Below are 143,006 nucleotides of genomic sequence, written 5' to 3' on the forward strand. Positions count from 1 at the left end.
TTAAATTTCCCCAGAAAACACTCTTGAAAAGTCTTTCAAAGGCAATACTTTGGATTACAAATCAGAAAGTTTTATTTGGCCCAATCAGTCCCATAAACATCTGTCTTTCATTCCTTCTCCAGTGTTGTATTATTCCATCTTTTCTTTTTTATTGTTATTTTCTGATCTGAGAATTGTGGAAAGAATGATATAAATTGAATATTGAGCTATAAAGACGTCCAGCTCTGGCTGCATATTGTCGGGGGCTTAAAAAAAAGGAATTGGACAGTTGGGTCTCAAATTCATCTGGACTCTGTTGCCCCGTGTTACTGCTGGGTAACATATGGAGCATGCAATCTAAAATTAGCTTTGCAAAGATTGTTTGTGTTTGTCAATTATGTATTTGTTTTACTTGAGTTTATTTTTTGCATGAGCTGCCCTGAGTCACAACTTATTTCTGTCTTTCTCTCTCCCCCTCTTTGTGCGTGCCTGCGTGCGTGCGTGTGTGTGTGTGTGTATGTGTGTGTGTGTGTAGTCTCTGACAGGGTTTGCCTTGGTGGTGAGCAGTGATGGGATGGTCTTTTACGCCTCCTCAACCATTGTGGATTATCTGGGATTTCATCAGGTAAGTTGATATGAGTTAGTTTAAGATGTGCAATGCTGTGAATGATCCTCCCTGAGGTAACCGTAATCCATGAAATCCACCTGACAGCAAACACAGCCAATATGAAAGGAGAAAATAATCAGTTTCCAGTTGCTTTCTTTGCTGTTGAGTTGTCAGTATCTCTGTTCTGTTGATACACACTTTAAAGAATTAGTTTGACATTTTGGAAAGTATTCATGTTCGCTTTCTCGCTGAGAGCTAGATACGATTAGTACCTTAATATGCAGTAGGCTACAGCTGGTTAGCTTAACTCAGCATAAATACTGGAACCCTCTCAAAGTTTTGACTCAACAAGTGTCAGAGATCTGAGCTCTGCCGTGATTCACCATCATCCTTTTTCTTATACCCTTGGGTGATCCCTTCTGGTCTTCTCCATCCATCCGGTGCACCTTCTTCTCCTGTGCATCCCACATCTAATGAGCTATAAAAAAGTATCTCTCAGTTCGCTTCCCAGCTGCCTGATAATCTGTATAGAGGGGCAGAGTGAGCCAAGAGGCCACAGAAAGGTGAAGGACTCCATTTCACCCTGAGATATAACTGTTTAGGCATCTATACGTGGGGGGGGGGGCATTGATAAGTCACCAAAGATTTAGCTTCCTTCCTCTCCGGCAGCAAGGCCCAGCCAGTCATTAATTATGGATGATATCAACACGGACTCGCCTGTCCTGCAATGCTGAAATCGTCCCTCTCCTTCAAAACCATGAATAAAGTGCTTTTCGGTGTTAAAATCTCCTTTGCCCTCATGTTGGCTCAGACGCACACACATGCTATACATACAACACACACACATACAGCAGACCAACACTTTGAGGTAGAAATTCTTCTGCTACAGCGCTCCCACTTGGCTTACAAGCAGACGGGGGCAGTAACCCAGCGCCATGAAATCGACATGAAAACCAAAGTGGTCTGAAAGATCCTGCCTGTGTGTGTGTGTGCAGGTTGGCATGGAGGGCATTACATACAAACAGGAAATTAAAACTGTAGGGTGTGTTCTGTAAAATACGTGGTTATATATATGTGGCTCAATCAACACTTTTTAATTTTGTATGTCTGATGTTTCCATATGTTTCTAGTCAAAGAACTTTTTAAATGTTTCAAACTTCTGATATGAATTGAAGTAGAAAGGTCAAATCATGTAGTTTATTTGTGCCAACCAGCCGATGCACATAGATCTATATTTAAATCCCATAGCACTAAATGTGTAGTTGATAGTAAACAGCAGCTGAGAATTTAAAAAAAAAAATTGAAATAGTCACAGATCATTATTTTGAGTTTCAGAGACAACAGAATCACCAAAACAATCTCAGACTTTCTCACATGTTCGGTTCCTGCGAAGCAGCTATTGGTTGTTTTTGAGTCGCATAGTTTGCCACTAAGGCCCTGACAACATGTCACATAATTGTAAACCCACAATTGTAGTCAGAAGGACACTTATCCCTAATATACCACAGGAAAAGAAAAGAGAAGAGAGAGCCTCACTAAGTAGCACCACAAGAAAGCCCCAGAGAAGAGCACAAAACTTCCACTGGCCTTTGATCCTCTTTGTTACTGGGGCAGTTTGCCTTTGAAGGCCATGAAAATATCACTTATTCTCCATTTTCTCCTCTTCTTTTCCTCCCTTGTGTTTTTTACGAGAAACATAAACAATAGTCACTCGATCCGTCTGTCTGCCTGACTGCCGGTAGGGAAGCAAACCACAGGACGAAGCGCTCGGCGAAGACGGTGGGAACAGATTGTGTTTTCAGAGGCAGGCGATCAAAAACCCTCGCGTGCCACCAGTGTGGAAATTATGGAGAGAGCAGGGAGGGGGGAGAGGGGGAAGAGGAGAAGGTTAAACATTTTAGTGAGGAATCTGTCATGGAATGACAGAAAGCACAGCTAGAGCTGGAAAAGAGAGAGAGAGAGAGAGGCATGATGAGAGTGGGCTGGAACCCGACTCACTGTGTGTGAGTGTGTGTGTGTGGATAGGGAGGGTAAGCTGGGCTGGACTGCTGTTCGGGAGCCGGTGTCACGCGATGTTTGACAAACACAGCTGCCCTCACTGGCCTGCAGCTGTCCGTAGACTCTTACTTTACTGGCTAAACGTACTGCCTGTGTGCATGTGCAGCCATATGCATGCATGTACAGTAAGTGTGCATGTATGTGACTTCCAGTGACTTTGTATTTGCAGTACGGTCCTTGTGTGTGCGCGGGGGAATCCTGAGGCAGACTGAGTGTTTCTGAGCCACACTGACAGGACACCCCCTCCCTCCAAACAGCAGCTACCAGCTGCACTGATGGCACTGAGCAGCAGAGCACTGTGGGCCAAAGTCACTGGGTCGATGGAGCTGTGAACACGCGATCTCATGTGTATAAAGACTTTGAGGAAATTACACGTCCGAGACTAAAAGTAGAGATGATGGTGATGTTGGCACATGTTTTAACAAACTACTTAAGTTCTGCTTTGTTTTCCCCCACAGACTGACGTGATGCACCAGAATGTGTTTGACTACATCCACATAGACGACCGTCAGGAGTTTAGACGCCAGCTCCACTGGGCCATGTGTCCTCCGCAGCACCAGGGGACGTCGGCACACCAGGACACCCAGCTGGGTGCAGGCACTGGTGGGTAGTTCACTACTAAGGGTGGGGGCAAATTGTGGATGTTTTGGTCACTTTAATTTTCATCGCTTCTTTTTTAATGTTTTCTGCTGGTTATTTCTGAGCCACATCTGCAGCATATCAACAAAATAACGGTCACATAGAAATCCCTTCACTATGAGGTGTAATGAAGGGATTTCATCGAAGCTATATACAGCACTTTCATCTCTAAAATACAATGGTAGAATCAGTTTCATCATCTACAACCTGATATTGTTGGGTTACTTTGGTTATCCTGTGAAGAGTATATTTGCATTCAATTGTCAGGCCATTGCAGTCTACTGCTTTACAAATTAACGTATTTTTCTCCTCCTCTATTCATCTCTAGGTGAGGACTTTGTGGTCAGCAGTCAGTTTAACTCTCTGGAGGCTGGGGGAATTCCTCCTGAGCTCTCCTGCTTCCTCAACAGATGCTTCATTGCTAGAGTCCGATGCCTCCTGGACAGCACCTCTGGATTCTTGGTGAGTGGTCTGGACCAAACTGAAACCTAAGCTAAACGGTGACTTGAGTTTTCAGTGAGCTAACGTTATTAAACATTAATTGGAAAACAATGAAGAAAAAGCTGCTTGCCCTCTGGTAAAAGACCCAGGCCTATAAAAAGGATTATGACCCCTGTGGTGCAGCAAAGCTTCATATTTAATCGGGAATGTGTGGGGTTATTCATAGTTGTGTTGCAAGACATTATAATATAATTGGTTGCCTGGACACAACAGTAGAATAGGGGCACGATTCGTCCCTCGTGGCTGTGACTAGCGCGGTTTGGAGAACAACAGCGGAAAAGCTTGAGGCCCTGATGACAGAGCAACGAGAATATGGGTTTGGACCATTTGGATAGGGTGAGCGTAGTTCAATGTCACCAAGTCCACTTTTGTTGCACTCATGCTGGCCGTGCGACAGAAACTCTAGATGGCAATTTCCTGACATATGTAAACTGGAAGCACTTTGTAGCCAAGCAGTGAGCAAATATCGGTAAGATGTTTTCCTCATCAGTCAACATAATTGCAGCAAACACGCACAAATTGTTGTGTAATGCACAGTCCACACCCTGCAAGCAAATAAAAAGACCAAAGGATCTTAATTTCCTGTTAGAAAACTAAGATAAAATACTTTAGATAGAAATGCAGCTGGCCTTGTGCATAGGATAGGTCAGACGGTCCACCACTTGGTCCAGATCATCAACTTTTATATAAAGATGGACGGCACGTCTCCACTTCCTCCCACTAACCAGGAAAGAACCAGAAATGCCTCTAATACTAATGCAGCCGTCTTGCACATTTGGAGCCAGTCTGTGCAGTAGTGATCAGGGATGGAGCTTTGGTAGTGAGGTCCCATCCACTAACATGGAGGAGACATGATTTATGACCTATATTGCAGCCAGTCATCAGGTGGAGGCTTTGGCTTCACTTTTGGAGCTTTGACATTAGCTGCTGTCTAATCTTAGCCAATGAGCTGTCAAATATGTTGTTTAATCTTGAAACATGGTCCCAAGACCCTTTATATTTTAACTATTCATCACCTCTTCAGTTGCTGTTCAGTTAGAGAAAACAGATTCCCTGTGTTAATGTGTCTTATAAGCCTGGATCACAGCTGAACAACATTATTCTGAGAGTGATGTCAGAGGAAAATGGCCACCATGTGAATATGGTCCATTAAAGAAAAGTTGACACTCTCTTAAATTGAAGACTAGTTTGAATTAAAAGGAAAAAAAGGAATGAAGGAAGATGAAAAGACCATTTTAGGAGTGAGAAGCATTGGATGCTTCCAATTCAATAAATTCTTCCCCTCTTCTCTCCCAGACCATGCAGTTCCAGGGTCGACTGAAGTTTCTCCAAGGGCAGAAAAAGAAGTCGGGCTCTGGGGCCCTTATGCCTCCCCAGCTGGCTCTGTTCTGCATTGGTGTACCACTCCTACTGCCCTCCATCACTGAGATGAAAATGAAGAACATGTTAATGCGGGGAAAGATCAAGGGAGGAGGAAGTGGAGGAGGTATCTCGGCACTGGAGCAAGGGTAAGAGGGATACACAAAACAAAACTGGAGGGATGATGTATATTCACACTTTGTCCCATAGTGTAAAGCCGCTGATTTTGTTGGGATGGGGGTGCTATACTGTCATTAAAGGTCAAGCTTTTTAGCACAAACTTGATGTCCCAGGTCATGCTGGTCCAGAGTTGATGTGTTTGATGCATTTTGGCACCGTGTTATGGCCTGTCGAAAATTACATCTATTGGCCTATTGGGGGAGCTACAACTAAAGGTCAACATTTTAAACACTGAAAGGCCACTGCTCCTACATCATCAGGTTAAGTTTTGTTGAAGCTTAAAGTTGTGATGCACTCTGTCACCAGTCAGCCCGGAGTTGCTTCGAGAATTCATACATGATGACGTGTTTGCTTTGTGTGCATTGATGTGCATGTAAAATCACGCCTAAACACAAGCGTTTACCCTGAGATCCAGTCACTAACACAAACATGACGCCTGTCCTTGCCCAGCAGGCTCTGACACCAAACCCAAACGAGCGCTGGACGCCTTACCTGCGGACAATGAGGAGTAAATACATTTCTGTGCTTCATGCATCATTCAAAAAACTTGACCACAGCTCCAGAGTTGAGCTCTGGTTGGTGGGCAGAGGGTTACCACCCCTTCTTTTTCTTCATTATCCAGGGCAACATGGATAATGTCTGTTTATATTTATTTATTTGGCAAAATACCAATTACATTTAAGTAGACAGCAGGTTGGCTGGTTAGAGGGGAGGCTATCAGGTTTCTTAGGGAAGTCTAAGCCTATACATGGCATCTGCTATTATAAAGACTATTATGGTGGCAATTTCTGCTGTATAAAGGGCAGAGTCAACAGGTCTGAAATTTGATTCGGCACCGACAGATGGACTCACATCACACACATGGGATATGAAAATGAGCAAGATAAGGGATAAGGAAGAGATAAATGACCTATAGCTTAGGAATTAGAATATATTTTCTATAGTGCACTTGTTCAATATTTCAATGTGTGATGTTGAAAAGACAGAAATGAACTCCCATGAGTCAGGATCACTGGAAAAATATTATTGCTTATTTTCTCCATCTTTGCCGGATAAAATTTGATATGATAGAAGCTCTTTAGATCATTTTTAAAATGTTGTTAGTGAGGATACACATACAACAACACAACATACACTACTTTACATAAACTCATGAGCAGTACGACTCCATATTATCTTGTCATTACTATGTTTAATGATCCACTTTAATACCTCTGTCTGATTACACTTGACAATGAATGGGACTATGGTGGGAATGTATGATGTGACAAAGCTTTAAGTACCATTACTAATGACAACAGGTTAACAAGTCACCCCGTTCAAACAGGAGAGCAAAACTGTCATTCAAACAATTTGTCTCCACCCAGAGGTCAAATTTGAAAAGACCTGTGTGAGAGAAATATAGGTGTGCAGAGGCTTTAAAGTAAAAGTTGTCTTTATAACCAAAAGCTAGAAATGGCACCTTAAATTATAGTAAAACTAAACAATGTAGCAGTTTGTAGTGATGAAAATGCAATTGTGAATAGATAACACAGGGGAAGCTTGATTACTACAGCAGAAGGTTCAGATACATTTCAGAAAAAGAAATAATTTGAGGTTGATCTTTCTCTTGCTAACAAAATATGAAATATTCTGCATTTTTCAGTGAAAGTCAAATTATTTAATTCAAGCCAAATAGGGGAGAACGAACACATATTTTTTATATGTATATTTTGCGTATATAACAATGTCTAGTTTCTTCTTTAATCATCGGGTGTTAGTCTTATAAAAAGCTTCCACTTACATATGAATCAGTCTGATTGGAACATTTCATTTGTAATTTGATCAATAAATCATTATGTCAGTGCAGTTTTATCGTGACGCTCACACTGCAACAGCTTCAATGGGGGGAGTTGATGTTTACAGTTTAAAAAGATTGTTGCACAGGCTAAAACATATTTCCTGCTGCAGTGTTTTAAGAAAACAGAAAGATCAGTCAGGAGATCCATTGATCTGATGTTGACTCTGTTCTCATGAAAGATGAGACAGACCCTGGAAAAGATGAGTCACTTTTGGAACAAATATTTCCTGAATTGAAGTGAACCAAACCGAGATATTTATGCTTTGAGTCATTCATCAATCAGTAGAAAAAGGAGGAATTTTCTAAGAAACTGCCTTTACTTGAATGTGGTCAAAGACAAGGAAATATTTTTAGATTTGTCCACAGGATCTGTGACTAATCATTTCATTCTCTTTTTTTCGACCCCTCTCTCCTACCCACCCCTCTTTTCATGCTGTCCCTCATCACAGAGAGCGAGGGGAACACCTCCGCAGACACTCCTTCAGTGGCGGGATGGGCGACATTGCGGACCCTCTGCTCCTCTCGTGTCCCACTCCTGGTGGCACCCAGCGAGGTCACCACACTCCCTGGACCCCGCTCTCCAAAGACAACGTCAAGTACCGCCCTGATGGCTACTACAACCAGGAGGAGCCCCTCAACTACTGCAAGTCCTCCATGGTGTCCCACAAAGGTCTCAGCCCGGGCCTGGGTGCCGGCTGGCCCCTGCGGTCAAACTCCGGCCCCATCAGAGCGGGCCAGGGCGTTGGCTACGGCCCTTCTAACCGCATGAACAAAGCCGGTCAGTATGGGAAGCCATACCGTCTTTCCCCGAGTTTCCACAGCAACAGAGGTGGCGAGGTTTTTGTGTCCAAGCTCTATGGTAACATCCAGATTCCCACAGACCCAGATGCTTACTGCGTGGACCTGGTGAAGAGTGAAAATGGCTACGGAGAATGCTACGACGGCCATCTGATGCCAGAGATGCCCCCCATCAAGGTGGAGCACGACTCTGACTCTGAAAATGGCTGCGACGCCTACGGCCGACCCTGGGCCTGCCGCGACCCAGATGCCATAGATCGTCGCTACGGTAACGGGATGTACGACCAGAGCTCTGGCCTGCCACTCAAATCAGAGGCCGATTATTATGATCCACAGTTCTCGCCCTGTCAGCGAGGGAAGGCAGGAATCAGCCCGCCCTACAATAACGGCAACTATCACAGCTATGCAGTCAACAACGGCGGGAATAACAACGCACGTCTGCTGAAGTGCGACAAAGACTTGGAGAGCAACAATGAAAACAACCAGTTTAGTCCTCAGAGACTCTCTCATTCAGGGTCTCTTTGCAGCAACCAGTCCATCAACCTCATGGACTCGCACGTCTACCCGCTGGACCCTCACAAGGCCTACATGCACCAAGACTACAACAAGCACGGCTCCTACGAGTTCAAAGGTCACGGCCTGATCCACTCCATCAAGCGGGAGCCCATGGATTCCCCGCCGTGGTCTGAAGGCCATGACATGAACCAGTCCATGATGGTCGGTCCAAGGAACGTTATGCCATGTGTGATGAGCGCAGGGCACCATAAGTCCAGTCCTTACATATACATGCCGTAAGAGTGAATGGAGGGTGACCCATGCATACACCCAAGACAGACACGCACAGACACAAACGCACACGCACACGCACACACACACACACACTCACACAAACACAAACAATCAGTGTGCGTTATAGTACTTTGTATTATTGTTGTTTTCATACACATGCACCAGCAGTACAAAAGGACAGTCTTTGGTTTTGAGGATTCCCAGGATGTCATGTACTTCTTCAGTTTGATGAAGAGGTCAGAAACAAGGCTCAGGTTTCTAGTGTTAGTGTCGTGACAATCAGAAGTAAAAAAAAAAATAAATGAATCCAGTGTATGGATAGATGCTTTTTTGTTTTTAAAGAATACATTTTGTAGTTGGTTCCAAGCACTTTTGGAGTTAATGACAATGAGACAGATTATGTCTGAAAACACCATTTTATCTTTTTGTTTTATGCGTTGTGCACACCTGGCTTTTGTGGGAGGAAGAAACATTTTTTGCTGTAAAAATACTTTTTTTAAACTTTGTACACAGGCGATGATTTAACACCTGCCACTGGGCTTATGCAAGAGACAAGGCTGATCATGAGAACTCACATAGGAGTCAGTTCTAACAACGTGAAGCATCATCTGCATTGAAGATTTAAAGGAGCTTACTGTTGGTTTTGCATGTTCTAGTGCTTTGACTATACATCACCTTCTTTCAGCATTATGGCCAGAAACAACTTGTTTCTATGCATTTTACTAATTTTTGTTTTCAACATGCAAATACTTGAAACTTACTTGAAATCCACTGCAGTAAAATTTTTATTTTCTAAATAATAGCATCAGCAAAATTCTGCTAATATACAAACAAAGACAGTCCCCTTATGAGACTGCATTTACATTATTGGATCTCACATAATTTACATAAAAAAATTCCGGAAACATCCATGAATTGTTCTGTGAGAAATCAAGTAAAATGATGCATAACGCCCTATCTCGCAATCAAACAAACGTTGACGAACACATAAACTCATTGACGGAGGTACCAATATATTTGCATCTAGGGTCTGTTAACACCATCCATCAGATTATGGAGAGTCTGCTGAAATGCATTTTTTTTAATGCATGACAACCAAATTCATATTTTATATTTAATAACTGTTAGTGTTCTGAACCCGATTTTCCAAGAGCATACTTTACAGAACATTGCTTTTATCCGAGAATCCTTGAATGCACTATCAAAGGTAGTTTTGAAACGGTTTGCAGCAGAATCCTCGACAGTGACGTTAAGTGCAGTATATGCAATTTATAGTTTGTGGACCAAAACATAGAAAAATATTGGAGTGGCCAAAGTAGTTACAACCTAAATAAACACGTAATGGCAGCAGGGGGGCACAGTGAGTGTCCCGCTGAAGTGCTGTAGAGCAAGGCACTGAAATTCCCATAGGTAACCAACCGCTGTGTACTTGCTCCATGGCCCTGATCTCCTTGTGGAAGTTATTTTACGACAAAACTGATTTAAAGTCAGTCGCATTTAACATTAAACATCAGTAAACTGACTTGAAACGAGAGAGCAAATTAGATCACGCTATAATTGACCTTTAAATCCAACTTGGACCCAAGAAAATCTTCTGCACCAGTTCATTGACTTCATTAAATATCAGTTGAAGGTTTGTTTGCACAAGTGTTAGACTGAATTGAAGGAAAAGAGTCTGTCGTTATAAGGTTCGAATTTCTTTCAATGCACACAATATTTCATTTCTTCATCATTTTTTAAACTCCGGTTGAATGTACAAAATAACATTAATTTATGTCATTTTTATGTCACATGCTAACGTTGTACAGTGTGGAGCTGCATCTCGTCCCTGTACAAGCTGTCTCACTGCAGATGTGACATGTTTTCCTTTGAGATGAATATACACAGACGTCGTCTTCACAATCAGTGTTTTTTGCACAAATTAAATGAAAAGCACCAAATTGATTCAGTGTTGAGAGTCTCGCTCCTGTGACGCTACTGTAGTGGTTTCTAAATTGCACTACCCGTTCAGCTGAAGGTCAAGCCGATCCAGACAGGTTTTTGAGTCAACGCACACAGTAATACATGGTGTCACTGATTTGAATTTGTATTTTTTTTCTCTTTGTGTGTGTTCTTTTCAGTAAGTGTTTGATGATTCGTATTTATTGTAAGAGGCAGATGTGTATAATTTTAAAAAGAAACTACAGTTTTGAAGACTTTTTCTGTTTCATTAAGGTAATTGAATATGGCTTTTGTTTCTCGCCCTCTTTTTGATAATTGTTAAAAAAACGTCTCATGGAGGAGGTAGCTGCAAGGTAGCGAACACAGTGTACATATGCAGTGTCTTCCAGTGTTTCTATGTGTTTTTGCAAATGGGACTTATCTATTAAAATACTTTTTCTTTGTATTGAAAATCTGGGTGAAGTGTTTTTCTTTTGCCATTAATCACACGAGTGAAGTGCCCGTTTTAAACCTCCCTGTTTGGAAAGGTCTGCTCTCTTGGCCTGTGGTAATGCTCCTCAAACAATACTGTCACTTTTTATTGTTTGTGTGCTGGATGTTGTGTGCAAAGCTGTTTTTTAAACAGTCTAGGGTGCAGAGTGAAGTTAAAAACTTTGTGTTTGTTAATCTGCAGTGAGAGTTTTTAGTAAATGTTTTTCATAAAATGAAATGTGTGGTTTAAACTTAATTTTGAATGATTTACTTAACTGCTGTTATTATTCCATGCATGACATGTTGGCCATTTCAGAGGTCAACGGAATCTTCAGACCCAAGTTCACAACTTTTCAAAATAAAAGCTCTGCAATTCAGCTTGATGTGTAGATTTACAGCAATGAAATCAGTATAGTGATTTTACTTAATAGAAAAATTGCTGTGGCAGAAATCAGAACCCAGGACATCTGTGAATGTCTGTGTCTTAGTGTGATATGGTCAAACAAAAATAATCAAAATGATATGACGGCGACTGTGACCATCGGTTTGACCAAGTTGTCGACCACTGCTGTAGTTTATGAGTGGATGTAGAAGAAGACATGTTTAACTCTGTCCACAGGCAGTGTGAAGTGTGAAGCCGATATCATGAACCAATACAAGATATACGTTACACATACACACCAAGCGGCAGAGTAGCTTTGTGAAATGAGTATGTAAATGATGATATGCAAAGCGAGTAACATGTGAACATGTTCTGGACTATTGTAAAAAACATAAGTGAACAGATTACTGATGATGAGTTACTTAGAGCATTAATATTACTCAGCTGTTAAAGCATTTATATTAATGATTTAGAATGTGTAATAAATGTGAGAGCATCATGTAAGATACAGAACAGGGACCACCTGACTGAAGCAGATATGCTGATTGGATACACAACTGGAGACGGATTAAACATGAGCATCATAGAGATTCAATAATTTCCCTCTCTCGTAAAGTGAGAAATGGCCAAATTATTTAGTTCACTCAACGTCCTTGTCTCTTTAGTAGCTTCTGCATTTTTCACGTACAGCAAATGTGGTCTCATCCTTCAGATTTGTGTCTCTATTAATAATTAATAACTCAGCAGAACAGGATACAGAGTATCTCTGGCCACATTGCCTGTATGATTAATGTGCTGTAAAGTTGGCGTGACAGCTCCTTCACACGATCTGGGGAAACTTAACACTTCATCTCTCGCCGCTGTCTGGGACAAGGGCTCGAGCCAGGGGACGGCCGGCCCCCACAGAGACATGGAGGTAGGGGGCAGAGAGAGAAAGAGATCTAACCCCTAAAAGCTACCTACGGTCCGCGGGATTCTCAGGAGAGCTGGAGCCGGGATATATTTATCCATTGTTCCTCTTCTCCTTAAACAGGTTATTTCTAAATGGTACAGCTTGGGTGTTAAATATCTATGTTACAAGGCAGCCTTTATTGAAGAGATTATAATAAATGATATATATGGACTACACGCTCACGGTTCATAACTATCACTTTACAGTAATAATAATAAATTGTTTGTTTAATACTTATTGCATTGACCCACGGTCCCTGTTTTTGACACGTATGTTGTACAGTGCACAGTAGCAGGCCCTCGTTGTGATTATAGGTCCGCTCACATAACCTGAATGTTAATTCTGAGTGGCTAGAGTCAAACCTATAAATAAATACGTATTGATGATAATTATATACATTTACTATAAAAATAATTATTTTCCAATATCTATGTAAAAATATATTAAAACAAAACTCCAAGGTTCATGGTTTAGGAGACATATAAACAACAAGTCCAGTGATGTAGATAACAAACGAGAAACAAGTGCACCCCTGTAAAATGGAAACCATGATTTAACATAATTGGTGATACGTATTTATACTCCACACTAATAAAAAAACAACCATTAATCACATACATGAAATAGAATATTCTTCATTAGGAGTATTATTAGGCCCACTCTGTGTTTAAAAGCTACCGAGTGTAACATTGAGATTTTTTTCTGGCCCTCCTTGATCAGGTAAACACACCAGGAAGTGAGCAGAACTTTTTCAGCTTGTGCTCCTTATGCCGTTTTCACAGGAGTGGAGAGGTCATTAGAGTGATTAGTCCTGGGTTGGGCCTGACACCAGAGCTCAGGACCAGTGACTTCTCGTGTCACCAGTATCCTCCTGATGAAGCAAGACTTGGTGGCACAGAAACAGAACTGAAATTTTGTAAAATTTGACCTGCAGGTAAATGGTTTGTTCTGCTGTGAGGGAACAAGCCTCTCCACTGATTCTTCAGCTATCGTCAGAGTGCAGCTTACAGGGAATTAAAGGATACACCTGATCAGTAGAAGGATTTTCCTGATTCGGATGAACCTCTGTGTGTGCTGTGCGTGTGTGTGTGTGTGTGTGTGTGTGTGTGTGTGTGTGTGTGTGTGTGTGTGTGTGTGTGTGTGTGTGTGTGTGTGTGTGTGTGCTTGCATCTGTTTGCAACAGGAATACAAATTCATATTTTGAAAACAATCTTATTCCAATCTTCACATCTTTCGTCACAGTATATGAATGTAATTATACATGTATTTAAAAAGTAAAATTCCAGGACCATCATTAATACAAAGATCAGTCTCATGTTCCTCTTTTCTTGAGACATAGATCTAGCTTTGGATTTATTTCACTTATATCCAATTTATCACAACATAAAGAGAAGCAACAGAACAAACTAGACCTGTGAACAAAGTTTTCTAAAATGTCCATGTCCACTTCTCCACTGTCCTCCACTACGGCTCAACTCACATTCAAATATCAGCAGGAACCAGTCAGTGTTTTAATGGCATCAAGTTCATTCATGGTGTTGAATAAAGGAGAATTTAGGCTCAGGATGAGACGTCAGTGGCTGAAGTTGCCTAGACTGTCACTTGATTTAATACAATGTATATGATTCTGCCCCAGTTGTGAACTTTTGAAGTATGGACTTTTTGACTGTTGATTTATGTTATGGTCTCAGAAATATAATTAGTTTGCATAGGAAGTTCTTCTTTATTTACTTGTTTTATTTTGAAATTTCTCCCTTGCTTTGCTTCCTGTCTTTGTCCTGTTTCCTATGATCACCTGCACCTGTCCTCATGTGTTTCACCTGTGTTTCATTATCTTCGCCTCCCTCTTTGGCTTTATAGTCTCTGAGTTTCCCTTCAGGGTGTTTGGCTCAGTTCTGACCTGTTTGTTGCTACCATGTTGGTTCCACCTTTGTTTGGCTGCTTTAGTTTGCAGTATGTGACTGTGTTAGTTTCAGTTTTGAACCTGTAGCTTTGTATTATCCAAACCACAAAAGTCACTCAGTATATCAATATGAATAATGGTGTACGGTTGATGCGAGTCAACATCTACATGTGTGTTCTGATCCAAGAGTTGATCCTCAAATGTGGATCCAGTGTGTCTGTTGAAATAGTGCTACAGTATTTTTGATATGAAACTGAGTTTGAACTGTGTTAGAAGTTTTTGAAAAAGTGACCTGAACTCTGGAGAAACGCATGTTACTAACTTAAATTAATTTCTCTACAGAACAGTGTTTTGCTTTTTCATCATGTGACAAGTATTGTGTGTCAGTGCTGAAGTATCATAGACCCATGTAATCCCCAGCAGTTGTACAGAAGAAGAACTGTTCACTTCCTCTTGGCTTAAAAAAGGCAAATTAATGATCCTACTTCCTCCTGCAGGTGAGGACCTGAAAGGAAACACTGCAGCCAGTGTTTTGGACCTTTAACTGAAAAGAGACTTATTATATACATATTTTAACTGGCAGGGGCAGATCCAGAGGTGGGGCCAGGGGGCCACTAAAGTCTTATTGGACCCTGAAGTACCCCTGTCCTGACGGTCATATTAAAAAAATTAAGTGTCCTCACTCACGATAAATACAACAAATCTATTAGAACAATTGTATTGCATAAAGAAAGACAAACAGTGGAGGAAGTGTATTTATTTCTAATTTTTATAACTTTCAAATTGGAAGAAACACATTTTTTAACCAGACTAGACTCATTCTGTGGACAATGGATATTGAAAAGGTTAATGCAACACACAAACTACACTAACCATGTGACTTTAAATGGATCCAGCTCTTTATCATGAATTACAAATGCAATCGTGCGTCTCCCTTTCACAAAGCGCTCTCTTCCTAAGTGACTAACATCTCACTTGTGTGAAACACAGTGTTGGGTTTTCCTCTCTCTATCCCCAAGGGAGTGCTCTCCTCCTTTGTCTCATGGCTGATGACATGACAATGAACTTTAAATGTTTAATATTCTTCAGCACGCACGCAACTTGCATCACGCCATCTGTACGACACTTGTTCTGCACGGGGAGGAGAGAGGGTGGGAATGAGAAAGAAAAAAAAATGTGAGAGAGAGAGGGTGAGAGATAGATGGAGAAATAACAGCGAGAGGTGAGAAACGAAGTTGGCTCAGGAGGAGGGTGAAAACAATGAAAAAAAACATCCAATCAAGGGAGAGGAATGGATGCTTAGGGCAAGTGTAGTGTAAGCAAAGTGTTTGATGCTTGTTGACAGCTGTATCTGTGAGGGGGAGTGTGTATTAGAGTGTGTGTGTGTGTGTGTGTGTGCAAACCAAGACCTATAATCCTATACCATGCAAGGTTGCGTGACCGTTCATACCCCACTCTTTGCTGCTCCACACACCATTTGCCCTAATTGGTCACGCCGAGTCTTGGTGTCTTTCTCACACACACACACACGCACACACACACACACGTTGATACACACTCATACAGGCAGATGCACCAATGCATATATAGACACAACAAGGTCTACATCTCCTCTGCCCCGTATCCATGGTGACAATGAGGGGACTCCTTGAGGGTATGTCACAAACACGCATGTACATACACATATGCATGCAGATCATCATACCCTACTACTAAGCATATGGGAGACAGTCACGCAATTCCCCCCCGCCCGTAACCCTCACAACCTTGTCACGCCTTGACAACAATAAACCAATAAACAATAAACGGGACACATTGCCTAACTAGGATTTTAAACTGGAACATGATTTTAGATGATGTAAAAGTTGACTCTTTTAACAATTACTTTCAGTTTACTGTTGGGCCATCTCTGTTGAGATTAACAGCTACTTTTCGAGCACTGCTACATGTTCAGGCACTATACACCCGATTTTAACTTGATTAAAATATGGGTATACAGTACATTTTGAGATAAAATTATAATTGTCATATAGTAGAATAAGTTTTGTACCTTGTGGTTGGAAATCAGTTATCTAAGGCAGAGGCTTTCAAAGTGGGCATCCACAGCTCCAAGGGGCCCTTAACAGTTTTAGAATGACACTCTCCGAATTAAAGTGAAAAGAACTACATTACATCAGTTTTAACATGTTTCATATCACAAGGTCCCAGCTACCTGAACAGGGCTGCATTAATCAGCTCCACATGTTTTGAATGAGCCGCAAGACGTCCTAAATTTAGGATTATTACCGTCTCTTGTTTTGTTTGTTTTTTCCTTTAAAATTGGTTTTCATGGAAAAATGTCAGTTCTTTTTATTTTCCATGATTCATTTTAGCTATTTTCCTATAAATTTTAATTGTTTGAGAACTGTTTGCTGCGTTTAAGTTTGTTTTGTGTGCGTGTACTTGTTTTCATTGCCTTTGTAGGACCTTTTCGAGCATGAACAGTGACCTTGTCAGGACCAGTCGACCTCATGCGGACTAAAGCCTGGTCCTAATGAGGCAAAATATTATTACTCCTCCTGGTTAAAGTAAAGGAAGGGATTTTGGTTAAGCCATCCACAATAAATGGAGGTCAACGCCGAGTCCTAATAAGGTGTGTGTGTGTGTGTGTGTGTGTGTGTGTGTGTGTGTGTGTGTGTGTGTGTGTGTGTGTGTGTGTTTACATTTGAAACTTCATTTCATATTTCCGTCCTGCATATCTAGACCAGGACTCCCTGGCAGAAAAGATATTGTATCTCAATAGGACCTTCGTCATTAAATACAGCATGTAGATTATGTAGAACTAGATGTTGTTTGTGTGGAGTGAATTTGTGTCAAACAGCAATATTGTAGGCTTTCTATTGTTTAGTTAAACAAGTAAAATGGGGGGAATTTCACTGAGTGTGTGACTCTGACAACACTAAAATATTCTTTAAATAAAAATCATCCTGAGCCCCAAGGATTAGAAAAATATAATCTGCTGAACGTGACAGTGTTTTGTGTGAAATTGAAATCTTCATGTACAGTATGTGCCCAGGGACGACTGGCCGGTTGAAAGGTTACCGAGTGCAACCTGGTGATTCATGAACTAGATATGCAGGCAGCAGCTGACTGTGAGTCATCCTCATGCACGCACATGCAACACACAGGAAGGCAAACTCCTCCACCCGGATACCCAGACTGCTTCACAAAAATGTCCCCTAGAAGCCACAAATTCAAGCCTAACCACTGTGGAGCATCTCACATTTATTTACATACACACACACACGCACACACACTGTATATCTCTTATTGTTACACACTTCCACCATCAGTCCTGTGGGGCAGGGCCAGAAAACATGAATGCTCCAATAACCTCCATGTGAGATTAGGGGGAGAGTGTATAGTGAGATTATGGAGCCACTGCCAGCAGTGTTTGTTTTGGTTGTGTTCATGCTCTAGTTGACAGATTAATCTCTGAAGGTTACACAAGGATAGAAGCTAACGCAGTCCCTCTTTTGCTGGGAAATGCTCCCACCTACTGGTCACAATGTCAAACCGCAGCTAAAGAGAAGCCTTTTACAGGTTTTAGGACAACACTACATTCAAATCAGTCACATCAGTTGAAATAAAATCTTGATAAAAAGAATCGTGAACTGTATTCACATGGTTGATCACCTGGGTTCATTGGTTCCATACTAATTCAGTTTTATTTATCTGTTCATACCTGGACCAGAGGGATGAATCACAATATACACAAAAAAATAAAACATATTTTAATCCAACTATCTCATTACAGCCTATTGCTTTTAATATTGATTATTTGTCTGTTTAACACATTGGTTAAGTTTTTAACAATGAGCTTATGAGCCTTTTAAAGAATGCAAATGTTTCTGTTTAAAGAGTTTATATTCCTGTATACTCACATAAACTAGAAGGCCACTCTTTCACAATGTTGCATTTACATGTATTGAGATCAGATATATATACCATGTTCACTATAAAATACAGTACTAACGTGAAACCCAAGCAAGATGTCCATTCTTTGATACAGTTGAAAGGAATATTTGTTATCATACAGTAACTGAAGAAAGATCACCCCTCTAAAAATACTTATATCCTAAATAGTTTCATTCTTTACACGCCAGATTGTCCATTTTTTCATAAAGACATTTCACAGAAATGTCAATAAAAGGAAGTCCTATCTCATTATATTAAATGTAGCAGAGAAAAATAATCCTGGATCCGTTCCCTTAGTCAAATCAGTTCCAAAAGTGCATGGGTTCTACCTTGTCCTATACCTCTCCCTTTCACTAACTTTTAATTCAATATAATGGAATTGTATTATTTTGCATAATCCTGCCAACAGACAAACAGGATGTAAGCATAACTTTGTAACAGAGGTAAACATTCAAATTTGACATTATATTAAAAGTGCATTATTTTACCCTGAGGGTCAGTGTCTCCGATCACACCGCAGAGCAACTCTTTTATCTTTGTATCAGTAATGGTTGAATTTAACTTGTTTGTTCTGGTGAAGCAGTGAGCATCAATATTTTAAAGTATTTTCTCTAAACTGAGAAAACTTGCCTGGTTCATGGTTGTTCAGACTGAAGGAACTTTATGTGATTCTCTGATCTACATCAGGTATTTTGCCCCCTTCAGCAAATGGAAAACCTCTGATTGTAATGATGTACGGTCACAGGTGGAAGAGACTTGAACGCTGTCAAAGGAGTTTTCTGTCCAGTGTGAGTCGCTGAGGATTCAAGGGTTTTGACCTGCAACCACAAGCATTTAATCAGTGTGCTTTTAACTCAGAATGACTGGAAATACCTTGGACATTCGCCCAAAAGTGGTACGACATATGACTGGTCCGTACCAGGAATAATGACAAAGTAATAACCAGTAAAACACTGGGGAGATTGAACAAACTTTAGTCCATCAACTCCAGGTAAAACCACTGAAATGTGGAAATTCCTTAGAATCTTATATTGAATCTGTGATCAGAGTGAAAATTCCTTCCACATTCAGATCATTCAACCTTTAGTCTCTGAGGAGTTTGTGCTGGTTTGTAGTGGACTATGATCTGAATCAAGACGAAACAGTTGATGATCAAGAAGAGCAGTCCAGCGAGCCAGATCAACAGGAAGGTGTTGTAGCCTTCAAACTCCAGGAAGTAGGCCGGCCCCAACCAGATACCCTGGGGGAGAATTGGAGAGAAAACAGGTTTTCTTTCATACTAAGCTCAATTTTAGCTGTTTCAAAAATTCAGTAGTGAATCTACACAGATAACATCAAAATATGGAAGGCAAAAATGGATGGTCTGGAAATGTGCTTATGTTAAGTTTACCTGTCCAGCAAACCAGAGGAGCAGCAGTCCCGCCCCCTGTCTCAGAGACAGACTCAGGCGAGGGATGACCAGAGGAAGTAGGCACAAGTACCACAGGAAGTACTGTGAAAGGATAACTCTTGTTAAAGTATGCGTGAAGATACGTCGACAATATAAACGACCACAATACAGAGTATGAATTCTTTAGAAAAGGCCCAAAACTATTTTTGGATGGTGGCAGTGAACTTTAACCACCAAATTCTATTTGGATCATCCTTGAGACCAAGTGAATGTTTAGATTGAATTAGAAGATAAATGTCACCATCATGGAGACACGAAAACAAACAAACTCTGACCTTTTCTATCTATTCTCTGCCTAAACTCTGTTTGTTGATGGTGGTTCATGTACCTGTGAAGTGCAGACTTTGTTGAAGGAGACGAAGATGGCTGTGTGAAGGAAACAGGAAAAAGCCAGGTCGGTGCGAAATGCCCACGATGCTGCCAGCAGCAGGATGAGCTGAGGGAGAAACGCAGCCAGGCCAAGCCACTGGCTCCACCTGCTGTCTGCTCAGGCACATGACAGAAGAAACAGACCAGTCTTAGAAAGCTGCATTACAAAAACACATCTTGGGATAGCTTTGTAAACTGTGAACTTTTAATCCAGTCATCCTAATTGTATGTTACCATACATCTTCCGCTTTGCAGACTTTTGATTATGATTTTAATTATCTAAACTAGCATTTTCTTTGGAGAGTGCCCTGATCTAGCGAACATCTGCAGTAGCTATATCTTCATGCTGGTCTTTGCTCTGTAGTTCTGTGACGCTGCTTTCAGAGATGCACTGAACTCTGGATAATCTCCGGACATTCTGTGGAATTTCTCCTGCCAGTCCGCTAGTAAAATCTCTGGATAATGTCCAAATAACCCCAAATTAGAATACAGCAGGAGGTCCTCCAGAGGAGTCACCAAAAGTGAGTGGATTTGTTAATGATAATTCTAAGAGGCATAAAAAACCCAAGCTGGAAAAAAATGAAAGAAAAAGAGCACAAATATGTCAATGAAAAAGCGGTGCCACACACGAAGAAGGCACATCCAAGATGTCAAGAGAATTCTTGCTGATAAGGACCAACACCAGTGTTGATGAGCTGCAAACAAAAACAGGTGATCTCAGAAGCATGCTGCACCACCCCTCCCCTCAAAGATCGGCAGATTTCTCTGCTGTTATGAACGTTTGTTGTAAATCTGCTGCCTTCTTCACGTGTGAAAGGCAAACTCTGGAGAAAAGGGACCATAGTGAGATTTCATTCTCCACAGTGTATATCTGAAAACAGCTTATGATGCACTGTGTCCAACTAGGAAGCTATAAAAGGTTGACGGATAAATACCTGCAGTGAGGTAGAGCATGTAGAAGTATGGAGAGAAGTTGTGTCTGATGTCTCTTCTGGTGAGGTGGTACAAGTAGGTCTGATGAAGGAACTCCCAGCCATACCTGGAAAGACAGGAGAGGAGTCACATGATCTGAGCATACCTATTCAAACCTATCAAAAGTTGGTATACTTGTTCAGATAAGGAAGTTAAATCTATATATTTTTACCATCAAATAACCATAAATGCTAAAAGTATTAAGTGTTTTTGTAAGAAATGGAGCACTTAATACTTGTCTCTGCAGTACTATGGAAATCAACTCCTGTGTGTTTGTGTGCATCTTGTTCATCTCACATGTGATAGAAGAGGGCTGTGAGTCCACAGAAAACTCCTCCAGCCACAGCTGCAAAGAGGAACAGCTCAGTGTTGAGGAAGCTTCCAATGAACCTGATAATTCTCCTCCACCTGTGTTTGTCCTCTGCTCGGCTCTCTGGTGTGCGCAGGGTCAGAGCGATGCTGAGAGCATATGTAACGGGGTAGATCTTCATGTGCACTGACAGGCCATACAAGACGGCTGCGCATATGAGATGTCGGCCTGAAAGAAAGAAGAAGATAAAAGTATCAGCACAGGGGCAGTATTTTACAAGGCTACACACAACATCCACCCACTTACCTTCCATACAGAGTAATGTCCCCAGCACCAAGGCCGCCAGGATGGACTCAGCGTTCCCTCGGGTGGACACTCCCATGGCCAGTGGGTTGAGGAGCCACAGAGAAGAAACGCGACATGCAGTCTGAATATGAAGCACATAAAAAACACACAACGTTAACTGCACTGCGCAAAAATCCTCTGGGCTCCATCGAGATGATTTTGACAAAACAAAAATATGTTTTCTGATCAAAATATTTAAAGTCAGAAAATATCAGACCTCAGAGGTCAGACCTCGCAGGCGCAGGATTCTGTAGATGAGCAGTCCGGACAGCACGTCACACACAACGAATAGGATCTTGCCAAACACCATGCTGAGATAGATGTTGGGGGTGAGAAGCCAGGCCAGCAGAGGAGTGTAGCGGTACGTTGATCTGTTGTACGGGGACTCGCCCTGAAGGGATGGGAAGTTCAAATCAGAGACATGTACTGCACCTCTTACTGCTGCAATTGATGATTGAGTCAAGTTCTGGAGTTTTCCCGTCTGATTGACATCACATGTTTATTTTGATGAAGCTTCTCATCTTCATAAATCAACGTATAATATGTATAGAGAAGAGTAATAGATACGTATAGATATAAAATGTATTGATAAGGTAAAGTACATATGCAGAAAAGCGTATCAAGTGTAATAGATCTGTTGTTGCCAGGTGAAAAGGAGCAAATTTGACATGCATCATACAACTTCTTAAGGACTATCTGTGACAATGATCATATTTTATACACTAATCCCACATGTTTTGTCTGTAAAACCCTAATCTGAAAGGCAACTCCTGACTTTAGTTGATGAATATGTAAATGTTACCTTTGTGTAATAAATGATTACATTTTGAAAAAGGCAACTAGTGGCATGGAAGTGGCACATTAAATAGTAAATTAAATTGATGTGCTTCACAAGTTACAATAACTTCCAACACTGTTATTTTGTTAAACCTCTTTTTAATTATTTCTTCAACCAGTGACACTGAAGATAGTTTCTAACTCAGCAGTTCATGGGGAGTATTTAAGTATCATACCATGTCTATACCATGTAAAATATAAATCTATAAATATAAGATACAGGATGAAAAAGTATTTCAAAACCGTTTTAAAATGTATTGTTTTGCATATTTTCACTGTTTTCTAATGCATATATTTAATGTGTGTTACTACTTTCTGGTGACATTTATTTGAAGCTCATTGTGACTTTGGAACTTTACTGACTGATTTGTGAAAACAATCATCACTGATTCTACACAACACCTGCTGTTCTCTGACTTGTCATATGTTGAAACCAGGACACAAACAGTAGCTATCTGCTGTTACACATGAGGTCATGGTGCTGTCACCTCAGTGATGAACCTTGCAGCATCCGTGAACACATGGTAGTCAATGTCCGTGTACTTCACCGCCATAGTCCGGTCCTGGTGGTCTCCATAGGCGACCAGAGCGAGTCGCACAGCGAGGGAAACCGAGAACAGGGCGTGTTTGTCGGTGAGCATGGAGAATAGCCGCTCCATCGCGCAGGGGAACCAGGTTAGCACTACAAGCTAACTCTGGCTAACCAGTCGCGATGTGTCCTCCCGTGTCGAGGCTTCGAGGCGTGTGTCTAATAATCCAGGAAGATTGTTGTGAAGCGTGTATCGAGGCTTGTGTTGCCGACGTATATGGTGACGTTCAGAGCCCTGCGAGCCGGCCGTACCACGTGACTGATTCAGGAAATGGTTCGCGGGTTTGGCGTGCGATTCAAAATAAAAGGGGCCGCTAAACGCAATTGTGTGCGTGTTTGTTTGCACACACAAAAAAAGAAACTGCCTGAAATCCAGCACTGTGGAAAAGTTGTTATTTTTAAATAAAAATTAATACAATTTTCTCCCTATTTTACGTCTTACGTGCGGTTACATGATAATATAAGCACAGTCAAAAACCAAGTAACACGAGCACATTCACATCACAATCCTCTGCCCAATTTTTTTCCACTTTCCCTTTTGATCCAGCCATTGTATCATAAAGACAGACACCATATTGATAATTTATATATTGGCTTCACAAACATCATTCATTCATTTATTCAATTCAAAGCTTCACACACCAAAGCCATGGTGTCATTATAATCACTCTGCCTGTTTTACATGTATTGTCCACTTGATGGCACAGTAGAGCAAATGAGGCATGAGTGAAGCAATTGGATGGAAAGCTTCGATGCTCTATGGAGCTTCATGTCGCCATCACTGCTAACTAGAGTAAACGGCACCTGCCTCCGCGGTCACATTTAACTCCCAGACACGAGGGGAAATATTGTTATTATCGGCACTTTTCACTGAGTGGTTGCTGACTCCGAACTCACTTCCTGTATTTGTGTCACGTGGGTTGAGGGTGTACCACCATAGATATCATATGTCTATGTGTAACCACTGCAGCGGCAGGTTGGAAGTGGACGAGGGCACACTCTTCTTCTTTTTGTTTAATGGAGCATGGCACCTAACGTTAGAGGTGCATTATCGCCACTTACATTGCTGGAGTGTGGGTCAGAGTGTTTGGTCTAAGGAAAGACATTACTACTACTACTAATGATAATAATAATAATAAAAAGGACAAAAACAACAACTTAAATCCTCATCATTAATCCAGTTTCTTTTAAAAACTCAAACAAGGCTTTTATATTTCCATTCCTCAATACTGAATACTGTGTTAAACCTGAATTCTTCTGGTTTAACACTTCCACCCCACATTAATCTATGTGGCTCAGTCATGCTGAAAATAGATAATACAAATGCACTGTTTTGTTTAATCCTGCGTGGCATTATTTACCTCCATCATCCCTTTGTTTTTTCCAGCCAGTCTTGATGTTACTCCTAATTGCTGTTTTGGCCTTACTGAAAGCTACCTCCATAACTCTCTCCTGTTTTGGAATTGTTTAGCGACTGAATCTGCCATTCCTTACCCTCAATGTACCTGTGAGCTGGGATCCACATGAACCTGACGTCTGTTTGTGTCTGAAGTAGTCTGAATAGTGTTGATTATATATTTCATACAGAATATCTGCTCTGCTGTGATATGGACAGTAATGATACCAATACTGATAGGATGTCTGAACATACTATAACCTTCTGAATCTCACTTTGCTCTGTTCACTGTAATGCCATTGCTATTGCTAACATCACAACTTGATATACTGTTTGGTGATCTGGTGTTCTTTCCTTTATATTATATTTAACTCTGGGACAACAAAAGCAAACCTTGTCTTTCCATTCTTTGGCTCCTTTGAACCCTCTGTATATATTGGGAACAAAGTATTGTCTGTAGGCCTTAATCTTCCATCTTCTATCAACTCATCTAATTTGCCATTTTACTTGCTGTCCAAGCATAACTCTCAGTCTTTGCTTTCCCAGTTACCCAGCATGGTCTGAGCACTGCCCTGAGTTTTATTACAATGATGATGTCTCCTTCTTTCCAACTAGTAGGTAATTTTCCCTCTTCCCGCATTTTATTATATATCACTAAAAGTTTAGTTTTTGTCTGCTTTCCCAAATGTTTCAACATATATCAGATTTGGTATTTTCTTGGAGATGTTTACCCAGTCTTTCCTATGGCTCTCCTCATATCTTGTAAAGTAAAAGGTGTATCCATCACACCATTTGTTCTTTCTCTTCTCTGTATTATCTGTTTCTTCCCTCCCTCGCTTCCTTTTCTGTTTTGGATTGTCAGAACTGTGAATTTCCGCAAACATCTTGGCCATAATTTGACTTGTCTTCATTTGTTATTGCTGTTCTCTCTCCAACTTTTAACAGTGGGTACTGCCATCTCTTCGGATCTCCCCAACTCTTTTATCATTCCACATACATTGCCTATAGGAGATATTTGCCTATTTTATTGCAGAATTCTCTCCAACATTCTCTATTTACTTTCTTTTAGTAAATAGTGGGTTATCTTTAATTATTTCTTTCATGGTTCTATTACACTCTTCTGTCCACCATGGGACTGCTGTTCTACTTATTGTCCCTTTGCCTCTAGGGATTGATACGTGTTGCTTTGGCATGAAAAAGCAACAGTCCATCTGTAAGTGTTAAAAATAGTTACGTTTTGTGCAGCAGTACGCCGTGTTTAAAGGAGAAATTAGTAGTCCTTATAATACATCTATTCTTTCAATTGAACTGATTAAAGCAGAGTTTTGGTTAAAAATTAACAGTGACGTGTAAAAAACACGTCATGGACAACAAGTGTAGTATCATCTACAATACAATGACAGGTTAAACTGCATTATATCCTTCTTATACTCACTATAGACTGAACTAGACAAAATGTGAATTAAATAGTTATTTTCTTTTTTAGATAAAAAGTTGACAAACAATATTAAGGGATCACACACTTTTATTCCATGTGTAAAAGCATCAAGATACAGAAACATAATTGGTCAAAACTGCATATAAACTATTTTTTATGAATACTCTTAAATGCAGAGAAGTGCAATAACTAATAATCACCAAGCACACATCTATCTGCAAATATACTCATCACAATATTATCTTTGGTTTGCTGAGTATAAAAAATAATGGTATAGAGACTCTGCATATAGAGACAGTGCAGAGATAATTTCAACCATCATATGTTTACCTGGTGTACAGGTACAGTTGACTTCTGTGCTGCTAGCTTAAAAAGGCATAACAAATGTGATAAAGGCAAATTCTTCCAAAGAGTCTAAGGCACAGGATAACAAATTAGACTGTAATGGCATAGATGCTGCAGCAAAGAGGTCCAAATGTGTCTTAAAGAGATAAAGTGACCAAAATCTGAACAAGAACACATTGGGTGCAATGTAAAAGCAGAGCAGAGAGCTTGTGTTCAGGACAAAAACAACCACTCATGTGAGAAGTGAGGCAGACGAGAGCCACAGTAAAAAAAAAAAAATCAAAAATATTAGTTTCTTAATGGAATTAGTTTTGGAAATATAGGACGGGAACTTGGGATATGATCAAACCCTAGAGCCGTGTTTCTCAAATGCTAATCAATGTAGTTCTCACTGAGGGGAGCAGAAGCGGCCGGCAAACAGAACGCTCATTGTGGGGTTATGTCGGATAAAGAAGAGGAAGGGATGGTCTGCAATGAATCTGGCTGGAGGCATTGGAAGACATCGCAGCATCATGATGGCAGCAGTGGCAGCAGCAGCCTCAGTTCCCTCTTCATTGACCTCAACAAAAGCCTTGTGAACGACCTTTGACAGCACCAGGTCATTGGAAGGAGACATGCCTGTAACACAAAAATAAGGGATGGAGTATATTTCACAAATGCAGGACACACTGACTTGGGAGAACCTCAGGATTAATTTAGCCAATAGTAGCCAGATCAGTTTTATTGTTTTCTGCTGTTTAAATGATTATGAACTAATCTGATGTATGGTGCATGTCCTACCTGAGAAGTCACTCATTGCCATATCGAAGGCATCCACCATGCCCATGCTGACCAGGACATTCTTCATGTCATAACTCTCCTCCATCTTGAACCGAGGCAGGCCCAGTTCAACCTCTCCTTTATCCATCATGTCTGGACGAGTCCACTCAACAAAGTTCTCATAGGTCAGCTCCTTCTCCAGCTGGGGTCGTAGACAAATTCAATTATTAGTTTGTCTTGTTGGTTTCTTTATTTGTGGAAGTGTATGTGTGAGCATGTCCTACCTTCTCAAGACCAGTTGAACTATCGTCTATATCCATGGGGAGGAAGATGAGCATGCTGAGCTCCTCCCCTTTGTAAGGAATCTCCAAGACCTAAAGAACAGTGCGTTTCCATAATGATAAATATATACTGAATACAGTTGATATGCAAAAATCCAAAACAATAATAGTTAGTTTCAAAGTTACAGCAAAAAAAACTCCAGACATGTCATCCATTTTTCTTTGAATCATGATTCGCCTCATTCATATTTAATAGAATTTCGTAAACTAAAGTAATGAATTATCAAATTTGGTTCTTTGGTCAATTTACAGGTGGTTTACGAGACACACTGTTTTCACTGACTCATCAAATGGATGTCTTGATTACCTGACAGTTAACTTCAGAGATGAAGGTCAAAGGGAACTTGGTTTTCTGATGCATCATCTTCACTGGCTTCGTCTCATTCTAAAAACAGCAAACAGGAGAAGCAGCTGAAAGCTTGTTCACATCACTTTGTTGCAGTCATGCAGAAAATCAAGGTATAGTGACAACACTGTGACATCATTACTGAGAGAACAAAATATGGGTCATGGATCGTGGTTTTTAAATATAGTCTGCTTTTCTAGTATTGATGACCACTCAGAGCGCTGTACAGTAATTATTTTGCATTCACCAATTCACACAAATATTGCATCTTTGTGCAACACAATCTCTATCATAGATCACTGCTGAGACAATCGGCCTATCTTCGGGACTCTGCCCACCTTCTGGTGGATGAACCGCTCTCCCTCCTGAGCCACAGCCAACCCCTTAAACAGGTTTCCTAACCTGTTTAGGAAACCTTGTAAACTGCTGCTTCTATAACGACAAATTCCATTATGAAGGCACTGGATGCAAAACATTTTGTGCAGATCTTTTAATGGAATTGTGAAAGGCTTTTGACACAGTGGACTTCGTCATCTTGGCGAATACTCGAAAATATTGGCTCATCTGAGCATGCTGTAACTTGATTTTCAAACTACTTGTCAGCTGGATCATAATGTGTCCAGGTTGCTTTGTCTTCCTCTTTTGTCCTGCCTGTATCAAAAGGCGTACCGCAGGGTTCATACTAGGGCTTCACCATATATATGTCAATAATCCCTGTGATAATTTATCAAATGCTGTCCTATTTATGCAGATGACATAACTGCTATTGCTCGTCCAACTCAGTAATACAACTGACTACTGTACCACTTGAATTCCTGCTATCTTCCTTTGATTTTATTTAGTCCAGTTTAGGTAAAGTTAAGTTGAAGTTAAATGCAGCCAAATCCAAGTTCATTTTATCTTCCGTCCAATTTTACCTTGTTGATTCTGAACTGAGCATCTTTTGTGTCACTCTCCTTAAACTGCTTGTTCCAGTTTCCTTTGAAGTAGATGGCATTCACCAGCACCAGCCTGGTCATGTTGTCCACCACACCCTGGGCCAGCACATCCTGAATTTTACCTAGGAATTTGAAGTACAAATTTGAAATGATGAAGAAATGACAAGCTCTGTCACTGTGTTCCCGCAATAGAGAAATGAGGTAAGCGATAATCATTTGAAGAAAAAGTCCACTAATACCCCGTGAGTCAAAGTGAACATTTGTGCTAAATTTGAAAGGATTCTCTTGAGGTGTGATGCAAACAAAAATTTTGTGTGGTCATTGACCTTGACCTTTGACCACTAAAATCGAATCAGTCCATCCTTGAGTCCAAGTGAATGTTTGTGACAGATGCACTGAAACACCCTATGCAGGTTCCTGATGTTGCATGTTCACAAAAACACGAGGTCACCTTGACATTAGACCTTCAACCACCAAAATCAAATCAGATTGTATCAGATTTGAAGTTGTTGAGTTCACAAGACCAAAACCTTGTTTTGTAAGTTCACAGTGACGTCGCACAAAAATTGCAAAAGTCTAGCCAGTGCATCTTTGAGTCTAATCAAGCATTTGTACCACATTTGAAGAAATTCCCATGAGGCATTCCTGAGATATCATATTTACAAGAATGGAAAGGACATATGGACCTATGTACTAACGGACAGTCAACGTGAAAACATTATGATTCAGTCCACTGGCTGTCACTGGTGCGGAGGAATAATAAAACTGGATTAAACTCTTTGCCCCTTCTGGATCATCATATTCTAAACTGCTGGCATTGTAAGTCTGTATTGTCTGTAAATTATTTTTTTTGTTATTTATTTGGATTGCATTGCACAGAGGGATGATGCAGGCCCAATAACATACTGGTGAATGTGTGTGACCCACCTTGAGTCTGCTTCTCCACCCACGTGTTGATGTTAAGTCTTGCAGCCTCATGGCTGGTTTGGAAGTCCACAGACTCCAGCTCTGCATCATAGTGCTTCCTGGTTTCTCCCAAAAAATCCTGAAACCATCAGCAACACATTTACTGATTCAGATCACACAAACAAAATAGTCTCTTCACTTGACTTAGAAGAGTGTAAAGTCGTAACAGCAGGAGAACATTTGCACAATCACTTCCTTGCTTGCTCGTTTGCTGACCCTCAGTCATCATTCCTTTCTACTTGAGCTGAAAGATTCCTATCTGAGCCTCTCACAACCCTCCACACCCCATTATGAACACACACCTCTACAAACTGGTAGGACTGCTCCCCGTACAGTCTGTTGGCAACACTGAGGGAGTACGGAGCATCTGCCTTGTTGAGTGCATTCAGCAGTTTACTGAAGTCAGCGTGGACGTTGTCCTGACAGTGCTTGGTCTTCAGGCTCTGTAGAGAAAGTAGACAAAGGCATGTTAGAGAGACACTCTGAGCCAGTAAAAGACCAAACTTACCAAACTTACCAAAAATATTTCCAAACATAAACCTGATGTAGGTGGTTATATAGCTCTCTCTTACTAATCAAGTGGTCATAACAACCAAAACTGAAAAATTTCAGGTCTATGAAATTTGCTTTCGCCATAGATCACAGTGTATTGACTGGTCCATGATAATGACTTAATGGATAAGGTGTTATTTACTGGTTTAATCTGATGGCTTCCAGTATCTGTATGTGAAACGCTCATAACTACAGGTGGATATAGATACAACATGTCAACACTGACTGAAAATTAAAAACCTAAAAATATAATAAGGAGGTTACATAGAAAAAGTCAATCCATGGAAATGTCTGCCCAGGAAAAAAAACACATCCCTCCATGCATCAGCGAGTTATTATTTACCCAGATATGATATCATTTCATGAGAATTTAGCATGGAATACCATCATCCGTAGACTCCTATAATGATGCTTGCTACATTTGGATGTATCCATGTACAAGAGCAATATCAGAGTAAAGAGGAAATATTTAAGTTGTGTGGTTTCCTGCAGCTGTTTAAAAGGGTTAAATACAACACCAGAAAGAAGCCTTAAAAGAGAAGCCAGGAATACATTACTGTGAAGAATGCAACACTATGAGATTTGGATCTGATATTCAAGGCACAGCTACTCCCTGCATTGTTATGATTCTCTAAATTCATTAGATTAGGAGGTTAGTAAAAAAACAAGGATCCCCTCACCACATGACACCACCCAGACCATTTATTAGTAAAACCCCCCGTAGTTAGTTCATCGTTCCTTTGCGCTTGGCTTTGCTACCACCTTCTGCAGATGCATTGGCAGTGTGGACTGGACCTGCTGCTGCATCTGCATCTGCATCTGCTGTGCTCCTGCAGGCCGCGGCTTCTCTGCCTCAGTGAAGCTAAGGACCTAGTGGGAGTGTAGTTAAATGAAGACATTAAATGGCTATGGCTGTGCAAAGGAAGCTACATTATCGTCATGATGTGTAGGTTCAGTCACATTCTGTGAGCCGACATTTTGATGCTGCTGAAAACATGGACTACTTGGTGGGGGTAACTATTCAACTGTTGAACTCACATACATTTCCTAAGTTACATCAACTGGAAAACTGTTGAGAGGAATTAAATTGTCATCATCAGTCATTGCTTTCACTGTTTGTGAAAGTTCACTTGTGTGAGTCAGGTGTAGTGACCGCACCCTGACTGTTTCTAAGTAAGTGCAGCAAGAGAGTATTTCCAAACCAGCAAGGTTTTCTGAATGCATTGACCAAATTTGTATTCAAGACAGCATAAAAAAAGAACTGCCTGGATCCGCTTTATGCAACAGAATTATTTACAAAGGACTTTTGTTGCTGCACTTCATGGCTTGAAAACAGCTCATATGCAACTGAAAACTTTTCATTCATTTGTCATTAATTTAGTTCCAGCCATTTAAAAAAAGGCAAAAAATTAGTATTTGGCAAAAAGACAAGTAACAAGTTTGAACAAATTCAGGTAACCACAACGCTGACTCACAAACGTCTTAGTCCCATCAACTGACTGCAATATTTGTAGAGTCATTGTTAGCCAGCTGGCGAATGAACAAGATACAAAATTAGAACAGTTCACACAACCGGACTTTCTGGTCACTGCCTGTTGGAACATCCTCGCTGCAGCAGCTCAAACGTATGACTGTTAAGTCTGCTTCATTTCATGCTTATACTAACTGAAGGAGCAAAAATTATAGTCTGCATGAACTCTTATTTTGTTTCAGCTTTAAAACCTCGACACTGATATTATCTCGCTCATGAACCACCCACCATTAATCATGGGTGCAGCTTTGGAGAAGTTAGACTGCTGTCAGCACTTTGAGCTGAAAGGTGAAGCAGCCCAGCCTTTTTACCACATAAATTCAAACCAGGTTGCATCATGGCTCTTTGAAAAGTGAACTCTGGCACAGAGGGGCTGTTCCTGTTTAACAGCCAGGGAATAGCCCTACTGCTACCGTGTCAGACGACAGAAGGTCATGAAAAGGACTAAATACATTTTGTTCCTTTCATTACCAGCTATTATATTACATGATGTATCAATTGTCACATGCTGTGAATAAGTTTGTCACCAGCCTCTTTAACTTATCCTTTATTCACAAAGACATTGAGCTCTTGAGTGAGTGGAATTGTTTCCGAACCGCAGCGATGTGATGGATTAAGGGCCAGGGACCCGCCCTCACACATACTCTCGTTGTCATTTCGCTCATTTGGTCTTATCTGGGTGTGTCATTGCTGCAGCAATCATCTGGAAAAATGTCACAGAATGTTCCCGTTTTACAATGTGTCAACTTCCACATACAAATTAATCACCTCTGCTGAATGCCTCATTATACTATATTCTGTCATTCACTCTGGAATACAGAGATTAATTGTATTTTCTAAAATGTATTTTCTCTGAGGATCTATACACTTCTTAATAAACAAGGGATCAATTCTACTGTAAAATATGTGATTCATTCAGTGACTAAACTTTGAGAGTAATGCCCAGGGAGCCAGGTATGGATGTATGGGACATATGCACACAAAAGCTGTGTCAATTCAGTGGTTGTGTCCTTTGTAGGAAGTGGTCTACCAGATAAGGTGAGCATGTGGCTTTACTGAACCTCAGACTTTATTGCCTTTACACTTCCATAATATGTAGCATGTTCCTATAGCAACACATCATAGAGCTGCTCCCATAACACCTGGTCAGAGTCTGAACAGCAGATATTTGTCATTGTTAATGACTCTGGAAGACAAAGCTGGTGATTCATGTTTAACGTGGGCGGACACTGATCCAGTTCTCTGCTCTTTGTATTCTGACACAGTGTTTCTGTGTCAAAGTTCCTTTTCGTTCAGAATCCTCTCAGTGAAGAGTTCAAATCATGGGAAAATCTGAAGCTGTAAGTTGTGGAGGTGCATTAGGTGAATTTTAAATCCGTCTGCCCCCTAGAAAATAAACAAAGTGTGTGTTTGTGTGTGTGTGTGTGTGTGTTTGCATGCTGTACCTCTGACATCTGTGTGTGTGTGTTGCCTCTGGCCCCCAGCATCACCATAGCCAGAGCTGAGGAGATGCTAAATGGAGAGTAAAAGACATTTGCTGCCTTGTCGTTGTCACTCAGCTTCTTGAACAGATCCAGACAGAAGCTGGTGTTGGCCTTGGACAGAGCGGCTGATGATGCCATTGTGTCTACAAATAAAGCAAAGCATTAATTATTCCATGACTCAATTTAAATCAGGCTTTGAACTCTTTATCTTGCTGTCCTTGTGCCAAACTCCACTGAAAATCTTGTTAATTTGGCATTACATGGATTGTCTCTGAATATAAATACCTGATTGACAATTTATTAGAACAATTATAAACTGTGAAGACAAACATAAAACACACCCAGCAGCGTTATCTCATATTTTGGATATGTTTAGATGTATAATTTCTACTTTTTGGCATTATAATCTTTTTGAAAATCATGTTAAGCACCTTGTAACAGAGCTGTTGTTGGTGAGATTATTATTAAAGTAAAGTGGTGATTGTTGCCACTAGTTAATTATGATTCTATTTAAAGTTAAAGTGTCTTTGGCGACATGATTGTAAGTTGATCAGCAGACTAAAACTAAATATACATACAACACATCCTGAAAGTATTAAATGTACAGACTTTCTAATGGAGTATGCTGGAAGTAAAACTGTTAATATCGCAATGAAAACGACTTTATGTTAAATAACACCAATTACTACATATAACACCATTTGTATAAACTATATTCTGCACATGACGCCAGACCGTGAATGGACCTGTTTCTAACATGAAGCGTTTAAAACCAGTTCGTGCAGAAATCGTGTGTCTACAAACTAAGATCGTAGTTTCTACTTACATTCAGACAGCTTCCTTCGGGAGTCTCTCAGGGCGAAGAGGCAGGTTCTTTATTTACATGCTCAGCTGACACACCCCGAAAACACCGAGCTACTTCCGCGTTGTCGCATGTCTGTGTATGGAAGCCGAGAGGAGCTTTATTCGCTCTATTCAATTATTTTTCAAACCCTCGTTTAGTCGTATGCTTTAAGGGAAGAAACATATCACTAAAAGTAGTTTATATAACATGTTAAATATTCTTTGTATAAAACTGATCAAACGTTAGATATAAGCAGTAACAAGTTACTGTGTGTGAAGCATGTTACTATGATTTAATATGTGTCCATGACAATGTAAAAACTTGTCATGGACAACCAGTGTAGTATTAGCACTTAAACAATGATTGATTAAATGTTATTATATCCGTCTAGTCACACTTGGTTCACCCAGATCAGAAAAAAAAAGTTTGTCTACTACATTTGAGAATCACACTTTTATTCCATGTGTAAACATGCCAAAATACATAAAATGACCCGATCCTAGTTGAAAACTCATGTAAACTCACTGTCCATTTAGTCTATATTTGTTACATGGATCTGGCTCTAGGGCTTACAGAAGTGATCCCCACTGTTATAGCAGTGGCAGCAGCCTCGTTTCCCTCCTCATTGACCTAAAAAAAACCCTGTTGTGGATGACTTTTGACAGCACCAGGTGACATGATTGTAACAGGAAAGAGGAACAGACAATATTTTATTATATATCATAATACTAGTGCAGTACCTGTCCTGTTCTAAACTTGCCTGTTTTTAATGAGCTGTTTGCTTGGCCTGTGGTGATGCTGGTTGCTGCTTTCTTCCTGAAACTTTAAAAGTGACCTGCAGTAATTGAGCAGAGGCAAGTAAAGAGCCGACTACTGGACTCTGTCCACAGAACCCTGAAGCTGCACCACCACTGCTGCAAAGAGAGCGGTTAGTCTGTTTATTCAAAGTTCAGTGAATTTCGCCCCGCACACAGAACCCTGAGCTGGAGAATCACCTGTTACCATTGCGGTGAATGTGCCAATTATCTTAAACGTGATGTTGCCATGATCGACAACGTCGCTTACAGTTATGAGTCTTAACTAAAGAGCCTGTTTGTTCAAAGTTTATTAATATTCAACATATCCAGTGTCCAAATTGCACTAAACTCCACTAAACTCCACAGTGCACTGCCTTGTGCTCTTATAAACACACATGCCAAGTGTGAAGCTGAAAGATGAATAACGATTTCTGGAGTTACTATTTAGATAATGCCTAAACTCACAATACATGACAGGAATGCAAAGCACGATGATGTAATTTGTCATGAATCACAAAACTATCAAAATAAAACCTAGTTTAATCCAAATTCCAAAATATTACAGGCTTCTGCACTTTTTCTGATTATTTGCAGAGGTGTAAAAAGTACTGAAATATTGTACTCAAGTAAAAGTACCTTTACTTTGATGAAATTTTACTTAAGTACAAGTAAAAGTACCCATCTAAAAATCTATTCAAGTAAAAGTAAAAAGTAGTTCATTTAAAATGTACTTTAAGTAAAAGTTACTTAGTTACTTCCAAAAACTTGATGGGGGCCGCTCCTATACAGTGCAAAAAAGGACAAGGGTTCATAAATCCAATCCAAAAACAGTTATTTTTAATTAAAGGAGAATCTTTACAAATATAACTGCAATGACATTAAACATGTCAAACATTTAACATTTAACATGTCAACACAACATTTAAGAACTTTTGGGAGGAAATGTCAGGACATGAACCACATGACAGCTAAAATAAAAAGTTAAAATGCCGCTGTCCCACTGTATATTTAAACTTTTGGTTAAACTTTGGTCCACCTTTAGAGCACTAGTCTACAAACATCTTGCTGAGATGTGGCCACGGGTTTTCTTCATCTGCTTTAATCTCAACTGGCGGAAAGTTTGATGCTTCCGCTTGTTGCTCGTCCGCAATATCATCCTTCTCTAGCTGTTGTGACATGGACTCCATCATCCAATCTATGCAGCATCTACCACCAGTGTTGTGCAAGTTCACACCTCTCATGAACTAGTTCAAAGTTCAGTTCATACAAGTAAACATGAATAGTTCACGTTTATAGTTCACCATTTAAATTCTGAACTAGTTCATAGCTCAGTTCATTTCATAGTTTTAAGTTGGAAAGTGAGAATGAAAGACTTAACTTGTTTTTTAAAGAAAACTTTATCCATCACTACTACCACTAAACTTTGGTCCACCTTTAGAGCACTAGTCTAAAAACATCTTGCTGAGATGTGGCCACGGGTTTTCTTCATCTGCTTTAATCTCAACTGGCAGAAAGTTCGTTGCTTCTATAAAATTCAGTACTAACATGAAACGCAGGCAAGATGTCCATTCTTTGATACAGTTGTACGGAATATTTGTTACCCTACAGAAACTGAATACAGATAACCCCTCTAAGAATACTTCAGTCATGCTGAGCCACATGGACCTCAAGCTGGTTCCATTCCCACGTGTGCAGTAACAGATCACCAAGCATCCTGTTTTGGTGTCTGCGACACATTACAAAATTGAACATTGAGTTAATTAGACACCTACCCTGTTAAGCCTAGTCTGGTACATATTTGAACCACTGTAATGCCATTGTTATTGCTAACATCACAACTTTATATATTGTCAGGTGATCTGGTGTTCTTTCCTTTATGTTATATTTAACTCCGGGACAACAAAAGCAAACCTTGTCCTTGCCATTCTTTGGCTCCTTTGATCCATCTGTATGTATTGGGAACAGAGTATTGTGTGTCGATCTTAACCTTCCCTCTTCTATCACCTCATCTCTTTTGCCATTTTACTTGCTGTCCATGCATAACACAGTCTTTGCTTTCCCACTTTCCCTGCATAGTCTAAGGGCCCTCAGTTGGGTGTTCTTCTTCCTTTTGTCCTTGTAGGTTTGACAAGTAATTTAGCATCAGCGGTTTGTATCGGAGATTCAGCTACATTTGACCCATCTCCACTCGAACAGCTATAGTTGGAGAAGTCTTAATAGCCCCACAGTACTAATGATATACTGTTAAGTATTTATAGCTATTTCATAAAACCCCATCCACAGCAAATAACGATATTCCTGTATCAGAACTTATGTCTGAGTCAAATCATTAATCATGATGGAGAAAAGTATTGGGCTGTTCACACTGCCCTGAGGTGTTCCGTTATCGACATTTTACCTGGTAAATGTTGTTGTTTCCATCTTTACCTGGATCAATCTATCAAACTTTTTTTTTTAAATCCAATTCAAAGTTCATCCTGTCATGTCCATTTCATCTAGATTAATCATTTAACACTCTTTCCATACCATATCATAAGCCTTCTCAACATCAAAGAAAAAAAACATCAAGAACACTGCCATTACAAATTCTTTATTAATTTGGGCTTTCCTCATTTCTGTCTCTATACAGATGACTGGATCCACTGTTCCCCTCCCTGTTCTAAAACCTCAATGAAAAGGAGATGAAAAGGAGGTATATGCAATGTAACTCTCTCACTGATCGTCCTTTCCATTAATTTTCTAATATGCGATCTAAGTGCAATTGGTCTGTAGCTTGTTGGATTTGTCCGGTCCTTTCCTGGTCTTATTATATGGATAATGCCTGCTTCTTTCCAGCTAGTAGGTCATTTTCCCTCTTCTGGTATTTTATTATATATCGCTAAAAGTTCAGTGCTTGTCTGCTTTCCCAAATGTTTGGACATTATATAACAGATTTGGGTATTTCCTATTTTATCATTCCCCATACATTGCCTATAGGAGTTGATCTGCTTATTTTATTAAAGAATTCTCTCCGACATTCTCTCTTTACTTTATTTTTGTAAAATGTGGTTATCTTTAATTATTTCTTTCATGGTTCTACTACACTCTTCTGTCCACCATGGGACTGCTGTTCTACTTATTTTCCCTTTGCTTCTAGGCATTGATAACTCTGCTGCTTTTAGAACAATTTCTTTAAACTTTTCTTCCACTTTTTCTATGTAATGGTTCAGGTCTATTGTATCCATTTCTCATCTAACATAAGTATTGAAATTGATCCGATTTAGCTTAGCAGAATATCCACTTTACTTCTCTTTCTTCTACCATTTTTAGTATTATTATTATATTTCAAAGTTTTGGAGGTGAAAAAAATAAAATTACAATAGAATGATTTTGGTCCCATATCAACGCAATCAGGAAAGAAACAAGCAGGAAAATCAAGGCTAAAATGGTTGTACTGTATACTAAGGCTGTATCTAGTTATGTATTGTTGTCAACGTGTTGCTTTGGCATGAACAAGCAACAGTCCATCTGTAACTGTTATAAAAGGGAAGGTTTGTGCAGCAGTAAGCCGTGATTACAGGAAAACTTTGTAGTATTTATAATATATCTATTCTTTCAATAGAACTGAATTAAGCCAAGTTTTAGTTAAACATTAACAGCGACATTTTAAAAACATGTCATGGACAACAAGTGTAGTATCATCTTTATTACAATGGTTAAACTGCATTTTGTCCTTCTGATACCCACTATACACTGAACTAGACAAAATGTGAATAAAAGGGTTATTTTCTATTTTAGATAAAAAGTTGACAAACAATATTAAGGGATCACACACTTTTATTCCATGTGTAAAAGCATCAGGATACGGAAACATAACTGGTCAAAACTGCATATTAACTATTTTTTATGAATAGTCATTATATGCATAGAAGTGCAATTACATATAACCACAGAGCACTGTTCTATCTGCAAATATACTTTCATCACAATATTCTCTTTGGTTTTCTGAATATATAATATAATGATATTGCATGTTATGTAGAGACAGTGCAGGGATTATTTCCCCAATCATATGTTCACCTGATGTACAGGTAAGGTTGACCTCTGTGCTGCCAGCTAGGAGTCTAAGGTACAGGATAACAAATTAGACTGTAATGGTATAGATGCTGCAGCAAAGAGGGCCAAATGTGTATTAAAGGGATAAAGTGACCAAACTCTGAACAAGAACAGATTTGGTGCAATGTAAAAGCAGAGCAGAGAGCTTGTGTTCAGGATAAACACAATGACTGTGAATGTGAGAAGTGAGGCAGATGAGAGCCACATTAAAAAAAAAATCTTGGGATGGGATCAGATTCTAGAGCAGTATCTCTCAAACGCTCTACAATGTAGTTCTCACTGAGGGGAGCAGAAGCGGCTGGCAAACAGAACGCTCATTGTGGGGTTATGTCGGATAAAGAAGAGGAAGGGATGGTCTGCAATGAATCTGACTGGAAACAATCGACAACACTGCAGCGTCATGACGCAAGCAGTAGTAGCAGCAGCCTCGGTTCCCACCTCATTGACCTCAACAAAAGCCTTGTGAACAACCTATGACAGCACCAGGTCATTGGAAGGAGACATGCCTGTAACACAAAAAAAAAGGGATGGAGTATATTTCAAGAATGGAGGACACACTGACTTGGGAGAACCTCAGGATTCATTGAGTCGACAGTAGCCAGATTAGTTTAATTGTTTCCTGATGTTTAAATGATTATGACTTAATCTGATGTATGGTGCAAGTCCTACCTGAGAAGTCACTCATTGCCTCATCGAAGGCATCCACCATGCCCATGCTGATCAGGACATCCTTCATGTCATAACTCTCCTCCATCTTGAACCGAGGCAGGCCCAGTTCAACCTCTTCTGTTTCCATCGTGTCTCGACGAGTCCATTTCACAATGTTCTCATAGGTCAGATCCTTCTCCAGCTGGACGTGTAGACAAGTATTAGTTTGTCTTGTGGGTTTCTGTATTTGTGGTAGTGTATGTGTGTGCAGGTCCTACCTTCTCAAGACCAGTTGAACTATCGTCTATATCCTTGGGGAGAAAGATGAGCATGCTAAGCTCCTCCCCTTTGTAAGGAATCTCCAAGACCTGAAGAACAGTGTGTTTCCATAATGATAAAAATATACTATATACAGGTGATATGCAAAAATCCAAAACAATAATCAATAGTTAGTTTCATAGTTACAGTAAAAAAGCATGTCATCAATTTTTATTCAATCATGATTCTTCTAATTCATATTTAATAGAACTTCGAAAACTAAAGTAATGAATTATCAATTTTGTTCTCTGGTCAATTTACAGGTTGTTGACAAGACACACTGTTTTCACTGACTCATCAAATGGATGTCTTTATCACCTGACAGTTGACTTCAGAGATGAAGGTCAAAGGGAACTCGGTTTTCTGATGCATCATCTTCACTGGCTTCGTCTCATTCTAAAACAGCAAACAGGAGAAGCAGCTGAAAGCTTGTTCACATCATTTTGTTGCAGTCATGCAGAAAAAAGGGTATAGTGAGAACACTGTGACATCATTACTGAGAGAACAAAATATGGGTTATGGATAGTGGTTAAGTATAGTGTGCTTTTCTAGTCTTGATGACCACTCAAAGCTCTGTACAGTAACTTTTTTTTGCAATTCACCAATTCTGACAAATATTGCATCTTTGTGCAACACGATCTCTATCATAGATCACTGCTGAGACATTCAGCCTATCTTGCTGAAGGACACTTGGGCATGTGGAACGGGACTCTGCCCACCTTTTGGTGGATGAACCGCTCTACCTCCTGAACCACAGCCACCCCCTTAAACATGTTTCCTCATCTGTTTAGGATTTTATATGACACTAGGAAACCTTGTAAACTGCTGCTACTTAAATGGCATGTTCTATTATTGAGGCAAAGGATTGCAAAACATTATGTGCAGCTCTTTTTATGGAATTGTCAAAGGCTTTTGACACAGTGGACTTCGTCATCTTGGCGAATAGACTTGAATTGGCTCATCTGAGCATGCTGTAACTTGATTTCCAAACTACTTTTCAGCTGGATCATAATGTGTCCAGGTTGCTTTGTCTTCCTCTTTTTTCCTTCCTCTATGAAAAGGCGTACCGCAGGGTACCATCCCAGGACTTCTACTTATATGTCAATAATCCCTGTGATAGTTGATCAAATTCTGCCATTCTTATGCAGATGACATAACTGCTACTGCTCATCCAACTGAGTACTACAACTGACTACTGTACCACTCTTGAATTCCTGCTATCTTCCTTTGATGTTATTAAGGCCTGTTTAAGAAAAATTAAGTTGGTGTTAAATGCAGACAAATCCCAATTAATGTTATCTTCAGTCCAATTTTACCTTGTTGATTCTGAACTGAGCATCTGTTGTGTCATCCTCACTAAACTTCTTGTCCCAGTTGCCTTTGAAGTAGATGGCATTCACCAGCACCAGCCTGGTCATGTTGTCCACCACACCCTGGGCCAGCACATCCTGAATTTTACCTAAGCATTTGAAGTACAAATTTGAAATGATGAAGAAATGACAAGTTCAGTCACTGTGTTCCCTCAACAAATTAATGAAGTAAGCTATATTAATTTACCAAAAAAAGATCATCTTAAAGGACTGGTTACCATATTCCACTAATACCTGTGAGTCCAAGTGAACATTTGTGCCAAATTTGAAAGGATTCTCTTGAGGTGGGATGCAAACAAAAACTTTGTCTGGTCATTGACATTGATCTTTGACCATTTAAATCAAATCAGTCTATCCTGGAGTCCAAGTGAATGTTTGTGACAGATGTACTGAAATAACCTAAGCAGGTTCCTGATGTTGCATGTTCACAAAAACATTTGACCTTTAACCACCAAGATCAAATCAAATTGTATCAGATTTGAAGTTGTTGCGTTCAAAAGACCAAATTTCCACAAGGCAGTCTTGAGATATCATATTTACAAGAATGGAAAGGACAGATGAACAGACATATTGACCTAGGTACTAACGGACGGTCAACGTGAAAACATAATGATTCCGTCCACTGGCTGTCACTGGTGCGGAGGAATAATAAAACTGGATTAAACTCTCTGCCCCTTCTGGATCATCATCTTTCAAACTGGTGGCATTATAAGGCCACGTGCAGTTTTGCCAGTCTGGGCATTTCTTGTTCTATATTTGGATTGCATTGCACAGAGGGATCATGCAGGACCATTAACATACTGGTGAATGTGTGTGACCCACCTTGAGTCTGCTTCTCCACCCACTTGTTGATGTTAAGTCTTGCTGCTTCATGGCTGGTTTTGAAGTCCACAGACTCCAGCTCTGCATCATAGTGCTTCTTGGTTTCTCCCAAAAAATCCTGAAACCATCAACAAGCCATTTACTGATTCAGATCACACAAACAAAATAGTCTCTTCACTTGACTTAGAAGAGTGTAAAGTCGTAACAGCAGGAGAACATTTGCATAATCACTTCCTTGCTTGCTTGTTTGCAGACCCTCAGTCATCATTCCTTTTTACTTGAGCTTAGGTTCCTATCTGAGCCTCGCACAACCCTCCACACCCCATTATGAACATGCACCTCTACAAACTGGTAGGACTGCTCCCCGTACAGTGTTGTTGGCAACACTGAGGGAGTACGGAGCATCTGCCTTGTTGAGTGCATTCAGCAGTTTTCTGAAGTCAGCGTGGACGTTGTCCTGACAGTGCTTGGTCTTCAGGCTCTGTAGAGAAAGTAGACAAAGGCATGTTAGGGAGACACTCTGAGCCAGTAAAAGATCCATCTAACTGGTCTGCTGTTCAACTCCCCTGATGAGTGATGAGAATATTGACAAAATCTCAATATATCAATCTCTTATTGATTCATATTTTTCTTGTGATCCACCATAAGTTATATATGTTTTTGTAGACTGTAGCGGACGTTAAATATTTCCCAAAATAAACCTGAGGTAGGTGGTTGTAAATCTCTCTCTTATGAATCAGGTGTCTTAACAACAAAAGCTGAAAAATATCAGGTCTATCAAATTTGCCTTCGCCATACATCCTGGTACAGCACAGTGTCCATGATAATGACTTAATGGATAAGGTTTTATTAGCTGGTTTAATCTGATGGCTTTCAGTTTCTGTATGTGAAAACCTCATAACTACCTGTGATTATGGAAGACACATATATTTCCTAAATTACATCAATTGTAAAACTGTTGAGGGGAATTACATTGTCATCTTCAGTCATTGCTTTCACGGTTTGTCTTATTGTGTGACTCTCAGGGTGTACTGACCGCACCCTGACTGTTTCTAAGTAACATTTTAACCTAAGTTTGAATCTTGTGAGCTGGATTTGAGATTTTCTAACAAACAGGTCACAATAGAGTGAGAGTGAATGGATTTTTATCAGATAAAGTTTGCTATTCTACTGGCTCACCACAAGGGTGTGTGCTCTACTTTGTTTTGTATCCTTTACAAATATGTGTCAGAGCTCTTTAAAGACAGGATCATTTAAAATTAGGCAGAGGACTCAGTGATTGTGAGTCTGCTTCAGGCAAATTAAATCAGTCAGAGACATGTTGTTGAGCACTTTGTTAAGTGGTGCAAGGAATCATTCCTCCAACTTAACATTTCAAAAACCAAGCATATGGTCATCGATTCCAGAAAACAGGTCAAACTGTTGAATGTGTGGAATCGTATAAATACCTTGGGACTATTGTTGAGTCCAAACTGAACTTTAAAGCAAACAGTGAAGCTCTGTGCAAAAAGTGTCAGTAGCGTTTGTACTGTTTAAGGAAAATGTCCTATTTTAATATTAACTAAACCATGCTGACACTTTTATTATGCTTTTATTGAGTCTGTTTTATCTTTTCTTTGGTGTCATGGTTTGGTACCCTGTCTTTAAAGGACAGAAATAGACTGAGTCAGATGAAATGGTCCAGTCGGCTGATTGGTGAGCCTCAGATGAGCCTACAGTCCCTGAACACCACACAGCTACAGAGGATAGCCAGCTCCATTAGCATTGATGAATTGCATCCTCTACATGGGGAATTTAAACTTCTACCCTCTGGTCGAAGGTTTACAGTCCCAAGGGGTAAAACAAAACGCAAAAGAAAGAGTTTTGTTCCATCTGCAATTGTTCACTTGCACAGTTTATAGCCAAATTTGCACTTATGTCCCTATCCAGTTTTCTATTGATAGCAATGCATTTGAGCACTTTGTCAATTGTTTGGTCTTGTCTTCTGTCTGTGTGTTTATAATTTTGTACTATTTTGGATGGATGTCTTCTCTTTCTGTTGCTGCAAAACAAATCTATCTACGGGTACAAATAAAGTATCCTTAACCTTAAGCTTCCTTTAGCAAAACATCATGAGTCTGAACAGCAGTTCTTTGTCATTGTTAGTGAATCTGGAAGACAAAGCTGGTGATTCATGTTGAATGTCGGCTGACACAGATGCAGTTCTCTGCTCTTTGTACTCTGACACACAGTGTTCCTGTGTCAAAGTTCCTGTTAGTTCATAATCGTCTCAGTGAAGAGTTAAAACCATGGGAACATCTGAAGCTGCAAGTTTTGGAGGTGCATTTTAAATCTTTCTGCCCACTAGAAAATACACAAAGTGTGTGTTTGTGTGTGTGTGTTTGCATGCTGTACCTTTGACATCTGTGTGTGTGTGCTGCATCTGGTCCCCAGCATCACCATAGCCATGGCTGAGGAGATGCTAAATGGAGAGTAAAAGACATTTGCTGCCTTGTCCTTGTCACTCAGCTTCTTGAACAGATCCAGACAGAAGCTGGTGTTGGCCTTGGACAGAGCGGCTGATGATGCCATTATGTCTACAAAGAAGGCAGAGCATTAATTATTACATGACTCATTTTAAATCAGGCTTTTATCTCTTTATCTTGCGTTATCTTATATTTTAGTTTAGATGTATTATTTCCACTCCTTGGGATAATATTCTTTTTAAAAATCATGTAAAGCACCTTGTAATAGAGCTATTAGTGAGATTATTATTAAAGTAAAGTGGTAATTGTAGCCACTAGTTAATTAGGATTTTATTGAAAGTGAAGGTGTCTTTGGCGACATGATTGTAAGTTGATCATCAGCAGACAAAAACTAAATATACAAACACATCCTAAAATTATTAAATGTACAGACTTTCTAATGGAGTATGCTGGAAAAGAAACTGTTAATATCGCAATGAAAACGACTTTATGTTAAATAACACCAATCATTAAATATAACACCATTTGTATAAACTATATTCTGCCGAAGCCAACAGACCGTTAATGGACCTGTTTCTAACATGATGCGTTTAAAACCAGTTCGACCAGAAATCATGTGTCTACAAAATAACATCGTAGTCTCTACTTACATTCAGACAGCTTCCTTCAGGAATCTGTCAGGGCGAAGAGGGAGGTTCTGCTCAGCTGACACACCCCGAAAACACTGAGCTACTTCCACGTTCTCGCATGTCCGTGTGGAAGTCGAAAGGAACTTTCCTTCGCTTTTTTCTAAAACACAAATACAACACATCTGACTCGATTTGTAAAATGTTATGCTGTTGCATTGTTTTCAAATGTCCGTTATTCTCTGCTCCTAAATAATATTTTAAAAACAACAACCTTCAGTCCGGGGCAAAAATGCCCACGATGCTGCCAGCAGCAGGATGAGCTGGATGAGCTGAGGGAGAAACGCAGCCAGGCCAAGCCACTGGCTCCACCTGCTGTATGCTCAGACACAAGACAGAAGAAACAGACCAGTCTTAGAAAGCTGCATTACAAACACACATCTTGGGATAGCTTTGTAAACTGTGAACTTTTAATCCAGTCATCCTAATTGTATGAATGTATTTTGTGCAGAGGCATACATCTTCCGCATATATATATATATTTTTATTTAAATTTGCATTTTTATTCAATTATAAGTGTAAACCGATAAAATCTAAATCAAGATGTACATGTAATATTACCTATATCTACATACATATACAACATGTATTAATACTTTATGACCTGAACTGTTTAATGGTCTGAACTGTTTATGACCTGAAAACTGTAAGACCCATTTGATCTCTTATTTACTCCCCAAATAACTGAATGAATGTCTGCTTATCTCCAAAGGAAACATATGTAAATCAGTTGACTGTTTAGATTCCTCTTCCATCCTGCGCCTACAGAACCAGTCTGAACTGGTTATGAGAGATAACCTTAGTCCTCCTATATAAGATCCTTGCATTTGACTGTCCTGCATCTTCACTCTGAGATCCTTGTGACTCTCTTTGTTGATCCTGACTGCAGAAAGCTCTTTCTTAAATACACAAAGACAAATATGGTGTTCCAGCCTCTTGTGTTTCCAGATTTTCATCACAACATCTGCAGTAGTTATATTTTCATGCTGGTCTTTGGTCTTTAGTTCTATGATGCTGCTTTCAGAAATGCACTGAACTCCGGGTAATCTCTGGACATCTGCAGAGTTTCTCCTGCCAGCCCGCTAGTAAAAGCTCTTGATAATGTCCGAATGACCCCATGTTAGAATATAGCAGGAGGTCCTCCGGAGGATTCATTACGAGTGACTGGATATGTTCATGATTCATGATCTCAAAAAGATGATCTCAGCAGCGATATATACCCGTATTTTATTATATATCGCTAAAAGTTCAGTGCTTGTCTGCTTTCCCAAATGATTTAACATTATATAACAGATTTGGTATTTCCCTGGAGATGTTTACCCAGTCTTTCCTATGGCTCTCATCTCTTGTAAAGTAAAAGGTGTATCCATCACACCATTTGTTCCTTCTCTTCTCTGTATTATCTGTTTCTTCTCTCCCTCGCTTCCTTTCCTGTGTTAGATTATCAGAACATATTAAATCTGACCTGTCTTCATTTGTTATTGCTATTTTCTATCCAACTTTTAACATTGGGTACTTCCTCTCTCTTCATATTACCCCCAAAATCTTTTATCATTCCCCATATATTGTCTGTAAAATAGTTGATCCAACTATTTTATTACAGAATTATCACCAACATTCTCTCTTTACTTTCTTTTTGAAAATTGTGGGTTATCTTTAAATATTTCTTTCATAGTTCTACTACAGTCTTCTGTCCACCATGAGACTGCTGTTCTACTCATTGTCCATTTGTGTTATGCTTTCTCACAGTAAGGACCCAATCACAGACCAAGATTTAAAAAACACTTATTTATTTCAAAAATAGAAAAAAACAAGGATCCAAAAAGGCAAAAATCACAAGAGCAAAAAACAGAAAATCCAATTCAATAACTGGCAAAACAGAATTCCAAAAAGGTAAAAACACAGAGGATAAAAAATCAGAAAGTCCAATACCTCCAGGTAAACAGAGCTAAAAAATGGCAGAAGTTTTCGAGGTGGAACATTTTTTTACAATAGAATGAATTTACTCCCATGTCAACTCAAGCAATCAGAAAAAACAAGCAGAAAATCAAGGCTAAAATGTCAGCTGTACACTACGGCTGACTAGTGTTGTATTGTTGTCAACGAGTTGCTTTGGCATGAACAAGCAACAGTCTATCTGTAACTGTTATAAATAGTTTTGTGCAGCAGTAGGCTGTGATTACAGGGAAACATTTTAGTCATTAAAATATATCTTATCTTTCAATAGAACTCGTTAAAGCCAAGGTTTGGTTAAACATTCAAAGTGACGTGTTAAAACATGTCATGGACAACAAGTGTAGTATCATCTTTATTACAATGGTTCAACTGCATTATATCCTTCTTACACTCACTGTACACTAAACTAGACAAAATGTGAATGAAAGGGTTATTTTCTTTTTTAGAAAAAAAGTTGACAAACAATATTTAGGGATCACACACTTTAATTCCATGTGTAAAAGCATCAGCATACAGAGACATAATTGGTCAAAACTGCATACAAACTATTTTTTATTAATACTCTTTAAATGCATAGAAGTGCAATAACTAAAAACCTTAAGCACACATCTATCTGCAAATATACTTTCGTCACAATATTCTCTTTGGTTTGCTGAATATATAATATAATGATATTGCATGTTATATAGAGACAGTGCAGAGATTCTTTCAACCATCATATGCGAACCTGTTATACTGGTACAGTTGACCTCTGTGCAGCCAGCTTAGAAAGGCATAACAAATGTGATCAAGGCAAATTCTTTCAAAGAGTCTAAGGTACAGGATAACAAATTAGACTGTAATGTTATAGATGTTGCAGCAAAGAGGGCCAAATGTGCATTAAAGGGATAAAGTGAACAAAATCTGAACAAGATCAGATTGGGTGCAATAGAAAAGCAGAGCAGAGAGATTGTGTTCAGGATAAACACAGTGACTCATGTGAGAAGTGAGGCAGACAAGAGCCAAAGTAAAAAAGAAAATCTTGGGATGGGATCAAATTCTAGAGCAGTATCTCTCAAACGCTCAACAATGTAGTGCTCACTGAGGGGAGCAGAAGCGGCCGGCAAACAGAACGCTCACTGTGGGGTTATGTCGGATAAAGAAGAGGAAGGGATGGTCTGCAATGAATCTGACTGATGGCATATCAAAAAGGCCATATTCCCTGCTGCTAGCAGTAGCAGCAGCACCAGCCTCAGTTCCCGCCTCATTGACCTCAACAAAAGCCTTGTGAACGACCTTTGACAGCACCAGGTCTTTGGAAGGAGACATGCCTGCAACACAAAAAAAGGGGGATGGAGTATATTTCAAACATGGAGGACACACTGACTTGGGAGAACTTCAGGATTCATTTAGCCGATAGTAGCCAGATTAGTTTTATTGTTTCCTGATGTTTAAATGATTATGAATTAATCTGATGTATGGTGCAAGTCCTACCTGAGAAGTCACTCATTGCCTCATCGAAGGCATCCACCATGCCCATGCTGATCAGGACATCCTTCATGTCATAACTCTCCTCCATTTTGAACCGAGGCAGGCCCAGTTCAAGCTTTTTTTTATTCATCTTGTCTCGACGAGTCCACTTCACAAAGTTCTCATAGGTCAGCTTCTTCTCCAGCTGGGGTCGTAGACAAATGCAATTATTAATTCGTCTTGTGAGTTTTTCTGTATTTGTGGAAGTGCATGTTTGTGCATGTCCTACCTTCTCCAGACCAGTTGTACTATCGCCTATATCCTTGGGCAGAAAGATGAGCATGCTAAGCTCCTCCCCTTTGTAAGGAATCTCCAAGACCTGAAGAACAGTGCGTTTCCATAATGATAAATATATACTAAATACATTTGATATGCAAAAATCCAAAACACTTATCAATAGTTAGTGTCAAAGTTACAGTAAAACAACATGTCATCCATTTTTTATTGAATCATGATTCGCCTCGTTCGTATTTAATAGAACTTCGTAAACTAAAGTAATGAATTATCAATTTTGTTCTCTGGTCAATTTACAGTTTGTTGACAAGACACACTGTTTTCACTGACTCATCAAATGGATGTCTTGATTACCTGACAGTTGACTTTAGAGATGAAGGAGTAAGGGAACTTGGTTTCCTGATGCATCATCTTCACTGGCTTCGTCTGATTCTAAAACAGGAGAAGCAGCTGACAGCTTGTTCACATCACTTTGTTGCAGTCATGCAGAAAAAAAGGTATAGTGAGAACACTGTGACATTGTTACTGAGAGAACTAAATATGGGTTATGGATAGTGGTTGTTAAGTAAAGTGTGCTTTTCTAGTCTTGAGTCACCAATTCACACAAATGTTGCATCTTTGTGCAACACGATCTCTATCATAGATCACTGCTGAGACAGTCAGCCTATCTTGCTGAAGGACACTTGGGCACGTGGAACGGGACTCTGCCCACCTTTTGGTGGATGAACCGCTCTACCTCCTGAGCCACAGCCACCCACTTAAACATGTTTCCTAACATTTTTAGGATTTTATGTGACACTAGGAAACCTTGTAAACTGCTGCTACTAAAATGGCAAATTCCATTATTGAGGCAAAGGATTGCAAAACATTATGTGCAGATCTTTTTATGGAATTGTCAAAGGCTTTTGACACAGTGGACTTTGTCATCTTGGCGAACAGACTCGAATTGGCTCATCTGAGCATGCTGTAATTTGATTTTCAAACTACTTGTCAGTTGGATCATAATGTGTCCAGGTTGCTTTGTCTTCCTCTTTTTCCTGCCTGTATCAAAAGGCGTACCGCAGGGTACCATGCTAGGGCTTCACCATATATATATGTCAATAATCCCTGTGATAGTTTATCAAATGCTGCCATTCTTATGCAGATGGCATAACTGCTACTGCTCATCCAACTCAGTACTACAACTGACTACTGTACCACTCTTGAATTCCTGCTATCTTCCTTTGATGTTAGTCAGTCCTGTTTAAGAAAACTTAAGTTGGTGTTAAATGCAAACAAATCCAAATTCATTTTATCTTCCGTCCAATTTTACCTTGTTGATTCTGAACTGAGCATCTTTTGTGTCATCCTCACTGAATTTCTTGTTCCAGTTTCCTTTGAAGTAGATGGCATTCACCAGCACCAGCCTGGTCATGTTGTCCACCACACCCTGGGCCAGCACATCCTGAATTTTACCTAAGCATTTGAAGAAAAAATTTGAAATGATGAAGAAATGACAAGCTCAGTCAATGTGTTCCCTCAGAAAATAAATGAGGTAAGCTATATTAATTTACCAAAAACAGATCATCTTAAAGAACTGGTTACCATATTCCACTAATACCTGTGAGTCCAAGTGAACAATTGTGCCAAATTTGAAAGGATTCTCTCGAGGTGTGATGCAAACAATGGTTTTGTTTGGTCATCGATCTTGACCTTTGACCACTAAAATCTAATCAGTCCATCCTGGAGTTAAAAAGACCAAAACCTTGTTTTGTAAGTTCACAGTGACCTCGCACTACGATTGCAAAAGTCTAGCTAGTGCATCTATGAGTCTAATAAAGCATTTGTACCACATTAGAAGAAATTCCCATGAGGCATTCTTGAGATATCATATTTACAAGAATGGAAAGGACAGATGAACAGACATACAATGTACTAACGGAGAGTCAAAGTGAAAACATAATGATTCTGTCCACTGGGTGTCACTGGTGCGGAGGAATAATAAAACTGGATTAAACTCTGCCTCTTCTGGATCATCATCTTTCAAACTGGTGGCATTATAAGTTTTGCCAGTCTGGACATTTCTTCTTCTATATTTGGATTGCATTGCACAGAGGGATCATGCAGGACCATTAACATACTGGTGAATGTGTGTGACCCACCTTGAGTCTGCTTCTCCATCCACTTGTTGATTTTAAGTCTTGCTGCTTCATGGCTGGTTTTGAAGTCCACAGACTCCAGCTCTGCATCATAGTGCTTCCTGGTTTCTCCCAAAAAATCCTGAAACCATTAGCAACACATTTACTGAATCAAATCACACAAACAAAATAGTCTCTTCACTTGACTTAGAAGAGTTTAAAGTCGTAACAGCAGGAGAACATTTGCATAATCACTTCCTTGCTTGCTTGTTTGCTGACCCTCAGTCATCATTCCCTTTTACTTGAGCTGAAAAGTTCCTATCTGAGCCTCTCACAACCCTCCACACCCCATTATGAACACGCACCTCTACAAACTGGTAGGACTGCTCCCCGTACAGTCTGTTGGCAACACTGAGGGAGTACGGAGCATCTGCCTTGTTGAGTGCATTCAGCAGTTTACTGAAGTCAGCGTGGACGTCGTCCTGACAGTGCTTGGTCTTCAGGCTCTGTAGAGAAAGTAGACAAAGCCATGTTAGGGAGACACTCTGAGCCAGTAAAAGAGCAGTCTAACTGCCTGCTGGTCAACTCCCCTGTTGAGTGATGAGAATATTGACAAAACCTTAATCTCTTACTTATTCATATTTTTTTCTTGTCATCCACAGTAAGTTGTGTATGTATTTGTAGACTGTAACTGACCTAAAATATTTCCCGAAATAAACCTGATGTAGGTGGCTGTAAATCTCTCTCTTATGAATCAAGTGGTCATAAAAACAAAAACTGAAAAATGTCAGGTCTATGCAATTTGCCTTCGCCATACATCCTGGTACAGCACAGTGTCCATGATAATGACTTAATGGATAAGGTTTTATTAGCTGGTTTAATCTGATGGCTTTCAGTATCTGTATGTGAAAACCTCATAACTACATGTGATTATGGAACACACAATTGGTGGAGGTAACTGTTCACCTGTTGAACACACATACATTTCCTGAATTACATCTACTGGAAAACAGTTTAGAGGACTTACATTGTCATCTTCAGTCATTGCTTTCACTGTTTGTCTTATTGTGTGACTCTCAGGGTGTACTGACCGCACCCTGACTGTATGGAAGTACGATTTTAACCTAAGTTTGAATCTTGTGAGCTGGATTTTCGATTTTCTAACGAACAAGTCACAAAGAGTGAGACTGAATGGATTTTTATCAGATAAAGTTTGCTCTTCCACTGGCTCACCACAAGGGTTGGTGCTCTCCTTTGTTTTTATCCTTTACAAATATGTGTAAGAGCTCCAACTTAAGAAAATCCAACTTAACATTTCAAAAACCAAGCATATGGTCATCGATTTCAGAAAACAGGTTAAACTGTGGAATGTGTGGATTGTATAAAAACTTTGGGACTATTGTTGAGTCCAAACTTAACTTTGAAGCAAACAGTGAAGCTCTGTGCAAAAAGCGACAGTAGGTTTGTATTGTTTAAGGAAAATGTCCAATTTTAATATTAAGTAAACCATGCTGACACTTTTTTATTATGCTTTTATTGAGTCTGTTTTGTCTTTGTCTTTGGAATCATGGTTTGGTACCCTGTCTTTAAAGAACAGAAATAGACTGAGTCAGATGACATGGTCCAGTCGGCTGATTGGTGAGCCTCAGATGAGCCTACAGTCCCTGAACACCACACAGCTACAGAGGATAGCCAGCTCCATTAGCATTGAAGAATTGCATCCTCTACATGGGGAATTTCAACTTCTACCTTCTGGTCGAAGGTTTACAGTCCCAAGGGGTAAAACAAAACGCAAAAGAAAGAGTTTTGTTCCATCTGCAATTGTTCACTTGAACGGTTTACAGCCAAATTTGCACTTTTGTCCCTATCCAGTTTTCTATTGATAGCAATGCATTTGAGCACTTTGTCAATTTTGTGGTCTTGTCTTCTGTCTGTGTGTTTATAATTTTGTACTGTTTTGGATGGATGTGTTCTCTTTCTGTTGCTGCAAAACAAATCTCCGAAGCTGCAAGTTGTGGAGGTGCATTTTAAAAAGTTTACAAAGTGTGTGTGTGTGTGTGTTTGTGTGTGTGTTTGTGTGTGTGTGTGTGTGTGTGTTTGCATGCTATATATCTGACATCTGTGTGTGTGTGTGTGTGTGTGTGTGTGTGTGTGTGTGTGTGTGTGTGTGTTTGCATGCTATACCTCTGACATCTGTGTGTGTGTGTTGCCTCTGGCCCCCAGCATCACCATAGTCAGGGCTGAGGAGATGCTAAATGGAGAGTAAAAGACATTTGCTGCCTTGTCGTTGTCACTCAGCTTCTTGAACAGATCCAGACAGAAGCTGGTGTTGGCCTTGGACAGAGCGGCTGATGATGCCATCGTGTCTACAAAGAAAGCAGAGCATTAATTATTACATGACTCAATTTAAATCAGGCTTTTATCTCTTTATCTTGCGTTATCTTATATTTTAGTTTAGATGTATTATTTCTACTTCTTGGGATTATAATCTTTTTAAAAATCATGTAAAGCACCTTGTAATAGAGCTGTTGTTAGTGAGATTATTATTAAAGTGAAGTATATTCTGGTCGGCCGAGAGGTTGATGAGGTTGTCGAAGTTTGATGATGAAGGAAAGGAACGCGGACCCAGTACTTCAAGTACAATAATGTTTATTACACAAAGTAGTACTGGTCAGGACGAGCTCTAGAGACTCGGAGAAATCACACAGCCAAACGGTGAAAGTCTGTCTTCTCCCTGCAGGGCAAGAAGTTTTATCGGTGGGAGGCTGGACCCCAAACCTGGAGATAACATGACATCACACAACAGGGCTTCAGCCCAAATAAGGGCATGTTTAGTTTCTTGTAGTGTAAGACGTCTTCATTGTACAGGTCAAAAGTATTCTCTGGGGGAGAGAGTTAACGCATACATTCCATACCATCTGGGAGAGTGTTTAAAGAGTGTGAGAATTTGGGAATCAACACACCGAAGATGAAAACATGTCATCCTGGTTTATGACCATGTTAAAAAGAGTTATTAGCTAAAATACACGACAAAAGTAAAGTGGTGATTGTTGCCACTAGTTTATTAGGATTCTATTGAAAGTGAAAGTGTCTTTGGCGACATGATTGTAAGTTGATCAGCAGACTAAAACTAAATATACATACAACACATTTTGTAAGTATTAAATATACAGACTTTATAATGGAGTATGCTGGAAATAAAACTGTTAATATCGCAATGAAAACGATTTTATGTTAAATAACACCAATTATTACATATAACACCATTTGTATAAACTATATTCTGCCCATGACGCCAGACCGTTAATGGACCTGTTTCTAACATGATGCATTTAAAACCAGTTCGACCAGAAATCATGTGTCTACAAAATAACATCGTAGTCTCTACTTACATTCAAACAGCTTCCTTCAGGAGTCTGTCAGGACGAAGATGGAGGTTCTGCTCAGCTGACACACCCCGAAAACACAGAGCTACTTCCACGTTCTCGCATGTCCCTGTGGAAGTCGAAAGGAGCGTTCCTTCGCTTTTTCCTAAAACACAAATACAACACATCTAACTCGATTTGTAAAATGTTATGCTGTTGCATTGTTTTCAAATGTTCGTTATTCTCTGCTCCTAAATAATATATTAAAACAACAACCTTCAGTCCGGAGCAAAAATGCCCACGATGCTGCCAGCAGCAGGATGAGCTGAGGGAGAAACGCAGCCAGGCCAAGCCACTGGCTCCACCTGCTGTCTGCTCAGACACAAGACAGAAGAAACAGACCAGTCTTAGAAAGCTGCATTACAAACACACATTTTGGAAAGCTTTGTAAACTGTGAACTTTTAATCCAGTCATCCTAATTGTATGAATGTATTTTGTGCAGAGGCATACATCTTCCGCATATATATATATATATTTATTTAAATTTGCATTTTTGCAAATTTAAATACCTATATTTACATACATATACAACATGAACTAATACTTTATGACCTGAACTGTTTAATGGTCTGAACTGTTTATGACCTGAAAACTGTAAGACCCATTTGATCACTTATATACTCCCCAAATAACTGAATGAATGTCTGCTTATCTCCAAAGGAAACATATGTAAATCAATTGACTGTTTAGATTCCTCTCCCATCCTGCGCCTACAGAACCAGTCTGAACTGGTTATGAGAGATAACCTTAGTCCTCCTATATAAGATCCTTGCATTTGACTGTCCTGCATCTTCACTCTGAGATCCTTGTGACTCTCTTTGTTGATCCTGACTGCAGAAAGCCCCTTACATAAAGATAAATATGGTGTTCCAGCCTCTTGTGTTTCCAGATTTTCATCACAACATCTGCAGTAGTTATATTTTCATGCTGGTCTTTGCTCTGTAGTTCTGTGATGCGGCTTTCAGAAATGCACTAAACTCCGGATAATCTCTGGACATCTGCAGAGTTTCTCCTGCCAGCCCGCTAGTAAAAGCTCTTGATAATGTCCGAATGACCCCATGTTAGAATATAGCAGGAGGTCCTCCGGAGGATTCATTACGAGTGACTGGATATGTTCATGATTCATGATCTCAAAAAGATGATCTCAGCAGCGATATATACCCGTATTTTATTATATATCGCTAAAAGTTCAGTGCTTGTCTGCTTTCCCAAATGATTTAACATTATATAACAGATTTGGTATTTCCCTGGAGATGTTAACCCAGTCTTTCCTATGGCTCTCATCTCTTGTAAAGTAAAAGGTGTATCCATCACACCATTTGTTCCTTCTCTTCTCTGTATTATCTGTTTCTTCTCTTCCTCGCTTCCTTTCCTGTGTTAGATTATCAGAACTGTGAATTTCCGCAAACATATTAAATCTGACCTGTCTTCATTTGTTATTGCTATTTTCTATCCAACTTTTAACATTGGGTACTTCCTCTCTCTTCATAATTACCCCGAACATCTTTTATCATTCCCCATACATTGCCTGTAAAATAGTTGATCCAACTATTTTATTACAGAATTATCACCAACATTCTCTCTTTACTTTCTTTTTGTAAATTGTGGGTTACCTCTAAATATTTCTTTCATAGTTCTACTACAGTCTTCTGTCCACCATGAGACTGCTGTTCTACTCATTGTCCATTTGTGTTATGCTTTCTCACAGTAAGGACCCAATCACAGACCAAGATTTAAAAAACACTTATTTATTTCAAAAATAGAAAAAAACAAGGATCCAAAAAGGCAAAAAACACAAGAGCAAAAAAACAGAAAATCCAATTCAATAACTGGCAAAACAGAATTCCAAAAAGGTAAAAACACAGAGGATAAAAAATCAGAAAGTCCAATACCTCCAGGTAAACAGAGCTCAAAAATGGCAGAATCCTGGCGTAGCTTCTCACAGACAAACAATAACATCCAACAGGGGACTACAAACAATCAGGGTGATGATAGGGAACAGGTGAGGGAGAAAAAGGCTGGGAAGCAGCAGAGGGCGGGGTCTCCGGACAATGACAGAACGCACATGGCCTGACAACATAAACACAACAAGCACATGACAAAATAAATAAACAGGGGGAAACACATGGCATAACAAAACACATGCAGGAGGCACAAGGGAAAATGTCTTAGATCGCAGGGATCTTAACAATTTGCTTCTAGGGATTGATAACTCTGCTGATTTTAGAACAATTTCTTTAAACTTTTCTTCCACTTTTTCTATCTCATGGTTCAGGCTGTGTTATCCATTTCTCATCTAGCATAAGTATTGAAATTAATCCGATTTAGCTTAGCTGAATATCCAATTTACTTCTCTTTCTTCTACCATTTATAGAATTTTTATTATTTTTCAAAGTTTTCGAGGTGAAAAAATAAAATTACCATAGAATGATTTTGCTCCCATGTCAACTCAAGCAATCAGAAAAAAACAAGCAGAAAATCAAGGCTAAAATGTGTGCTGTACACTATGGCTGACTCTAGTGTTGTATTGTTGTCAACAAGTTGCTTTGGCATGAACAAGTATCAAGTGTAGTATCATCTTTATTACAATGGTTCAACTGCATTATATCCTTTGTATACTCACTGTACACTGAACTAGACAATGTGAATGAAAGGGTTATTTTCTTTTTTAGAAAAAGAGTTGACAAACAATATTTAGGGATCACACACTTTAATTCAATGTGTAAAAGCATCAGGATACGGAAACATAACTGGTGAAAACCGCATATTAACTATTTTTTATAAATAGTCATTATATGCATAGAAGTGCAATTACATATAACCACCAAGCACTGATCTATCTGCAAATGAACTTTCATCACAATATTCTATTTGGTTTGCTGAATATATAATATAATGATATTGCATGTTATATAGAGATTATTTCACCCATCATGCTGTATGTTTACCTGGTATACAGGTACAGTTGACCTCTGTGCTGCCAGCTTAGAAAGGCATAACAAATGTGATCAAGGCAAATTCTTCCAAAGAGTCTAAGGTACAGGATAACAAATTAGACTGTAATGTTATAGATGCTGCAGCAAAGAGGGCCAAATGTGTATTAAAGGGATAAAGTGACCAAACTCTGAACAAGATCAGATTGGGTGCAATGTAAAAGCACAGCAGAGAGCTTGTGTTCAGGATAAACACAGTGACTCATGTGAGAAGTGAGGCAGACGAGAGCCAAAGTAAAAAAGAAAATCTTGGGATGGGATCAAATTCTAGAGCAGTATCTCTCAAAAGCTCAACAATGTAGCTTCCTGAGGGGAGCAGAAGCGGCTGGCAAACAGAACGCTCATTGTGGGGTTATGTCGGATAAAGAAGAGGAAGGGATGGTCTGCAATGAATCTGGGTGGAGGCATTGGAAGACAGTGCGGAATCATGATGTCAGCAGTGGCAGCAGCAGCCTCGGTTCCCACCTCATTGACCTCAACAAAAGCCTTGTGAACAACCTTTGACAGCATCAGGTCTTTGGAAGGAGACATGCCTATAACAAAAAAAAAGGGGGATGGAGTATATTTCAAACATTGAGGACACACTGACTTAGGAGAACTTCAGGATTCATTTAGCCAATAGTAGCCAGATTAGTTTTATTGTTTCCTGATGTTTAAATGATTATGAATTAATCTGATGTATGGTGCAAGTCCTACCTGAGAAGTCACTCATTGCCTCATCGAAGGCATCCACCATGCCCATGCTGATCAGGACATCCTTCATGTCATAACTCTCCTCTATCTTGAACCGAGGCAGGCCCAGTTCAAGCTTCTTTTTATTCATCTTGTCTCGACGAGTCCACTTCACAAAGTTCTCATAGGTCAGCTTCTTCTCCAGCTGGGGTCGTAGACAAATTCAATTATTAATTCGTCTTGTGAGTTTTTCTGTATTTGTGGAAGTGTATGTGTGAGCATGTCCTACCTTCTCCAGACCAGTTGAACTATCGTCTATATCCATGGGGAGAAATATAAGCATGCTGAGCACCTTCCCTTTGTAAGGAATCTCCAAGACCTGAAGAACAGTGTGTTTCTTTCTTCTCTAAATATATACTGAATACATTTGATATGCAAAAATTCCAAACACTAATCAATAGTTAGTTTCATAGTTACAGTAAAAAAACACGTCATACATTTTTTATTGAATCATAATTCGCCTCGTTCATATTTAATAGAACTTCGTAAACTAAAGAAATGAATTATCAATTTGGTTCTCTGATCAATTTACAGTTGGTTGAAGAGACACGCTGTTGTCAATGACTCATCAAATGGATGTCTTGATTACCTGACAGTTGACTTCAGAGATGAAGGAGTAAGGGAACTTGGTTTCCTGATACATCATCTTCACTGGCTTTGTCTCATTCTAAAACAGGAGAAGAAGCTGACAGCTTGTTCACATCACTTTGTTGCAGTCATGCAGAAAAAAAGGTATAGTGAGAACACTGTGAACACATTACTGAGAGAACACAATATGGGTTATGGATAGTGGTTGTTAAGTATAGTGTGATTTTCTAGTCTTGATGACCACTCAAAGCTCTGTACAGTAATTTTTTTTTGCAATTCACCAATTCTGACAAATATTGCATCTTTGTGCCACACAATCTCTATCATAGATCACTGCTGAGACAGTCGGCCTATCTTGCTGAAGGACACTTGGGCACGTGGAACGGGACTCTGCCCACCTACTGGTGGATGAACCGCTCTACCTCCTGAGCCACAGCCACCCCCTTAAACATGTTTCCTTACATTTTTAGGATTTTATATGACACTAGGAAACCTTGTAAACTGCTGCTACTAAAATGGCAAATTCCATTATTGAGGCAAAGGATTGCAAAACATTATGTGCAGATCTTTTTATGGGATGGTCAAAGGCTTTTGACACAGTGGACTTCGTCATCTTGGCGAATAGACTTGAATTAGCTCATCTGAGCATGCTGTAACTTGATTTTCAAACTACTTGTCAGCTGGATCATAATGTGTCCAGGTTGCTTTGTCTTCCTCTTTTGTCCGGCCTGTATCAAAAGGCGTACCGCAGGGTTCATACTAGGGCTTCACCATATATATGTCAATAATCCCTGTGATGGTTTATCAAATGCTGCCATTCTTATGCAGATGACATAACTGCTACTGCTCATCCAACTGAGTACTACAACTGACTACTGTACCACTCTTGAATTCCTGCTATCTTCCTTTGATGTTATTCAGTCCTGTTTAAGAAAACTTAAGTTGGTGTTAAATGCAGACAAATCCCAATTAATTTTATCTTCAGTCCAATTTTACCTTGTTGATTCTGAACTGAGCATCTTTTGTGTCATTCTCCTTAAACTGCTTGTTCCAGTTTCCTTTGAAGTAGATGGCATTCACCAGCACCAGCCTGGTCATGTTGTCCACCACACCCTGGGCCAGCACATTCTGAATTTTACCTTGGCATTTGAAGTACAAATTTTAAATGATGAAGAAATGACAAGCTCAGTCACTGTGTTCCCTCGACAAATAAATGAGGTAAGCTATATTAATTTTCCAAAAACAGATCATCTTAAAGGACTGGTTACCACATTCCACTAATACCTGTGAGTCCAAGTGAACATTTGTGCCAAATTTGAAAGGATTCTCTCGAGGTGTGATGCAAAAAAGTTTTTTTTCTGGTCATTGATCTTGACCTTTGACCACTAAAATCAAATCAGTCCATCCTGGAGTCCAAGTGAATGTTTGTGACAGATGTACTGAAACACCCTATGCAGGTTCGTGATGTTGCATGTTCACAAAAACACGAGGTCACCTTGGCATTTTACCTTCAACCACCAAAATCAAATCAGATTGTATCAGATTTGAAGTTGTTGAGTTCACAAGACCAAAACCTTGTTTTGTAAGTTCACAGTGACGTCGCACTACGATTACAAAAGTCTAGCCAGTGCATCTTTGATTCTAATAAAGCACTTGTACCACATGAAGCAATTCCAATGAGGCATTCTTGAGATATCATACTTACAAGAATGGAAAGGACAGATGAACAGACATATTGACCTAGGTACTAACGGAGAGTCAAAGTGAAAACATAATGATTCTGTCCACTGGCTGTCACTGGTGCGGAGGAATAATAAAACTGGATTAAACTGTCTGCCCCTTCTGGGTCATCATCTTTCAAACTGGTGGCATTATAAGGCCATGTGCAGTTTTGCCAGTCTGGACATTTCTTCTTCTATATTTGGATTGCATTGCACAGAGGGATCATGCAGGCCAATTAACATACTGGTGAATGTGTGTGACCCACCTTGAGTCTGCTTCTCCATCCACTTGTTGATGTTAAGTCTTGCTGCTTCATGGCTGGTTTTGAAGTCCACAGACTTCAGCTCTGCATTGTAGTGCTTCCTGGTTTCTCCCAAAAAATCCTGAAACCATTAGCAACACATTTACTAATTCAGATCACACAAACAAAATAGTCTCTTTACTTGACCTAGAAGAGTTTAAAGTTGTAACAGCAAAAGAACATTTGCACAATCACTTCCTTGCTTGCTTGTTTGATGACCCTCAGTCATCATTCCCTTTTACTTGAGCTGAAAAGTTCCTATCTGAGCCTCTCACAATCCTCTACTCCCCATTATGAACACGCACCTCTACAAACTGGTAGGACTGCTCCCCGTACAGTCTGTTGGCAACACTGAGGGAGTACGGAGCATGTGCCTTGTTGAGTGCATTCAGCAGTTTTCTGAAGTCAGCGTGAACGTCGTCCTGACAGTGCTTGGTCTTCAGACTCTGTAGAGAAAGTAGACAAAGGCATGTTAGAGAGAATCTCTGAGCCAGTAAAAGACCAGTCTAACTGGTCTGCTGGTCAACTCCCCTGTTGAGTGATGAGAATATTGACAAAACCTCAATCTCTTACTTATTCATATTTTTTTCTTGTCATCCACAGTAAGTTGTGTATGTATTTGTAGACTGTAGCTGACCTAAAATATTTCCCAAAATAAACCTGATGTAGGTGGTTGTAAATCTCTCTCTTATGAATCAAGTGGTCATAAAAACAAAAACTGAAAAATGTCAGGTCTATGCAATTTGCCTTCAGCATAGATCCTGGTACAGCACAGTGTCCATGATAATGACTTAATGGATAAGGTTTTTTTTACTGGTTTAATCTGATGGCTTTCAGTATCTGTATGTGAAAACCTCATCACTTCCTGTGATTATGGAACACACACTTGGTGGAGGTAACTATTCATCTGTTGAACACACATACATTTCCTGAATTACATCAACTGGAAAACAGTTTTGAGGACTTACATTGTCATCTTCAGTCATTGCTTTCACTGTTTGTCTTATTGTGTGAGTCTCATGGTGTACTGACCGCACCCTGACTGTTTCTAAGTAAGATTTTAACCTAAGTTTGAATCTTGTGAGCTGGATTTTAGATTTTCTAATGAACAAGTCACAAAGAGTGATGGTGAATGGATTTTTATCAGATAAAGTTTGCTCTTCCACTGGCTCACCACAAGGGTGTGTGCTCTCCTTTGTTTTTATCCTTTACAAATATGTGTAAGAGCTCCAACTTAAGAAAATCCAACTTAACATATTAAAAACCAAGCATATGGTCATCGATCTCAGAAAACAGGTCAAACTGAGGAATGTGTGGATCGTATAAATACCATGGGACTATTGTTGAGTCCAAACTGAACTTTGAAGCAAACAGTGAAGCTCTGTCCAAAAAGGGTCAGTAGCATTTGTACTGTTTAAGGAAAATGTCCTATTTTAATATTAGCTAAACCATGCTGACACGTTTTTATCATGCTTTTATTGAGTCTGTTTTGTCTTTGTCTTTGGAATCATGGTTTGGTACCCTGTCTTTAAAGGACAGAAATAGACTGAGTCAGATGACATGGTCCAGTCGGCTGATTGGTGAGCCTCAGATGAGCCTACAGTCCTTGAACACCACACAGCTGCAGAGGATAGCCAGCTCCATTAGCAATGATGACTTGCATCCTCTACATGGGGAATTTCAACTTCTACCCTCTGGTCGAAGGTTTACAGTCCCAAGGGGTAAAACAAAACGCCAAAGAAATAGTTTTGTTCCATCTGCAATTGTTCACTTGAACAGTTTATAGTCAAATTTGCACTTTTGTCCCTATCCAGTTCTCTATTGATAGCAATGCATTTGAGCACTTTGTCAATTGTGTGGTCTTGTCTTCTGTCTGTGTGTTTATAATTTTGTACTGTTTTGGATGGATGTCTTCTCTTTCTGTTGCTGCAAAACAAATCTACCTTCAGGTACAACTAAAGTATGCTTAACCTTAAGCTTCCTATAGCAAAACCTCACAATACCTGCTCTCATTAAACCTGGTCAGAGTCTGCACAGCAGATCTTTGTCATTGTTAGTGACTCTGGAAGACAAAGCTGGTGATTCATGTTGAACGTGGGCTGACACAGTTGCAGTTCTCTGCTCTTTGTACTCTGACACACAGTGATTCTGTGTCAACGTTACTTTAAGTTCAGTATCGTCTCAGTGAAGAGTTAAAATCATGGGAACATCTGAAGCTGCAAGTTGTGGAGGTGAATTTTAAATCTTTCTGCCTACTAGAAAATAAACAAAGTGTGTGTGTGTTTGCATGCTATACCTCTGACATCTGTGTGTGTGTGTTGCCTCTGGCCCCCAGCATCACCATAGCCAGGGCTGAGGAGATGCTAAATGGAGAGTAAAAGACATTTGCTGCCTTGTCGTTGTCACTCAGTTTCTTGAACAGATCCAGACAGAAGCTGGTGTTGGCCTTGGACAGAGCGGCTGATGATGCCATTGTGTCTACAAAGAAAGCAGAGCATTAATTATTACATGACTCAATTTTATCTCTTTATCTTGCGTTATCTTATATTTTAGTTTAGATGTATTATTTCTACTTCTTGGGATTATAATCTTTTTGAAAATCATGTAAAGCACCTTGTAATAGAGCTGCTGTTAGTGAGAATATTATTAAAAGTAAAGTGGTGATTGTTGCCACTAGTTTATTTTTATTCTATTCTAGTGTCTTTGGCGACATGATTGTAAGTTGATCAGCAGACTAAAACTAAATATACATACAACACATTTTGTAAGTATTAAATGAACAGACTTTCTAATGGAGTATGCTGGAAATAAAACTGTTAATATCGCAATGAAAACGATTTTATGTTAAATAACACCAATTATTACATATAACACCATTTGTGTAAACTATATTCTGCCCATGACGCCAGACCGTTAATGGACCTGTTTCTAACATGATGCGTTTAAAACCAGTTCGACCAGAAATCATGTGTCTACAAAATAACATCGTAGTCTCTACTTACATTCAGACAGCTTCCTTCAGGAGTCTTTCAGGACGAAGATGGAGGTTCTGCTCAGCTGACACACCCCGAAAACACCGAGCTACTTCCACGTTCTCGCATGTCCCTGTGGAAGTCGAAAGGAACTTTACTTCGCTTTTTTCTAAAACACAAATACAACACATCTAACTCGATTTGTAAAATGTTATGCTGTTGCATTGTTTTCAAATGTTCGTTATCTCTGCTCCTAAATAATATTTTAAAACAACAACCTTCAGTCCGGGGCAAAAAAAGCTGAGGGAGAAACGCAGCCAGGCCAAGCCACTGGCTCCACCTGCTGTCTGCTCAGACACAAGACAGAAGAAACAGACCAGTCTTAGAAAGCTGCATTACAAAAACACATCTTGGGAAAGCTTTGTAAACTGTGAACTTTTAATCCAGTCATCCTAATTGTATGAATGTATTTTGTGCAGAGGCATACATCTTCCGCAAATATATATGTATTTATTTAAATTTGCATTTTTGCAATTATAAGTGTAAACTGATAAAATCTAAATCAAGATGTACATGTAATATTACCTATATCTACATACATATACAACATGTACTTATACTTTATGACCTGAACTGTTTAATGGTCTGAACTGTTTATGACCTGAAAACTGTAAGACCCATTTGATCACTTATATACTCCCCAAATAACTGAATGAATGTCTGCTTATCTCCAAAGGAAACATATGTAAATCAGTTGACTGTTTAGATTCCTCTCCCATCCTGCGCCTACAGAACCAGTCTGAACTGGTTATGAGAGATAACCTTAGTCCTCCTATATAAGATCCTTGCATTTGACTGTCCTGCATCTTCACTCTGAGATCCTTGTGACTCTCTTTGTTGATCCTGACTGCAGAAAGCCCCTTCTTAAATACACAAAGACAAATATGGTGTTCCAGCCTCTTGTGTTTCCAGATTTTCATCACAACATCTGCAGTAGTTATATTTTCATGCTGGTCTTTGCTCTGTAGTTCTGTGATGCGGAATCTGCAGAGTTTCTCCTGCCAGCCCGCTAGTAAAAGCTCTTGATAATGTCCGAATGACCCCATGTTATAATATAGCAGGAGGTCCTCCGGATGATTCATTACGAGTGACTGGATATGTTCATGATTCATGATCTCAAAAAGATGATCTCAGCAGCGATATATACCCATATTTTATTATATATCGCTAAAAGTTCAGTGCTTGTCTGCTTTCCCAAATGATTTAACATATAACAGATTTGGTATTTTCCTGGAGATGTTTACCCAGTCTTTCCTATGGCTCTCATCTCTTGTAAAGTAAAAGGTGTATCCATCACACCATTTGTTCCTTCTCTTCTCTGTATTATCTTTTTCTTCTCTCCCTCGCTTCCTTTCCTGTGTTAGATTATCAGAACATATTAAATCTGACCTGTCTTCATTTGTTATTGCTATTTTCTATCCAACTTTTAACATTGGGTACTTCCTCTCTCTTCATATTATCCCCGAAATCTTTTATCATTCCCCATATACTGTCTGTAAAATAGTTGATCCAACTATTTTATTACAGAATTATCACCAACATTCTCTCTTTACTTTCTTTTTGTAAATTGTGGGTTACCTCTAAATATTTCTTTCATAGTTCTACTACAGTCTTCTGTCCACCATGAGACTGCTGTTCTACTCATTGTCCATTTGTGTTATGCTTTCTCACAGTAAGGACCCAATCACAGACTAAGATTTAAAAAACACTTATTTATTTCAAAAATAGAAAAAAACAAGGATCCAAAAAGGCAAGAAACACAAGAGCAAAAAAACAGAAAATCCAATTCAATAACTGGCAAAACAGAATTCCAAAAAGGTAAAAACACAGAGGATAAAAAATCAGAAAGTCCAATACCTCCAGGTAAACAGAGCTCAAAAATGGCAGAATCCTGGCATAGCTTCTCACAGACAAACAATAAAAATCCAACAGGGGACTACAGAAAGACTGGACTTATATAGACGGGGGAACAAAGACAAGACACAGGTGAACAAATCAGGCAAACAATCAGGGTGATGATAGGGAACAGGTGAGGGAGAAAAAGGCCGGGAAGCAGCAGAGGGCGGAGTCTCAGGACAATGACAGAACGCACATGGCCTGCCAACATAAACACAACAAGCACATGACAAAATAAATAAAACGGGGGAAACACATGGCATAACAAAACACATGCAGGAGGCACAAGGGAAAATGTCTTAGATCGCAGGGATCTTAACAATTTGCTTCTAGGGATTGATAACTCTGCTGCTTTTAGAACAATTTCTTTAAACTTTTCTTCCAATTTTTCTATCTCATGGTTCAGGTCTGTGTTATCCATTTCTCATCTAGCATAAGTATTGCAATTGATCAGATTTAGCTTATCTGAATATCAAATTTACTTCTCTTTCTTCTACCATTTATAGAATTGTATTATTTTTCAAAGTTTTCGAGGTGGACATTTTTTTTACAATAGAATGATTTTGCTCCCATGTCAACTCAAGCAATCAGAAAAAACAAGCAGAAAATCAAGGCTAAAATGTGTGCTGTACACTATGGCTGACTCTAGTGTTGTATTGTTGTCAACAAGTTGCTTTGGCATGAACAAGCAACAGTCTATCTGTAACTGTTATGAATAGTTTTGTGCAGCAGTAGGCCGTGATTACAGTGAAACATTTTAGTCATTAAAATATATCTTATCTTTCAATAGAACTCGTTAAAGCCAAGTTGTGGTTAAACATTCAAAGTGACGTAATAAAAAATGTCATGGACAACAAGTGTAGTATCATCTTTATTACAATGGTTCAACTGCATTATATCCTTCGTATACTCACTGTACACTGAACTAGACAAAATGTGAATGAAAGGGTTATTTTCTTTTTTAGAAAAAAAGTTGACAAACAATATTTAGGGATCACACACTTTAATTCCATGTGTAAAAGCATACAGAGACATAATTGGTCAAAACTGCATACAAACTATTTTTTATTAATACTCTTTAAATGCATAGAAGTGCAATAACTAAAAGCCTTAAGCACACATCTATCTGCAAATATACTTTCATCACAATATTCTCTTTGGTTTGCTGAATATATAATATAATGATATTGCATGTTATATAGATACATGCAGAGATTCTTTCAACCATCATATGTTAACCTGGTATACTGGTACAGTTGACCTCTGTGCAGCCAGCTTAGAAAGGCATGACAAATGTGATCAAGGCAAATTCTTCCAAAAAGTCTAAGGTGTAACAAATTAGACTGTAATGTTATAGATGCTGCAGCATCTATAATGTGCATTAAAGGGATAAAGTGACCAAAATCTGAACAAGATCAGATTGGGTGCAATAGAAAAGCAGAGCAGAGAGATTGTGTTCAGGATAAACACAGTGACTCATGTGAGAAGTGAGGCAGACAAGAGCCAAAGTAAAAAAGAAAATCTTGGGATGGGATCAAATTCTAGAGCAGTATCTCTCAAACACTCAACAATGTAGTGCTCACTGAGGGGAGCAGAAGCGGCCGGCAAACAGAACGCTCATTGTGGGGTTATGTCGGATAAAGAAGAGGAAGGGATGGTCTGCAATGAATCTGACTGAAGGCATATCAAAAAGGCCATAATACTTGTTGCTAGCAGTAGCAGTGGCAGCAGCCTCGGTTCCCACCTCATTGACCTTAACAAAAGCCTTGTGAGCGACCTTTGACAGCACCAGGTCTTTGGAAGGAGACATGCCTGTAACACAAAAAAGTGGGATGGAGTGTATTTCTAACATGGAGGACACACTGACTTGGTAGAACTTCAGGATTCATTTAGCCGATAGTAGCCAGATTAGTTTTATTGTTTCCTGATGTTTAAATGATTATGAATTAATCTGATGTATGGTGCAAGTCCTACCTGAGAAGTCACTCAATGCCAAATCGAAGGCATCCACCATGCCCATGCTGATCAGGACATCCTTCATGTCATAACTCTCCTCCATCTTGAACCGAGGCAGGCCCAGATCAAGCTTTATTTTATTCATCTTGTCTCGACGAGTCCACTTCACAAAGTTCTCATAGGTCAGCTCCTTCTCCAGCTGGGGTCGTAGAAAAATGCAATTATTTATTCGTCTTGTGAGTTTTTCTGTATTTGTGGTTGTAGCAGCCGATTGTCAAACAGATAAAAGTATCAAATCAAACTTCAAATTATACTAATCAAAGGGCCACTGTTGCACCATGGGTTGTGGTGTACGCGGATGGGAAAAACATAATGTCCAAACAGATGTCCAGTTTCAACAAAAAGCGTGGTTTATGTAACCAAACAGCGAGCAAACAAAGAACAAAGAAAAATCCTGTGCCTCCCCCGCTCCGGTAAAAAACCATTTGCCCACCCAGGTGCATGCTGGTCCCTTACCGACAGCCTACCTATATAACTTCAGGTGCCCCCCTACCGTGCCCAAATGAAACAAAACACAAATAATAAACAAGAAACACCTAAAGTAAACAAATAATAAACTAGAATACTAATAGAAATCTAATCATAATGAAATCAAGCAAATTGACTGAGAATAACCAAAAACTAAATACTCACTAAACAAAATAATAAACTAAACAGCACTAAGTACTACAACTAAATAAATAGCTCCAACAATGGTAGTGTATGTGTGTGCAGGTCCTACCTTCTCCAGACCAGTTGAACCATCGTCTATATCCTTGGGGAGAAAGATGAGCATGCTGAGCACCTTCCCTTTGTAAGGAATCTCCAAGACCTGAAGAACAGTGTGTTCCCATAATATATACTGAATACTTTTGATATGCAAAAATCCAAAACACTAATCAATAGTTAGTGTCAAAGTTACAGTAAAAAAACATGTCATCCATTTTTTATTGAATCATGATTCGCCTTATTCGTATTTAATAGAACTTCGTAAACTGAAGTAATGAATTATCAAATTTGGTTCTCTGGTCAATTTACAGTTTGTTGACAAGACATACTGTTTTCACTGACTCATCAAATGGATGTCTTGATTACCTGACAGTTGACTTCAGAGATGAAAGAGTAAGGGAACTTGGTTTCCTGAGACATCATCTTCACTGGCTTCGTCTCATTCTAAAACAGGAGAAGCAGCTGACAGCTTGTTCACATCACTTTGTTGCAGTCATGCAGAAAAAAAGGTATAGTGAGAACACTGTGACATCATTACTGAGATAACTAAATATGGGTTATGGATAGTGGTTGTTAAGTATATTATGCTTTTCTAGTCTTGAGTCACCAATTCACACAAATATTGCATCTTTGTGCAACACGATCTCTATCATAGATCACTGCTGAGACAGTCAGCCTATCTTGCTGAAGGACACTTGGGCACGTGGAACCTTCTGGTGGATGAATCGCTCTACCTCCTGAGCCACAGCCCCCCCCTTAAACATGTTTCCTAACATTTTTAGGATTTTATATGACACTAGGAAACCTTGTAAACTGCTGCTACTAAAATGACAAATTCTATTATTGAGGCAAAGGATTGCAAAACATTATGTGCAGATCTTTTTTTATGGAATTGTCAAAGGCTTTTGACACAGTGGACTTTGTCATCTTGGCGAATAGACTCGAATTGGCTCATCTGAGCATGCTGTAATTAGATTTTCAAACTACTTGTCAGTTGGATCATAATGTGTCCAGGTTGCTTTGTCTTCCTCTTTTTTCCTGCCTGTATCAAAAGGCGTACCGCAGGGTTCATACTAGGGCTTCACCTTATATATGTCAATAATCCCTGTGATAGTTTATCAAATGCTGCCATTCTTATGCAGATGACATAACTGCTACTGCTCATCCAACTCAGTACTACAACTGACTACTGTACCACTCTTGAATTCCTGCTATCTTCCTTTGATGTTAGTCAGTCCTGTTTAAGAAAACTTAAGTTGGTGTTAAATGCAAACGAATCCAAATTAATTTTATCTTCCATCCAATTTTACCTTGTTGATTCTGAACTGAGCATCTTTTGTGTCATCCTCACTAAACTTCTTGTTCCAGGTGCCTTTGAAGTAGATGGCATTGACCAGCACCAGCCTGGTCATGTTGTCCACCACACCCTGGGCCAGCACATCCTGAATTTTACCTAAGCATTTGAAGAAAAAATTTGAAATGATGAAGAAATGACAAGCTCAGTCAATGTGTTCCGTCAGAAAATAAATGAAGTAAGCTATATTAATTTACCAAAAACAGATCATCTTAAAGGACTGGTTACCATATTCCACTAATACCTGTGAGTCCAAGTGAGCAATTGTGCCAAATTTGAAAGGATTCTCTCGAGGTGGGATGCAAACAATGGTTTTGTCTGGTCATCGATCTTGACCTTTGACCACTAAAATCTAATCAGTCCATCCTGGAGTTAAAAAGACAAAAACCCTTGTTTTGTAAGTTCACAGTGACCTTGCACTACGATTGCAAAAGTCTAGCCAGTGCATCTATGAGTCTAATAAAGCATTTGTACCACATTTGAAGAAATTCCCATGAGGCATTCTTGAGATATCATATTTACAAGAATGGAAAGGACAGATGAACAGACATACAATGTACTAACGGAGAGTCAAAGAGAAAACATTATGATTCTGTCCACTGGGTGTCACTGGTGCGGAGGAATAATAAAACTGGATTAAACTCTCTGCCCCTTCTGGATCATCATCTTTCAAACTGGTGGCATTATAAGGCCACGTGCAGTTTTGCCAGTCTGGACATTTCTTCTTCTATATTTGGATTGGATTGCACAGAGGGATCATGCAGGCCAATTAACATACTGGTGAATGTGTGTGACCCACCTTGAGTCTGCTTCTCCATCCACTTGTTGATGTTAAGTCTTGCTGCTTCATGGCTGGTTTTGAAGTCCACAGACTCCAGCTCTGCATTGTAGTGCTTCCTGGTTTCTCCCAAAAAATCCTGAAACCATTAGCAACACATTTACTGAATCAAATCACACAAACAAAATAGTCTCTTCACTTGACTTAGAAGAGTTTAAAGTCGTAACAGCAGAAGAACATTTGCACAATCACTTCCTTGCTTGCTTGTTTGATGACCCTCAACCATTACCTTTTACTTGAGCTGAAAAGTTCCTATCTGAGCCTCTCACAACCCTCCACACCTCATTATGAACACGCACCTCTACAAACTGGTAGGACTGCTCCCCGTACAGTCTGTTGGCAACACTGAGGGAGTACGGAGCATGTGCCTTGTTGAGTGCATTCAGCAGTTTTCTGAAGTCAGCGTGGATTTTTTCCTGACAGTGCTCGGTCTTCAGACTCTGTAGAGAAAGTAGACAAAGGCATGTTAGAGAGACACTCTGAGCCAGTAAAAGACCAGTCTAACTGGTCTGCTGGTCAACTCCCCTGTTGAGTTATGAGAATATTGACAAAACCTCAATCTCTTACTTATTCATATTTTTTTTCTTGTCATCCACGGTAAGTTGTGTATGTATTTGTAGACTGTAGCTGACCTAAAATATTTCCCAAAATAAAACTGATGTAGGTGGTTGTAAATCTCTCTCTTATGAATCAAGTGTCTTAACAACAAAAGCTGAAAAATATCAGGTCTAGAGGAATTACATTGTCATCTTCAGTCATTGCTTTCACTGTTTGTCTTATTGTGTGAGACTCAGGGTGTACTGACCGCACCCTGACTGTTTCTAAGTAAGATTTTAACCTAAGTTTGAATCTTGTGAGCTTAGATTTTAGAGCTTGGATTTTAGATTTTCTAACGAACAATTCACAAAGAGTGATAAAGTTTGCTCTTCCACTGGCTCACCACAAGGGTGTGTGCTCTCCTTTGTTTTTATCCTTTACAAATATGTGTAAGAGCTCCAACTTAAGAAAATCCAACTTAACATATTAAAAACCAAGGATATGGTCATCGATTTCAGAAAACAGGTCAAACTGAGGAATGTGTGGATCGTATATATACCATGGGACTATTGTTGAGTCCAAACTGAACTTTGAAGCAAACAGTGAAGCTCTGTCCAAAAAGGGTCAGTAGCGTTTGTACTGTTTAAGGAAAATGTCCTATTTTAATATTAGCTAAACCATGCTGACACTTTTTTATTATGCTTTTATTGAGTCTGTTTTGTCTTTGTCTTTGGAATCATGGTTTGGTACCCTGTCTTTAAAGGACAGAAATAGACTGAGTCAGATGACATGGTCCAGTCGGCTGATTGGTGAGCCTCAGATGAGCCTACAGTCCCTGAACACCACACAGCTACAGAGGATAGCCAGCTCCATTAGCATTGATGACTTGCATCCTCCACATGGGGAATTTCAACTTCTACCCTCTGGTCGAAGGTTTACAGTCCCAAGGGGTAAAACAAAACGCAAAAGAAATAGTTTTGTTCCATCTGCAATTGTTCACTTGAACGGTTTATAGTCAAATTTGCACTTTTATCCCTATCCAGTTTTCTATTGATAGCAAGGCATTTGAGCACTTTGTCAATTTTGTGGTCTCGTCTTCTGTCTGTGTGTTTATAATTTTGTACTGTTTTGGATGGATATGTTCTCTTTCTGTTGCTGCAAAACAAATCTACCTTAGGGTACAACTAAAGTATCCTTTATCCTTCCTATAGCAAAACATCACAATACCTGCTCTCATAAAACCTGGTCAGAGTCTGAACAACAGATCTTTATCATTGTTAATGACTCTGGAAGACAAAGCTGGTGATTCATGCTGAACGTGGGCGGACACAGATGCAGTTATCTGCTCTTTGTACTCTGACACACAGTGTTTCTGTGTCAACGTTCCTATTAGTTCAGAATCGTCTCAGTGAAGAGTTAAAATCATGGGAACGTCCGAAGCTGCAAGTTGTGGAGGTGCATTTTAAATCCGTCTGCCCACCAGGACAACAACAAAGTGTGTATGTGTGTGTGTGTGTGTGTGTGTGTGTGTGTGTGTGTGTGTGTGTGTGTGTGTGTGTGTGTGTGTGTGTGTGTGTTTGCTTCTATACCTCTGACATCTGTGTGTGTGTGTTGCCTCTGGCCCCAAGCATCACCATAGCCAGGGCTGAGGAGATGCTAAATGGAGAGTAAAAGACATTTGCTGCCTTGTCGTTGTCACTCAGCTTCTTGAACAGATCCAGACAGAAGCTGGCGTTGGCCTTGGACAGAGCGGCTGATGATGCCATTGTGTCTACAAAGAAAGCAGAGCATTAATTATTACATGACTCAATTTAAATCAGGCTTTTATCTCTTTATCTTGCGTTATCTTATATTTTAGTTTATATGTATTATTTCTACTTCTTGGGATTATATATTTTTTAAAAATCATGTAAAGCACCTTGTAATAGAGCTATTGTTAGTGAGATTATTATTAAAGTAAAGTGGTGACTGTTGCCACTAGTTTATTAGGATTCTATTGAAAGTGAAAGTGTCTTTGGCGACATGATTGTAAGTTGATCAGCAGACTAAAACTAAATATACATACAACACATTTTTTAAGTATTAAATGTACAGACTTTCTAATGGAGTATGCTGGAAATAAAACTGTTAATATCGCAATGAAAATGATTTTATGTTAAATAACACCAATTATTACATATAACACCATTTGTATAAACTATATTCTGCCCATGACGCCAGACCGTTAATGGACCTGTTTCTAACATGACCAGTTCGACCAGAAATCCTGTGTCTACAAAATAACATCCTAGTCTCTACTTACATTCAGACAGCTTCCTTCAGGAGTCTGTCAGGGCGAAGAGGGAGGTTCTGCTCAACTGACACATCCCAGAAAACACCGAGCTACTTCCGCGTTGTCGCATGTCTGCGTATGGAAGCTGAAAGGAGCTTTCCTTTGCTTTTTCTGAAACACAAAATACAACACATCTACCTAAAATTTGTAAAATGTTTTGCTGTTGGATTGTTTTCAAATAGTTGTTTATCTCTGCTCCTAAGAATATTTTAAAACAACAACCTTCAGTCCGGCACAAGAATCAATCTATGAACTTAAAATAAAGAACAATGTGACAATGACAGAACAATACAAGGAGGATGAGAACAGTATGTTTGTTTGAGTGGTCTATTCTATTTGAAAAAACACCATTATTATTGTTAATAATAATAATAATGATAATACTAATCTTAATTATGTTCACTAAATTATTTTATTCATCCAACAACCTTGTTAATTATCCTGTTATTGCAACACTAATCTCATGATTTGAACATGTCATCCAGCCTTTTAATTAACACAGAGGAAAACAGTTTCAGAATAAAATGCCACGAGACTTACTCACATATCTAGAAGCACTGACTGAATATTTCCCCATTCATTCACAGAGTGTTTCTTAACAATGTTCTGATTACAATACCTCTACCCCCATGCAGCACCAAATCTATTAGAGAACCCCACTGTGTTTGAAAGATCTTTTCCTTCTGGAAGGTTATCTCAGTCCATCAGTTCCTCACTGGAACCCATCTGCCAACCTGTGTGATATATATGAATCAAATGAATACACCACACAAACATGTATGTATATATAAACTCATGGTGCTCAGTTAAGACTCGACAAGGTGAAATTGCCTTAAAGAAACAATCACTTAAAGTGACACTTATCAGCCTAAATTGGGACAGTTATGAGTCTTTGATAGTGAGCCTGTTTGTTGAAAGTTTATTAATATTCAACATATCCAGTTTCCAAATTGAACTAAACTCGTAGTTTAATCCAAACTCCAACTCATTACAGGCTTTTACACTTTATATTGATTATTTGCCTGTTTAACAAATTGATTTTGACAATGAGCAGATGAGATTATATTATTGTATAATCACATAAACTAGAAGGCCACTCTTTTACAATATTGCATTTAAATGTATTGAGATCAGATACATATACCATGTACACAGAAATAGAAAATACAGTACTAACATGAAACGCAGGCAAAATGTCCAATCTTTGATACAGTTGAAAGGAATATTAATTAGCCTACAGTAACTGAAGAAAGATCACCCCTCTAAAAATACTTATATCGTAGATATTATCATTCTACACATGCCAGATTCTTAATTTTTTCTTTTTTCATAAAGATCTCTGTAATATTGGTAATTTCACAGAAATGTCAAAAAAAGAAACTCCTATCTCGCAATATTAAATAAAGCGGAGAAAGAAAAACCTGCACATGTTCCTTAATCAAATCAGTTCCAAAATTGCATGGGTTCTACCTTGGCCTATACATCTCCCTTTCACTAACTTTTAATAAAATATTATATTGTATTATTTTGCATACTCCTGCTAACAGACATACAGGATGAAAGCATAACTTTGTAACAGAGGTAAATATTCAAATTACACATTATATAAAAAGTTCATTATTTTAGCCTAACATCTAACAAACTTCTACCTTTTAAATCTGATCTCTGCCTTAACTCTGTTTGTTGATTGTGGTTCATGTACCTGTGAAGTGCAGACTTTGTTGAAGGAGACGAAGATGGCTGTGTGAAGGAAACAGGAAAAAGCCAGGTCGGCGCGAAATGCCCACGATGCTGCCAGCAGCAGGATGAGCTGAGGGAGAAACGCAGCCAGGCCAAGCCACTGGCTCCACCTGCTGTCTGCTCAGGCGCAAGACAGAGGAAACAGACCAGTCTTAGAAAGCTTCATTACAAACACACATCTTGGGATAGCTTTGTAAACTGTGAACTTTGAATCTAGTCATCCTAATTGTATGAATGTATTTTGTGCAGTGGCATACATCTTCTGCATATATATATATTTCTAAAATTGGCATATTTGCGAATATAAGTGTAAACCAATAAAAATGTTAATCAATATGTACATTTAATGGAAAAATTAACTAAGTATGGTTGAAACCTATGTTAAGCTATAAAGTAAGTTTTATGACCTATATCTACATACATATACAACATGTCCTAATACTTTATGACCTAAACTGTTAAATGGTCTGAACTGTTTATGACCTGAAAACTGTCAGACCCATTTGATCACTTATTTACTCCCCAAAGAACTGAATGTGTGTCTCCAAAGGAAACATATGTAAATCAGTTGACTGTTTAGATTCCTCTCCCATCCTGCGCCTACAGAACCAGTCTGAACTGGTTCTGAGCGATAGCCTTAGTCCTCCTGTATAAGATCCTTGCATTTGACTGTCCTGCATCTTCACTCTGAGATCCTTGTGACTCTCTTTGTTGATCCTGACTGCAGAAAGCAGAAAATAATATGATATTCCACCCTATTGTATTTCCAGATTTCCATCAGAACTTCTGTAGTAGTTATATCTTCATGCTGGTCTTTGCTCTGTAGTTCTTTGATGCTGCTTTCAGAAATGCACTGAACTCTGGATAATCTCCGGACATTCTGTATAGTTTCTCCTGACAGTCCACTTGTAAATGCTCTTGATAATGTCCGAATGACCCCATGTTAGAATACAGCAGGAAGTCCTCCAGAGGATTCACTATGAGTGAGTAGATATGTTCATGATTATTCTTACACGCAAAAGACGCAAAACTGAAAAAGATAAATAAAAAAATAACAAAAATATGAAAGAATGAAAAAGCAGTGCCACACACAAAGAAGACACATCCAGGATGTCAAGATAATTCTTGCTGATAAGGACCAACACCAGTGTTGATGTGCTGCAAACAAAAACATATGATCTCAGCATTGATCTCTTCCCGTATTTTATTATATATCACTAAAAGTTCAGTGCATGTCTACTTTTCCAAATTTTTTAACATTATAAAACAGATTTGGTATTTCCCTGGAGATGCTTTTCTACTCATTGTCCATTTGCTTCGAGGGATTGATAACTCTGCTGCTTATTAATAGTGCATTGTTAAAATTACAATGGTTAAACGTCATTATATCCTTCTTATACTCACTATACACTGAACTAGACAAAATGTGAATGAAAGGGTTATTTTCTTTTTTAGAAAAAAAGTTGACAAACAATATTTAGGGATCAACCAATTTTATTCCATGTGTAAAAGCATCAGGATACAGTAACATATTTGGTCAAAACAGCATATGAACTATTTTTTATGAAAAGTCATTATATGCATAGAAGTGCAATACCTAATAACCACCAAGCACAGATCTATTTGCAAATATACTTTCATCACAATATTTTCTTTGGTTTGCTGAATATATAATATAATGATATTGCATGTTATATAGAGACAGTGCAGAGATTATTTCCCCAATCATATGTTCACCTGGTGTACAGGTAAAGTTGACCTCTGTGCTGCCAGCTAAGAGTCTAACGTACAGGATAACAAATTACACTGTAATGGTATAGATGCTGCAGCAAAGAGGGCCAAATGTGTATTAAAGGGATAAAGTGACCAAACTCTGAACAAGAACAGATTGGGTGCAATGTAAGCAGAGAGCTTGTGTTCAGGATAAACACAATGACTCATGTGAGAAGTGAGGCAGACGAGAGCCAAAGTAAAAAAAATAATCTTGGGATGGAATCAAATTCTAGAGCAGTATCTCTCAAACGCTCAACAATGTAGTTCTCACTGAGGGGAGCAGAAGCGGCCGGCAAACAGAACGCTCATTGTGGGGTTATGTCGGATAAAGAAGAGGAAGGGATGGTCTGCAATGAATCTGACTGGAAACAATCGACAACACTGCAGCGTCATGACGCAAGCAGTAACAGCAGCAGCCTCGGTTCCCACCTCATTGACCTCAACAAAAGCCTTGTGAACAACCTTTGACAGCACCAGGTCATTGGAAGGAGACATGCCTGTAACACAAAAAAAGAGGGATGGAGTATATTTCAAGAATGGAGAACACACTGACTTGGGAGAACTTCAGGATTCATTGAGTCGATGGTAGCCAGATTAGTTTTATTGTTTCCTGATGTTTAAATGATTATGAATTAATCTGATGTATGGTGCAAGTCCTACCTGAGAAGTCACTCATTGCCTCATCGAAAGCATCCACCATGCCCATGCTGATCAGGACATCCTTCATGTCATAACTCTCCTCCATCTTGAACCGAGGCAGGCCCAGTTCAACCTCTTCTTTTTCCATTGTGTCCATTTCACAAAGTTCTCATAGGTCAGCTCCTTCTCCAGCTGGACATGTAGACAAATTCAAGTATTAGTTTGTCTTGTGGGTTTTTGTATTTGTGGAAGTGCATGTTTGTGCATGTCCTACCTTCTCCAGACCAGTTGAACTATCGTCTATATCCTTGGGAGAAAGATGAGCATGCTGAGCTCCTCCCCTTTGTAAGGAATCTCCAAGACCTGAAGAACAGTGTGTTTCCATAATGATAAAAATATACTATATACAGTTGATATGCAAAAATCCAAAACACTAATCAATAGTTAGTTTCATACTTACAGTCAAAACGCATGTCATCAATTTTTTATTGAATCATGATTGGCCTAATTCATATTTAATAGAACTTTGTAAACTAAAGAAATGAATTATCAATTTTGTTCTCTGGTCAACTTACAGTTTGTTGACAAGACACACTGTTTTCACTGACTCATCAAATGGATGTCTTGATTACCTGACAGTTGACTTCAGAGATGAAGGTCAAAGGGAACTCGGTTTTCCGATGCATCATCTTCACTGGCTTTGTCTCATTCTAAAACAGCAAACAGGAGAAGCAGCTGAAAGCTTGTTCACATCACTTTGTTGCAGTCATGCAGAAAAAAAGCGTAGAGTGAGAACACTATGACATCATTACTGAGAGAACAAAATATGGGTTATGGATAGTGGTTGTAAGTATAGTGTGCTTTTCTAGACATGATGACCACTCAAAGCTCTGTACAGTAATTTTTTTTTGCACTTCACCAATTCTGACAAATATTGCATCTTTGTGCAACACGATCTCTATCATAGATCACTGCTGAGACATTCAGCCTATCTTGCTGAAGGACACTTCGGCATGTGGAACGGGAATCTGCCCACCTTCTGGTGGATGAATCGCTCTACCTCCTGAGCCACAGCCACCCCCTTAAACATGTTTCCTCATCTGGATTTTATATGACACTAGGAAACCTTGTAAACAGCTGCTACTAAAATGGCAAATTCCCTAATTGAGGCAAAGGATTGCAAAACATTATGTGCAGCTCTTTTTATGGAATTGTCAAAGGCTTTTGACACAGTGGACTTCGTCATCTTGGCGAATAGACTCGAATTGGCTCATCTGAGCATGCTGTAATTTGATTTTCAAACTACTTGTCAGTTGGATCATAATGTGTCCAGGTTGCTTTGTCTTCCTCTTTTTTCCTGCCTGTATCAAAAGGCGTACCGCAGGGTTTATACTAGGGCTTCACCATGTCAATAATCCCTGTGATAGTTGATAAAATGCTGCCATTCTTATGCAGATGACATAACTGCTACTGCTCATCCAACTTAGTACTACAACTGACTACTGTACCACTCTTGAATTCCTGCTATCTTCCTCTGATGTTATTCCGTCCTGTTTAAGAAAACTCAAGTTGGTGTTAAATGCAGACAAATCCCAATTAATGTTATCTTCAGTCCAATTTTACCTTGTTGATTCTGAACTGAGCATCTTTTGTGTCATTCTCCTTAAACTGCTTGTTCCAGTTGCCTTTGAAGTAGATGGCATTCACCAGCACCAGCCTGGTCATGTTGTCCAGCACACCCTGGGCCAGCACACCCTGAATTTAAGCATTTGAAGTACAAATTTGAAATGATGAAGAAATGACAAGCTCAGTCACTGTGTTCCCTCAACAAATTAATGAGGTAAGCTATATTAATTTACCAAAAACAGATCATCTTAAAGGACTGGTTACCATATTCCACTAATACCTGTGAGTCCAAGTGAACATTTGTGCCAAATTTGAAAGGATTCTCTCGAGGTGGGATGCAAACAAAAATTTGTCTGGTCATTGACCTTGATCTTTGACCACTTAAATCGAATCAGTCCATCCTGGAGTCCAAGTGAATGTTTGTGCCAGATGTACTGAAACAACCTAAGCAGGTTCCTGATGTTGCATATTCACAAAAACATTTGACCTTTAACCACCAAAATCAAATCAAATTGTATCAGATTTGAGGTTGTTGCGTTCAAAAGACCAAATTCCCACAAGGAAGTCTTGAAATATCATATTTACAAGAATGGAAAGGACAGATGAACAGACATATTGACCTAGGTACTAACGTACAGTCAACGTGAAAACATTATGATTCTGTCCACTGGGTGACACTGGTGCGGAGGAATAATAAAACTGGATTAAACTCTCTGCCCCTTCTGGATCATCATCTTTCAAACTGGTGGCATTATTAGGCCACGTGCAGTTTTGCCAGTCTGGACATTTCTTGTTCTATATTTGGATTGCATTGCACAGAGGGATCATGCAGGACCATTAACATACTGGTGAATGTGTGTGACCCACCTTGAGTCTGCTTCTCCACCCACTTGTTGATGTTAAGTCTTGCCGCTTCATGGCTGGTTTTGAAGTCCACAGACTCCAGCTCTGCATCATAGTGCTTCCTGGTTTCTCCCAAAAAATCCTGAAACCATTAGCAAAACATTTACTGATTCAGATCACACAAACAAAATAGTCTCTTCACTTGACCTAGAAGAGTTTAAAGTCGTTACAGCAGGAGAACATTTGCACAATCACTTCCTTGCATGCTTGTTTGCTGACCCTCAGTCATCATTCCTTTTTTTTTCCTTTTTCCTTTTTTTCCTCTCACAACCCTCCACACCCCATGAACACGCACCTCTACAAACTGGTAGGACTGCTCCCCGTACAGTCTGTTGGCAACACTGAGGGAGTACGGAGCATCTGCCTTGTTGAGTGCATTCAGCAGTTTACTGAAGTCAGCGTGGACGTTGTCCTGACAGTGCTTGGTCTTCAGACTCTGTAGAGAAAGTAGACAAAGGCATGTTAGAGAGACACTCTGAGCCAGTAAAAGATCCGTCTAACTGGTCTGCTGTTCAACTCCCCTGTTGAGTGATGAGAACATTGACAAAATCTCAATCTCTTATTGATTAATATTTTTCTTGTGATCCACCATAAGTTATATATGTTTTTGTGTGTGTCTTAACAACAAAAGCTGAAAAATATCAGGTCTATTAAATTTGCCTTCGCCATATATCCTGGTACAGCACAGTGTCCATGATAATGACTTAATGGATAAGGTTTTATTATCTGGTTTAATCTGATGGCTTTCAGTTTCTGTATGTTCAAACCTCATAACTACATGTGATTATGGAAGACACATACATTTCCTAAATTACATCAATTGTTAATACTGTCATCTTCAGTCATTGCTTTCACTGTTTGTCTTATTTTGTGACTCTAAGGGTGTACTGACCGCATCCTGACTTTTTCTAAGTAAGATTTTAACCTAAGTTTGAATCTTGTGAGCTGGATTTGAGATTTTTTAACAAACAGGTCACAATAGAGTGAGAGTGAATGGATTTTTATCAGATAAAGTTTGCTATTCCACTGGCTCACCACAAGGGTGTGTGCTCTCCTTTGTTTTGTATCCTTTACAAACATGTGTCAGAGCTCTTTAAAGACAGGATCATTTAAAATTACGCAGAGGACTCAGTGATTGTGAGTCTGCTTCAGGCAAGTTAAATCAGTCAGAGACCTGTTGTTGAGCACTTTGTTAAGTGGTGCAAGGAATCATTCTTCCAACTTATCATTTCAAAAACCAAGGATATGGTCATCGATTTCAGAAAACAGGTCAAACTGAGGAATGTGTGGATCGTATATATACCATGGGACTATTGTTGAGTCCAAACTGAACTTTGAAGCAAACAGTGAAGCTCTGTCCAAAAAGGGTCAGTAGCGTTTGTACTGTTTAAGGAAAATGTCCTATTTTAATATTAGCTAAACCATGCTGACACTTTTTTATTATGCTTTTATTGAGTCTGTTTTGTCTTTGTCTTTGGAATCATGGTTTGGTACCCTGTCTTTAAAGGACAGAAATAGACTGAGTCAGATGACATGGTCCAGTCGGCTGATTGGTGAGCCTCAGATGAGCCTACAGTCCTTGAACACCACACAGCTACAGAGGATAGCCAGCTCCATTAGCATGATGACTTGCATCCTCTACATGGGGAATTTCAACTTCTACCCTCTGGTCGAAGGTTTACAGTCCCAAGGGGTAAAACGAAACGCAAAAGAAAGAGATTTGTTCCATCTACAATTGTTCACTTGAACGGTTTATAGTCAAATTTGCACTTATGTCCCTATCCAGTTTCCATTGATAGCATAGATTCTTGTCTTCTGTCTGTTTTTTTTTTATAATTTGTACTGTTTTGGATGGATGTCTTCTCTTTCTGTTGCTGCAAAACAAATATACCTACGGATACAAATTAAGTATCCTTAACCTTAAGCTTTCTATAGCAAAACATCACATACCTCCTGTCATTAAACCTGGTCAGAGTCTGAACAGCAAATCTTTATCATTGTTAGTGACTCTGGAAGACAAAGCTGGTGATTCATGTTGAACGTGGGCGGACACAGATGCAGTTCTCTGCTCTTTGTATTCTGACACTCGTCTCAGTGAAGAGTAAAAATCATGGGAACATCTGAAGCTGCAGGTTGTGGAGGTGCATTTTAAATCTTTCTGCCCACTAGAAAATAAACAAAGTGTGTGTGTGTGTGTGTGTGTGTTTGCATGCTGTACCTCTGACATCTGTGTGTGTGTGTTGCCTCTGGCCCCCAGCATCACCATAGCCAGGGCTGAGGAGATGCTAAATGGAGAGTAAAAGACATTTGCTGCCTTGTCGTTGTCACTCAGTTTCTTGAACAGATCCAGACAGAAGCTGGTGTTGGCCTTGGACAGAGCGGCTGATGATGCCATTGTGTCTACAAAAAAAGCAGAGCATTAATTATTACATGGCTCATTTTAAATGTATCTCTTTATCTTTTTATGTTAAATGTATCTCTTTATCTTGGGTTATCTTATATTTTAGTTTAGATGTATTATTCCACTTTTTGGCATTATAATCTTTTTGAAAATCATGTAAAGCACCTTGTAATAGAGCAGTCGTTAGTGAGATTATTATTAAAGTAAAGTGGTGATTGTTGCCACTAGTTAATTATGATTCTATTGAAAGGGAAAGTGTCTTTGGCGACATGATTGTAAGTTCATCAGCAGACAAAAACTAAATATACATACAACACATCCTGAATGTATTAAATTTACACACTTTCTAATGGAGTATGCTGAAAATAAAACTGTTAATATCGCAATGAAAACAACTTTATGTTAAATAACACCATTTGTACAAACTATATTCTTCCCATGAAGCCAGACCGTGAATGGACCTGTTTCTAACATGATGCATTTAAAACCAGTTTGACCAGAAATCCTGTGTCTACAAAATAACATCCTAGTCTCTACTTACATTCAGACAGCTTCCTTCAGTAGTCTGTCAGGGCGAAGAGGCAGGTTCTTTATTTATATGCTCAGCTGACACACCCCCGAAAACACAAAGCTACTTCCACGTTGTAGCATGTCTGTGTATGGAAGCTGAAAGGTACGGAAGCGTATTGCATTCACTTGAATAAAAAAAAAAAAAAAAAGCTATTTTTTTTTCAAGTGAATGCAGTACGCTTCCGTAGACAACACATCTACTTCAGATTTATTAAAAGGTTTGCAGTTGCTTTGTTTTGAATTGTTTGTTAATCTCTGCTCCTAAAGAATATTTTAAAACAACAACCTTCAGTCCGGAGCAAGAATCAGTCTATGAACTGAAAATAAAGAACAATGTGACAATGACAGAACAATACAGGGAGGATGAGAACAGTATGTTTGTTTGTGTGTCTTATTCTATTTGAAAAAACACCATTATTATTGTTAATAATAATAATAATAATAATGATAATACTAATCTTAATTATGTCAACTTTATTATTTTGTTTATCCAACAAGAGAGATAATAATCCTGTTATTGCAACACTAATCTCATGATATGAACATATCATCCAGCCCTTTAATTTACACAGAGAGGAAAACAGTTTTAGAGTAAAATGCCTGGAGACTTACTCACTTCCCTAGGAGCACTGACTCATATCAAATATTTCCCCATTCATTCACAGAGTGTTTCTTAACATGTCCTGAATACACAACCTCCCCCCCCGAGCACCAAATCTGTTAGAGAACCCCACTGTGTTTGAAAGATCTTTTCCTGCTGGAAGTTTATCTGAGTCCATCGGTTCCTCACTGGAATCCTTCTGCCACCCTGTGTGATAGATATGAATCAAATGAATACACCACACACACACACATATATAAACTCATGCTGCTCAGTTAAGACTCGACAAGGTGAAATTGCCTTAAAGAAAACACCCACTTAAAGTGACACTTAATTGGGACAGTTATGAATCTCAGCTAAAGACCCTGTTTGTTCAAAGTCTATTAATATTCAACATATCCAGTGTCCAAATTGCACTAAACTCCACAGTGACCTGCCTTGGGCCCTTACAAACACACATGACAAGTGTGAAGCTGAAAGAAACCCACGCTACATGACAGGAATGCAGAGCACGATGATGTCACCTGATGGATGAATCACAAAAGTATTACAAATAAAACGTAGTTTATTCCAAACTCCCACTCATTACAGGCTTTTACACTTTATATTGATTATTTGCCTGTTGAACACATTGGTTAAGTTTTTGACAATGAGCTGATGAGATTATATTCCTGTATAATCACATAAATTAGAAAGCCACTCTTTCACAATATTGCAATTACATGTATTGAGATCAGATACATATACCATGTACACATAACTATAAAATACAGTACTAACATGAAACACAGATCCAGCTCTTTGTATTCTGACACAGTGTTTCTGTGTCAAAATTCCTTTTAGTTAAGAATCGTCTCAGTGAAGAGTCAAAATCATGGGACTGCTGAAGCTGCAAGTTGTGGAGGTGCATTTGAAATCTTTCTGCCCACTAGAAAAGAAACAAAGTGTGTGTGTGTGTGTGTTAGAGTATGTTTGTATGCTGTACCTCTGACATCTGTGTGTGTGTGTGTGTTGCCTCTGGCCCCCAGCATCACCATAGCCAGGGCTGAGGAGATGCTAAATGGAGAGTAGAAGACATTTGCTGCCTTGTCGTTGTCACTCAGCTTCTTGAACAGATCCAGACAGAAGCTGGTGTTGGCCTTGGCCAGAGCGGCCAACGTAAGTCCAAGGTAAGTGGACAGCCTCTGTGCTATTATACTGAAAAAGATCTTCCCTTCGACGTTGAGAAGGGCGATTGGTCGGAATTGACTGATGTCTGTTGCATCCTTCTCTTTCGGGATTAGCACACCACCAGCCCTTCGCCATGCCTTTGGTATTATTTCCTTCTGCCACACCATGGTTGAGTGGAGATACAGGGTTTGCCTCCTTCCCTTTGAGATGCTATAAAAACGGGCTGAAATGTCATGATTGACAACTGACTCGTGATTTTCATTATACTTCATCCAACGAGACCAAAATACATTTTAAAAAACACTGCAAAGAGACATTTTCATAATTTATGAAACCCCAGTTTTATTATGTCTTGCAATTACCACAGTGGTACTTGCAATTTGTGTGGTAAGAAAAATCTATATTTTGACAGCCTTAGCACATGCTTTAAATGTACTTTTATTTTAGTAAAAGGAGTGATTCTCTCTTCTATCTTTGCTGTTTAGGGATCCCCTTCAACAAATCACAGATTATAATTAGAAGTTAGCTGCACTTTTTTGCTTTAGCATCCATTATTTTGAAACCCTCTTAAAGTTGTATGCTTTAAGGGTAGAAACACAACACTAAAAGTAGTTTCTATAACATGTTAATTCTTCTTTGTATAAAACTGATCAAAGCCTAGTTAACGTTAGATATGAACAGTAACATGTTACTGTGTGTAGCATGTTACTATGATTTTTACATGTGTCAATGACATGTTCTAAACTTGTCATGGACAACCAGTGTAGATTATTAACAATTAAATGATGATTGATTGATAGTCATTATATCCGTCTTGTCACACTTGGTTCACCCAGTGCAGAGAAAAAATTGTTCATATACAACATTTGAGATCACACTTTTATTCCATGTGTAAAAACTCAAAAATACATAAAATGACCCGATCCCAGTTCACAACTTCATGTAAACTCACTGTCCATTTAGTCTATATTTGTTATATGAGTAGTACTGCAAGAACATATACCTGCACTTTGCATAGTCATCCAAGGACACATTTATCTGCTAATATGATTTCACCACAGGACAAACACTGTGATCACTGAAGTTAGACGTGATGCAGACCAGAAAAAACACTAAATTGTTGTTTTAACTCACCATACTGGTGCTGGAAATATATAATGGGAACTCAAGGTATAATTAAAGTCCTAACAACATGTTTTTAAAACCCTGAATTCAATGATATAATATTGCAATCGTAAATGTACTGTAACGCCCCTCTGTTTGAGAAAAACTGTTCTTAACAATGTAGTGCTCACTGAGGGGAGCAGTAGCGGCCGGCAAACAGAACGCTCTTGGTGTGGTTATGTCTGATAAAGAAGAGGAAGGGATGGTCTGCAATGAATCTGGCTCTAGGGCTTACAGAAGTGATCCCCACTGTTATAGCAGTGGCAGCAGCAGCCTCGGTTCCCTCCTCATTGACCTCAACAAAAGCCTTATGGATGACTTTGGACAGCACCAGGTCATTGGAAGGGGACATGCCTGTAACAGGGAAAGAGGAACAGACAATATTTTATTATATTTCATAATACAAGTGCAGTTCCTGTTTGCTTGGCCTGTGGTAATGCTGGTTGCAGCTTTCTTTCTGAAACTTTAAAAGTGAACTGCAGTAATTGAGCTGTGGCAAGTAAAGAGCCGACTACTGGACTCTGTCCACAGAACCCTGAAGCTGCACCACCACTGCTGCACATAGAGCAGTTCATCTGTTTATTCAAAGTTCAGTGAAGTTCGCCCCGCACACAGAACCCTGAGCTGGAGAATCACCTGTTATCATTGCGGTGAATGTGCCAATTATCGTAGACGTGCTGTTGCCATGATCGTTGCTTACAGTTATGAGTCTTAGCTAAAGAGCCTGTTTGTTCAAAGTGTATTAATATTCAACATATCCAGTGTCCAAATTGCACTAAACTCCACAGTGCACTGCCTTGGACCCTTATAAACACACATGCAATGTGTGAATCTGAAAGATGAATAAAGATTTACTCAAAATACTAGCAAGATAATGCCTAAACTCACGATACATGACAGGAATGCAGAGCAAGATGATGACATCTGACATTCATGTCCTGATTTTGATTTGTTTCATGTCCTACCTGAGAAGTCACAAATGCCCGAATCAAAGGCATCCACCATGCCCATGCTGAGCAAGACACCCCCCATGTCATAACTCTCCTCCATTTTGAACCGCGGCAGGCCCACCTCAACTTTAGAGCGAGACAACCTGTCTGAATGAGTCCACTCCACAAAGTTGTCATAGGTCAGCTCCTTCTCCAGCTGGGGATGAATACCAAAACAATTATTATTTTGTCTTGTGGGTTTCTGTATTTGTGGAAGAGCATGTGTGTGCATGTCCTACCTTCTCCAGACCAGTTGAACTATCGTCTATATCCATGGGGAGAAAGATGAGCATGCTGAGCTCCTTCTCTTTGTAAGGCATCTCCAGGACCTGAAGACCAGCGTGTGTCCAAGATTACAGCAAATATACACTGAATATATCTTGAGTTTATAAAACGAACAACTTATTATAGTTTTTAATTTTTGCTTGTAGTTATGTTAAAAGAAGTCTGGATCATACCCAACTCCCATCTAATCCATTTCGCTTTGAAACATGATCTGCTTCTTTCAGATTTAATGGAAAATCATTGACAAAAGTAAACAAATATCAGTTGACTTGTTGGCTGGTCAGTTGACAGCTGATGGAGGCACATGCTGTTTTACCTGACTTATTAAATGGACGTCTTGGTTACCTGGCAGTTGGGTTCAGCGATGAGGCCCAAGGGTAAAGTAGTATTCTGATACATCATCTTCACTTGTTTGGACTCATTCTGAAATCAGCAAACAGAAACAGCAAGCAGAAACATAAATGATCCACGGAGTTTACAATTACACTACCAAGCCATTTCCAGAACATGATCTCTTTGATTTGTGGGAAAGTTGGGAAGATGCAAGTCCAAACTAAGTCCCAGGACACCAATCTGAGGGTATAACTTGACTGGTCTGTTTTGTGTTCAACTTGCCTCCCTTTATCAACGGAAACTCAACAACAAATGTTTACTCAACTCTACAAGCCTGTCTAGTCTTCTTTTAATCAACCACACACAAAAATGAGGAGGGTTTTTAAGTGTGCAAATTGAGACTAAATAAACACAAATGGACCCTGTGACATCATTGTTGAGCAAACTATAGTATATAATAAGACAGCAGACTATAGCTTTTCAGCCTGAGTATAATCTACCCTAAATTTCCAAGGTCCTTATATATATATTTTTTTGACTTTGGTGAATCATTTCTCAATAAAATAAACAATGTCTGATCAGTCGGTGGTACCACTACATGGGTGTGTCTTCAGACTCGCATATTTGTATAACAGGGGTAGTACGTGGTGTACTGCCCTGCTATATACAGTAGTTCCATAGAACTACACTGACTGACTAGTGTACGTCTCTGTCCAGTTTTACCTTGTTGAGTCTGAACTGAGCATCTCTCGTGGTACTCTCCTTAAACTGCTCGTTCCAGTCCCCTTTGAAGTAGATGGCATTGACCAGCACCATACGGGTCATGTCGTGCAATGTACCCTTCAGCAGCAAATCCTTAATTTTATCTAAGAATTTAAAGCACAAATGTGAAATGATTAAAGGGTCAGTGTGTAAGATTTGGGTAAAAAGAGATCTCTTGGCAGAGTCGCTTTGGACAAAAGCATCTGCCAAATGACATATAATGTAATGTAATGTAAAAATTGAACATCAAATAATCCTAGAGGTGTTTTAACCATTGTGTTTCATCTCAATTGTTTTCTTTACCTTAGAATGGGCGCTTTATATCTAAATATTTAACATTGGTATTGGGAGCTGGTCTTCTCTATGGAGGCTGCCATTTTTTAACAGTAGTCTAAACTGGACAAACTAAACACCTTTTGAGTTTTTATGACGACTGAAGGCTATCACAGGTTCTCTTTCATGTTTGGAAGGAGAGGATGAGGTAATATGAGGTGACTATATTGTAAACACTGACCAAATAACAAATGACAAGCTCAGTCAAGCCCCGAAATTAGTCCAATCATGTTTAGTAGAACAAATAGAGTCCTGCTTTCCATTCTCTCCATTCCATGTGCCAAAGTGTCCTTAGGCAAGGCACTGAACCCCAAATTATCCCTGAAGGCTATTCCATCAGCATTTCAGTGTGTGTGAATGGCTGAATGTCAATTGTAGTGTAAAGCGCTTTACGTTGTTGCCATGACTAGAAAAGTGCAACATAAAAATTTAGTCCATTGACCTTAATATAGATTATTTCTGTATTTATACTTATAAAGCTGGATTAAAATTAACCTTTCTTACGCCTGTTCACTCCTCGCGATATGCAGATCTATTAACATACAAGTAAAGGTTAATGTTAGTGACCCACCTTGTGTCTGCTCCTCCACCCAGCTGTTGATTTTGAGCCTTGCTGCTTCAGAGCCGGTTTTGAAGTCCACAGACTCCAACTCTGCATTGTAGTGCTTCCTGGTTTCTCCTATGAAATCCTGGAGGCATCAGCATGTATTTACTGATTCAGATCACCCAAACAAAATAGCCTCTTCATTTGACTTAGTGGAATTGAGTCCTTATAGCCAGGAAAACATTTTCACTATTACTACAGGGCTTCAGTATTGTTTGGGTTTGAGAAGGACTTTTTTTACCAAGGCAATTGGAAGTTGACATTAGACACATTAACTGTCAAACACACACTGCCAGTTCATATCCTTATCACAAGGTCCAGACAGCAGTCAAACAAGGTCATCCCTCTGCTGGCAAATGTATTATTAAATGCTTCATTGAGTTTGTTGTGTTCCCCCCTGCCTTCTTCTTCTCTCGGTTTCACTCCAGGATTGCAAACAACAAGGTGCATGTACACTGTACCGCACCCGATTATGAACACACACCTCTACAAACTGGTAGGACTGCTCCCCGTACAGTCTGTTTGCAACACTGAGGGAGTACGGAGCGCCTGCCTTGTTGAGTGTCTTCAGTAGTTTACTGAAGTCAGCGTGGACGTCATCCAGACAGTTCTTTGTCTTTAGACTCTGATGAGAAAGTAGACAAACGCATAGAGGGACACATTGAGACAGTGAAAGACCAGTCTAATATACAGAGTCTATTAAAGTGGTCTGTTGGACAACTCACCGTTTGACTGATGTGAATATAAACAAGATCATCAATCTTTTCTGTGTAGATTATTGTCATGATCCACCATAAATAACGTATGCAATTGTACACACTCACTTATTTATAAGGTTGTAAAGTTGTCTTATGAATCGATTGGTCATAAAAACAAAAGCTGAAAACTGGTCCATAATGACTCGTTTTATTTGCTGGTTTAAGGTGATGGCTTTCAGTACTTGTATGTGAAAACCTCTGAACAATTTCCTTGTGAATGTGGATGCACTAAAGAACCTTTTACACTGTCTTTTAAGAACCAATAGAATTACCTGCCTGATCTTCATGAGCCTTTTCAGAAAGATCATTGTTAAAACACGCTCATCCCTCCACTATTGTGTTATTTAACTGATAATTATATCTTTTTTTTAGGGCACAATGTTTTTCATCTCATCAAAAGACACAAACCATCATCTTTAGCCATCATTTGGTTTTATCCTTGTACACAAGTGTTAACAGAGTAATTCACTTGTCAATACAGACACACCAAAGGAAACCACTTAAATGTGTGTGTCCTCAATTTACCCGACGCACTTTTGGGTGGTTGCCATTATTTAAAACCAATGTTGGTTTAAGTCGCACTGCGGCACGAGCCAGGACCACGTTCCTGTGACTTATGTCACACAAAGGTTTTTTGATCTGACACTTGACACATAGACACAATAAACCTGAGGCTGAGCTACTCCCCCCAAACAGTTCATTGTTAGTAAAAAGCCCTTCAGTTAGTTTATGCAGTGTCACTGTGTACGTCACCTTCTGCATCTGCTGCTGCATCTGTTCGGCTCCTCCAGGCTGCGGCTTCACTGCCTCACAGAAGCTGAGGACCTGGGGGTGCAATTGGTAGGGTTCACGGTTAACTTACATATTGCCTGTCTCTGTGTGTATACAGGAAGTTACAAAATCAACGTAGCAGTGAATTGTGGGTTCAGTCACATTGTGCTCCCTGCACTTAAAGTGCTTTCACACTTACCTTATTTGGTCCACACCTTCAACTTTTCAGTTCTTTTAGGTCCGAACCAAAATAACAGGTTCTGACATTAACATGGCCCAGTGTTAGTTTGGCAAGAGTAGAGTTAGTTACCCAGGGCATCTGTGGAGCTGTGTGAAAGTTCAAGGCATTGTGGATTTTCTGTTCCCAAGCAGCTAATGCGACTATTCTATTGCCGCTTTGTTCCTAATTGTGCGGTTGTTGCGGCCCCATTGACAAGTCTCGAAGAAAAGTCTCAAGTAGTTTGATCTGAAAGATGTCACAAGGCTCTCAGATCAAAGCAATGTTGTCTCTTCCCCCAGTAGCTGAAAAGCTGACTGATGTATGCATGGGCAACCAGAATCAGAAGCCTTAGACAAGCCTTAAAACATTTGTCCCTGAGGCTGTGCTACCATGACATATTAATCAGATTGATTTGGTATGGTAAATGTTTTTTTTGCTTCACGTATGATAAATCAGGTCACTGGTTAAACTAAGCTTACAAAATGGAAACCAGTCTCTTATTGAAATTGATTTAACACATAAAAGCTCTTCTGTTGCCTCAAGGTTTATACAGCCCTGCCTTTTTCTCCACCATTCACTGCCACAGCCAGCAGACGATATGAAAAGTGAGTGTGTGTGTGTGTGTGTGTGTGTGTTTGCATGTTGCACCTCTGACATCTGTGTGTGTGTGTTGCCTCTGGCCCCCAGCATCACCATAGCCAGGGCTGAGGAGATGCTAAATGGAGAGTAAAAGACATTTGCTGCCTTGTCGTTGTCACTCAGCTTCTTCAACAGATCCAGACAGAAGCTGGTGTTGGCCTTGGACAGAGCGGCTGATGATGCCATTGTGTCTACAAAGAAAGCAGAGCATAAACTATGACATGACTCATTTTGCAGGGTTATCTTGTATTTAGGTACAATTTCTAGTTATTAACTTTGCAATCTTGTTGAAAATCATGTAGAGCACTTTATAAAAGTATTACTTACAGACAGACACGTCCCTTCAGTGCAGCAGGAGTTCAGTCTCTCAGGAACACACTGATTTCTTTGTGAGGAGGCAACAACATTACTTACAGGTGCGGCTGCCACACCCTAAAAAGACTTCTGCATTCTCATGAAATTATAACTCATATAATTACAGGGATTTTCAAACTGCCACGAAATGCCACCCCTCCAAGAAATGTGCACAGATGATGACCAACAATCAAATATTTGATCTAGTACACAGTGAATGTGGACAAGATCTAGATAGTTGATATGCATTTAAAGGGGTATAAAGAAAAATTATGTATACTACTGAAAGTGTAGTATTTACATATTTACAAGGAAAAATCAATCTCTATGATATTATTGTCACTCTTGGCTGAACCAGATTGAAGAAAAATCGGGATTGGGAATCACACACTTTTATTTTATGCGTAAAAGCAAAACAACACTCAAAGGGAATTAACCAGGTCTTAGTTCAACACTTCATGTTAACTCTTGTTCTTTTTAGTCTATACGTGTTATATGCGTAGTTGTGAAATTACATATACCTGCACTTAACAGGACCACCCAAGAAAGATGTAGCTACAACGTGATTTCATCACAGTATTCAGGATAAAGAGAATATCAGCAGTGATGCAAACAACAGCAAAAATCCAATTCCGTAGTTTCTCGTATTTTTTTCAGCAATGCCATGCTCACTGAGGGGAGCAATAGCGGCCAGAAAACAAAACAGTTTTGGTGGGGTTATGTCGGATGAAGAAGAGGAAGGGATGGTCTGCAATGAAGGTGCCTCGAGGCCTTAGTACACAGCCCAGCATCATGATGACAGCAGTGGCAGCCGCAGCCTCGGTTCCCTCCTCATTAACGTCCACGAAAGCCTTGTGGACGACTTTTGACATCACCAGGTTGTTGGAAGAAGACATGCCTGTTGCAGAAAAGAGGTACAGCAACTAATTGAAACAAACTTGCCTGATCTCACCCTACGTGATAGGAATGCACATTGATTTGGGAGAACCTCATGACTTCTTTACCTGACATTTCACAATTTTGATTTGTTTCATGTCCTACCTGAGAAGTCACACATTCTTGCATCAAAGGCATCCACCATGCCCATGCTGGCCAAGACAGCCCCCATGTCATAACTCTCCTCCATCTTGAATTGAGGCAGGCCCACCTCAACATCAGAGAGAGACAACCTGTCTGAATGAGTCCACTCCACAAAGTTCTCATAGGTCAGCTCCTTCTCCAGCTGGGGATGAAGACAAAATCAATCATTAGTTTGTCTTGTGGATTTCTCTGCATTGAAGTGCATGTGTGTGGATATCCTACCTTTTCCAGACCAGTTGAACTGTCTTGTATATCCATTGGGAGAAAGATGAGCATGCTTAGCTCCTTCCCTTTGTAAGGCATCTCAAGGACCTGAAACAGTGTGTTTCCATATTAAAACATATATATATATATACTGAATAGATCACAACTTTATCCATAATCTGCTCTTTTATATTTCATGGAAACTTATTGAGAAGTGACAAATGATAGGTTGAGTTGTTGCCTGGTCAGTTAACAGGTGAGTGACAGACTGATAGATACAATATTTAAGTGACTCATTAAATTATGAATTACCTGGCAAAAGATCTCAGCAATGAAGCCTTAGTCTTAGTCTGGCTTAGTCTCATTCTGAAATCAGCACACAGAAACACCATCTGAAACATCTTCATGTCGCCTTGTGTCATGTAGCAAGGTTTAGTGAGCAGACTGATGGGGGGGGGTCAGCAGTTTGATCCAAGTGCATATGCCTAAGTGTCCTTGGGCAAGACGCTGAACTCCAAAATTGCCCCGAACGGCTGTGCTAGCAGTGTGTGATTGGTATGTGCTAGAAAAAGTGCATAGTAGTGCTCTATGAATGGCTGTGTGAATGGTTGAAAAGACAAGAAAAACAACCTATAAATTCAGTCTCATTTAACTTTACACGGTGACATGATTATCGAGGAGGCAAAACGTGGCTTTTTCAGCCTGGTGATAATTTTACTTTGTGCATTTCAAGCTGCACTTTGGAGGATTATGTGAAACAAACTGACGTCCTTGCAGAATATTGGTCCTGCTGATCTCACAAAAATCATTCATCACATTCATAATTTTGAGGGCTGACACAAAAACTCACAAATACCAACACTGGTCAGTGCAAAAAGGTGACGCTCTAAATCAAATGAATATTCAGCAACAATATAATTTCATCCAACTTTATGTTGACTAGTTATATTACTCTGAGGTACGTTTTCTCTGTACAGTTTTACCTTGTTGATTCTGAACTGAGCCCCTTTTGTGGAACTCTTCTCAAAGGGCTCGTCCCATTTGCCTTTGAAGTAGATGGCATTTACCAGCACCATACTGGTCATGCTGTTCACCACACCTTCGACCAGCAAATTCTTGATTTTACCTAAGAAGTTGAAGCACAAATTTCAATAACAATTACAAATTGACAAGCTAAGTCATTATTTTTCCCTGATGTAGAGATATGTTAAGTCATATGTCTGTGATGTAAACACATCTGAGCGGAGAACCTCCTGAACCTTCTGAAAAAGGATGTCCCAAAGTATTTGTATTTGGTTATTGCCCCATTGTTTTCAGCTTAATAATTTTCAGTTCGCTGTTATGATTGCATTGTATTGAAGGGGCCAACACCACGAGTCATTACTGAGTCTTTCCTCTGTAACACTGCATGGACAAACGAATGCCAGTCTACAAAAGAAAATTGAAGTGGAAGTTGTAGAGTTACATTGAAGCCATTTTAAGGACATAAGGGACAATTTTTCATGACAAACCTTTTGAATAAGTAATGAACATAGAAGTGTTTGGGAAGGTGGAATACGCCTCAGCAGTTCGGACTTACACATACTGGTAAATAGTATTCTGTGCCACCCACCTTGTGTGTTCTTCTCCACCCAGCCGTTGATGTTGAGCCTTGCTGCCTCATGACTGGTTTTAAAGTCAACAGACTCTAACTCTGCGTTGTAGTGCTTTATGGTTTCTCCTAAGAAATCCTGGAACCATTAACAACACATGTATTGATTCAGTTCACTCAACGAAAAATATTTTCATCATTTGACTTTGTGGAGTGGAGTCATTACAGCAAGGAGAACATTCTCACAAATTACTCTGCTTGCTTGTTTACTGACCCGCTTTTCACTCCCTCACTCATCTTCCTTTTTATGTCCATGCATCTGTGCGTCAGTAGTCATTTCATTTCCAGAGCAAGAGTTTTGTCATGTTGCATACTTATATGGCTCTGTTTTTGCGTACTTCTACTTATATGTTTACACCGGGGATCATAGAGAAATGGCCTCTTAATCAAATCTATGTCCAGTCCATATGGCACAATTGACAATAAAGTTGACTTTGACTATGACTTTGATCATGAACACACACCTCAACAAACTGGAAGGAAAGCTCCCCGTACAGTCTGTTGGCCACACTGAGGGAGTAAGGAGCGTCTGCCTTGTTGAGTGTCTTCAGTAGTTCACTGAATTCAGCGTGGATGTCATCCAGACAGATCTCGATCTTCACAATCTATCGAGAAAGTAGACAAACTAGTGTTTAGCCAGTGACAGACCAGTCTAATATACATGAACAAATTTAGGACGCTATATTCTGGCCAAATCAACAAGACAAAAACCATCATCTTCAGTCGGCTGTCATAGGTACGTTTGCTAAATTTCATTTCATCCATTTCATTCAGTGTTAATAAAATGAAACGACTTAACTTGTGTGTACTTTACACCATTTTTTATGGGTTACCGTAGTTTGAAACTTCTTGATGGTGCAATAATTAATTGTTGTTTCCTGCAACTGCTTATTAAGGATTGAATAGCACATAAGCAAGTATCTGTGAACAGAGAGAAGCCAGGACTACATTCCTGTGAATTATGCAACACTCAGAGAGACACTAAACCTTCAGTTGGGCTACTCTTTACATTGTTGTTTGTGTCTGTGTGTGTTTTTGAAAGTCATATCAAGACATCCCCAAATTGGAGATTAGTAGAAAGCCCCTCACCACATGACACCACACAGAGCACTTGTTTGTTAGTTTCTGCTGTCTCACTGAGAACTTCACCTGCGGCCATGGCTGCTGTAGCTGCTGTAGCTGCTCTAGCTGCTGTGGCTGCTTCTGCTCTTCTTCAGACTGCAGCTTCTTGACCTCACAGAAGCTGAGGGCCTGATGGTACAATTGATAGTGTTCACTGTTCAGTTTAACATGAGATGTTGTGTACAGAAAGTTACAATATTATGGAAGTAGGGATGTGTGGGTTGTGTCGTATTTGTGGGCCCACATTTAGAATCAAAGGCTTGCAATAGAGAAGCGAGTAAAACTTTTTAATGCACTTACCTGCAGACCCCACCCTTAGCGCTTCTAAGTCAGAGCAACAAGGCCAGACCTGAATTGCCTGAAAGACCTGGTCTTTAAAAATGTTGCTGAGACACTCAGAAACCAGCACTCAGAAAAAAGGACTGCATGAATTATTTATGTTAGAATTATATAAGCAGGGGTTTTGTTGCTGCACTCATAATAAATCAGGCCACTGGTTATGAGCTCACGTCTTAGGAGTTCCAAGGGTTAACCAGTAAAAGTAAGATGACAAAACAAAAATCAAGTCTCTATCTTGACATTTTTGTTGGCCCTCCCCACTGTCACAGCCAGAGGGGGATCAGACATGCAAATATATGAAATGAACTAGAGAATGACAAGTTCCAACAAACTCAGGTAACCACACTGCTGGCTCACATTTGTTATTCCCATCATATAACGTCAGTAAATATAGAGCAGATGTTGCCAGCTGGCCAATGCACAAGTCAAGTTCAATATGCCAAACTGATCCTCACAGCAACTGCTTTATTTCATGCATGCACAATAACACACCATGAATGCACAAGCAGTTTTATTACTGCAACACATAATTGCAATGGCAAGATTATGGCCTCAGAAAAATACCACATTTCATTACTTTGTGCCAGTGAAGCTGCAGACATTTTTAAGGGGGCTCAAAGCGCAAATTAAAACCCCATGGGCCTGCACACTGACACTCTCTCACTCCCACTTCCTTGTTTTCCCTTCTTGTTTCACACAATGTTGTGACCTATTTGCCTACATATCAATTACCTCCACCAAATGTCGCATTGTACTGGTTTTTACCGACCCTGTGCTGTTAGGGCACTCTCTCAGGGTTTTATTGTAAATCAAATGAAGAATAGTACTTCATGCAAAATCATTTTCACCCCAAACTGAACTGAATAGACATAAATTAAGATTTACAAAAATTTCCCCCGAGAATCCCTGTATTACTTTACAATTAAGGATTTAAATGCGTAAAATTGGTGATCCATTCAGTGACTAAACTTTGAGAGTGACTTCCAGGTAACCAGACAAGTGAAGTTGTGCACATAGTAGGCACAGATGCAGCATCAGAATAGTCTCAGTGAGGTGTTAAGATCATGAAGCTGCAGTTTGTGGTGGGGATAAGAAGCGTACCTCTGACATCTGTGTGTGTGTGTTGCCTCTGGCCCCCAGCATCACCATAGCCATGGCTGAGGAGATGCTAAAAGGAGAGAAGAAGACATTTGCCGCTTTGTCCTTGTCACTCAGCTGTTTGAACAGATCCAGACAGAAGCTGGTGTTGGCCTTGGACAGAGCGGATGACGAAGCCATTGTGTCTACAAAGAAAGCAGAGCATTTATTATTACATGACTCATTTTAAATCATGCTTTTAAATCTATTACACACTAAGTGTAGTAAGCATCCTCGTTTGTTTTGTTATTGTTAAATTTATGTAGTTTTTATGGAATGTAATGGTAAACAGACAGTAAATCTCTGTGCTATACAGGTCACTGCATTTAAAATTACCTCAAATCCAGTTTATATAGACTATATTTTACAAATAATGCCGAAATGTAAATGGGACAGGTTCACATCTGAAGTAAACTCAAAACAGAAACTAGGTGTCTCCAAACTAAACAGTTCAGTGCTGATCTCAGTTTCTACTTCACCTTCAGAGCAGCAGGAGTTCAGGAGTTTCAGGAACACAGGAACTCTTTGTGAGCAGGCAGGTTCCTTATTTATATGCACTGCTGACACACCCACAGATACTCCCTTTCGCTTTTTTTCTTCACATTTAAGTTTTTGCCACTCACCCTTTCACAAACACATTCATATATATTGCTTGGATTTAGGTTTGTTGTCTGTGGCAACGACAATACACAAGGTTTGACCCACAGATTGTCCAGCCTGTGCTGTCCTTCAGTGTCTTTAGGCAAGATGCCAAACCCCAATTCAGGAAGTGCTGATAAATACAGTCCATTTTGAATGTGGATAGAGTCAATTATTTCTGTACTAATGACATGAATGTTACTTCATGTCTTTTCACTCGTTTTCACAGAGGCATGTCTGAGGTTACCCACAAGGCTTCTCTGGAGGTGAACTGAGGCCAGCGCCACCTCGTCTGTTCACAACACAAGCACCAATCTGGGTTTGAACACATGTTCCATAGCTGCGTCTTCATCCACAGTGGGACACAATGTACAATCTGTGCATGATGAACAGAACATTTGATGCATTCATCACATATCACATAGTGTCTCATCACTCGCAGCTTGCTGCAACTTGCAGAGCAGATAATTTAGAGGCAAAAGCTCCCTCTTCTGGCCTCCTGCTCCTCCTTTTCCAACCCAAGAAATACTGTTAGCCTGATGGAACTCAGCAGCAACTTTATCATAACCCAAGGAAGTATAAGAGGAGGAAAAACACGGCACACAGGGTTTATTATATTTTATTTTTCTACTTTTCTGCATACTTTCACAAAACTGTTGCCACAGTTTGGATTAATTCATATTTCATTAATTGTGAAGATATATATTTTTAAGTTACATATAAAAGCCATTTTATTACTACAATGTGTGAGTGTAGTAGCTCAGTTGGCAGAAACTGTTTTTTTATTCCAGAGGTTAATGAGAGGGTTCGCTGTGCAGAGCCATCTTTTCCGTTCAGATTTCCTGTAGATTTGTGCGCCTGCAAATATAGGATAGGAATTTTACATGTAATTCATAGCTAGGCAATGCAGAGGATGAATTATCAGCCCTGAAAACCCCTAAACTATGTTAGATGTAACCCTCATAGTGCTCTGAGAGGCACGTTGGATCACTCAGGGAAGCAAAATCGACCGGCAAAGAGGACCGCCTTGTTGGTGTTGTGTCGGATGAAGAAGAGAAAGGGGTGGTCTGCAATGAACGTGACAGGAATCATTATTGAGCGCTCTATCATAATGACTGCAGTGGCGGCAGCAGCTTCGGTTCCCTCTTCATTGACCTCCACAAAAGCCTTGTGAATGACTTTTGACAGCACCAGGTCGTTGGCTGGAGACAGGCCTGTCAGCAGAGGATGGAGGCCGTTTAAAATAAGACACTTTACTTAACACCAGAGATACTTATGTAATGTGCTATAATGTATGTCTCACCAGAGAAGTCACTCTTTGAGACATCGAAAGCATCCACCATGCCCATGCCCTTCAGGATGTCATTCAGGTTGTAAGTCTCCTCCATCTTGAAGCGAGGCAGCCTCACCTCGACCTCGGTTTGGCCCATTAAATCTGGACGAGTCCACTCCACAAATTTCTCATAGGTTAGTTCCTTCTCCAGCTGTGGTGGACAAAATATCATCAGACTGATGGTTTAAAATTGTGCGTTTATTTTTTTTTTTTAGTGTGAGTGCTTATTCATGTCCTACCCTCTCCAAGCCTGTGTTATCATCCTCGATCTCGTTGGGCAGGAAGATGAGCATGCTCAGGTCCTTCCCTTCATAAGGCATCTCGAGGATCTGGTCAAAAATAAATGAAGTTTGAATTTCACATCATTAACAGATATTTTTTCCTCATCCTGAAAAAACAAGTTGGTATTTTGAATAAAATCTGGTTCTTTATAACCATTTTCAGACGGATTCTGTGGGAAACGTCTAGACTATTGGCTGCAGATATTCTCCAGAGTTTGCCTTTCACATGTGAAGAATTACAGCAGGAGACTATCTGGATCAGACGCATTCACATCAAGAGAAAATGTCCGGAGCTTTCAGTTGAGGGGTTTTGAGTGGATAGAGCAGGAAGCAGGACACAATGGATTAATTGTTCTGTAACACTGTCATCCTTGTGTTCTTAATTTTTTGTTTTCAGTTTGTCTCTTGTACCTTGATTGTTGTGCTTGTATACACTTGTTTTGTTATTGCACAATAAATAAAGCTTTAGTTGCTCGTTGTGAATTCTCCGCACATGCTGTATTCTCATTTGGGTTTACTCAGACGGAAGTTCCCTCAGAGTTTTTAATAGGGGCGTGGCAGGAAAAAGTAATAAAATTATTTGGAGCAACTGACTCAGACATTTAATTTTTCACATACGGCCCCTTCAGATTATTTCAGGAGAATGTCTGTTATTCAGTGTATGCAGCATATTAGTAGTTACAACTTTGGAAGGACCACAGGTCTAAAAGAGTTGCTCTGTTGATCATGTTTAATCAGTAGCAGCTTGTTTCCCTGAAAACTGTGAACACTGAAAACCGCACACTGAGAACCATGGACATCACCTGGCAGTTGACCTCAGGAATGGTGGCGAAAGAGAATTTACTCTTCTGGCGCATCATCTTCACTGGTTTAGTGTCATCCTGGGGACAACAGGAAAAAAAACAAAACCGGTTGAGGTCGTCACCTTCTCAAAGTTCACACTCTTGACTTTTGGGATAATTCTTTCCTCTGTGCACAATGAGTCTTGTGTTGTTGGGATTTATTAAAGATAAAGACTACTGACAGGACAGGATCACTTCAGGGGCCAATCAGATTCCCACCATTAGATCTGCCCCTTATACCCGTCATTGGCCACCCCAATGACTCTGCCTCTGTTTTAATGATGTGTAGCACATCAAAGTTTGAGGCTACAGTGTAGATTCTATCAGCTTTGTCATGGTCTACCATCAGAATACTTGGTCAGCTACAGTGCTCAGGTAAACTGTGCACTATCACACAACATAATTTTACAAAGTCCAGCTTTACCTTGCTTATTCTAAACTCAGCATCAACAGTAGAATCCATCTCAAACTGTTTGTCCCAGTTGCCTTTAAAGTAAATGGCGTTGATCAGCACTAGCATAGTCCCGTTGTCCAGTGAATCCTTGGCCAGCAGGTCCTTGATTTTACCTGGTGAACAATAACAAGCAAAACCCGCACCATCATTGTTGTACTTGTCATCATCATCATTATCACGAAAGCAAGCCAAAAAAGAGAAGAAATTCAAAATTACATAAAAAAGAACCAACATTACGAAACCAACAATACAAATGCATAAACCAGTGTTCAATGTGTTGAGTAAAGAAAAAGCTTTTATTTTCCTCCAACAGGTTGTGCCAGAGTCCCGTCACAGTTTTGGTTTTTCAGTCTGAGATGTAGGAGCCACAGAAGGGGCCTTATTGGTAGATCTCATGCTGTATGTTAATGAGCTAACTCCGAACAAGTAAAATTCTAAACACACATGTAGCCTGCACGTGGGGGAAATATCTACAGCACATGTAATGTATTGTTTATTTATACAAAATGAGCTGGAATTTGGGTCAAATGGATTTGAGCCTGTGTGTAAAATTATGTAAAGTTTAGTATGTAGTTGTAAACCTGCAAAATAAATCTGCGGGAGAAAGTGATTAGACTTTGCTTTGTAACTGGTCGGTTATTATCATTGAAATTAAATCATAGTCTAAAAAAAAGTGAAGGAGCGGCTGCTGTGAGAGAATTCAAATTAGTTTAACAGGTTCTGACGCCTACCTTGTGTCTGCTCCTGCACCCAGCTGTTTATATTGACCCTGACCTCCTCCAAGTTGGTTATGAAGTCCACAGACTCCAGCTCAGCCTGGTAGTGCTTCATGGTTTCTTCTAAAAAGTCCTGGAATCATTAGCAGCTCATCTGAATACTCACAGATCACAATTCTCTTAAACACTCATGTAATGTAATTTTTCAGCATGATGAACAATGGAAGATATTGCAGTATTATTATATCTTTCAAGGAGGTTGTTTAGATTTTGAGAATTCACCTTTTAAGTTTACATGAATGTTGCACATGTTATCATCTTAAACTATAACTGCTTTTTTCTCTGTTGGTGCTTTCAAGAAACCAAATACTGTTTGGACTTTGGCTCAGTGACGAGTCGATAATCTTGGTGTAGTTGCACAAATACAGGTATGAGCGTGTCCGGCCATGTTTCATCCTCCACACACCAAATTTTAGGACTGCAGGTCACGCCCTCACTGAATAAATGCATTCACTCGTACCTTAACAAACTGGTAGGACTGCTCCCCATACAATCTGTTGGCAATGCTGAGGCTGAACTGAGCGTCTGGTGTGTTGAGGGCGCTCAGCAGCTGACTAAAGCCGGCGTGGACATCGTCTGGAGAGTTCTGAGGCTTCAGGCACTGCGAACAGCCAGAGAAGACCTGCGAGTTACACAGACACACTGAGACAGCAACAGGTGAAAGAAAAGCGTGTGTAACATGAACGGGGATCATTGTTCTCCTGTTAAATGATGAGAATGGAGCAAAAAATCATCACGCTCATGCTCCATGAATCCAAACTGTCAGAATCACATTTTAATTAATTTCTATGTGCCAGCATGAATTCATTTCAAATAATTCTGAAACAGGATGACTTTGGTGGCCTAGCTCTCATCATTTGATCTTTGACCCCAGAGATTCACAAGGTTTTCTTTTGTTTAATTCCGCCCAATTATGACACCCAGAGCACCTTTAGGATAGAATGTGGAAAAGGCAAAAACAGAGCAAACGAAAGGATTAATATAATCATCTTTTAAAAAAGTATTTCCACACACAATTACCCACTGTTAACCCACCATTTGGTTTTTCTACACTGTCCTCTTCAGCCCTTGACTAAAGACGATTTTAAGCTTTTTGTGAACTGTGAATTTTCCATCTGTTGCAAACATCTGCTTAGTTAGCTGATATCAGCTTCACATTACGGTTTGTACTTGCAAGTGATCATAAATTAACAATCAAACGCAGTGGGAAATTAAGTGGGAAATACTCCCCCACCTCAATCATTAATCATCCCTTGCATGTAGGTTTTGTTACCACCTTGAGCAGATACTGTGGCAGTCTGGATGACTGCTGATACTGCGTCTGCATCTGAAGGCGCGTCTGCATCTGTGACTGCATCGGTGAATCCTTTCGAATTTCTGCCTGCTTCGGTTTCTTGGTCTCAGTGAAGCAGAGGACCTTGAGGTGCAAATGGTAGTTTCTGTTAACGTCAGGATATAAACTTCAACGCTGTATGTGTGTGTGTGGGTGTGTGTGTGTGGGTGTGGGTGTGTGTGTGTGTGTGTGTGTCTGTGTCCATTTGGACCATTTGGACCATTTGGAGCTTTGACAATTTGGGAAAGTGGCAGTGGTATTTTGACCATCCTGACTTTCAAATCCTGTTAAAGGATTAAAACTCGAGTGTATGCTCACCAAGCTTTCATTTATCTTATGTGGGTTTTTTTTTTACACATCATCCAATTAAAAATTTTCACACACTGACTAAGATTTGTTTTATTATTATAATCGTTTTGAATATTCACAGTAGGAGATGATATGGAGTCGAAGAAAACATCAGATTGTGTCTCTCTGTGTCTGAGAGTGTGTGTGTGTGTCTGTGTGTCTGTGTGTGTGTGTATGTGTAAACGCTCTTATATGCTTCTACGTTCTCCGTTTCTCGGAGAGGGCTCCACAGGGGTCCAAGAGTCTTTTTGATATTTACTTCTCCGACCTTCTCCGACCACTTTACGTCGAAAAAAATTCACCGCCAAACCCATAGGCGGCGCAACGGAAGACGAGCTCAGAGAAGCCTACCCCAATTATCGGAAGAAGAAGTCCACTTGTGTTTATATTTCTCTGTCAGCCTGCCTCCCACACACTGAACCATGGCAACTAACAGAACTAAATAAAGTGACACCCAGCGGGTCAAGATGCTGATGTAATCGTTTCTTAGCGCAGCGGTTCCCCGGTCTTGTTTCCGAACTGTGTTGCTGATTCCACAGCTTGAATCTGCTTGAGGCTACATGTAGCTAGAAGCTACACGGAGCTAGCTCCCTCCAGCTTCCACACACAGTCAGCAGGGACTCCCGACACTAACTACTACCCAGTGTTTGCTTCTAACCTGGCGGTATTATAGAAACAGTGTCATGATAGAAGTGGAATTAAAGTCGTGACGGCGGGTTTATGAACTGTTAGCACCGCAGTTAGCCCGCTAGCTTAGCCTGCTAGCGCCGTTTTGAAAGCTTGTTATAACCGTCTGTGACCGTACACACATGCCGTCAGTGCTCTAACGAGCCACCATCAGCCGGACAACTCCGCTGGCTTAACACACACGTCACATTAATCGTAGAATCGTAGTTGTGTTTGAGTTTGATGCTACATGGAAGTAAACAGGAAGTTTGAGGTCCGGAAATGACGTCGAACAGAAATGACGTCGTACGGAAATGACGTCATACGGAAATGATGTAGTTCGCGGACCAATCACAGCCAAGAGCTGTCCGTCGCTCTCCATCATGAAGATGGAGAAGGGAGAAAAATCAGACCTGTACGAAAAGCTGTCCGAAGCCCTCGGAGAGGGCGTTCCACGACGGATAGGGCGGTCTTATCTGTCCGTTTTTTCAAAAACGGAGAACCGTAAATTGGCCTTAAGTGTACCTCTCTCTCTCTCTCTTTCTCTCTCTCTCTCTCTCTCTCTATCTCTATCTCTCTCTCTCTCTCTCTCTCTCTCTCTCTCTCTCTCTCTCTCTCTCTCTTTATCTAGAAATAAAACATGAAGGACAACTTGAGATTTATTTTTTAAGTGTAAGTATAATGAAATAAAGAAAATAAAATGTAAATTGGATGAAGAAATCTCATTTAGGTTGGATTTTTTAGAAGAACATTTTTAACAGATGGTAAGCTTTTGTCTCTCTCTCTGCAATCTAATGTTACAACAAGCCAAGACATGCAAGCACACAGATATATTCCTTTCATTTCAACTGACTACTCTCTGGAGAGATTACACCTACTAAATCATAATATTACTCAGACACTGTCCACACCTACAGGATGTTGAAATGTCCACCACTCTTTCCATTAAAACTGAAGAACTTTTGCTCAGTGCAGTTCAGCTGCATCCATTGATCTCACATCTGGCTGAAAGGCCACTGTGTCTCACAGCTGGGAGTAAATCCACACTTTGTTTACGACACATGATCAATCCAAATCAGCTCGCTACGAGTGCAGTGTTATCCAATCGATCAGATGTAATTCATATTCCTATCTTAGCGTATGCACATTGCAACATACAGTATATAGCTTTGTGTGATTGAAATTTTGGGTTTTATCTTTTACTTAAGTTAAGCACCAATTCATGAAAAAATCCCATAATGCCTAGAAAGCTTTTCTTTCTTAAACATTTTTGTTGATTACACACCCAGTACCCTGTGAACATGACAGAGCTTGAAGTCTGAATCCACGCCTTTTTCTTTCTCTGATAATAGGATATTTGATGAAAGGGTTGTTTGAGGGTTAAGACTTGGTTGTAGGGTTTAGAACTAGTTTAAGGTTAGGGTTAGGCATTAAGGTCCTCTGTAAAACAGGTACAAGAGTGTGTGTTTGTTAGTGTGTGTTTGTTAGTGTGTGCGCGTGCGTTTGTGCGTGTGCGCGTGTGTGTGTGCGCGTGCGTGCGTGCGTGCGTGTGTGCGTGCGTGTGTGTGTGTGTGTCTGCTGTACCTCTGACATCTGTGTGTGAGTGTTGCCTCTGGTCCCCAGCATCAACATGGCCAGGGCTGAGGAGATGCTAAAAGGTGAGAAGAAGACATTTGCTGCCTTGTCGTTGTCACTCAGCTGTTTGAACAGATCCAGACAGAAGCTGGTGTTGGCCTTGGACAGAGGGGCTGGTGATGCCATCGTGTCTGACACAGAGAGAAAACGACAAAACATCAATCCCAGAATTAAAAAGAAACTCTATAAGTTGCACCCCAACTAACACTTTGACAAAATGCTGTCCCCCTGATTATGTTAAACAGGAGAAGAAAGAAGAATGTTACTCCAATCACTTCAACCAGTGAAATTAAATGCTCTGGAAAAAAGAAGTTAAACACAACAGGAACTGGAATTGCAGTCAGAGAGTATGGATGAGTATGCTCTGCAAATTGCTTATATTAAACATAGGCAATATATCCATTCTCATATAGTTGAAAGGAACAAAACAAAAGATTAGACCATTAGAGGAGATTTTCTTTCCAAATACTTCAAAATCAAGGAGAATTTGAAAAGACACACAGAAAAATGTATATTTGCACACACATAATAAATAATAAAGGGTCCTCGCTCTATTTGTTACCATATAGTAACTAAATAAAGATCACCCCCCAAAAAGGATTTATTTTGATTCACAAAATCTGGATAACTATCCAGATCTACACCAAATTCCACTTGTTCATATGTATTTGCACTCCACAGATGCTCTGCATTATTTCTTGAGAAATTAACAAAAATGAAGAAAAATTATGAAAGAAAAAAAAAATCCTGGCATTGGCCCCTAAGTCAAATCCACTCCAAAAGTTAATGGGTGTTCCCTTGGCCCATACCCCACCCCTCCGCCAAATCCTTTGCGTAATCCTAGGCACAGTCAGACAAACTGCAATGAAAACCTAACCTCCCTTGTGGAGATAATAAAAAGAAGAAACGTATTATAATAAATTGGAAACAATACGATTTAATACAGAGAATAGAGATTAATACAATTAAATTGATGAAGATAAGGAATTTAAAATAGGTGAAGGAACCAGTAAAAAAATAAATGCCAGGCCCTTGAATTTCCAGATGTGATGAGTCATAGGTGTTATGGTTCAATAGCCTGAAGACCTGCTCAGAGAACTTGTCCCTGCACTGCCTGCTAGACGGTGACGTGGTGAACAATTTGTTTGCAGCGCCACCACGTACAGTCCATGCTGATTTTGCACTTTAAGGCAACACATGGTGATGGTAAACGTTGTCTATGTCAGAGAGTCATGGTGGTACCAACCTCAGTCTCTTTTATGAGTCAGTTCCTGTTTTCAGACACAAATGCAGGTGAAATTATAAAAGTAAGTATGTTTCCTCATACGCTTTTTTATTGAGAATAATAAAGTGTTATAGAGACGCTGCTAAATTCGGCCTCTTTGTTTCATCTGCCAAATGTTAAATATATTTGAGTTATCAAATTTGAGCACTCTGCAGGGCAAAACTTTAGGATGCTCTTCCTCGTTGGTGTTTTCTCTTTGAACTCCAGCACATGAATTCCCTGTTGTCTCCTCAACATTATTTCTGTATCCCTTCACAGACAAATCTTAAGTTTTTATACAATAAATATCACACAGATATCCACAATGACAGTTGTTAACTCTAACAACTTTCCCGAATGACCTCTTTTATGATTCTTATGGAAATCAAGACACAATAAGACAAAATCCTGTATTTACTCACAGACACTGTTTTCCAAGTCACCAAGAGATCCGTAAGCTTTCAGTTACAGAAGCAAATGTTCTGTATGACTCAGCTCTCTGTCATGATACAGGCTGACACACCCAAAATTCAAGGAGGTGGCTGCAGCCTGAGAACATGTCGAGAGAAATCACACCCATCGCCTTGTGCCAATGGGTTTGTTTCCGGAGATGCCTCTGACATGAGCTGTCCCTGAACAAATTAAGTGATACAGAAAAGGTACATTATGTACAGTATATATGCATGGGTGGCTGTAAAGGTGAAGTGCAATCAACAGCTGATCAAGCAGTTCGGACACCATCAGGTCAAGCAGGCTCAGCAGAGATCACACTTTCTCAGTAAAATCAAACAAACAACACCTTAACTTTCACTTACTTTTACACAGACAGTGTGTCATGGCACTAGAGCATGTACTCCCATCAAGGCCCAATAGTACATTTAATTCAATCAAGCTTCACCTTAATGTTAAAGATACCGGTCCCCTAAATATGCCTGATTCTTTTCATCATATCCAGAAATGATTCGCTGGAAAATAAGGTAAAATGTCAAGAATGTGTAAAATGTTAAAAATAATTAGTTAATCCAGTTCTACACCCAAATTTAAAAGGGTTTTTCCTGACCGATGCCACATATTACCAAAAGGTTTCATGGTAATTCGTCGTGTATTTTCTGTGTAATCAGGCTTCTACAAACATACAATAACTGAACCTGTGGAGAGTAGAATGGGGAGCTGAGAAAACTGAATTTTCCTCCGCTCTGTTGAGGAGCTTCACCGGGCCCGGTCCCTACAGAGGGCATTGCCAGGGATCCTTCACGGCCTCTCTACAAGCAGGAGGTTTCTCCCACAGGCTGGAAACGGACTTTGGACTCACACACATATTAACTTTGATATTTATTATATGAATGAACAGTGTATTTACAGGTGAAAATGCAAATAATGTGAGTAAACACAACAGGCCCTAAACTAACCACAGTGCTGGGGAAAGAGGCAATGAAGGGGGTGAGAAGGGAATCCAGAAGCCAGGTAACAGAAGAATGAGTTGTGGGTGAATCCTTAAGAGCAGGGGAGAGTGATTGTGGACGAGGGCGCTGGCTGAGCGTGCCTGAACAGAGCAGGTGAGTATTGGTGATCCTATTTGATGCTCTGGCAAAGAGATAGGATCAAGGCGAAATTAGAAGTGTGGAGTGATTTTCTGGGAGGAGCAGGCGGGGGTGGTCACGTTCATCTAGCAAAAACACTGAGGGGAAAAAAGGCCAAGCAGGGACAGGGAAACATATTCCATCTTACTGATGGTAAACGGACCAAATCAAGCCAAATCTCCACAATCCCGACATAGGCTATCAAGCTGCTTAACAGCCAAACCATCTCAGTGTAACAGGTGGGTTGCATAATCATATATCATCATAGTAAGACTCTGAATACTTAAACTCCTATTTATACTGTTTTATCTGTTAACGCTTAATATATTCTATTTAATTGGACTGTTTATCTGTTTCTGTTAAAGGTATGATGTGTGGGAACTATCAGCAAAATGCAAAATAGTATTCATAATGATGTTTTCATCCATGTATAAGAACTGAAACTAACAAAAAAAATAAGCCATCCACTATGTTTCACCACCATGTCTCTACTGTAGCCACCATACTGGCTCTATAGAGGGCCATTCATGTTTTTATGTTACCTGGGTAACCTGGGCTGGGTTCTCCACCACGCTTGGAGGGGGAGGGTTGATGGGAGAGGTAGTATATATGTCACTTAATCCTACACAGTGACTCACCAACAGACTGACTAGTGTATTGATGTCATATACTGTATACTGCTTTGAAACTGTGCTTAGATGCCAACTATATGGTCTATGAGTGCTACATGTTATCCATCAGAGAAAAAGATCAGTGTTTCAGATGCAACATGACTGAAACCTAAAAAATTACTATTATTAGTCATGTGTTGTTTGGTAATTTCTGCCTCTTGGCTCCGGTGAGTAATGTAAAGCTATGGCTGGAAGCGACTGCTATTTGAATGTGAATTTGTTTTGTTTGTGTATGCAGAGCGTTTGTGGGTTTTTTGTCGAGTCAAAGATGGATCAGTTTATTTGGCTTAAGTATGAGAACCGGCTATACAAGTTTTCTTGGTTTGAAATACTTACAGTAACTTTAATAAAAGAAGGATTAGAAAGTGCAGAGTTACACAGGAATCAGCCAACGCAAACTCTGATTTATGTTCTGACCAGTAAAATTAGATTTAACATTTATATAACATTCTGTATAAACTAAACTAAATTGTGGATGTTTTAGTTGGAGGCTATTGTGGTTTAAAGTTTATTTATGTCCCTCCAGCCGTATCTGTAAAACATACTGTGGAACAAATTCACATTTCTTAGGACACATGTGCACATAAAAATGGTTAAAAGACAATTTTGAAAAAAGCAGCGGTTTTAAAGCCAAGGGCGATTCTGATAAAGGGCAAATATAACATAAGCGATAATGTTATTTTAGTTTTGGGACTTTTACTTAATTGTGAAGGATTTGGGTTCATGAAAAACAAATTAGGACTTACGGTATCTTCAAATGTGGAGGCGAACCGGTTTGGTTAGTAGTGGGTTTGTAGTAAGTTTACTGGCTCGTTGATTTAAATACGTGTAAATAATACCAACCCCAAAAGTATAAGAAAGAGACAGAGAAGTTCAACAGTGACGGCTGTGGCTCAGGAGGAAGAGCGGGTCGTCTACTAAATAGAAAATCAAGAGTTCAATCCTAGCCTCCCCCATTCACGTGCTGAGGTGTCCTTGGGCAAGACTATGAATTGAGATCCAAGGGCAGAGGTCTATACTTTATTGATTTTTATTTAAAATAAAAATAATTTGTATGTCTTTTAGAGTTCTTTTAATTGAATATTGTCTTCTAATAGCTGATAGTGATTATTGCTCCATTAATAAAGTTGTTATAGTACATGTTAGAAGGTGAAGGGACAATTGTGCACCTTAACGCCAAGTTATTTTTGCCTGACTTTATTTATGCTGAACTTGAGGGGCACGTTGATACTAAAGGTAAAAATGTACTGTAAATATGTACTTATGCATTTACATTACATCAGGGGTTAGCAGGTTGAAAATTATCATTAATTTAAACCATATATTTGCACAACTGCATATGAATAGTTGAATACATGTTTGAGTTTAACATCAGAAGCCTTGGAATCTAAAAGACACTTCAGTTTGTGGCTCTACTTTCTTTCACTCGGAGCCGCATTAGGTGTATTACAGCGCCCCCGCCTGGTCGTCTCCAGGGACTGCCGCCGCTCAGCTGTGAATAGCAGCTGGCTAACATGAGCAGCACCGGGGAGGAGATGGCGCCGCGGACAAACTGCAACAGGACAACCACACGATAGTCTCCGTGTGTAAACTGAACCCGTTTTATGAAGGGGAAGGATTTAGTTTTCCTACGGTAAGAGACAGTTCGTGTCGAAACGCCTCGGGTCTGCTCCGCGGGCTCCGGGCTGTGTTAGCTAACGTGAGCGGGATGTGATAGCTTGTAGCCCGGGCTCTGTCAGTGGGACAGACGCCAGACCCCGTTCAGAAATGTCTCCTTTATGTGTGAACGAGTTTATTAAAGGTGAAATACCTGCGGTGAGAAAACACCGGATGACATTTTACGAGCTGCTATGACTTCCTGCTCAATTCGGCCGGAATATGATATAATTAGCACCTGTTATTTGAACAATATTTGAGTTAGCCTACTTTGTTTGGGCTGGTGCGACTTGACGAGCAGCTGTAACCAGGAAGGTGTTTTGATTCTAGCTGTGTCTGTGAATTTACACAGAAAGTGTTTGACTCCATGTGCAGTTTTTACTACAACACCTCCTCATGAGCGCTGCTACTTCAAAGTGCCAGCAGTGGTGGTCGCTGCCATTCCGAAAGCAAGGAGCCCTGATCCTGATTATAATGTGACATGTTAATGAAGTTGGCTCTGCTCCTTAAAACCACCGTCCCTCTCTAAACCACCAGGCAGACAGCGTCATGCTGGCTCTGGTCCCAGCTCTGGAGTCATGTGTTACAGCAGCACGTAAATAGCAGTCTGAAGTAAGAGAGCTCTAATGGGGTGTCACCTCCCTGTATTTACTCAGTCATCCTGTTTGTAATCACATGCTTCTTGTCCCATAACAAAGCCCCATTAGTCAGTGCTTGTCATCCGTATGTTATTATCCTTTTCATATCCAGTCCTACAGAGGCATGAGTGTTTCCCTCAGCTCCACTGATGCTGAATTAATGTGCCCATGGTTGACAGGTAGCTCTCAGCCTCCTAGTCTGCGCAGGAATTGATTTCCGGCTCCAGTCTTCCATGAAAACTCCACACGCAGGTTCCTTTTCCTCCTTTTTCAATCCAAGCATCGTGGTTCATACGTCCAGCCTTCACTAGCTTGGATGAAAAGCTGAGCGAGATTTGACTCATTATATCCAGATGGTCAAAAGCTTTTTACATATTGGATTTTATACATAGTGTATGAATCCATAAATTATGAATGACATATGGCTTGTGTCAATTATTCATCTGCCCTCACAGTCTGGAAGCCTTATTTTTGAACTACAAATCCACTCATGTGTGGCCTCAGTTAACTGGAATACTCATTTTCCGTCTGTGCAATTTCAATATCTTATTAATACCATCCTGTTCACATTATGTATTGTATTGCTATTTGCTATATCACCCTGTTCTTATATGTGTTCAGTTATTTATTACTTTTTATAGATTTTTCTATTTTTACCATCTCCTTTGCTGCTGTAACATGGCAAAGTTCCCCATAATTAGACTGATAAAGACTTATCCTATTTAATAATGGTCGTGCATTGTATGTATGTTTTTGGGGAATTGCAGTCTATTTAATTTGAAGTAGAAGTAAATGGAAGTAAACCATTTTTTTGCAGGATGTTTAGAGTCAACCCCCCAGGGAGAGCTGCACGGCTTCACTCCATCATCACGCATCAAAGCTGAAGCAAAACAAGGTCGGTGTCTGTGTGGAAAAACCTATTTGACGACTGCGGTGGCGGGGCAGGAGTGCAGATCTTAGGAAGATGGCCTCGCCCTTTGTGCCCGTCCCTGTGCCCATGGGCAGAGCCTTGTCAGGTGGTAGAACCAAGCTGAGACGGCCACAGCGAGCTTCGTCACTAGGCAGCGTCTCCAGCTGTTTGGAGGACCCCGGAAAAGGATTGGGTTCCCCGCGTCAATCCCGCTGCATTGACCGGGGGGGCCGCAGCCAGACGCCACCACCCCTCCAGAGCCCTGTGACACGGGCCAGGGTTAATGGGACTCTGGAGGCCTCTGTAGAGTTCTCCAGTTGCCCCCGCTCCATATCCGATCCTGCTGGGAGCCAGCAAGACGAGGGGAGACCCATCACCCCCACTGTGCTGGGGTATGAAGTCATGGAGGAGAGGGCCAAGTTCACGGTATGAAACCAGAAGAATCAGTTAAAGTGGTTCCAAAACAGTCTTGTGGAGCTTGTGTTGTTACATTATATGACACATGTGCATTCAGATTAAAAGCTACGTCATTAAGCATATCATGACCTGTAGGTTTGCAGAATGTGAACACATCTATCTGTCTGCCTAAAGCTATAGTGACAAGAGGACACTTTGTCAACTGTGATTGACAGGCACTCTCATGATGCATATTAGAGATAAAAAGCCTAATTTGCTTAGCACACATGCTTTTGTTATTTGGATACAAACGACTCATTTTCAAACACTACGCAAAAGCACAATGTCACAAATTAATTTGCACTTTCAGTAATTGTCATCTTTGTTAGAAAAGGGGAGAAAAGAACACATTTAACCTGTATTACAACAATGATATTAGTATGCTGTCCATCAGTTTGTGTGATTGTGTTGTCTTTTTCCCTACTGTAGGTTTACAAGGTCCTGGTCAGGAAGACTCCAGATGAGAGCTGGGTTGTTTTTAGAAGGTACGCAGACTTCTCCCGGATCAACGATAAGGTATGACCCGAGCGTGTTCGTCTCTACATATAGAGTATGTGATTGTGTGACAAATTTGTGGGCATTTCCTGATTTCAAAACAGTCTATAGTTCAGTTTTGTGATCCTTCATCCACATTTTTTTTTGACTGTCGGCTCTTTGTCTTCAGCATTGCTTTCTTTTGTTTTTGGGTGGACTGTGGAAGTGATTAGGGCCAGACAAAGAAGCCTACTGTTTCCAAACAGGATTGAGCCAAGTCAGGGAATGGGTCCCTCGTGGTTTTGGGACAGTTTTGCTGTAGATTAATGGAGGGACAAATATTAAGCCATGTGATGATACAATTTCAGGAGAAATAGCCGACAGCAAAAGAGATCATTGTAAGAGAGCAGCTACAAACGGACAGAAGAGATCTGTGTTGGCCCGCAGACTCTTGATTAAATCTGTCAATGCAATGCTTTTCCTGCACTGTGTCCATAGTATAAGGCAGTTAATTGAACCCCATTTTGGGTTAGTTTATCATGATAAAACTCTCCAAGACCACCTAGGGGGCAATATCAGTAGATCCACAGCATTGTTGTATGCAATATCATTTATTTACAAATGTTTTGATTGCTGACACCCTCAATCCAAGATAGCTGATGAATGGGAGCCGTCCACAAAAGGCAACAAAAAAGAAACAATATATGTAACGGATTGGTTTTTAACACAATTTTGAACAATAGAAACTATCAAAATATATTCTGGCCTATTTTGTTTCTCACAATTCATGCATGAAAGGGAGAAAAAAGGTGGAACACATTCACTGTAATCTAAGGCGAGGAGAATGGAGACAAGGGTACACCCTACATTCAGCAAGGAGATATATGGCACAGAGAGGGCGTGGACATCCTTTGCTCCATTCCTGTGGCTTTTCCACAGAGGCAGCTGTCGTCTCTGACTCTGACTGCTTGCAATTGTTGAAATCTCAGGTGCAATTTTCATCCTGAGAGCACACAAGCACAAATATCTGCACGCTATACTATGTTTCATTATTAAGAAGTACTGCGAAAAAGTTATTTAGTAAGTTATGCTGCATGTGACGTTATAGACAAGCCAAACATGTAATTGAGATAAATGATAGCATGGATGCATAGCATGGTCCATATATTATTAAGTTGTGCGTACGCAGTTCGTGTGGCTGGCACTAAACATTGAGATTATTGAAATTTAGAGCTCACCAAACTTTGCTCTACTGTAAGATTGAAAACAAGTCGGTGTACACACATGACTACAGTAAACAGACTGAGTAAACTGACATCAAGGCCAACACAGGATCGCCAAAAGCTGATCTTCAGTCAGAATTCCATTTATTTTTATCAGTTTATTAAGAATATTTTAAATAACCAAGCATTTCTTGAAAGTTTGCATCTTCTTGATGGGTTATGTTTAAGGTGACTGTAGGTACTATCGGCGCCAGCAGTGGCAGTAGGTGCAGTACAATCAACAGACTTCTGTTAAAAGATGGGTATACAGCGGCTCAATAAGTTTATGCTTTCAAGACACTTGGCAATGTCTTGAAATGTACACAATAATAACTAATAGTGACTGAAAACACTAACCTGAAATTTCCTGATTAAACAGCTTTTTTTGAATCATCATGTTTAACATTCAGTTCATGTAGACTCAGGAATTTGCTATAAAAAGAATATGGCGTGTTCCTTAATAAAGAAGAGCAGCTCTAGTAATTTTGCTTTAGGTCCTCTATAATGGGATAGTGAGTACGATTTCGTCTGCACGAAAAAAGATATCCCAGCAGGGATTGTATTATTCCAAACAGTCAGTTTTACAAAAATCGGAATTTTGACACTTTCGAGAAATTGTAAACCTCATGGAGCCCAATTTTTTAATGTCAGACCCCTACCCCTGAGCAGCTGTGGAGGAGACTAGGGTGAATGTTCCTCCTGTCAGATTATTTTCATAACGAGGCTCGAGGTGATACAAGAGTTATCAGCAGAGGCAGTATGTGTTTTCACTTAGCTCTCTGACTGTGGGAACAGTTTGTACAGTTAACTGCAGTGAGTCCAAGAATCATTGACTCTAATTGCCATATAATTATTTCAAAATGAAATATATCTATACATTTAAGATCCAACTCTGATTTGATTACTGTTTCTCCTGTATAGTTCACTCAAAACAGCACCTTTTTGTTATTGGCTTCTGTCTACATTCATAAATTTGAAGGGAAAGCGACAGATCTGTAGAAAGTTGCATCAACAAACAATAGCAACCCGAGGCTAAAGGGCCAACCTGCCTTTATTCTTGACTGATATCAACTTTTCACAGATGGAATGGCACTTGCATATATGTCGGGCAACAATTAATGAGAAGTTACAGATCAGAAACAAACTTTTCTGTGACTTGTTTAAAAATTCAATAATCTAAATTTTAGGCCTTACAGAGATATAAACTTTGTTCAAACCTAGAAAATACTAGATTTTAGTCGTGGTAACAGGATATTTTACTTTGGTCCCCTTTTAGTTGCATCATATCCGCTTTACATGTGGTTTTGCCCATCTCCGCGATAACTACTGGGGCAAACAATGTGTAATGAGGAAAATAATGTGAATAAAACCGTAATACATTCCCTTATCCGTTAACATGATTTGAGTCGTGTCAGGTAGATTTTCATTGGTGGAGAAGACGACAATTCCTTTGATCCCACGCTGCATTATAAAATCATCAAACTAAGCCTTTTCTTATTGTTTTTAATGAGTTACCCCTTGTAGCCAAACATATTGTAGATTTGAAGAACCAACCGGCTGATATTTATTATTATTGTTTTAACTGTTAACATCAGATGTCAGTTCTCTCCTTATGAGTTGATATGTGGTTTGTGAATAAGGGCCACACAAATAAAATTGTATCTATTGATTGATAACTTTGGTGTATTGAGCCATAAGACCAACATGGAACAAATAAACTACATTGGGGCATGTTCTTGCCTTATTAACAGATGATGGAGCAATCTTGAAAAGAATATGTATATGAATGCTGGAAGCCTTATGTAACAGAGCTGATTGAACAAAGTAAGTTATATGTGGAGAACTGAATGTCAGTGTTGGTTTATGTCCGGACATGCAATTGAAAACGTAAAAATAGGTCAAACTCTTGGGGGGTGCAGTTTGATGAAAGGCATCGGAAAGGTCGGGAGACAACATATAGGCAGCTGGAACAAAGTGTGAAAGGGTCATGAATGTAAAGTAGCCCCTTTCAGGAAGTACAGGGGATGGCCAGGAACCAAAGTCAACAACTTGTAGAGCAATGATAAAGTCACGATTAGACTCTGCATGTTTATGTTATGGAAACACTCAAGAGATACGGCGCTGTACTTTTAGAAATTGGAGAAAAGCCACTGGGAATTTGACGATCAGAACTGTTAATGAAGTACATGAAGGAGAGAAGTCTGTACAACAAGTTCTGGTTAGGAGAGGTAGGGGTGGCCCCTATAATCCACTGGCCAGTCACCCACTCCAGACATAGACTTCAATGTCTCAAAAACAGTATACAAACACATGGTAGAAGTGCTTGTGGAAACAAAGTTGAGGAAAGACAAACAGTAAACACAAGACCCATATAGTGGGAAATGAGGATTTACCTTTTACACTCCAGATTTGGAAACAATTCAATTTAAACAACTGCCTGAAGCAGAATTAATGATTGGCATTGCAGTGGATTAAGGAGAAGAAGTTCAGTATGTTCAGATTCAGCCTGGTTCTGATGACGCGAGCTATGAGCCCAGTCAGACCTGGTGGAGCTGTTGATCACGTTCACTGGGAATGAGAAGGCTGAAGGGGAAGTGGGCTCTCTCTGGGTGCCAGCTCATGTGGGAGGTGAAAGGAAAATGAGGTAGGTGATATGGAAGCTTAAAAAGGCACTGAAGAGAGACAGATGTGAGAGTACTCTTTGGGACACATGATTACAGATCAGTTTTCAAGGCAATCACAACATCTGTTTGGCAGCGACACAACATTTTCTGTACAAAATAGTGTAAACAAAGGTCAACAACACGAAGATGGAAGATTGTTGGAGCATGTAATACAGAAGTGTGTGGAAGTGCTTCAGGGAGCAGCAGCACCACAGACTGTTTCTACATTGACTCTCACTAACTCAACTTAAGCGTTATGTCAATAGCAACATTTCACTGAATTGTATTCTGTTACTATAACTGCTGTAACTGTATGAGGATCATGTGATACTCAGTGTGTGTGTGTGTGTGTGTGTGTGTGTGTGTGTGTGTGTGTGTGTGTGTGTGTGTGTGTGTGTGTGTGTGTGTGTGTGTGTGTGTGTGTGTGTGTGTGTGTGTGTGTGTGTGTGTGTGTGTGTGTGTGTGTGTGTGTGTGTGTGTGTGCGCGCGCTGCCAGCTGAAGGAGATGTTTCCAGGCTTCCGGCTCGCACTGCCTCCTAAGCGGTGGTTCAAAGACAACTATGACAGTGACTTCCTCGAGGACAGACTGTTGGGACTACAGGCCTTCCTGCAAAACCTGGTTGCACATAAAGACATTTCTAACAGGTATGTGACGTGATGCAGTGACTACAGTGTTAAAATGGCGTTGTTTTGCATTTTCTTGAAAACCATGAACCTGTTCAGACATGGAATTAATGTCTGTCCAGTGTGATTCGATCACAAGTAGTCAGCCCTAAGTAAAGATCTGAATGCACATAAATGCATCCTGAATGCATCCTGAGATCTGATCACTCAAACTCCATTGAGAGGTAGTTTTGGATCCATGTGGCCACATTCTTTTTTGTAAATGCAAATCCGTCCTGGGCCAAATTGGAAGTACAGCCCTCTTAGCTGTGGTCACCACCACAATTTCAACACTGATCACCACATAATGATTGATGCTTTTCTAAAATTGGCATAATCTTTCTTCACAGCAGAGTTGCAAGAGTTTCATTCACACGCCTCCTCGCTCCTCTTGCTCGCTGTCTCGTGCCAACACACAGACACATGCCATTTTCAGTCAAGTCGGGAGAATTGGGTCTGGAGTTTACCCAGAGTTCGCCTTTTTACACATGCCAAAATGCAGCTGAGGTTCTCTGCAAAGACGCGTTCACAACAGCAACAAATCCTCTCTATTATTCTGGTGAGAGGTGGAGCAGCCAGGTGGAGCAGGCGTCGGCTCTTATCCCCACAATCTCTCTTAGACATCTTCGTAGATGTCTTCTACGTGTATGACACCGCTTTTTCACTGGGAGATATTTGTTTTCTTTTAGTTTCTTTCATTTTTGCGTCTGTTGCGTGTTAGAAAGTGGGGCTGTGGCTGAGGGGTAAGAGCGTTTAACCAAAAGGTCAGTGGATCAAATACAGGCTCATGCAGAAGTGTCCTTGGGCAAGATGGTAAACCCTGATGTCCCTCATAGATGTTGAATGCACTAATTGGAAGTCGCTTTGGATTAAAAGCATCAGCCAAATGACAAATGATTCAATGTCATGTAGAAGCCTCATCACTGGCGGTGAATCCAGCAGGGATCCCCTGTTGTGTCTTTTGGTCTTCATAAACGCTAATTAAGTACATGTTTATATCTACAGCTGAAACTATGGAAGGATTTCTCCCAGTGCTGCTGATTGGGGGACAGAGCAGTGCAGCAACTTTTACAATGAAGCTATAGTGTAATTCATAAAGTTTGCAAGTTTAGATCTCAATATGACAAGTGTTTAAAAAAATGTCAACACTGTAACACCACTATTTCTCTTTGACAGCATGGCAGTGAGAGAGTTCCTTTGCCTGGATGACCCACCAGGACCCTTTGATAGTTTGGAGGAGAGCAGAGTGAGTGTAATTTAGTAATAATTTAGTGGAAATTTTTCATTTCTCATGTATACTATACTGGAAACATTAACATCCACCTGATATGTGAGCTTTCCTCCCCAACTCATTAGTTGTTATCTGCACAGAAACATCCCTTTTTGTTATCATTACTGAGCAAGGCCAGACTTTAATGGACCACAGGGCAACTGTGTAATTCCTGTGAAACCTGGTTCAGACCTGTGTGCGATCGGCTCAATTATAAGTGCTTTCATAATTCTGCTATAGCATCTCTCTGTTGCTACAGACTGGGGTGTATCTCACCTCTGTGCATACAGTCGGGTCCAAAGGTCTGACATCACTTTAGGGTTCGACAGTGCATCGAATTCACCTGCATTTGCAACTAAAAAAGACAAAGAGGTTGGTGACTATTGTACCAATGTTGTCCACAACAACAAAAAAAGTTACATGATTTCACATTGATCCCTCTCTGAGCTCAGAATGAGTCAAACGACCTGTTGGCTGCTGGACCAGTGAAGTCGACTCTTTATAAGCAAACTTTTTGGGCGTAGAACTTAAAAGTATTGGTTGGAAAGATGCAGGGGTTCACTATAATTATGATAAACATTAGGGGTGGGAATTGGCAAAAATGTGACGATTCAATAGTATTGCGATATTTGGGCTACGATTCAATAGTATTGCGATTCTGCGATATATTGCGATACTGCAAGTATTGCGATTCGATTCTGCGATATGTTGCGATACTGCAAGTATTGCGATTCGATTCTGCGATATATTGCGATTCATGTCCCCCATATTATTCAAAGGCATTACAAAAAATTAGGAAAATAAGACTGCTCACCTCACTTCAAATGTCACATTTAATTCTGTGAACAACATTGTCTTCTACACATTAACTGAAGTGCAAAAACTAAGAAAGGGTAGTGCAAAAACGTTGTCCTTGAACATTCAGGACAAAGGACCTTTGTAATTATTTTCTGAATAGGAGACCTCTCACATGAACGCTGAGCTCCCAGCACATAACTTACAATTATTTAAATACAATACAGTAACATAAAGCAGACATAATAGAGTAACATAAACCTGAGAGAATAATCATATAAATAAGAGTAACCTAGAGCTTCTATCAAATTGAGAAAAATAAACAAATGTGTACTACTAGAGTCCAGTCCAGTTGGATGAATGTTAAATTCATTTGGGAATATTGGCATTTTTGTTCAGAAAAAGGAGTTGGTCAACATGCTCATATGTTAAAGTGCTCCTCTGGGCTGTTACTATATCTCCTGCAGTGGAGAACACCCTTTCGACATACACACTGGGTATATTTTAAACTCTGAAACTCCCCTCGTCATGCTTTGCCAGCCAGGGGCTGTTACATATATAATTGTAAAAAAAATAAAAAAAAATTGCAATACTTTGTGCTACAGTATCGATAGTTTTGCGGGCGCAAAATATCGCGATACTGAACAGAATCGATTTTTTTCCCCTACCACTAATAAACATAAGCAAATTTTTACAGAACTCCTCATTATTTTTTCTCGTTTAAAATGACAAACTGCCGGTGGTTCAACACATCAGGGTTCATGAATTAAACCGCTGTCAGTTTGTGTGCTGAATTCCGTTTTTCTGGACTTGACAAAGATAATTTGGGAGAGAAGGACCTCCACTCCAAAGTGTTTCTCAGCAAATCCAACAGACAGGCATATTCTTCCTGTTGAATCATGTCAGGTCGTTGTCCAAGTTCTCCCCACTCAACTTAAATTCATATCATATGAGTAATTTACTCTTTCAAACTCTACATAAGCTCATAAAACCACACAGTGATACACTTGGCCACACAAGATCAGGGCCCAAAAAAATGGATACAAGCTGTACTTAAAACAGAAATAATTAGACCTAGTGTACGTTTTCTATTTAAATCAAATAATTTTGCTTGTAAATGTCTCCTCGTATCCCATTATTCAGGAAAAACACGTTTTTTTTATACATTTTCATGGGCCCCTTAAAGTTCTTTATGCGCTCCTAAATTTTTTAACTTGCAAATGCTCTTGGGGGGTGTAGGAGGCATTAAGCCCTGAACTTGGCTTGCTTTCACCTCACTGCACATGTAAAGGATTTATGGTCATGTATGTATGTTACTGCTCCTTCTTTATACAGTATTTAGCCACTAAATCACCCATTTGACATGAGATCGGTATCACTTCTGAGAACTGACTAAGGTTGTGTCTATAGTGGGAAGGTGTTATGGACGTTTTCTGGAAGCTGGTGAAAGGAGAACTCAGGCGGCAGCTGATGTCTTATGCAGAAGAGTTTAATGTAGACTTGATGCATCAAGGAGACCAGAAGGTGCAACAATATACAAACGCTAACAGAGTAACATGAGCAATTCTCAACCCCCAAGTCTGAAGATGTCTCACACAGCATCCCAGTATATCTTCCTCTACTTGCATCAACCATTCTAACAGCACATCGATGAATGGTTAGAATTGCTGTCACTCTCTATGTAACATGGAGGTGTTCGCATCCTATGGGATAGTTAAGCTAAAGTATGGATTCCTAAATCCCATCGTGTCCTTACGTCTTGCCACTGGTGTAATAAGCAAAAGAGTTGACGTTGTTTGATAGTTGAAGTTGCTGCCTCTCTTGATTGCATCTGAATCAGGTATGAAAGTCCCCAAGCGTAGACACTACATTGTACTGTTGGTTGGTCCTTTATCTATAACCTGAACTTTTGTATTGCTTGGAGAGAAGGGAGAATGAGTGGAATAAGACAGGCCCCGCCATTCAAATGGTGTACAGATAATATACATACTATACAGTGGGATATACAGTAATGTGTGAGGATGGTCAAAAATTTCTCAACAGAAGAAAACTTTCTTGAAAAAGGACTTGGTTCTCACTAAATTCTTTTTTTCTCTTCAGGATAGTAACTACATCTAATATATCTGTCTATAGCCCAGCTGCAATTCATTCATTTTCAGACAGTATCCTGGAAAGAACCACATGGATCTCCATTGCTATCGCATACTCTCATATTTTATGCTGCTAAATATGAATTGTCACATGCAACATTTTCATTTTATAAAATTAGTTTGGTTGAAAAAAATAAATATATCCCTCATAAGCTGTTTTGGAACTCTAGAGAATATCAATCACTCCCAATTTTATTCAAAAGTAGTCATTATGTAGCTGAAAGTAATAAATACACCATTCAACACAATATTTGTACAAATGTTCATGTCACTACTGTACCAAACCTCATTTATCATATCCCCACTGTAAAAAAGATTCGAAATGATCCCAAGTTAAGATTTTACAGGGATATGAACTGGAGCTCATTCAATACACCAGATGATGAATATGTCTGTACTTGTCCCCTCAAGCTGCCCTTGTAAAAACCACCAACTTGATTTAACCGGGACCTTCTCCAGAAAAATGAACGTGCAGACTGTCCTTAGGCTTACTTAACGACCCACAGTCCAAAATAAGTATTGCTGTCTGCTTTCCTTTATTGCCTGTCCCGTTTGCCCTCACCCATTTGCTTCCACTGTCCACAAACATCTATTGTGGTTTATTTTCCCTTTTGTTTTTCCTTCCCTCCAGGCGTTCTGTGAGACTCTGGAGGAGAGCAACTACCGTCTCCAGAAGGAGCTGGTGGAGAAGCAGAGGGAAATCACCTCCCTGAAGAGGAGGCTGGAGGAGAGGGAGCAGGCCATCCAGCTACTGGAGAAACACATCAAGTCAGTAGATATAGATCAATACAGGATGACACCATGAATAATGATGAGACACACATGCAGGTCGCATCTGTTTCACACCATGCGCTGCATCATAAGCAGGACAAATGACAAGTTATTGCAGTCCACACACGTCCTTAGATCTGAAATAACATTAAATGTTAGGATTAAGTCAATATGAACCACCGGGTTTTCTGCGTGTCCTTGTCCTAGTGGTGACTGTGTGAGTCCAGGGTCTCCGTTTGGACTTTCCGCTCAGGGCAGCGAGAGCAGTGCAGATGCAGAGGTTGAGTCGTCCGCTGCAGAGGCTGATCAGGACATGACTGGCGACACTGGGTAAAGAAAACTACACGCAAACACAGCACAAGGAGAACATCCAGCGACAAACACTTTTCTTTTAGCTGTCTGTCTTTCCAGTGACCCAGTATGGGCTCATGTCTCACTCGTGTTTAAGGCACATAAACCTGACTATGACCTGAAGCATTTTCAAAAGTACAACGATTTTGATGATACAGAGCCATGTCTCAAATAGCTGCATGCTCACATGGTCCGTTCAATACAGTGCATATTTCTACAGTGTTAATATCATCTATGGGTTTATCCAGGCTCAAAATGAGTCGAACCTTCCCGGCCACGTGCACACACATGCGTGTGTACGGTACCTTCAACTGACTCAAGCAGACTATTTTTAAAAGATGATTGAAGGAAATATAATTATCACTTAACATGCGTGAAGAGGTTTAACAAAATGAAAACTCAGAGGCTGAAATGTGCCTCAGGTTTTGAGCTGTGGAGATGAAATCAGTGGCTTTAATACAGAGTTCAGCTTCTCTGTAACAGGGGCACATGTTGCTGGTTGTGAAATATTTAAAAGAAAACAAAGGCTTCAACGTTATGTTTATGTTCAAGTTCAACTATAGTGAGAGAGGGTCCCTGTGGACTGTGAATGAAAACATTAGCTTATGTTTCATTCGTTACAGCTTTTGCTGTTTGTTTACTGTGGAAATTGAAACATTAGTTTTTATGTTTTTGTATGGATATAATATAATGTTGAACAGGACACATTTATGTCTTATACAATACATGCTTAAAAGTAACATTGAAATCTCATAAACATCGGCTTTTTGTTAAAACACTCTAATGACTTGGCATCTGAATACCCTGACTTTGACTCCCTGTCCTGCCTCTTGAGGGATTTTTGACCACCCTCACACATTACATGCCGCTATATATTATGTATACTATATCTGTACAGGGATGCTGTGTGAGACATCTTGAGACTTGGCGATTACAATTGCGCGCCCCTAATATAATGGTAGGGGAAACACTGAATATGGAGTGTGCACCGTACAAAAATAACCGGTAAAATATGCTAAACACATTTTGGTTCCTTAAATTTTCTCTCAGTGAAGTTCACCTAACAGCTAAAAACATCAGGTAGAGGATGAGCTGATTTTACATCAACAGCAAGTTAACATAGCAAGTCAGAGCAGATTGAAAGACATGGAGGCTTCCCATTGAAATACCTTCACATATACAAATGTAAAGCAGGAAGAAATAAAGGGCCTGTCTCTGCTGAAGGCCTGATCCCTCGGGGCTTGACATAAATAAGACCAGGACTAATTGACTCTTTATGGTACTGAACTTGACTGAGGGGTCCTGTGCAGGGTGGGCCTCTCCTGCCTCTTCCTACTATAATGGGGGGGAGTATTTCTAAACCTTACGCATAAGTAACAGTGGAAAAGTATTAAAATGCATGACAGGTTCACTACAGCAGGAAGTGTAATAGCTACTACTAGTCAGTACCACTACTTGTCAGCTCAGGTCGCTCTAATTAACCATCTGATTTACTCCTCATCATTTTTTTTTGTTTTGCATTAACACAGCATAAGATTATGGAATTAGATCAATAGTTAACAGTTGACAGTGAAGAGGTGGAATACACTGCACGACTACACTACACGACTACACTCCACTTTCATAATAATGCATAAGCTCTTTTGCTGTTTTGCGCCATTGCATCATTGTACAACTGTGTGCAGTGCTCTTTGCCTTGTTCTCTCCATCAGCAGCATCAGGAGTCCTCAAATACATTCATACAGTTTTTACCATTCTTGTGGGCAGACAGACCCTGACATAGTTTCATCTTTAGATGTGCGGTCCTCAGGGGAAAGCAGGCAGACCTAAGTGTGTACCTGTCACTAAGGGCTCTGTTGCGCATAAAAGCAAAGTGCTGTCATTGAGCGTGCCCCCCTGGCCGCTACAGATTAAATTAAAGTCTGTGGGAAACACCACATTTCCATTTGATGAATTAGTCCTCTCCAACTACCAGCCTCCTTTTATGCTCTGTGTTGATTTATTATTCCTCACAGACTTATCAGCTTCTCTTCCTATTTTGATCCAGACATCAGAGTGACGGACGCATAAAAGTTACCTTGTAATTTCTTCATGTCTGTTTCTACCATCCACTGACTGTGTTTCTCCACATGATGCCCAGATATCAGTGTTCACAGCAACTGATACTATCACTGGACTTTGAATGGGATCATATTTCTGGCTTTCTCAAAGAAGAAATGCATCACCCAAAGATCTTTTTAATAGATTTCAGGCCCAAATCCAAGCTTTCTGGGACTGTGCACTTCTCTTTATAAACACATCAGTCTTTGTCCTTTAAAAATGTTTAATTGCTTTGCATGTTTATTATTTGAGTGAAAAGATTATTATTATTATTATTATTATTATTATTATTATTATTAATAAAGTAGTCACAGCTGGTAGTTTGCTTCTGAAAAAAACTTCCCCTTCCCTTCTTGTGTTTTTTTGCCCTCATATTTCACAGCAGTGCTGCTCCAATCTGAAAAAAAAACGAACCCGAAAACATGTGAGGTACTTGCATACCAGCTCAGCAGGCGATACCTATTGCATGCTGAATTTTCTTGACTTCCTTCTGTGCAGTCACATGCATCCCACTGGTAACCGCTTAACTTGAATGGAGGTTTGGTATTTTTACTATCAGGGTGCCAAAGAGTAGGTTCATATAATTTTCAAGTCTGTGTTAATACAATGTTCACATGCCATATGTGCCGTCATCCTGGCCAAACTGGCTTTACAGATGGCATGTGGGTTTTGGGCTTAAGATTTACTTGTTACTCGTTTGGAGATCTTGCAGTCAGGATGTTCACCAATGTTGGGGTGAGGTCACCTTCAGTGCTCATAATTCAGGTAAACTGCTAACGTGCCTTATAAACACAAACCTTTAAAAGGGTGTCGAAGGTGTTTAACACCAGAGGCTTGGGAGTTATTGAAAAGAACAGAATTCCAGGTCACAAAATTTAATTTGATGGCGACGTGTCACAACACCTGGTCAAAAACAAGACCAGGTCGTGTTAATTCCACTTTTACTAGTGAGCGATCTGAAAATGATTTGTCCCTAACTGAGGTGTGTATTCATTGTACTCCAGTGTTCTGTGCTCTGTGTCTTTTTGTCTGTGCCACTCTGCTCCTCTACATCGTATGTGTCTGACACATTGTGTTAGTGCGTCTCCTTCACACGGTTGTGTGTGCTCACCACACTCAGCGAGCACTTTATTAGAAAACATCTGACTTATACTGGGCAGTTCATCAAACAGCCTCAGTTCTTCGTGGCATCGATTCAACCTAATGTACGGACATTTCAGATTCATGATGTCATCATCTCTGCAGATTTGTCTTCTGCTCATTCATGCTGCCAACTCCCTGTTCTACCACATTCCATAGGTGTTCTATGGGAATTCCATCTGGTGACTAGGGAGGACAGCATGTCCATGAAACATGGAGCATGGAGCATTAGCCGTAGATGATCAGTAACATTCATAAGACAGACCGTGACATTCAAACCACGATTGACCGGTGTTAAGGGGCCTATAGTTTGCAAAGAAAACATCCTAGACTATTACACCAGCAGCATTAGCCTGCACTGTTAACACAAGGCAGGTTACGTCTAAGGGTTCATGTAATTGTCACCCGACCATCTGCAGCCTGTGCAGAAATCAAGTTTCACCATACTAATGTTTGAACAAAAATATATTGGTTCGGCTCCTGAAACCTCAGTCCCAAATTGGAACCGCCAAATATCAGGTCTTGAGGTCAGTTCATGTGACAAATTTTACTAGCTTGACCTTGATAATGAAGAAATCAACAATTGAAGAGGCATGTGTGAAACTTTCAGAGAAAAAATATATTTTGGTCTGGACTGTACAAACACTTAGAAGATATTCAATTGGATCTGACATCTTACAGACCCCGTTTACTTACATCGTGCAACACCATCCATTATGATGCATTCTTTATTAAAATGGTTTCGCTGGTTCACTTTGTCAAAATTAATTTGCTGTCAAAACATTGTCATGTTAGATGTAAACATTAACTAAGGCCCCCGACCACAATCTGCAGGATTGCATGCATTGGACTTCTGCCACATGATTGGCTGATTTGGGTAATTGCATGAATAAACAAGTGTAAAGGTGAATTTAATAAAGTGCTCAGTGAGTGTATGTGGGCGTCGTAGGTTGTTGGATCACAAGTTTTCCTGTTTCCTCTTCTCATCCCTGGACTTCATAGTCAGAGCATCAGCTATCTTACAATGTGAATTATGTTTTATGAAAAAAGTCAATCATTTTGTTTCTTGTAGTTTATAATAATAAAAACTTAGATGTGCATCCCAGCTAATCATTAATTGTGTGGATCCCCGGTACTGTGTCTGATATTTTGTGTGTTTTTGTTAAATTCGTGGATGTAAATGGCTGAATGAGATGGGAGAGAGTCACAGAAGAAAACTTGTGTTCCTGCTGTGTTTTCCAGTGTATTCGAGTCTGTAACTTGCTGGTGTTAGTAACATGTCGTACCTGCCTCTTTCTACATGGATGCTTCACAAGTCAGGCTGTAGGCATCTGTTTTCTGCTTCTCACGTCTTCCTGGATTCTTTATGTTGTCTGAGGTGTACAGTTATCACATTGCAGTGAGTTAATGTGTCTCTCCCTCTCTCCAGTGGCAGATGTGAGGTCCAGCTGGTGAGATCCTCTGCCTGTTGGTGCGGGCCGTCACTCAGCGCCTCTCCTCCGGTCATCCAGGTCACCCAGCTCTACCAGCAGAAGCACTGAGGCCGACGCTGGTTTCTTCCCCCCTTTTATTTAGTGCTCCTAGTTTGTTTTTTCTGGCCTTTTTTCAATCTTAATGTTCCAACCTCCCTTTCCCACCTTTCAGATTAGAACTGCTGTTTCACATTTCAGCTGGATCTGAGACAGCCTTTCCATCTAAATCTGTGTATAGGATTAAAAAGGAAAAAGGATTTCTACTGATACAGCCTGCTCCCATATTATATTTTATCTGGCGCCTAGAGAAGACTTTGTTCGGAAGACCTTGTACAAGAGAAGACATAGTCCTACCCCTTCAATGTTAATATTGTCTTAAACTGTGGGAGGATTTCTCCATACTCCCACTGTGGCCAAAATTTGGCTTCATGACCAAAACAATAAGACAACTAAAGATGATAAGGACTCACACCACTGGATGGTTCGATGACTTTCACGACTATGACAATCTACAGAAACCCTGAACCCTCATTTCATCAGTTTCTGCTGACGTGCTTTGCCTTAATGGCGACCAGAGGCCCTCGTGTCTACCCAGCGAAGCGACATACGTCCATGTGGCTGCAGGAGAAAGACAGTCTGAATGAATGAAATGTCTCAGAAGCGTTAGTAACCAGGTGGGTATCACAGAGGATTGACCGCTTTCTGTTTGCTGATACTTCCATGTCTATGCGTTGTACTGCCAGCAGTTGTCCCTGATGTAGACAGACCTTTCTTATTTTTTCAGTTTCAATCAAACTCCTAGGAGTCGACGTTCCCTCATATTGTTAGTGCCATGCATCATTTGTCCTGTGAGACTCTATAACACGATGTCCTGAGAGAAAGCCAAGGAAATGTGGCCCATTGTTTCTTTTTGAGGAATGTAATGGCTAATGTTTACATTAGTCAAGTCATTTCCCATTCACTCATTGCTCATACATGCGTTTGTACATTACCCTAATGGTTTGCTTCTAGGCGCTGATTATGCCCATTTGAGTGCTTGAATATTTACAACACTAGACCTCTTCTGGCGCCTTTTCTGTTAACAGAGTGGGAGTGGGCCAGGACTCGTTTCAGGTTCCTCGGGCTCTATTGTGACACATTTACAAAATACACTATTTTAATCTTAGCCCTGCTGGATTTTCTCCTTGCTTTATTTGCTTAAGTTTTTCAGATATCTACCTCTAAAATATCTGCCTCTATCCCTCAGCAGCTACTAAATTCTTCCTAATCAGGCTAATCAACAGATGGATGTCAGTGGAATTGCTGTTGAATGCAAATTACTCTGAGTAGCCATCAGTGTGGCGGCAGAAGTTTCAGAGCTAGCTGTCTAAAAATCCACTTGCACATTGTAAAACTAAAACTGTCTGCAAGGCAAGACCCCCAAAGAGTACCAGAGCAAGTCTTTTTTTGGGGGTGCGGGAAATGTTCCCATAAAGAGACGCAGAAGAAACTTACAGTGCTGCTTATTTACCTGAAATAATCCAGAGGTTACGACCTGGGCGAAACGCAAGTGGGAACGAGGATATTTAGAGCCAGGTTTCACAACAAAGCCTTGGGTTTGAAGACATCAAGGCCATTGAACCGGTATTTTACAAAAAAAATAACTGTCAAATAAACATTGAGACGTGTTGGCACTGAATCAGTACTGAAGACTGTTACCACACCTACATCATCCACAGAAGCCATATTCTCAGACGCAAATAATTTTCGAGGATTCAAATATTGTTGCTTGATGTGCGCCGAATAGTTGCTGCGTTTTGTTTTTTTTCCTCCTCTGTCTTTGAGGATGATTATTGAAGTGTATTATTATCACAGCTGATGTAGAATTATCTCAAGGCCTCGATCAGGTCGTGTGATGCACTTTATGGATGAATGGTGATGCATGATTGCTAGGATACGTTTTTATTACTCAATTTTCATTTCGAGACAGAAAAGTGCCTTTTCTCTCACTGAGTCTGTCTCCATTTCCAACGGAACTCTGAATAGGTGATTTAATGAATATGAAGTTTTGTTCATGTTTTTCTTTATTAATTCTATTCAGACATTATAATATTAAGTGCCTTCGGTATCTTTCACTTGTTTTTTGCTTCGTGCGGATAGCTTTATAGATTTGTGTCGGACAGGAAATGTGTTAAAATGTTAAAAATATTGTTTTAAATGACACCCGTATAACGCATTGCTAAAACAGTCTGAATGAAGTGCTTTGTGATAGTAAATTAAATAACATGGAGTTTAGGTTCACATATACACCCATAGTTGCACTATAAAAAGATTTATACAAATAACATTTGGTATCACTATAAATAGCCCTGGATTTAACAGGATAATTCAAGGACAAATCTGGTTTCATATTTTCACATGCAATTAAAAAAGATGAATATTAAAAACACATGTATGTGTCTTATTGCCTCATGTTTGAAATCTGCTTTCATTCAGTCATATGACATCAGAAGTCAAAGTGTAAGTGGAATAAATTGGTCTGAAGAGAACACAAGGGGGTGCAGGTACAGAGGCTCATTCTAGTGTCACGCTTTCCACAAATGTCTATGTCGAACGCATATCTCGCAAACCGTGCATCTTATAGACTTTATAACTAGCATGTGTATTCTTAGTGGTCAAGGGAGAAGCAGTGATGAATTTTGTGTAATTTGCACCTGTTCAATATGAATAAACAACGTAGTAAATATGCAACCATAACTCTGTAGCAGCCAGTGGTGCAGGGCCGTGTGCCTTCACCCTGTGGACTGAGTTAAACATGTCTTTTTTGGTCGGAAACTGGGTTAGAATTCGAGGATTAAAGTTGCCTCCAGGTCGTTTTGATCATTTAACTGTTTTTATTTAACTGGACTGAGACGGACATTCACAGTTGCTGGTGATCCTCTGGCAACAACATGTATTTATTCAATTCCTCCAGTAATAAAAGCTGAACATTTGCCTAGCTGCTGCAATGCATTACACCGAGCGGAATGACAGAGTTTTTATTTTGAAAAGATGTGAACTTGGCTCTGATGGTTTACAGATGTATGAAATGGCTGATATGCAATGTATGAAAAAAAATCACCACTTCAGGGAATCATTCAAACATGAACCACACGTGAACATTAATAGAGCACTGGAGCATTAACACAGGCAATAGTTTAATAAATTCTTACCTCGGAAAAGAAAATCCTGTTCAGTGTCTTCAGTGTCTCTAAAACTACAACGTATCAGTGGAGTACCTTTCCTCGTGTACTGTAAGCAGTAAGTGGTACACATTGTTGCATGTGTCTCTTGTCATCGCAGCTTAATGTCTGGTGGTGTTTGTGTGACGGAGCAGACATCTCTGCTAACAGGAGGTACTGTGGCTTGTTAACCAGCCATTTTTTTCAGTTTTTAAAGAAAGGTGTGTTTTTTCCATGAGGGGCTTTACAAGCGCTGCAGTTACCTCTGAGAAATATGACACACATGGCCGTCCACTGTTGAGTTATGCAACAATAGGAGGCTGAGGGGGAGGGGGCACGTTTGGTCGGACACATAAGCGCTACATTACGGACAGATGCCAGGTATGCTGGGTCAAGAGAAAATGTGATTTATTATGGGAAATCCTATTTTTCTGTTGTGATCAATTCCAAAACCAAAGAGGACGTGACACAACTGTGTGCTTGAAAAGCCTAAAAAAAAGAACAACAGTGATACAGGAGTGAAATAGTTTGCTGTCGTGCACAGAGAATGCAATAAAGAATATTTTTACATCTGCAGGGGAAGGTGTGACATTCCCCTCCATCTTTACAGAGACCATTTCACCTCTTACCTTTCATCATGGTTTAGAGCTGAGAAGGAGGGTTGACTGAAGAGCTGAGATTTCAATTTGTCATTTTATATTAAAAAACGAAATCCCTATAGACTTTACACATCACTCTAGTTAATCTGGAGTTCAAGTGGACTACAGTATAATAATGATAATTTAAAACTTTATTTATATGGCACAATTCTTAACAATGTCACAAAGTGCTTCACAAGGAAGACACAGAATGAACAAAAGAATAAAAGCACGGAACATGAGCAGAGAAAAAAGTAAATATTAGTCAAGGTAAATAAGAGCCAATATTGAAGAAGCTTAAATAAAATTAAATGTTTTAAGAGGGGGTTTAACACAAGCTAGGGCTTTATTCTGTCGAAGTTTGATGGGGGCGAATTCTTTCATTTTTGTCTTAATGGCCAAAGAAACTGCTCAAGAGTGCAGTGACAAGTTGCTCCTGTCACCCCGTTGTAAAACGAAGGCAGTGCCCCCTCACACCTCAAGATAACTGCACCCTGTCACTTCTGACACCAACAGGGTGCATATTTTCACAATGCCGTGTTTTTCCTTTTGTGGTCAGGTGCTCCGTTAGTCTTTGCAGACTCTGCAAGTTTTGTTGGTGGAAAAGATATAGGACAAGATGGTGAATAACCCTTGGGATGGACGATTATATTATATTAAGATATAAACATTTTCATATCAGTCAATATAATATAATTATCAGTCATATTATTTATGTTTTTAAGTTCAAAGACTGAGAAGCTCCTGAGTGAAGGTAGTGGATTTAAACTCGTATTTATGAACAGAGAATATCAAACACATATCCATATATATGTGACTTCTGTCATAATACTATTGATGAAAATGATAATGTGATAATTATTGATATAATTTTAATGCCCTGCCCTCATATTAGCTCAGTCAGTTGTGCTTTAGTACATTCATTACCTGAAGTTAAAAACACAGTGGTTTATGTATTTATGTATAAGCCCTCATTTCCTTTGATAACCACTTTGATGTTGGTGCCTCTCTTTCTCCTGGAGAAGCTGTGAACACGTGGCCATGAGAGTGAACACGGTTTGCAGATAGAAGACCTGCAGCTCTCCTCTCTGGCCCTTGACCTTTGTTGATGGGACGTAAGGAAGTCAGGCTGACAGGGAACTGGCACCTCCTGAAGATGCAGTCACAGTGACTGAATCCTTGCTACCCTTTGATTCATGTCACACTCAGCCATCCGGGTGCAACTTTTGAGAATCCGTTGAAAACCTGCTGCTTAGTTTCAAAGCAACATATATACTGTTTAGTTTTTGATGCTCAGGTGCTGAGGGGTGTCAATACGTTAAGTAACCTGACAGGCAGTGCATCTTTATACTTGTCTTGTGATGATATTACTATGTTAATTTAAGGTGGACAGGTTCAGTTCACAGGATCCAGACAACATTTAAAGAAACACTCCAAGAGTGCGGATCGACTCTTCCCCTCCACTCACCTTCCGTGAATTAAATGTTCATTATTGTTTTAACAATGGCACTTGATTTTCGACAGAAACAGACTACTCGCACTGTGACTTTGAATTCAACTTAATTACTCCTTATTTTTATATAATTAGATATTTATTTGCACTTTAATATTGGTTTTGATTTAAACATATTTAAGTAATTTTTTTACCCAAATTGCTGTGAGCTGCAATGATCCCAATCAAAATCAGAAGTGCAATTAACTTGAAATTCAACAAACACATCTTATTCAGTGTTTTCACAGACTATAAATAAAGATGGATGCCATGACAGCTCCCCAAAGTGAAGCCATAACAATCTCCATCACCTCCGGGTGGCCGGTGGCAGTATAGGTCATAAACTAAGGTCATGTTAGTGGATGGGGCATGGACCAAACTAAAAAGTCAAAGTAAACGTCAAAGTTATTTTTCTTGAAGATGGTTTCCGTCAGTTTAGGTATTTCTTAGGGATATTTTGGCTTCTTTTCTTTATAGTGGGAGGAGGTGGAGACACGTCCCACATCTTTGTACAGTCTATGGCTATTGGGGGAAGGAGAGGGGTAAAAAAAAAAATATACGCCGATACTGGTGATGTATAAAATAATAATGATAACAATTTCAAAACTTCTTCAGGCTACCAGGTGTACGTCAATATTTCAATAACTATAAAGTGTTCCCAAGTAAGACATGCACGACTGGATACGTCTATAGACATAACAATGGAAGCCACATGAGTCAAATAGCTGTCACTCATAGATTTGACAGTAAAATTAAGGAGCAGAAAGACAGAGACGTATAAACAAAATGAATCGACAGCAGCTGCAGCCGACAGACACGTTTCATTCTGGGTGATCAAGCTGCTTCCTTTAGTTGGACGTAAAAAGGTCGAAATCTGCAAATCGCTGCTGGCGGCTGTATCGTTTTTCTTCTTTCACTTCAGTGCTCTGAGCCCTGAGGAGCTCAATGTTTTGACAGACTCCGGATGCAGAAGCATGCGCAGAGTCTTTAACCCCGTTTCCTGATTGATTGAAATACATCTCTGTCGACTGGTTTAACACAATATCCTCAAGGAGGTTAAGGTCAGTTATTGTTATTAACAGTTAATGATGGATCCTCTGACATGTCCAAATGTACGTCCATCTGGTTAGCTCGATTTTGTGTGTTCAGCTGTGTGTTCCATGGTTTGATTCATGCCCGGCTTGACGTGTATCCACCTACATAATCAATGTTGTGTCTTTTTATAAAACAGCGGTCCCCCTCAGTATGCATTTTGGTTGTGAGTGACCAGCAATAACTTACTGAGCTTAATTTCCCTAATGAGTGTTTATCTGTAACTGTAATTTTCTACTCCTCTCGGGTCTTTTAAGGCTCCGTGTATTATGTTTTCAAATGAGTTTTTAATGTCTGTACAATCAGATTGGCTGTGGGAAAGTCGATCAATGCTCTCTCTGCCTGTTTTTGTGAGATAATGAGGATTTTTTTTATCCAGCTTCTTCATCTTATCCTCAGTTATGAGTAAGTGTAAGTAATTCTGGGATTCTGATATTCCTTCATATCTTTTGTTATAGGTTTATAATTGCATTCATTATGGTGATAAACATATATAATTTGAAAGTGCACACACCCTGGATATCAATATCTAGTTTACAAAACATACAGTTAGAATTTATTTAAGAAGTACAAACAACATTCTTAATGTAATTCATGTTCACATTAGACTGAGCTCATTTAAGAATTTGCCAAAACACACACATGCAGATCATGATAAAGTGAGCGACTGATACTGGAAACCGTGCAAAGCAACCTTTTTCCCTCTGTGTTTGCGCCTCTCGTCCATATGTAAACAAAGTTTTAAGTCACTAAATCAAAGACTGTTACAAAATCGATGGTTTCTGTGTATCCGTGTATGATCTGTTAAAGCGTTTGGGAAAGGACGTCACAGCTCACGGATACTTCACTGTTGCTGTGTGTAATGAGCCCAAACAACAAGCTCACTCACTGAGCATGCACACAATGTTTTCTGGTTTTTGACGGATTGTGGGTCTAGACTTTATCACTAACTACTGGCCTGGCATTCTCGTCTGAATGTTTTTTTGACATTTCTATGTTCTTGTCAGGATGGAGAGATTTGATCATGCAAAGGTCAACAGAAAAAAAAAAATGTCTGAAAAATGGAGTGAAAGGGTAACTGAGGGAAAATCTGGGGGCAATGCAAATTGGGCACAATAACAAGAATGGCTCTCACCATGCATGACTCAATACTGTTCCAGTCTGTTTCCCTCTGTCCCCTTCTTCAGCCCATTCTCATTCCTCCAAGGCCACGTTTTCTCCTCAGCTCTACAATTCACCTTCCAGTCATATATATATATATACCCTATAAATGTTAGAATGTGTGAACATGATTTTGTGTGAAACGCCTTGAGCTGTCATTCACTCTAGAAAAGCTTCCAGCTAACTCCCAAACAGGCAGATAAGATGAATTGCAGACTTAAAATTCCTGTGGGTGTTTATGTGATGTGAGCGTTGATGGTTGTTTGTCTCTGCATGTAAACCCTGTCATGTCTGAAAGCCTGATATCAGCCTGCCATGTTTCTGCATTTGACTCCTCCGTATCTGTTCTACTATTAGCAAACCTTGACAGTATGATACAACCAAACCTCTTCAAATTCTGGATCATTGTTTAGTCCGACCAAAGAGGTGGTCTTGATCCGGATTCATACATAAACATAGTTCAGTTTGTTTGCAGCGTGAAAACACTTTTTGGGGTGATTTGGACTTCTGCATGAATCATTAGAAGAAGAAAAACGAGGTGGAATGCAGGATTGATTGTTTTTTTTCGCATGTGACATTTTCGAAAATGTTAGATTGAGCTGTTCTGGTACCAATTAATGCCTGTAATTCTAAGTCATTGGTTTAGGGTATGTCCATAGCTGAATGGCAAAGCATTAATAAATCAGCATTAATATTCCTCTACAGACCAAAATGGATGGTTCAGTATTCAGTGTGAAAAAAATAGTTTTTAATGTTATTTCCCCCTGATTTTCGTTAAAAAGGAAATGCTATGCTCCCTGAAATTCCAGAAGTTATGCAGGTCAAGGCAGATATGCTGCAGCAATGCAGACTGTCAGGAAACCAAAGGTCTGGTTGACCTGCAGCAGTGCCAGGCAGAATGATGTTGGGGTTCAAACAGATGGGAACCAGATGCAGCTCGGGCTTCTCTTATTGCTTCCCAAATCAAATGAGAGACCAGAGTTGTGTTTTGTAAAGATGTAGCCTCAGGAAACGCATCAATATGGGTTTAACACACCATCTGTCATGTCATCTGATCACAGTGGGTCAGGGCTGGCTCAAGACAGGTCATCCCCCCACCACCACATGACCCCCACATGACTCAAGCAGCACTGCCTCCTCGTCACGCTCTCATTCTAAAATGGTACAATAGCTTATTATTTTCCACTGTCACTGATAATTATCAGCAAAATGACTGCACAATTTGAAATGATAATGATTTTTTTTCATGTGCAATATTACCATGTTCACCATCATTATGTTCAATATCAATTCCAACATTACTTCCATATTACTTAGATTTACATGAACTTTTATTGTTACCTTCACCAGTTTGTATTGCCACTTTAGTTTAGTGTTAATATATTGTCTCTATAGTTTTTCTAGTAGCCACAATAGTTCTATATTTACTCCGTGACAACAATATATATATACATATATATATTAAATACAATTGCTACAGTAACTGCAGTTCGTCAGTCTTTGACCAATCACATCCCATTCTGTTAACACAGCATTACATTTAAATACGACCTCCTCCTCCCTGTTTCCTGCTCAGCTACACTGTCACTCATCCTCTGCTGCCGTTAATTCACCTCCACCACCCCAGCCTCCAACTTTTAGCACTGACTCCAAACATGGTTCTGGTAAATGGTGTTCATCCTGAACAAATGTATCTTGCCTGCTACACCCACTGGGGGTTTGCATGTGTTCCCAGTTTTATTTTAGCATGCTGTGTGGATAATCAAGGGAACATTCAAAGAATGGAGCCATCCGCGCCAAGCATAACTGTATTCCCATTTGTGCAATAAATGGTTAAATTATGAAGAAGTGTTCTTGACTGAAATCTAATCAATTTGTTTTGCCGGGTGACTATAATGGCTTCTTTGTCTTTGTATGAACAGGGGGCACAGAGAGTGCAATTGAGAAATCCCTGAAGGGCTGAATAGAATAGTATGTGTTTTGATGTCCTATAGGAATATTCCCAGCATCAATGAGTTTTATAAGAGTGTAATGTAAAGCCAAAGTTAAAGTCTAGCTGCCTCCCTTTAAAATTAGATTAGCTTTCCCAGCATGGAAAGTGGATGTTATTACACATCAAGTACATGTTTAATACAAGAAAGATGTACCGCGTCCTGGACTTTCGCCAAACATGTAGTGGGAGCAGCGCTGAAACAGCAGCAGCACACCAACTTGAATTCATTTATAATTTAATTAGAACTTTTTATGGTATAATAATAATCACATGGTACATGAGTCTAGAACAGGTCCAAACTGAATTAGATACAAGGAAAAAATGAAAAAAGTGCTACTTGTGAAGGCATTTGATATTTAACATTTATTTAAGTAACAATGCTGTATGACAGGCAGCTTTTAAGTGAAATCAAATCACAAAGTTTTAAACAGTGAACCAAATCTAGGTGACAAAAATGTGTCACCTAGAGACAGAAAAAATAACTTGCTTGATCACTTTTCTTTGACCTGGATGGGAAAGGTCAAGGCAAGGTGTGAAAGAGAATTCCCAAGGAGTTAAACCAAGACAACCAAAGAAAAGCTCAGTCAAAATAGGCTTAAACTAGGCTAAAACCAACTTAATTTATAACACAACGGAGATAATGTAATATACAGTGACAAACTTTATTAACTATATTTATATATAAATGAATATAGAGAGTAAATGGGAGGCATATAGTTTGACCAATCACATTTGAGCAGGCTTTGGTTGCCCCCAGGGGAACAGTCAAGTAAGGTGGAACGCGTTGACCGAAATGTCAGCTTTGTAATTTATCTATATATATTTATCTATATATATCTAATGTAGCCATTCAGATTAGCCAAATCGCATCTTGACCTAATAAAAGGAGTCACTGTTTTTTTTCTTCCAAGAAATATTCAATTCGTGCGATAGTTTCCAGTGTACCAAGAAACTGTCTACACAGTAAGCCCAAAAATCGTTTCCGTTGTCCCAAGATGCTAATTCGTAATCAGATGACTGCTGACGGGATCCGCATTTTGGTTCGTTATAAACCATACAGTTCAGAACTGCCATCTTACTGAGCTGGCTCTCATGTTCCCTTATATGCAGTGTTGTCATCTGATATCCCTTCCACCCATATGCAATTACACTAGCCTCCTTATCTCCACCAGCCTCTCCCCACTTTAGATGCCCCCAACTCATCTGCCTTTGACAAAGTACCACCAGTCTCCTCCTCCCTCGTCTTGCCACATCAAGCAGCCTCAATCATCACATCTTATTCCTCAGCCATCTCTAGTTTCAACATACTGGAGTCTCCCGGAATAACACATATTCTTTCTTTGTGTGTGTCTCCAGGAAAGTAGATAACTTCCAGATATTCATCACAAGTTGATGGATCCTTGCTCCCTAATTACAGCCATTACAACTCTCAGAAATTAGTGTTGTTTAAAAAGGCTATAGTTTATCATCTTCTAGCAGTGGAGCCTGAACTTGACAAATATAATCTCTTCCTGGATCATCTCTGTCTCCTCTCAGCTCACCACAATGTGCCATCCTGTGACCGTTCATGAGGGACAGTGCTGATTCAAACCAGAAGAAGGTGCTGCAGAGTAAACTTGTGCTTAACATGTTCTGCGCGTGTTGAGTAACCTTCCTTAGGAGCTAGTCTCTGACTTCCCACTCAGCTTCCCTGCTGGTCCACTAATGGAGCAACGCCTGGGAGCTAGTTCAAGCCAACTTGAGCTCCGCTGCTCCAATCATGTGACATACATCATGAGACATACCTCACTCTCCACAACCATCTATAATACACACCCACCTTATCAGGTGGTCCATTTAAGCAGAGAGACATTTCCCATCATCCCCTTTTCTCGCACTGCTGCTGCAGTATTGCTACCAGTTGCTTCAGCCCCTCCACCACCCCAGCATCCACCTGTAGGCTCCAACGGGGGGTTACAAGTATTTGCTCATCACTCCAATCATTTCTGTGTAATCATATGGGGGAGTGATTAAGTTGGAGCCTAGACGCCAACCACTTAACTTGTTCTACTACTGCAATAAATGTTTGAAAGTGAGTTGTTTGACTGAATTATAATCTACACCATGGAGGTTATGTGTTCACCCCCTGACCTTTTGTTTGTGTTTTCGTCAGCAGCCAAAACTACAGATTGCCATGAAACTTGGTGGAAAGATGAGACATGGCCAAAGGAAAAATACATTAATTTTTGGCACAGATCACCATTTCGCTGCTTGGCCGTCAATAGATACAATTCCATCCGAATGGAATGATTGGTGCTGTCCCACCCATCTGTCACCAACCGACCTGCCTGCCTCGGCACACCCTGCCCCTGATTACACTTCGCAAGAGTCATCACAAGCCGGAGAGCTGGAGAAACAAACACCCTTGAATCAGACACGATAGCCAGAGGATAGCGAGTTAGTCACGGTTGTCAGGCAGTGAAAATGCATGTGTTCTGGTGGCATAGCTTTCACAAGAGTAACAATGGGAGGGGGTGGGATGATTCAGTTGCTCTTGCTTGCTTTTCCACTCTTATCTTTAAGCAGTTGCACAAGTCAGCAACCTGCATAGCAAGGCTCCTCAAGTGCAAATCAAAGGGACAAATCAAAGGTTAAAAATGCCACTCTTCTACAGGGGGTCAGTCTCCACATGGATGCACTGCACCAGAACAGGATGACACAAGTTATCCATATCTATTGCATCAGAAACTGCTCCACATCTAGCCTCACTGTAACCCAACTTCATGTGTCTGACCAGTTCTTTATCTCTTACTCTCTCCCACTCTCTCAAACTGACAACCCTACAACATCAACAGACTCTGTACCTGTCCGTCGCAACATTGGCTCCCTCTCTCCCTCCTCTCTGGTCTCTTCTGTTTTATAAGCCCTCCCTTCAACTGACTCTTTCTCACTCATGGATCCTAACTCTGGCACAGACACTTACTGAATAACTTGGAGAGGATCTGTGTCTGAACCTGGTCCCTCAAGCTTTGGTCCTGGGTCCCCTCCTCTTCTCTCTGTACACCAACTCTTTCGGCTCTGTCATTCACTCACATGGCTTTTCCTACCACAGCTATGCTGATGACACCCAACTAATCCTCTCTTTTCCCCAATCCGAAACACAGGTAGCAGCACTAATCTCTGCCTGTCTGATTGACATCTCTCAGTGGATGACCGCACACCACCTGAAAATTAACCTTGTTAAGACTGAACTACATTTCCTTCCAGGGAAAGGCTCTCCCATCCTCGACCTGACTATTACCTTTTACAACTCCATGTTAGCCCCCACCCAGACTGCTAGGAACCTGGGTGTGACACTCGTCAGTCAATTCTCCCTTACTGCCAACACTACTACAACAAGAAGTTCCCGTAGATACATGCCGTACAACATCAGGAGAATACGTCCCCTTCTTATTCAGAAGGCGGCGCAGGCTCTGGTCCAGGCTCTGGTAATCTCACGCCTAGACTATTGTAACTCCCTCCTGGCAGGTCAACCTGCTAGTGCCATCTAACCTATGCAGCTCATCCAGAATGCAGCAGGTCTTTAACCTACTTAAATTCACTCACACTACTCCGCTCCTCCGCTGCCTTTACTGGTTACCAGTGGCTGCCCGCATCCGTTTCAAACATTGGTACTTGCGTATCATGCTGCGAACGGATCGGGTCCAGTCTACATCCAGGACATGGTCAAACGTTACACCCCAGCCTGTTCACGCTGCTCTGCATCTGCCAATCGGCTTGTTGCGCCCTCACTGTGAGCTGAACACTCAACAAAATCACGACTGTTGTCTGTCCTGGCTCCTAAATGGTGGAATGAGCGACTCCATGAGATCAGGACAGCAGAAAGTCTATACATCTTCTGCCGCAAACTAAAAACACATCTATATATATATGTATATTCCTCTTTTGGTTGTGCAGAATTATCCTGTGGATTAACTGAAGCAATGCATTTGTTTCATAATGAACTCCTTCCCCAAGTCCTTCCAACATTTATTCTGAGCTTCATTCAGTTTTTTTTTTTTACATAGATAGACTATACCAGTGTTTTTATTTAAACGATGGTAGGACACAGTTGACAAAATCCTGGTCGTAACACAGAGGGGTGTAAAACTACTGCTGTGCTGTTAACTTGTCAACATAATTATAGCCTACATGAGGTTTCTACGATGATTGCAAAGTAGATATGTAGCCTCCACTTTCTTCTAAAATAACATGCGATTGCTAAAATGGTTATGAAAGTCATAGGCTATAAATCTTTTTGACACTTGTGACATGTCCTACAGATACATTTTCAACAGACATTACAGTGGAAGGTGTCAGTTACGTAATCTCATGCAGACTATAATTATATTATGTTAATAAGTGAAAAAAATGTCAGGTTAGGAGCAAGTTGACCTAGAATTTATGCAGGCAGTTGTTTACTCATGTTCTCATTCTGTTGAAGGATGGAAAAGAAAAAAAAAACTAGAAATGATTGCGTTGAGTGAAGCTCTGTGATGGAGTGACTGTGCTTATTAAAAAATAGCATAGATAATAACAGCTATTCAATCACATAATCACACCTACACCACATATAGTGTGTAGGTGGGATTGTGTCCTTAAAAAGTATGTGTTGATACATGTGTATACATTAATGTGGCTACATAAACATATGTGTGTTTGAGACGTATTCTCCTCTTGAAACTCTAAGGTCTCCATCTGATTTTGTTTTTATTGATCACCCTCCTATATCTACTCTGCTTCAACTGTCCACAGTTTGGGGATGAAAACTTAAAGAGAGGCTTAACAGACTTAACAGAAGGATTTCCAAATATGTGAGATTCAGTGAAGACAATAGTCAAACACCATATCAGAGAAAATGTCACGAAAATGGACCTTGTAATAAACTAGGAGGTTGGAAGTCTCACTGGCCATTTGGAGTTGAGGGGAGCAACAAAGTAAACAGATATGAACCAATAATCCACTCTGGGAAGTTTAAGTGTTAACTTGGG

General features: G+C 39.9%; 10 protein-coding genes and 2 pseudogenes across 12 annotated transcripts in view; 2 read left to right on the forward strand and 10 right to left on the reverse strand.

Annotated features, from left to right (window-relative positions):
* The window catches only part of LOC133027136 (uncharacterized), a 60,367-nt gene extending 51,611 nt beyond the window's left edge, over positions 1-8,756 (forward strand). The window contains exons 4-8 of the mRNA XM_061094161.1: positions 515-604; positions 3,103-3,247; positions 3,612-3,745; positions 5,081-5,292; positions 7,613-8,756. Coding sequence (XP_060950144.1) covers positions 515-604; positions 3,103-3,247; positions 3,612-3,745; positions 5,081-5,292; positions 7,613-8,756 — 1,725 coding nt within the window. The remainder of the gene's footprint in view (positions 1-514; positions 605-3,102; positions 3,248-3,611; positions 3,746-5,080; positions 5,293-7,612) is intronic.
* Positions 8,757-18,145: 9,389 nt separating this feature from the next.
* On the reverse strand, positions 18,146-23,376 carry pigm (phosphatidylinositol glycan anchor biosynthesis, class M). Its single transcript, XM_061093622.1, has 8 exons — positions 23,128-23,376; positions 22,020-22,193; positions 21,764-21,884; positions 21,445-21,685; positions 21,111-21,214; positions 20,135-20,289; positions 19,747-19,848; positions 18,146-19,596 (listed from the first exon to the last, which is right to left on the reverse strand). The coding sequence occupies exons 1-8, from the start codon at positions 23,296-23,298 to the stop codon at positions 19,429-19,431; spliced, it is 1,236 nt and encodes a 411-aa protein (XP_060949605.1). The 5' UTR covers positions 23,299-23,376; the 3' UTR covers positions 18,146-19,428.
* A 2,755-nt stretch (positions 23,377-26,131) lies between these two features.
* LOC133026698 (leukocyte elastase inhibitor-like) lies at positions 26,132-34,238 on the reverse strand. 2 transcript variants are annotated; one of them, XM_061093620.1, is made up of 10 exons: positions 34,151-34,238; positions 33,286-33,467; positions 31,072-31,179; positions 30,060-30,200; positions 29,719-29,836; positions 28,771-28,913; positions 27,815-27,892; positions 27,451-27,540; positions 27,188-27,368; positions 26,132-27,025 (listed from the first exon to the last, which is right to left on the reverse strand). In XM_061093620.1, the coding sequence occupies exons 2-10, from the start codon at positions 33,460-33,462 to the stop codon at positions 26,796-26,798; spliced, it is 1,266 nt and encodes a 421-aa protein (XP_060949603.1). In that variant the 5' UTR covers positions 33,463-33,467; positions 34,151-34,238; the 3' UTR covers positions 26,132-26,795. The 2 variants fall into 2 exon arrangements, with proteins under 2 accessions (XP_060949603.1, XP_060949604.1); XM_061093621.1 differs by lacking the exon at positions 31,072-31,179.
* Positions 34,239-38,763: 4,525 nt separating this feature from the next.
* LOC133026782 (leukocyte elastase inhibitor-like) lies at positions 38,764-45,367 on the reverse strand (annotated as a pseudogene).
* A 2,593-nt stretch (positions 45,368-47,960) lies between these two features.
* On the reverse strand, positions 47,961-54,625 carry LOC133026784 (leukocyte elastase inhibitor-like). Its single transcript, XM_061093741.1, has 9 exons — positions 54,578-54,625; positions 53,370-53,551; positions 51,551-51,691; positions 51,210-51,327; positions 50,381-50,523; positions 49,423-49,500; positions 49,064-49,153; positions 48,799-48,979; positions 47,961-48,635 (listed from the first exon to the last, which is right to left on the reverse strand). The coding sequence occupies exons 2-9, from the start codon at positions 53,544-53,546 to the stop codon at positions 48,403-48,405; spliced, it is 1,161 nt and encodes a 386-aa protein (XP_060949724.1). The 5' UTR covers positions 53,547-53,551; positions 54,578-54,625; the 3' UTR covers positions 47,961-48,402.
* A 3,261-nt stretch (positions 54,626-57,886) lies between these two features.
* LOC133027292 (leukocyte elastase inhibitor-like) lies at positions 57,887-63,975 on the reverse strand. Its single transcript, XM_061094322.1, has 9 exons — positions 63,950-63,975; positions 63,244-63,425; positions 61,253-61,393; positions 60,912-61,029; positions 59,921-60,063; positions 58,926-59,003; positions 58,566-58,655; positions 58,301-58,481; positions 57,887-58,137 (listed from the first exon to the last, which is right to left on the reverse strand). The coding sequence occupies exons 2-9, from the start codon at positions 63,418-63,420 to the stop codon at positions 57,887-57,889; spliced, it is 1,179 nt and encodes a 392-aa protein (XP_060950305.1). The 5' UTR covers positions 63,421-63,425; positions 63,950-63,975.
* Positions 63,976-66,990: 3,015 nt separating this feature from the next.
* LOC133026785 (leukocyte elastase inhibitor-like) lies at positions 66,991-73,094 on the reverse strand. Its single transcript, XM_061093742.1, has 8 exons — positions 72,918-73,094; positions 71,091-71,231; positions 70,753-70,870; positions 69,910-70,052; positions 68,966-69,043; positions 68,613-68,702; positions 67,850-68,030; positions 66,991-67,687 (listed from the first exon to the last, which is right to left on the reverse strand). The coding sequence occupies exons 1-8, from the start codon at positions 73,092-73,094 to the stop codon at positions 67,455-67,457; spliced, it is 1,161 nt and encodes a 386-aa protein (XP_060949725.1). The 3' UTR covers positions 66,991-67,454.
* Positions 73,095-77,440: 4,346 nt separating this feature from the next.
* On the reverse strand, positions 77,441-83,334 carry LOC133026786 (leukocyte elastase inhibitor-like; annotated as a pseudogene).
* A 3,040-nt stretch (positions 83,335-86,374) lies between these two features.
* On the reverse strand, positions 86,375-92,127 carry LOC133026995 (leukocyte elastase inhibitor-like). Of its 2 annotated transcripts, none has more exons than XM_061093996.1 (8): positions 91,951-92,127; positions 90,038-90,178; positions 89,521-89,638; positions 88,578-88,720; positions 87,867-87,944; positions 87,476-87,565; positions 87,213-87,393; positions 86,375-86,601 (listed from the first exon to the last, which is right to left on the reverse strand). In XM_061093996.1, the coding sequence occupies exons 1-8, from the start codon at positions 92,125-92,127 to the stop codon at positions 86,375-86,377; spliced, it is 1,155 nt and encodes a 384-aa protein (XP_060949979.1). The 2 variants fall into 2 exon arrangements, with proteins under 2 accessions (XP_060949979.1, XP_060949980.1); XM_061093997.1 differs by having other exon boundaries at positions 90,038-90,169; positions 91,942-92,127.
* An 836-nt stretch (positions 92,128-92,963) lies between these two features.
* LOC133026844 (leukocyte elastase inhibitor-like) lies at positions 92,964-98,331 on the reverse strand. Its single transcript, XM_061093823.1, has 9 exons — positions 98,308-98,331; positions 97,793-97,974; positions 95,695-95,835; positions 95,192-95,309; positions 94,532-94,705; positions 93,892-93,917; positions 93,598-93,687; positions 93,337-93,517; positions 92,964-93,193 (listed from the first exon to the last, which is right to left on the reverse strand). Exons 2-9 carry the CDS (start codon positions 97,967-97,969, stop codon positions 92,964-92,966), a joined length of 1,137 nt encoding a protein of 378 aa, XP_060949806.1. The 5' UTR covers positions 97,970-97,974; positions 98,308-98,331.
* An 869-nt stretch (positions 98,332-99,200) lies between these two features.
* LOC133027293 (leukocyte elastase inhibitor-like) lies at positions 99,201-106,261 on the reverse strand. The gene is made up of 9 exons (XM_061094323.1): positions 106,092-106,261; positions 103,430-103,592; positions 102,614-102,754; positions 102,109-102,226; positions 101,348-101,490; positions 100,885-100,962; positions 100,040-100,129; positions 99,771-99,951; positions 99,201-99,681 (listed from the first exon to the last, which is right to left on the reverse strand). Exons 1-9 carry the CDS (start codon positions 106,259-106,261, stop codon positions 99,455-99,457), a joined length of 1,311 nt encoding a protein of 436 aa, XP_060950306.1. The 3' UTR covers positions 99,201-99,454.
* Positions 106,262-111,157: 4,896 nt separating this feature from the next.
* Positions 111,158-130,841, forward strand: snx16 (sorting nexin 16). The gene is made up of 8 exons (XM_061093632.1): positions 111,158-111,283; positions 112,762-113,280; positions 113,740-113,826; positions 118,206-118,354; positions 119,549-119,618; positions 123,219-123,355; positions 123,566-123,688; positions 128,379-130,841. Exons 2-8 carry the CDS (start codon positions 112,909-112,911, stop codon positions 128,488-128,490), a joined length of 1,050 nt encoding a protein of 349 aa, XP_060949615.1. The 5' UTR covers positions 111,158-111,283; positions 112,762-112,908; the 3' UTR covers positions 128,491-130,841.
* Positions 130,842-143,006: the final 12,165 nt, after the last annotated feature.

Source organism: Limanda limanda, chromosome 20 (assembly GCF_963576545.1).
Source record: "Limanda limanda chromosome 20, fLimLim1.1, whole genome shotgun sequence".
Lineage (NCBI taxonomy): Eukaryota > Metazoa > Chordata > Actinopteri > Pleuronectiformes > Pleuronectidae > Limanda > Limanda limanda.

Excerpts from the sequence above, each read along its gene's own strand:
- pigm (XM_061093622.1), bottom strand. The coding sequence starts at position 23,298 with ATGGAGCGGCTATTCTCCATGCTCACCGACAAACACGCCCTGTTCTCG. Across the intron at positions 21,686-21,763 it reads GACATTACTCTGTATGGAAG|GCCGACATCTCATATGCGCA; the intron begins GTAAGTGGGTGG and ends TCTTTCTTTCAG. Across the intron at positions 19,597-19,746 it reads TCCTCTGGTTTGCTGGACAG|GGTATCTGGTTGGGGCCGGC; the intron begins GTAAACTTAACA and ends ATTCTCCCCCAG.
- LOC133026698 (XM_061093620.1), bottom strand. The coding sequence starts at position 33,462 with ATGGCATCATCAGCCGCTCTGTCCAAGGCCAACACCAGCTTCTGTCTG. Across the intron at positions 29,837-30,059 it reads AGTCCTACCAGTTTGTAGAG|GATTTTTTGGGAGAAACCAG; the intron begins GTGTGTGTTCAT and ends TGATGGTTTCAG. Across the intron at positions 27,369-27,450 it reads GTTCAACTGGTCTTGAGAAG|CTGGAGAAGGAGCTGACCTA; the intron begins GTAGGACATGCT and ends CTACGACCCCAG.
- LOC133026784 (XM_061093741.1), bottom strand. The coding sequence starts at position 53,546 with ATGGCATCATCAGCCGCTCTGTCCAAGGCCAACACCAGCTTCTGTCTG. Across the intron at positions 50,524-51,209 it reads GATGGAGAAGCAGACTCAAG|GTAAAATTCAGGATGTGCTG; the intron begins GTGGGTCACACA and ends TCAAATGCTTAG. Across the intron at positions 49,501-50,380 it reads CTCAGTTCAGAATCAACAAG|AATCAGACGAAGCCAGTGAA; the intron begins GTAAAATTGGAC and ends CTCCTGTTTTAG.
- LOC133027292 (XM_061094322.1), bottom strand. The coding sequence starts at position 63,420 with ATGGCATCATCAGCCGCTCTGTCCAAGGCCAACACCAGCTTCTGTCTG. Across the intron at positions 61,394-63,243 it reads CACACACACAGATGTCAGAG|AGTCTGAAGACCAAGCACTG; the intron begins GTATAGCATGCA and ends CTTTCTCTACAG. Across the intron at positions 58,482-58,565 it reads GTTCAACTGGTCTGGAGAAG|CTGGAGAAGAAGCTGACCTA; the intron begins GTAGGACATGCT and ends CTACGACCCCAG.
- LOC133026785 (XM_061093742.1), bottom strand. The coding sequence starts at position 73,094 with ATGGCATCATCAGCCGCTCTGTCCAAGGCCAACGCCAGCTTCTGTCTG. Across the intron at positions 68,031-68,612 it reads GTTCAACTGGTCTGGAGAAG|CTGGAGAAGGAGCTGACCTA; the intron begins GTAGGACCTGCA and ends CTACGACCCCAG. Across the intron at positions 67,688-67,849 it reads GGCATTGAGTGACTTCTCAG|GCATGTCTCCTTCCAAAGAC; the intron begins GTAGGACTTGCA and ends TTTGTGTTACAG.
- LOC133026995 (XM_061093996.1), bottom strand. The coding sequence starts at position 92,127 with ATGGCATCATCAGCCGCTCTGTCCAAGGCCAACACCAGCTTCTGTCTG. Across the intron at positions 90,179-91,950 it reads CACACACACAGATGTCAGAG|AGTCTAAAGACAAAGAACTG; the intron begins GTGCAACATGCA and ends CTTTCTCATCAG. Across the intron at positions 87,394-87,475 it reads GTTCAACTGGTCTGGAGAAG|CTGGAGAAGGAGCTGACCTA; the intron begins GTAGGACATGCA and ends ATTCATCCCCAG.
- LOC133026844 (XM_061093823.1), bottom strand. The coding sequence starts at position 97,969 with ATGGCTTCGTCATCCGCTCTGTCCAAGGCCAACACCAGCTTCTGTCTG. Across the intron at positions 93,918-94,531 it reads CAGAGAAAACGTACCTCAGA|GCTTCATTGCTGAGATCTTT; the intron begins GTAATATAACTA and ends ACTAAGACTAAG. Across the intron at positions 93,194-93,336 it reads AAGAATGTGTGACTTCTCAG|GCATGTCTTCTTCCAACAAC; the intron begins GTAGGACATGAA and ends TTTCTGCAACAG.
- LOC133027293 (XM_061094323.1), bottom strand. The coding sequence starts at position 106,261 with ATGGCATCACCAGCCCCTCTGTCCAAGGCCAACACCAGCTTCTGTCTG. Across the intron at positions 103,593-106,091 it reads GGCAACACTCACACACAGAT|AAACTACCATTTGCACCTCA; the intron begins GTCAGAGGTACA and ends TGACGTTAACAG. Across the intron at positions 100,130-100,884 it reads TTCCTGAGGTCAACTGCCAG|ATCCTCGAGATGCCTTATGA; the intron begins GTGATGTCCATG and ends ATTTTTGACCAG.
- snx16 (XM_061093632.1), top strand. The coding sequence starts at position 112,909 with ATGGCCTCGCCCTTTGTGCCCGTCCCTGTGCCCATGGGCAGAGCCTTG. Across the intron at positions 119,619-123,218 it reads ATAGTTTGGAGGAGAGCAGA|GCGTTCTGTGAGACTCTGGA; the intron begins GTGAGTGTAATT and ends CCTTCCCTCCAG. Across the intron at positions 123,356-123,565 it reads CTACTGGAGAAACACATCAA|TGGTGACTGTGTGAGTCCAG; the intron begins GTCAGTAGATAT and ends TCCTTGTCCTAG.